The sequence below is a fragment of the Mauremys reevesii genome, linkage group 3 (assembly GCF_016161935.1).
Source record: "Mauremys reevesii isolate NIE-2019 linkage group 3, ASM1616193v1, whole genome shotgun sequence".
Classification (NCBI taxonomy): Eukaryota; Metazoa; Chordata; order Testudines; family Geoemydidae; genus Mauremys; species Mauremys reevesii.
The window spans coordinates 6,969,728-7,111,538 of NC_052625.1; the positions used below are offsets into that span (position 1 = coordinate 6,969,728).

At 48.3% G+C, this 141,811-nt stretch overlaps 3 protein-coding genes and 1 long non-coding RNA gene across 11 annotated transcripts; 2 read left to right on the forward strand and 2 right to left on the reverse strand.

The window, feature by feature from the left end:
• Positions 1-21,566: 21,566 nt before the first annotated feature.
• On the reverse strand, positions 21,567-26,565 carry BANF2 (BANF family member 2). Of its 4 annotated transcripts, none has more exons than XM_039531312.1 (3): positions 26,471-26,565; positions 23,572-23,700; positions 21,567-21,778 (listed from the first exon to the last, which is right to left on the reverse strand). In XM_039531312.1, the coding sequence occupies exons 2-3, from the start codon at positions 23,695-23,697 to the stop codon at positions 21,632-21,634; spliced, it is 273 nt and encodes a 90-aa protein (XP_039387246.1). In that variant the 5' UTR covers positions 23,698-23,700; positions 26,471-26,565; the 3' UTR covers positions 21,567-21,631. The 4 variants fall into 4 exon arrangements, with proteins under 4 accessions (XP_039387246.1, XP_039387243.1, XP_039387244.1 ...); XM_039531309.1 differs by lacking the exon at positions 26,471-26,565 and adding an exon at positions 24,765-24,907; XM_039531310.1 differs by lacking the exon at positions 26,471-26,565 and adding an exon at positions 24,753-24,907.
• Positions 26,566-41,807: 15,242 nt separating this feature from the next.
• RRBP1 (ribosome binding protein 1) lies at positions 41,808-100,567 on the forward strand. 5 transcript variants are annotated; one of them, XM_039531102.1, is made up of 24 exons: positions 41,811-42,019; positions 57,010-57,708; positions 65,810-65,955; positions 67,237-67,359; positions 69,633-69,785; positions 70,592-70,710; positions 73,469-73,622; positions 77,496-77,634; positions 78,625-78,812; positions 79,002-79,039; positions 80,432-80,522; positions 81,090-81,182; positions 82,006-82,098; positions 82,202-82,282; positions 82,450-82,539; positions 84,531-84,623; positions 86,485-86,556; positions 86,781-86,876; positions 89,880-89,963; positions 93,326-93,418; positions 94,689-94,772; positions 96,668-96,766; positions 98,118-98,261; positions 100,071-100,567. In XM_039531102.1, the coding sequence occupies exons 2-24, from the start codon at positions 57,030-57,032 to the stop codon at positions 100,107-100,109; spliced, it is 2,991 nt and encodes a 996-aa protein (XP_039387036.1). In that variant the 5' UTR covers positions 41,811-42,019; positions 57,010-57,029; the 3' UTR covers positions 100,110-100,567. The 5 variants fall into 5 exon arrangements, with proteins under 5 accessions (XP_039387041.1, XP_039387040.1, XP_039387039.1 ...); XM_039531103.1 differs by lacking the exon at positions 41,811-42,019 and adding an exon at positions 42,571-42,685; XM_039531105.1 differs by lacking the exon at positions 93,326-93,418 and having other exon boundaries at positions 41,810-42,019.
• An 11,107-nt stretch (positions 100,568-111,674) lies between these two features.
• On the reverse strand, positions 111,675-125,402 carry DSTN (destrin, actin depolymerizing factor). Its single transcript, XM_039532078.1, has 4 exons — positions 125,179-125,402; positions 113,798-114,105; positions 113,424-113,500; positions 111,675-111,963 (listed from the first exon to the last, which is right to left on the reverse strand). Exons 1-4 carry the CDS (start codon positions 125,179-125,181, stop codon positions 111,854-111,856), a joined length of 498 nt encoding a protein of 165 aa, XP_039388012.1. The 5' UTR covers positions 125,182-125,402; the 3' UTR covers positions 111,675-111,853.
• Positions 125,403-125,430: 28 nt separating this feature from the next.
• Positions 125,431-138,585, forward strand: LOC120401852. The gene is made up of 4 exons (XR_005596784.1): positions 125,431-125,531; positions 127,772-127,921; positions 133,148-133,213; positions 136,170-138,585. It is a non-coding gene; the product is annotated as an uncharacterized LOC120401852 (long non-coding RNA).
• The last annotated feature ends 3,226 nt before the right edge of the window (positions 138,586-141,811 follow it).

The window sequence follows — 141,811 nt, forward strand, 5'->3', positions numbered from 1 at the left end:
CCATTGTAGACAAGCCCCAGAGCTCTAACATAGCGGCTGAGCCCAGATGCAGAAATCTGGAATGTATTTTTCTAGGTGTCGCCCCGGGCTTCTTGGCTACCTTCCTTTCATTTCTAGGATATTTTACTGTAGAATTGCTTATGGGAATAACATAGGGATGGGCTGTCTTGCATTTTTAGGGCCTGATTCAGAGCCCATTGAAATCAGGGAGCAACTAGCCATGGATTTAAATGGTCTTTCGATCAAGCCTCCTATGACTGGCTTGGTTTCTTTTATATAAACAATATATATATGCCAGTTCCATATAAATCATATACGTAATCCTTATACGGGGGAAAGAAAGTAGTCTGTGGTTTTTTAAAAAAGAGGTGGTGTTTCTTGCCAGTTGTCCCTGATTCACATGTATCCAGACACCAACTGAGATCATTCCTCTAGGCTACCTAAAAGTCCTCTGAGTTTTTGGACAGTTACAGACAGGCTTGCATTCTCAAGTGGCTGCATTCTGATTTCTAGTTCCGTAGGGTAAATGGCTTTTTCCTCATTCCGCCTGCAATTTGAAACCAGCCCAGTTCATCCCAGGGCTGTTGTCCTGCATTGACCTTTTTGCTTTTAGGATAAAGAGTGCTGAACTTGCAGCGTTCTGTCTGTGTACATCTGGCCCACAGCAAGACATAGACCTGGCCCGACCTGCCTAGGTAGATGCCATGCTCAGTGCCTTAGTACTGGGTCACCTTGACAGCTTGGTGGGAAGTACAACTAGCTGTGTTTTGATAACTGAATGTTGTCGTTCGTCCTTTGAACTGGAAGATGACCAGGACATCACTGATTGGTTTGGTTTCTGTGAACATGTGAGGCCGATTTGAGCTTTGAACAGTCTGTGGCACACTGAACAAGAGATGCCGCTATGGGTGACTTGATTAACAGTTTTCAGTGGTAGCTGTGTTAGTCTGTATCAGCAAAAAAAACAAACGAGGAGTCCTTGTGGCACCTTAGAGACTAACAAATTTATTTGGGCATAAGCTTTCGTGGGCTAGATGAGTGGTTCTCAAACTAGGGCCGCCGCTTGTTCAGGGAAAGCCCCTGGCAGGCTGGACTGGTTTGTTTACTTGCTGCATCTGTAGGTTCGGCCGATCGTGGCTCCCACTGGCCGTGGTTCGCTGCTCCAGGCCAATGGGGGCTGTAGGAAGTGGCGCGGGCCGAGGGATGTGCTGGCTGCCGCTTCCAGCAGCCCCCATTGGCCTGGAGCAGGGAACCATGGCCAGTGGGAGCCGCGATTGGCCGAACCTGCGGATGCGGCAGGTAAACAAACCGGCCCGGCCCACCAGGGGCTTTCCCTGAACAAGTAAAAGATACAGGAGCAGGTATAAATACATGAAACGATGTGGGTTGCTTTACCAAGTGTGTGAAGTGAAGAAACAGATTGACAGAGCCAGAAGGGTACCGAGAAGTCACCAACTACAAGACAGGCCCAACAAAGAAAGTAACAGAACGCCACTAGCCGTCACCTACAGCCCCCAACTAAAACCTCTCCAGCGCATCATCAAGGATCTACAACCTATCCTGAAGGACGATCCCTCACTGTCACAGTCCTTGGGAGACAGGCCAGTCCTCGCCTACAGACAGCCCCCCAACCTGAAGCAAATACTCACCAGCAACTACACACCACACAACAAAAACAGCAACCCAGGAACCAAACCCTGCTACAAATCCCAGTGCCAACTCTGTCCACATATTTATTGAAGGGACACCATCACAGGACCTAACCACATCAGCCACCGCCATCTGGGGCTTGTTCACCTGCACATCTACCAATGTGATATATGCCATCATGTGCCAGCAATGCCCCTCTGCCATGTACATTGGCCAAACTGGACAGTCTCTACGCAAAAGAATAAATGAACACAAAATGGACATCAGGAATCATAACATTCAAAAACCAGTAGGAGAACACTTTAATCTCCCTGGTCACTCAGTAACAGACCTCAAAGTGGCAATTCTTCAACAAAAAAACTTCAAAAACAGACTCCAACGTGAAGCTGCAGAACTGGAATTAATTTGCAAACTAGATACCATCAGATTAGGCCTGAATAAAGATTGGGAGTGGTTGGGACATTACAAAACCTAAACTTAATTTCCCCAATACTACTTTCTCCCTACTGTTACTCACACCTTCTTGTCAACTGTCTGTAATGGACCACTCTCTTACCACTTCAAAAGTTATTTCTCCTCCCTTGGTATCCTGCTGATTTATCTTGTTAGATTGACTTAACACTTGGTAAAGCAACCCACATCCTTTCATGTATTTATACCTGCTCCTGTATCTTTTACTTCATACATCCGATGAAGTGGGTTCTAGCCTACAAAAGCTTATGCCCAAATAAATTTGTTAGTCTCTAAGGTGCCACAAGGACTCCTTGTTTGTTTGTTTGTTTTTTTAAATTAACAGTGGACATGCTGCTGCTGAGAGATTTACACTGCCCGTGCTTCTCTTCTGCCTCAGCAGTTCTCCTCCCCTCACAGACTGTAGTTCCAATAGGGATGAGACTTCACCAGGGAGAATAATCATGAGCGAGATCTTCCCAAAATTCTGGGTCGATGTTGAAACACACCAAGGATAACTTGAGGGAAACGTTTCTTCTGGCCTCCCTGAGAGCGCTTTGTCTCCTTTAGCTCACCATAAAAGATCTTCTTCGGCAGTCATTCATCCAACATTCTGGTGACATGGCCATCTCACCTGTGATTTCATCATCAGAGTATGGATGCTTCAAATACCCGCCTATAGGAGAACCTCAATATCTGGAATCTTGCCTTGCCATCTTACCCTCATCAGTTTCCTCAGACAGCCTATGGAAAGGTGATTTAGCTTCATAGCATGGCGTCTTTACACTGTCCAGGTTTCGCATGCATACATCAGAGTTGGCAATGTGGTGGCTTTGTAGACCTTCAGTTTTTTCTATTGACTAGTGCCTCTGCCTTCCCACACATTTGCACATAGCCTGACAAAGGCCACACTTGCTTTGGCAATTCTGGCATTGGTTTCATCGTCGCTGTGAACTGCACATGACCGTGTACTGCCGAGGCAGGTGAACTTCTCCACAGGCTGGAGGATTTGGCCATTCACTGTCATAGCAGGCTCTATGTAAGTCTTTCCTGGTGCAGGCTGGTGCATCACTTCTGTCTTCTAGATGTTGATTGTGAGACCAAAATTGTCACAAGCTGAAGAGAAACGGTTTGTACTCTGCTGTATGTCAGACTCAGATGTGGCATTCAGGGAACAGTCATCAGCAAACAGAAGATCACGAACAATCACTTCCTGTACATTGATCTTCACCTGTAGTCTCCTCAGATTGAAGTTTGCCATCAGTTCTGATGTCTGATGCCAATCCCAGTGTCACAGTCATTAAAGACATCTGTAAGCATGGCAGAAAACATCATACTGAAGAGGGTTGGGACCAATACACAGCCCTGCTCGACTCCATTGGTGACTGGGAATGGTTCAGATGACTCACCCTCGTCCATAACACAAGTGAGCGTGCCATCATGGAATTGCCAAGTTATTGCAATGAATTACTGAATACTGACAGTGCTATTGGCAGTATCGTGATGCTGGATCAGTTAGGAAGGAGACAATGACACCTTGATACAAGCCTGGAGCGCTGCTCCGGAAATCCAGCCCCAGAGAGATCTCGCCAGGCACCTCATCTGTCCTGATTGTTTTTCTTGGACCATCTGTGATGAAAGGGATAACACAATTAATTAGATTTGGCACTCTGAGCACCTCTAGCTTGGAATCTGGCCCAGTGATTGAAAATTGTTACCGTCCATAGCAGTGCAGTGGCCTGTGTGAAATGAATGAAGGATATTTGTCCACTAGGAACCGGGCTGTGGCCACCATGGTTGGCAGATGCGATGGAGAAGACAAAGGTCAGCGAAACTAAACTAACCGTCAGTCCTAGAGATGGGTGCTCCTAGTCAGGGTTGAGGCACATTTGGTGAGGCGGGCCGGTTGTCCTGCACCAGTTCTGTGGCTGTGAATGGGAGGCTTCTTTCTCTGGGGCCGTCAATCTGGCACTGGATCTGCTAGGACCTACGTTTTCAAAAGTGACTAGTGATTTTGGGTGTCTCCCTTTCCAAGTGCACAACCTAGAAGATCTTAAAGGGAGCTGTTTGTGAGAAATGCTGAGCACTGACATTCCTGATAATCGGGCCCCTTTAAGGTGCTTCAAACTAGACACCCCAAAATTGAGACACCCCAAATCACTAGTTGCTTTGGGAAATGTAGGCCATTTTTTTTTAAAAAAAGAAGAGTTATGGTGGGTTTTTTCCCCTCCTTGGCTCTTTCAATGATCTTCATTTTAAACAAGTGGAGTAATTGTCAAGAGAGGGGAAAATCTGACATTATAATGGGCAGTCCAGGAAGTGGCTATATATCCAGCAGATAAGGGGACATCTCTGACTGAATGTTTGTCTTTGGGAAACATCCTGAGCAGCTGCCCCTGCCAGCTCTTCCTTTGCCTGCAAAAGGACAGTGGGACAAAATCCACAAGGTTGGCTTCAGCATCACTGAGCTGGCAGTTACTGAAAAAATAATCCCTGAAAGACCGGACCTGGAAAACGATGCCTTCATCTGCTAGGTTGGTTGCAGAAGGGGATGCATCACGGGAGGCATGCAGTTTTCCACCACTGTGCTCAAATTATAAACGCAGTCCCCCATTTTCCACCAGCTCACAAATGTACGAGTGAAATTGACCAGCCGGCTATTCCAGGATAACTATTCCACTATAGCTATTCTGGAATAACTCCCCTGTGTGGCCTCTCTGTTCTGCAATAGAAGGGATTTTATTCCAGAATAATTACTCTGTTTCCAAAGAGAGGAAGGATGGTACAGCGTGAGGATCAGTGTATTAAAGGTCACAAGATGTTCAGATAGATACTATGGTGATGGGGCCATATATGTACTTAAAAGAAGATATTACAGAATAGCTATGCTGGTCAATTTGTCCATGTAGACAAGGCCTTATTCTACAGAGAGGAGATTCAAACCTCTCTTTCGTAAACTATTAGATGCTTGTCTGCTGGCTATATTGCAATTTCCTGCTCTTGCATTTTTTCTCGCATTTTGTCTCTAGCATTGGGGCAGTCAGTGTATTTATGTTGCTTTACACCAGGTGAGGATCTGACCCAGTGGATGCTCAAGGGGTTTTGTCTATTTATTTCCTTGGCAATTCCGAAGCAAAAGACAAAAATAACCAAGTGCAATCAGTACTCCGAGCTCGGCTGTCTTGTGCACAATCTGCCTTTGCAAACAGGATGCGGAAAGCCACTGGCCTAGCAGAGAGATGTTTGCACATTGGGCTTTTCCAAAACAAACACACAGAATTACTGTACTTTGTGTGCCGGGGAAAAAGCGAAGCACAAATAGAATCCAAGTCCAAGGGAGAAGACTTCACGGGCTCGTTTCCGAGCCAGAAGAAAACTCCTGCATATGTTTCGAATATCAGGCGCAGATTCAGGCCTGAATCGTTCATTCAGAAGACTAAGAAACCGTAAGGAATTACAACTTGACCAAGAAGTGTTAAAGGAACATCCACCCAGTGATTCTGGGAAATGAGTTAGTGGGGGTGGCTTTATTAAAATGGTCATTTACCAGGGCAAAAAGAATGAGGTCAGAGGGAATTTAACCCTAAGAACTTAACCTTTTAGGTGCTGCAGACATGTGACTCAGTTACAGCTGCTCTGGACAGGGGCGGCTCTAGGAATCCCGCCGCCCCAAGCAGGGTGGTGCGCCACGGGGCGCGCTCTGGCGGTCGCCGGTCCCGCGGCTCCGGGGGACCTCTTGCAGACATGCCTGTGGAGGTTCTGCTGGTCCTGCGGCTCCGGTGGAGCATCCGCTGGCATGCCTGCGGGAGGTCCACCCGAGCCGCGGGACCAGCGAACCCTCCGCAGTCATGCCTGCGGCAGGTCCACTGGTCCCGCGGCTCCGATGGACCTCCCGCAGGCATGACTGTGGAAGGTCTGCTGGAGCCGCCTGCCGCCCTGCCGGTAAAATGCCGCCCCAAGCGCGCGCTTGGCGCACTGGGGTCTGGAGCCGGCTCTGGCTCTGGAAACTACCTCCTGAGAATATCGCCAGCACAGAGGCCTCTCTTGCTGATATATATCTGGCATTAGGATTCTACATGAGTAGGGTTGCCAGGTGTCTGGTTTTCAGCCGGAACGCCTGGTCAAAAAGGGACCCTGGCGGCTCGGTCAGCACTGCTGTCTGGGCCATTAAAAGTCCATTTGGTGGCACAGCAGGGCTAAGGCAGGCTCCCTGCCTGCTGTGGCTCTGTGCAACTCATGGAAGCAGTGGCATGTCCCCCCTCCAGCTCCTAGGCATAGAGGCAGCCAGGCTGGGGCTCTGTGTGCTGACCCCACCCCAATCGCCATCTCCACAGCTCCCATTGGCCAGCAACCATGGCCAATGGGAGCTGTGGGGGCGGCGCCTGTGGACGGGGCAGCGCGCAGAGCCGCTTGGTTGCACCTCCGCTTAGGAGCTGGAGGGCGGGAAAGTGCTGCTGCTTCCAGGAGCCACCTGAGGTAAGCGCTGGCCAGAGCCTGCACCCCTCACAGCCTCCTGCACCCCAAACCCCTGCCCCAGCCCTGATCCCTCTCCCACACTCCAAACCTCTCAGCCCTAGCCTGGAGCCCCCTCCTGTACCCCAAATCCCTTATCCCCAGCCCCACCCCAGAGCCATACCCCCAGCCAGAGCCCTCACCCCACCCCCACACTCCAACCCTCTGCCCGAGCCCGGAACCCACTACTGCATCCTGAACCCCTCGTTTCTGGCTCCACCCCAGAGCCCTCATCCCCTCCCGCAACCCTCACCCACTCCCACTTCCCAACCCCCAATTTGTGAGTATCCATGGCCCGCCATACAATTTCCATACCCAGATATGGCCCTCAGGCCAAAAAGTTTGCCCATCCCTGGCTTAGTTGCTCAAAGTTTTGCAGGAAGTGAAAATAAATCTGAGCAAATACTGACACTGTTTCTGCAGTATTCACCCAGCTGTAAAAAGCACCATATAAGTTGTCTGTCTGGAAAATAAATTTTGTACTGTTTTTGTTTAAGCACCAGTTTAATCATCTAGGCCTAAATTTACAAAAGTGACTGGAGAAGACACGTTAGCAAATGAGGACAGTTGGTTAAGCCAGTGTCCTAGGACTCGGAAGATCTTGGGTCAATTCTCAGCTTTGTCCTAATGTGAGCTTGTATGCAGCTTGGTGCCTCAGTTTCCAATCTATGACATGGGGGTCGCAATCCATCCTTCATGTATTTAGACTGTAAACTCTTTGGCACAGATATTGTCTCTGACGCTATGTTTGCACATTGCATAGCACACATGATCCCATTCCTTTTTAGGCACTAATACACGGCTACCTCGATATAACGCCACCCGATATAACACGAATTCGGATATAACGCGGTAAAGCAGTGCTCCGGGGGGGCGGGGCTGCGCACTCTGGTGGATCAAAGCAAGTTCAATATAACACAGTTTCACCTATAAAGCGGTAAGATTTTTTTTGGCTGCCAAGGACAGTGTTATATCGGGGTAGAGGTGTTATAATACAAATAATAATACTTTAAAATAATTAGTGATTTTTTTTTGCTGCCAGTTTGTGACACCTTTAATCAGGGGTAGGCAACCTATGGCACGCGTGCCTAAGGCGGCACCCGAGCTGATTTTCAGTGGCACTCACACTGCCTGGGTCCTGGCCACCAGTCCGGGGGGCTCTGCATTTTAATTTAATTTTAAATGAAGCTTCTTAAACTTTTTAAAAACCTTATTTACTTTACATACAACAATAGTTGAGTATCAGAGGGGCCCCATCCTCCCTGATTGATCTAACCTCGTTATCTCTAGCCTGCTTCTTGCTTGCTTATATATATACACCTGCCCCTGGAAATTTCCACTGCTTGCATCCGAAGAAGTGGGTATTCACCCACGAAAGCTCATGCTGCAAAACGTCTGTTAGTCTATAAGGTGCCACAGGATTCTTTGCTGCTTCAACAATAGTTGAGTTCTATATTATAGACTTATAGAAAGAGACGACCTAAAAACGTTAAAATGTATTACTGGCACATGAAACCTTACATTAGAGTGAATAAATGAAGACTCGGCACAGCACTTCTGAAAGGTTGCCGACCCCTGCCTTAAAGGGAGGTGGCTTTCTTAGGATGGGTGCTCAGCGCTTTCTGAAAATCAGGCCCCGGGAAGGTGACCTGAGTTGGGAACCTACAAATTGAGGCATCCAAAAAGCACAAGCCACTTTTGAAAATATAGGCCTTGACCTGGAGACAAACAGCTTCCAAAGTTTCTCCTTGAGAGCCCAACTCCCCTGGAGAGCGAGGGAGCAGAGTGATGTTGGGACTTTAACGAAGCAGCTAGTGAAGGGAGGAGTGGGTGCAGACAGCTGGCTGAAATGGAAACACCTGTTTGGCAAGTGCAGCAATCTGGGAAAGTCGTCCGTTTATTTGGCATCTGGGATTCACATTCTGTTTTACTGAAACGCTGCAGCTTTGATTGTCAGCCCGCAAGCAGCCTGACGGTATATGATACAGCTCTCTCCATGTGTCTGGCTATTTTGACTTCTAGGCTTCCTGAAAGCAAAGGTCAGATCTTCTGCCTGGTTATTGTGAGCTATAAAATGTAAGCATGTTGTAAAAAGCCATATTTAATGGAATAAATAATTAGAAATGACATTTCTGAGTGGCAATATACCATTTACTCTCCAGGACAATTGCTCTCCTGAAATGACAGCTTTTTATAGCATACAGTCTTTCAAATTTTGCCTGAATTAGACTTTATTGTTGGGCTTCTAAAGATTCTGGCCAAGATTTTTTCAAAAGCGACTAGTGAATTTGGTGCCCCAGTTTTTGGGTGGCTGAATCTGAGAGGCTTCAGGGGCTTGATTCTCCAAGGGCCAGGGCTCAGCACTTTCTGAAAATCAGACTCCTTTTAAAGCGGCTCAAGTTGGGTGTCCAAAAAACATGTCCAGCATCATGAGTCTCTTTTGAAAATGTACGACCTGGCGCCTGTTAAGTAACGCAAGTCCCAGGAAATAGCCATGTTTCTCTGTCCCTCCTTGGCAACTCTATGTGACTGCCAGCTGTACGTGAGATGGATTGTACAATCCCTAATTGTCCTTCCCCCGAGGCAGCCTGTTGTATCAAGTCCCTTGATTTTCTCAGCCTGGAATGCAGGTGTTGATTAATGAATACAGCTTTATGAGTCCTGCCTGAATCATCTCCAAACTCCCGACGTCCTTAGTCTATTATTTACAGTAAATCTCCTAATTGATATCTATAGATTTGTTAAACAGTTTTCTTTTCCAGTCGGTCTGGCTCAATTATCCTATTGGTGGAGGCTCTTTATTCCCATATTAGAGGGCTAATACCATCAGGAAAGACATAAACTCACTGCCATGTGGGAAAAGACTAGAGTTTAGTTTCTAGTCTCACATTCTAGCTTCTCAGACAAGCAGGAGAGATGGTCCTGTTATGTTTAGGACAGTTAACTTAACCGTGAGATCCAGCCCTTTGCTTCCCCATGGAAAATCCCACATCCTGCATAAGAAGTCCAATTTTCAATCACAGTTAAGTAGTTCCTGCAAAATATGCACACGCGTGTGGGCAAAAAGATGGTTGCACACAGACCTGTGCAAAAAGACTGTTTTCTGGTTCAATGGGCAAACCACAAAAATCAGACAAATACATTGTTTCTGGTTAACCCAAAATGGAAAATTTCCAACATTTTCAGGAAACTGGAAAAGTTTGAAAAAAGTAGTTTTGAGTCAAACAAAATAGTTCATTCAACCTGAAATGAAATGTTTCCTTTCATTTTTGAGGCTTTTTTTTTAACCTTTAAAAAATATTGAAGTAAAACTCAAAACAAAAAGTCAGTTTGAATCGCAAGGTTGAAAGGAAATATTGTGCCTTTTCCAAACAATTTTGAGGTGAATCTATGAAATATTTCGTTCGACCTGACACTGCATTTTTTTTGTTTCATCCTAAAAATGTTACCCAGCTCTAATTGCACATACATCGCTTCCACTGGTGAACATAAGGGACATAGGTCCCTGGGTGATCCTGCATAGCCACTGTAGATACAAAATTAATTACTCATTTTGTGTGTGTAAATGTATGATTTGCGCACACAATTTTTTCTGCACATACAAGTGCATAATGTGGGATAGCACTAGTTGCTCTTTAGGACATTATCTCTTTAAGATCCTTTCCTGGACTGGAAGTTAAGGCAGTGATAGGCGTTTGCTGTGCACAACAGGAACATTCGGAGCCAGTGCGAAGCAGATATCTGATGGCAGGTGTTTGTGTGGCAGTGTCTGCTCACTGAATGCTTTTATATCCTGCACTGGAGTATAATTTGGGGCTTATTGATTTTTAAACCTGTTTATTTGTATATCGAAGGGTTCCATAGGCAAGTCTACAATTAGGCATGCAGGTAGCTATGCAAGCAGGTATATATGGCCCTATCCAGGTAAATATTTCACTCAGGTCCAGAGTGTCAAAGTACATTTGTTACTCACCAATTGGTACAAGTAGCAGGGAGTTTTGCTGTAGCAAATTTGCCTGGTGCAATTTCCATATGTAGATGGATCCTTAGAAGGCTGGGGTCAAGTTGTGTTAGTGTTTTACTGAAGGGTCTCAGCTGTCTGATATTCTCATGAGTAGAGAATAAATAGGATTGCTAGAGTCTCTCTGTCCTCCAGGCATCCCTAATACCTAGCTCTTGTAGAGTGTTTTTCATCAGCAGATCTAAAAGAACTTTACAAAGGAGGGCAGTATCCACCCCCATTTTACAGATGGGGAAACTGAGGCACAGAATGGCTAACAGACAAGGTTACTAAGCAAAACCAGGATTAGAATTCAGATCTCCTGAGTCTCAGCCCAGCAAATCCATCCTTTAGGCCACATTGCTTCCCCAAAGGTTGTTTGAGTCCATTTTTTGATTTATTCCATGTCCTGAATTCTCTGTAACTTATTTACTGAGGGGAATAAGGGTGGGTGAAGAGCTATTTAAGCTAAAGGACAATGTTGGCACAAGAACAAATAGGTATAAACAGGCCACAAACAAATTCAGGCTGGAAATTAGAAGAAAGGTTTCTACCCATCAGGGGTGAGGTTCTAGAACAGTCTCGCAACAGGAGTTATGGGACAAATGACTTAAATTTGTCCAGCTTTCTCTTAACACAAATTATGTGTGTTTGTGTATGACAGGATTGCTTGTGATAGTTGGAGGCAGGGCACAACAGCCCTCCAGGTCACTTCTGGTTTATGTCTTATATTCCTAAAGCTCATGCTTCAAGGCTTCAGCTGGCCATATGCAGAGGTCAGGAAGGAATTTCCCCTGCCCCCCATGTATTCCGGGAGGGTTTTTTTTAATCTCCTCCTCTGAAGCGTCAAGGATGGCCATGTCTGGAGATGGAACATTGACCAGGGCAGACCCGGGCATAGGTGCCGACTCCATGGGTGCTCCGGGGCTGGAGCACCCATGGGAAAAAAATGCCACAGCTAGTTGGCTGCGGTGCTGATCAGCTGGCTTGGGGAGGGGCTTCTGGGAGGGAGGAGAGCAGCGAACAGCTGGCTGGTGGGGGCCTTGGGGAGGAGGCAGAGCGGGGGCAGGACCTTGGGGGAGCAGAGTGGGGGCGGGGCCTCAGGGTGGAGCACCCTCAGGGAAAAACAAAAGTCAGTGCCTCTGGGCCAGGGCTCTGAGGTGGAACCAAGCATTCTCTCTCTTAGGTGATTGGCTGGCTGGTTCTTGCTCACGTGTTCCGGATCGAACTGATCAACAGATGTGGGGTCGGGAAGGAATTTTCCCCCAGGTCAGACTGGCAGTGACCTTAGAGGGTTTTCACCTTTTTCTGCAGCCTGGGGCGTGGGTCACTTGCCAGGATTATCTGGATGTATCTCACTTAATAATTTTCCTGCCATTGCGGGGCCTCGGGCACTGGTGCACCTTGGTCCCACCTGTTCTCTGCCTGTGACCCACGGTAGTCTAGTCTCCTGTGGCCTGTAATATTTTGGTCTCATTTTGGGTGTTGGGGTTAGTGTGGGGGTGCTGGGTGGAGTTGGTGCCCTGTGATACACAGGTCAGACTATGATCTGATAGTCCCTTCTGGCCTTAAACTCTGACTCTCTGTGAACACCATGTTCAGTGTTGGACTTTATTTCACGAAGCAATGGCCCAAGTGCTTGACGGAGTAAAACGGTGCAGTTCTGTTGACTGTAACGGAGCTAAGCTAATTTACACCTGCTAAGGATCTGACCCATAGTTTTGTGATGCATTTCCTGAAAGCCGTTGTTAATATTCTAAATTAGTCCCTCTTTGTTCTGAAGGTTTATAAATGTCTAATTCTTTTCCAAAGCAAACTCATATATCTAGGTACATACACAACCCCCAGCAGTGTATTATTTGAACACCTCATGGTCTTTAATCTATTTACCTTTACAACCCGCCCTATGAGCTAGGAAGTGCTATTTTCCACCTGAGGCACAGGATATATATAGGGTTACCAGATAGCAATTGTGAAAGAACGGGACAGGGGGTAGGGGGTAATAGGCGCCTAGATGAGAAAAAGTCCCAAAAAAATGGGACTGTCCCTTTAAAAACGGGACATCTGGTCACCCTAGAGACACAGGACTTCAATCTGACAGTCCCTTAACCACAAGATTTTCTTTCCTCTTTATTGCCAACTTGTTGCAATTTTATCATGAGACTTATATGTGCTGTTTTACTTAAGGCCCTAGCTCCTGGAGTCATGTGAATATGTAAGATTTTCTGCTTTTCATTAAAAAACTTAGTTTCTAGCCTCCTGGCTACAGAGGAAATCTGGGGGGCTGTGGCTCAATCAGCAGAAGGCAAACAAAAAGAAGCCAGCATTTATTATTTTCAGGATTTTTAAGCCGGTCTCGTGATTTTGGGGGGCCTGACTTGTTATTGAATGTTTGGGGCTGGCTGGAAAACAACATTTCTGGTTTGTGAAAAAAAATGGAGATTTCTAAATTTGTTACACTTTCAGGGGGGAAAAAAATAGCCACTACTCCAGTGTTTAGGGCACTCAGTTCGGATGTGGGAGATGCAGGTTCAAGCCACTGCTCTGAGTGAGAGGCTTGAACCTGGGTCCTACAAGTGCCTTCACCAGCAGGGTATAGAATCAGCCTCTCTCTTTTTCTCTGGCTTAGTGGACACTTAATGCTTTATACACAGTAGGAGGACCTCACTTTATAGCCCAGTGGTTAGGGCACTCACCTGGCATGTATGAGGCCTACCTTCAAGCTCCTGCTGCAGAGAAGGGGTGTGAACCCATGTCCTCCACTGCTCAGGCAAGTGCTCTGTTTTCTTTGGGTTTGGCCAGACATTTTAGCCTGGACCTGAGAAAACTTCTTTGTTGACGAATTCCCAGCTGACTCTAGTTGACAGTTCTGCTTCCTACACTAGTCTCTATGAGCTTCACAGGTTAATTAGATGTGCTATAAATAAGCTTGGCAGATTTTCATTTTTTTAATAATTTTGATGCATAATATTGATTATTTGTAAGCATTTTTTCAGTGTTTACCTATTTAAATTTTTGTAGTTGCCGGAATTGGGGGGGGGGGAGCAGAGAATGGGGAGGGGGCAGACATTGATTATTTAGTGGAAATAAACACAAATTCAAAAAGTTAAAGCTTTATAGCCATCAAAATACAAACCGTCAACATCACATCTCAAAATATACAAAGTAAATAGCTTTAATTCAAACTCTAATGAGTTCTCAAGCAACCTTTTCTTGGCCTATCTGTTAATTTCGATTATGATCAATGGAAATATTTTCCCATCAGTTTATGTGTGCATGGTGAAATTGACATTGACTGACATTGATTGATAAAAATCTAATCCCTTCAAGCCTATGTATAAAAAAACCCTAAATCACTTCATGGTTTTATACTGAAGTTCTAATGCTCAGGGGGTGTAACGAGTAGAGGCCCCACTACTTTAATGGAGCTGTACTACCCGTTTACATTAACATAGAATTTGGCCCTATACGTTCATGCAGCTCTCTCTCATTGAAATACGCACATCTGGGTGCTACTGTGATCATGTTATTGTCAGATCAGAGCTTAAAATGAGGCGCGGTTCACACAGGCGGCTGATATCTTACAAAATAAGTTGCAGGCCTGTCTGCCGGTCACTCTCAAGTATTGTTTCGGCAGGTCATTGTGTGGGAAACAACAACCTGCATTGCACTGAGAAATGGTTTTCCTTTTGCATGTGGAGTTATTAGCTCTCCCGCCGGGACCTCGGCCCTGCCTGCACACAACCAGACCTACTGGAGTTTTGTCAGTCGGCATGGTTTGCTCTTGGTTTCCAGGGAGTATGTAAGCGAACTATTCAGGCTCACTCACAGCATGTCATGGGGTTTCCTGAGCGATGTCAAGATGACCGTGTTTCTCCCCCTGCCCTTCGCTTATTCAATCTGCTGTTATTTTTAAAGAATTTGTCATATGCCAAAAAATGTTCCCTTTTGCCAGGGCGATCACACACCAAAAGTCAGCTTGGACTGGAATTACAGAGACAGACTGTCAAAACCTTCCAGCTCTTCGTCCCTAAAGCCAGTGTTCTCAGAAAGTGAGTGAGTGTGTTGAGATCCCAGGCAGGGCACTTAGCAAAGGGTGCTGCTTGTGAGCATATTGCATTGCATGAAGGCATTTAGCAGGTCAAATAAAACCCATGTGATCTGTCTTAGTTCAGAAGGACGTCCAAGCTTAGCTATTACTGTGTTTATTAAGGTAGCACCCGGGAGCCAGCCGAGATCAGGGCCCCATTGCGCTAGGTCCTGTACAAATACATACTAAGAGACAGCCCCTGCCCCGGAGAGGCTACAACCTAACTAGACAAGAGAGGCAGGGGGTGTGGTAGCACACAAGCAGAGTAATGGTTTGCAAGTGTCATGTTAGCGCCATGAGTATTTTGTTTGCCTGTTTTTTGTTTCAATCCATTCAGTCCTTATGGCTAAGAAGTGAGTATGGCGAATTTTGCCTTGGAGTAATTTCACCAGTGCCTGATTTGGACCTGTGCCTGCTTTATTGTCTTCCTGTTTTCTGCTGCCTTTAAAAAGACTGGGCCAGAGCCTCAGCTGGTGTAAATTGGCCTAGCTCCATTCTCTTTAATGGAGCTAGACCAATATACATCATCAGCTGAGACTCCGGCCCATGGAATATACAATGAAACACAACAGATTAATGGGGACGTGGGGCCGACAGTTCAGATAAAGTGAGGCCACTTTCCTCTTCTCTGTTAAACAAACAACACCCCCCTGTTCACCCAGTACAAACCTAAATGTTCTGAGGTTCAAAAAAAAACATTTTTCTGTCATTATTTTTCATTTCTGGCCACTTCTGCATTTGCACGTTTTGGCCAGGACCACTGGCCGAAGTACCAAAATATTGTCAGAAACCCTAGGATTGCAAGGACTGGTCTGCATGCCAGAGTTGTAAAGCTGTAGCATTGTAAGTGGCTTGGACTAGTTAAAGCAGAACCATCCCTCTCCCCAAGGCAGCGTAGCCTAGTGGCTAGAGGACTGGGACTCAGGAGATCTGAGTTCTATTCCTGGATCTGCCACGGGTCACCTGGGGCAAGTCACTTCCTCTCCCCATACCTCAGTTTCCCCAGTGGTAAAATGGGGATGATAATAGAGTGCTGTGTCACCTACTGATAACTGAGCAAGCCTAGAATGATTTCTTTAGAAGCATGTTGTTTGCTCTTCCAACTTCTCCTCGCTAGGGATAGCCGGCGGCAGGAGAAACTCTCAGATGATAATTGCAGTGTGCTGGGTTTGATTAATGGTTATAACTAAATATCTAAAAACAAATTAGACGTCCTGATTCCTAGTGTCTCCCAGTAAGACATTATCTCTGTTTGCAGCTACTGAGTCTGGCTTTCCCCCTTTGCTTTCATTGTACAAACAAAGAAAATCCTCCTTCAAATCTTTCCCTTCCCTTTCTGGATCTTCTCCCAGAAATTTAGTAGCAGTCCCGCCAGTCTTCACAGCCTGTCCACGGGGAGATCGTCTGCTCCCCCCCAGATTGCAGGCAAATATTGTCCTAATGAAACATTTGACTAGTTGCATCTTTCAGATCTGCAATTCAGTTCCTATGGAATAATACAAATGAATCGGAATGCCTCGTGCCTATTTAGTGACGCTCTGTTCACTACCCTGTCTGCCCCTCGCACACGTGGCAATGGCAACCGGCAGCAACAGGTGGTGTAAGTTACAAAGAACAATGATTTTGCGGCGGGCAAGGGTGCTGGAACAGGGCGGGGGTGGAGAGAGGACCATGGACCCATCACTTTTAACGTGGGGGTGGGGTCTTGGGGGAGAGGTAGTGTAGGGACAGGGCCTCGGGGGAAGGGGTGGTGCGAGAGCGGGGGCTCGGGGAGAAGGGGTGGTATGGGGCAGGGCCTTGGGGGAAGGGGCGGGGTGGCACAGGGGCAGGGGCGGGGCCACGGTTCGGGCACCGGTGGCCCCCCACTTTTAGGGGGCTTACGCTGCTCCTGGTTGAGGGGCATCTTTCAAATCGTCCTCAGCACTTTGGTTGCAAAGTTTCCAACGGGGACGTGCAGAGTAGCTGTTAGGAGGTCATGCTGTACCAACGCATGTGGAGATACTTTTCAAAAGGGGAAAGTGCTGTGGCTGAATCACAGTGATTCCTGGCTATTCTCTTTCTCCCAGACACTGCCGGAGGATAAAGTTCCTTGGGACAGAGTGAGAATCATGCTTTTTGTTCATATACTCGGCACGGCCCATGTCAGTGCCTGAGACAGCTGACAAGGAAATCTGCTTTTAGTACAGGATGTTTAGAGTGACATCCATATTAGACCCACAGAAATGTGGGGCTGGAAGGGACCTTAAGAGGTCACCCCCACCACGCAGAGGCAGGATTTAGTATACCTTAGACCCAATCCCTGATGGGTGATTGTCTAACCTGTCCTTAAAAACTTCTAAGGATGGGGATTCCACAACCTCCCTTAGAAACCTATTCCAGACCTTCTCTCTCCGTATGGTTAGAAAGTTTCTCCTAATGTCTAAACTAAATCTCTCCTGCTGCAGATAAAGCCGATTGCTTCTTGTCCGACCTTCAGTGGGCATGGAGAACAATTCATCTTCAGCCTCTCTATAACAGCCCTTAATATATTTGAAGACTGTAATCAGGTCTGCTCGCCCCAGCCTGCTCTTCCTGCACTAAAATTCTTTCAGCATTTCCTCACAGATCAGGTTTTCTAAAACTCTTACCATTGTTGTTGCTCTCCTCTGGGCTCTCTCCAATTTGTTCACATCGTTCTTAAAGCGCAGTGCCCAAAACTGGACACAATACTCCAGATGAGGCCTCACCAGTGCTGAGTAGAGCAGGAGAATTACTTCCTGTGTCTTTCTTATAACACTCCTGTTCATCCAGCCCAGGATGACATTTGTCTCACTCGCCCTAGCCCGGCTGACTCCTTTTCAGCTTGAGATCCACTATAACCCCCAATCTTTTTCTGCCATAGGGCTGCCGAGCCAGTTATTCCCCATTTTGTAGTTGTGTGTGTGAGACGTTGCACTCCGTGGTCTTTATGAAAATGTGCTTGTGATGTGAAAATGACATAACTGAGATATACTTGATGCAAGACGGCTCGTGTGAGATATCATTGGAAAGGTTATGACTTACTGAATGCGATTATTCAACTCGTATGCCTGTGTCATGTCTGTATCCGAAGTTAGGAATATTGACCATGTATCTATATTTCAGCTATGCTACTGTGGGTGATCCCCTCCCTCCCGCTGGCTAACACTTCAGGTACAACAACGAAAAAGCCGGACAGTGCTGATGGCCCATCAGCAAAAGACAATGGAGTGTAAAAGAGCTTAGTCTTCCTGTGAACGCGTGGGTCAGCCTGTGAAGAATGGTTACGGGGCCCTACAGAGACTGGTGACCATATCCCCTGATACTGGAACCTGGATAGCTCAGTGGTTTGCACATTAGCCTGCTAAACCCAGGGTTGTGCGTTCAATCCTTGAGGGGGGTGCTGGGGTAAAAATCTGTCTGGGGATTAGCCCTGCTTTGAGCAAGGAGTTGGACTAGATGACCTCCTGAGGTCCCTTCCAACCCTGATATTCTATGATCTTGAATTCTGTACTTTTCCACGAGAAGCTGGGGGATGTGTTTCAAACAAAGGACTCTCACCTTACACAAATCCTATTTAAGGGTAGGGAGTGAGGTGATCCTGGCCGTCAGTTCTCCCCGGCTACCCCACCCAAGGTGACTGCTGGAAACAATTAAGACTGAACTGGGGGAAAGAACTGGACCCAGGCTGGAAGGGCATCTGGCCTGTGAAGAAGATTATTAGAACCACATTTAGGGTGAGAACTTACATGTAACCAGTTTCTTTAGTGTATTAAGCTTTGTTTGCGTGCTCTGTTTTATTTTCTTAGTAATCTGCCTTGTTCTGTCTGCTACCTCCTTAACTACTCAAAATGCACCTGTTCTAGTTAATACATTTATTTCTGGTTTATAATAGAACCCAGTTTATGTGATTTCTCCCTGGGGGAGCGAGAAGTTGTACATGCTCCTCCACCCTGAGGGAAGAGGCGAATTTCATATACTTTGGGGTTTGTACTCCAAAGGGGGGTGGATATCTGGGTGCTGTGGCAAGCCCCATAAGCTGAGCCTTCCCAGAGCGAATCTGTGTCTCTCTGTGCAGCTGGGTGTGTCCTTGCCTGTGTGCTTGGCTGGAAAAAGCTGGGGAGCCTGGCCCAGCAAGACCAGGTAAAAGGGGGCCCAGGCTGACAGAAAAGTCTGACTCAGTGGTGGCCCAACACCCCAGGTGACATCCCAGGGGGTCCAGCCCATCACAGTGCGTTTGATTTTTAACTTCCCAAGTGTAGTACTTTGCACTTGTCTGTGCGGAATTTCATCTTGTTGATTTCAACGAATTCTCCAATTTTTCAAATTTTTGAATTCTAATCCTGAGCTCCGAAGGGCTTGAAACCCCTCCCAGCTGGTGTCAGCTGCAGGTTTTATAAGCATCTACTCCTTTATCCAAGTCATTAATGAAATACTAGACCCAAAACAGGCCACTGCAGGACCCCACCAGATATATCCTCCCAGCAAACCATTTGGACAGCAAACACTCGATAAGTATTCTTTGAGAATGGTCTTATGACCAGCTGTGAATCCGCCTTACAGTAATTTCATCGAGACCACATTTTCTTTGTTTGTGTATGAAAATGTCACATGGGACTATGTCACAAGCCTTTTTAATGCATTAAATTGCAGCAAGGGCAGTTTAGGTTGGACATTAACTGTCAGGGTGGTTAAGCACTGGAATAAATTGCCTAGGGAGATTGTGGCATCTCCCTCATTGGGGATTTTTAAGAGCAGGTTGGACAAACACCTGGGATGGTCTAGATAATACTAAGTCCTGCCTGGATTAGATGACCTCTCGAGATCCCTTCCAGTTCTGATTCTATGTGCAGATGCATCACATCTACTGCTTCTCCTGCATCCATTAGGCTGGTTACCCTGGCAAAGAAGAAAATAAGGTTGATTTGCCCTGATTTGTTCTTGACAAATCCACTTTGGCTGTTACTTATCAGATTATACTCCTCTAGGTTTGAACAAATTGATGTCTGATATTAAGCCAAGAGTGTGAGTTCAATCCTTGAGGGGGCTATTTAGGGATCTGGTGCAAAAATCTGTCTGGGGATTGGTCCTGCTTTGAGCAGGGGGTTAGACTAGATGACCTTCTGAGGTCCCTTCCAACCCTGATCTTCTATGGTGATATCTTCAGCGGCCTAGGGAGATACACAGAAGAAAGAGCCTGGCCTCTGTGCGGGGCAGAGGGTTTTCTGAGGAAGGGAAGATGGACCTTGTCAGATTTCACCCCCATTGCAACACTGGAGATGCAGAATTGGAATTCAGCCTGCCACTTTAACTGGAATGTGACCCTGGAAGTCTGACACCTACATACAAATAGCACCTTCATTCTCAGCTAATCTGCTCCTTGCATCTAGTCAGCGTCCCATCTGCTGACTCAGTGACACAAATAATATTTTCACTGCTTTTTCCTCCTGCAAGCTAGGTGAAGCGCATTCATCTTCCAGGAAAGGAGCTGCAGTCTGTTGCTTCTTGTGCATCCTCATCAGAACCGGTTGTTAGTTTCTAATCTAGGACACCTGTGCTAGCCCACAGGTGTCACAGACTCTGTTCTTGCCCATCACCACGAGCAGGAAATAACCCAGCTCAGCTCGGAGCCCTGGCTGAGGTTGCAGGGCTGGAAAAACCCAGCCCATCCTTTTATATGTAAAGCGAGCACCTTTGAACTGCCCTCATGGGCACCACAAACATGGAACTTCACTAGCTTTTTTTTTTTATGGAGCTACTCCAGCGCAAGCAAAACTTTGCACCAGGAAGTGAAGCAACAGAAGAATCCTGCATCTGAACGCCAAGCAAACCAGCATGGGGAAGGTCAGTAGAGAGAGGCAGAGCACCTCAGATTATAGCAGTGGAGCATAGGTGCAGGAACTAGGGGTGCGGCGGGTGCTGCAGCACCCCCAGTTTTTGTGTGGGTCCTACCACCCCACACCCCTGCACCTGGAGTCCCAACTCTCGGCTGCCCGACCTGCATGCAGGGCTCTGTTCTCGGCCCCACACGTAGAGTGCTTTTACAGAGCAGGAAGAAGTTAGGCCCCCTTTCCAGGGCGGTCACTGAGACATCCTGGGCCTTATTTGCTGAGGAGCTGCTGCTCCCATAGAAACAGCAAATTCTCAGCATCACAGGCTCAGTGTGTCATGCAGAGTCAATGGCTGATTTTGAAAGTGTCGGCCTGAGCGAGTGGGCCACGGTCATACAGGGGAGGCTGGAAATGGAACCCAGATCTCCTGGGTGCCAGCCTGGCGCCTTACCCACAAGACCAGCTTTCCTCTCTTAGCAGGAGCGCCGCCAGCTTTTTTGCCGCCCTAGGCGGCAGAAGGTCCCGCCCCCGACAGAAGATCCAGCCACCGCGGTCCCCACCCCCCAAATGTTAGTGCCCAAGGCGACCGCCTAGGTTGCCTAATGGGTTGCGCCGGCCCTGCCTCTTAGGCTCTGATTCGGCCCCGGCTAACCTTCAAGTCTACAGGTAGCCCGGTGAGCCCAGTCGGGCCACTCCTGGGGTCAGCGTTGCAGCACGTGCTTTTCTAACCTGCTGAGCCTGGGTCCACGAGAACAGCTCGGCTAAGAGCGAGACGTTCCAGGTTGCCCCGTGCAGGGGGTTGTTGGGCCAGACTCTCAGTGACTTCAGTGGGGTAGCTCAGGGATAACGAAGGACAGAATTTGACCCACTTAATCACCCCGCACAAGAACAAACAGTTCATATTGGGGGCAATAGAGACTCTGTTCATCTAAGGCCTGGTCTACACTACTTAATCACCCCGCACAAGAACAAACAGTTCGTATTGGAGGCAATAGAGACTCTGTTCATCTAAGAAGAAGACATTGAGGCTGGACAGTTCAAGGCAGGAGAGACTTTATTGCAGGCCGCAGAACACACCATGAGGGCTGAGCGGCCAGCTCCCTAGAGGAAAGCGTAGCACCAGTCCAGGAGACAGGAGGCGCACCGCTGAGCCTGGCTCGGACTGGCTCCATACGCCCCTTTCAGCCACCTTTGGAAAACCGCATGGTCCTTTTTTAACAGGAGGAATTGGCCCAGAAGGATGTATGCCTGGGGGAGGAACAGAACGAGTTAGCACTGCTAACGCACTTCCCCCGCCCACCCATTGGACTCCATACCCTGGAGGAGCTGGTTAATTTGAAACTCTGGGCCACTTTATAGTCTAAGCTTTGCCAGACAAGTAACTGCTTCTCTTCCTCTGGTTACTTCATTAGCGGCGCTCTGCCAGGATAAGGAACTGTGCCCGTTTTTAGCCTGGTGCTCAGCTCTCCAGAACAAGAGGGAGGCCAGGTTTACTCTGACCCAAGGGGGTGATAGGCTCCTAGCACCATTAGAAGAGGAGCCTCTCTCTTCATTTCCTTTTTCCGGGGTAGTATCAGCGCTACTACCGTGTGCAGTGCAGCCTCGGGCCTTGTCTGACCGGCTCCCTCGAAAGAAGCTGTTTTCATGACGCGAGGCTGTTGCAGGTCAACTAGGGTGACCAGATGTCCTGATTTTATAGGGACAGTCCCAATATTTGGGGCTTTTTCTTATATAGGCTCCTATTACCCCCCCCTACACCCCCTGTCCTGATTTCTCACACTTGCTGTCTGGTCAGCCTCAGGCTAACTCCACCCCATAGCCACTGGAACAGGGTCTGTCCTAACTTTTGTGCCGGGGGTGAATCAGCCAGGAACTGGTCCCCACTTCGATCCACTCGTACCCGTTTTGCTTGCAGCCTGAGAGGTTAGCTATTGGAAAAGACAAGGACAGGCTCAGGGTTGTTGGGCCTAAACACGGACCTGCCTTAACAGTCACTGTCTGCTAAAGGAGTTAGCTCACGGGTTCTGCAGCTGTCCCATCAGAACTCCAGCAGGAAATGGACCAGGCAGTACGAGGTGCCCATTACCTGATCAGCAGCACAGCTCAGACCCTGCCGTCACCTGGTTACTACAGTTTAACAAAAGAAGGTGGCATCATGTATCTGTTGCTGTCTGACTTGCTTCCCTTGCATCCCATGGTAACCAAGCTGATGCACGTGTACTAGGAGGAGAGAAGGCCACGCATGCAGTGACCATAGCGCTCTGTCCTGCCCTAACTACTTGACTTGGTAGCGATGCTACGGGTGCAGACAGGATCCAGTAGTTACACAAAACTGATCCCCAACACAGACAGGTGGAGCAGGGTTTGCTCTTCTTGAAATCTACACAGATCTTCCCACACCCCTTCTGTTCACTTCCTTTCAACCAACACGCACAAAAGGTTAACTGGCCTAGAGGTGGAAAAATGTTTTCCCTATGGGGGAGATGGCTAACCAGCGTTCAAGGAAGGTAGTAAGAAAGCAGAGGCGTCGGTTTCCCCAGTGATGGAATTTCCCAAGCCAGCACTAGAAACTTAATAGCTCAAACTTCTTTAGCTTAGCTGCTGCCAGACTCACCATAAGGAATGCATGACATATATATTTTTAATTCTGTACTCCCACCCTCCCATGGGAAGTCCTTGTGGCTTTCTTACAAACAAATTCTGCAACAGGGAGAAAAATGGGTTTAAAACCCCCAAAGGCATGGTCTGAATATTTCCGGTTGGACTGTAAAGAACTGTCCTGATGTATTCAGTTTAAGATTGAAGAGATTTGAGTTTGCCCCTTTGAACAAGATTCAGTCTTGCTCCTTTGAATAATGCAGCACAACTACCCTGCAGAGTTTAGATTAAGTGATGGTAATGAAGTGCCTTTAAGACCATAATAGCAGGAGAAACTGTCACAAGAGCAAAATCACCAGAACAGTCTTCTTAAAATCAAGTCCCTTCACAGTCCCCATAAATAGAACAGAGGTTGGGAAGGAGTGGGAGGAAAACATGGTTACCTTGTCAAAACCCTTTGCGGCTAATTTTAGTCCAAGCTCGTCGTTAATGCCGTCCACTGCTGTAACGTCCTTATCGCCCATCGGCTCAGACACAAACGCTTTGAACTTCTGAGTTCTGGTTGCCATGATCTGCAACAGCGGCAGCGCGAGGGTGGGAAGGAGGCAAAGAACAATCAAAGGCCAATGCTGATATCACACCTCTCAGAGTCCCCCTGGAAGACCAGCACTCCCACAGAGCAAGCGTCCCCCTAAGCATCCCTCCCTTGTCTTAATCCCAATGTGATCCACGTTCCGGACGAAGCCGACTCCCCACCTCCCTGCTTTGATGGCTGAAGCTTATTAACATCAGGAGTAAATAAGCATGAACCTATGGTTAGAGAGTTGGATATTAAAGGTGCATCGTTGCATGAATAGTTGGCGTGTCCCTCATTTGGGTCTTTAGCACCCCGCATTTGGGCACCAGCAGTGCACAAGGAATGCCTCAGACACCTCCCAGATAAGGCCCTTGCCCCCTGTTGACTGAGCAATTTCTGTCCTGTATAAACTTCATTTTCTATCTCATTTAAAAAAAAAAGAGAGAGACTCTAGGTTACACCTAACTTGATATCTAACTTGTAATAACGTTTTGCTGCCTCTTCTGGCTCAGCAGCACGTCTGAAAAGTCAGGCTCACGTCGGAGCATGAAGGCATCCAAAGTCAGGGGCCACTTTTGAGACTTTTTGCTTCAATCAAGACGCATCCTTCTATATCTACACGGGGAAAACCAGCGCACGTTTTCCAGCCCCGGTGCAGTTGCATAGTTGCCACCAACAGCATAGATGGGGTTTATGCATTTATACCGCCCAGTCGTGACAAGCTGCTCAGAGGCTGGTAGCATCAGCACAGCGGCACCGCTGCTGATAAACCAGGCACTGATTTCCCCCGTGTGCAGGTGAGCTCAGCATCTAATGAGCTGCATGACCCCACAGAGAAGAGTAGCAGAGTCCTGGCCCATCCCGCACCACAGGGCAGAACCCAGGGCTCAGCTGGCTAGCTAGTTCCTGCTGCCAATTCTAGCATAGCACCATCATCCCTGCCTGTCAGTTCCCGTCACCTGCCCAGCTGGTCTGATGGAGAGAAGCCATCTGCAGAAAGGGGACGGTGGCGAAAGCAAGCCAGAGAGACTGGGGCCACTTCTCTACCTTCTCACACACCTTGGGCTTTAGAGGCCTCGAGGGAGAAGCGGCAGCAGTGGGTGCTTCCCAGGCCCAAACTTCAGGTTTGTGAGTACACCTCCCCACCCACCATGGCCTGGGCTGGATACGCCCTGGCAGACTTCAACTGCCACAGGCTTCTGGAACCCCTGTCCCTATGACATCACTGCCCCGTGCCACGGGAAGAGGCCTGTTGCTCGGCCCGGGTTTTAGCTGCCTGCAGTTTCTCCCCTGAGAGAGTCCTGATCGCAGCCGATGGGAACGTGGCTGCGGGCCCCAGGGCGAGCACTCAGCGGCTAGGAACACTCCTGCAGTTATAAATATTGGACAATGCGGTGCAACAGAAATCAAACCCATCAATACAGCTAATGCAGGTTACACCGCGTCCCTACCCACAGAAAGGGGATATTTCCAAGTAACAAGTAGAGGGTTTTAGCCCAACCCCCCCTTTCATTCATGCATCAGGGCCTGACTTGCAGAATCACTGAGCATTGATGACAGTGGGTGCTGAGCACTTCAGAAGCTCAGGCACCGTTGCCAGCTGGGCTCAGCAGCTGCAGGCTGGGCTGATTGTGGAGAGGTTGCCATCTGGGCCCCTCAGGCAGTGCTCAGCTCCCAATGCCACCCCCCCCCCTTCAGAGCCGTGGGAACCTGAGCTCTTTGGGGAGTCGGGCCTTGGCTGGGCCAGTCACGGGCTCACTCCTGCACTGAGTCACTCCCATTGACCTCACATGCAAGGCCAGGCCCAAACACCACCTGCCTTAGGAGTGATGGGGCACGTGGCAGCGAGGGGATAGCTCTGGTGGGGAATAAGGGAGAAAGAAGGTTGCTGTTTCCCCTTCGCAGACGAGCACCCCGCCCTTGGGCTTCTCCGCCACCTTCTTGATTTCAGTGCCGGGAGGTGGAAGCTCAAGGACTTGTGTGGAGTGGAGGGGACTCACGGGAAGGCAAAGAGAAGGGCGTTGGACTGTCCCCGGCATGGGGTGCAGAGGATCTGGAGGGGATGATATTATGGAGGTGGCATCTCCTTCCACCTAAGGCAGCGTGCGTGGGAAGGGACCCCGTAGCGATCTGTTCACAGCCCTCGGCAGGAAATCTGCTGCAAAGGCAACAGCGGCCCCAGCTGTGTTAGCCCACTACTCACTGAAACCCTTTCCCCACTGCATGGAGGGGTGTCTCGTCAGGTCTACCCTACGGTCGCCCTGGCAGGGAGCTGGGGGAGCAGAGACATCTCCAGAGCCACAGGATTTGGAGGCTAGATCCCCAGTTGGTTCCATGCAGAGCAAGGCAGCCCCCTCCAGACACAGAGTCAGAGGAAGATTTACAAGGGAGAATTCACAGGGTTTCCTCTCCCAGGCCCCACACCAGATTGTGCCAGAGGAGGACATGATCTGCCCCATGATTGTTGCCTGGCACAGTTTCAGCACAACAGACATGGTGCATTTTCTAAAGATGAGAGCCACATAGACATTCAAGGTTATAATTAAACCAATAGTCCTAAAACCCTAGATAGGTGCACCACCCACCAGCATGAGTAGACACAAGGAGCCAGTTATCTGATACAACAGTTGTTTATCTACCCCTCCTAACCCTCCATCACAACACCCTACGCCACACTAAATTGCAACCAGTAGTAGGAGTTTCCACTGCCCTTATAGACCAGTCACTTCTTGAACCAAAAAGCAGAAACCACTTGCAAAACACACCAGGAGCCAAGGAGCAGAAGGAACAGCCAGCAAGCAAGGAAATAGCAAAAAGCCAAGGCTCCTGCTTTTATAAGGGGTAGGGGGTGGTGGCTGGCTACAGGAGCTCAAAAGGGACAAACTAGGGAAGTTAAGTGCACTAGGCTATACCTCTCAACTCCTTGTGCATATAGCATTATATAGCCTCCTAGGTAATGTATCTGTCTTTCTCTGGCTAAAATAGTGCATTCAAATCCTACAAGAGTTGCTTGTATTAACATTTCTGCTAAGTTTTCTTAATGATTATTTCTTTTATTTGTGTATTTCTATAGCAGCCAAATCCTGGTCAGTGCTATACAATCCTACCAAAAGAGCCCATGCCCCGAACAGGTCACATTCTAAAACCTTTATTCCATGACTGCCCCTAGAGATTTTTCCCATAGCAAAACACAAGGCTTGTAAGACATGCTCCAGTGTTAGAAAAGAAATGCCGAGTGGCTAGATTGGCTGGGAATGCTGCTTTGGGTGTGACTAATGTGGGGCGTGGCGTGAGGATCGTGGCCCTTATCCCACAACGAAATCTCCATGAGCAAAAACCCTGCCTCCCCACGGAGCCTTGCTCATTGCAAACGCAGGCCTAAAAGTACCTCCCTGAGACGTGCATGATTTTAAGTAAACTAATAAATCAAGTGACGAGATCTGGAAATGCACCAGCACTAAACAACAGAGCTTGCCAAAGTCTCCCTAGCTAGCAGCCAGAGGCTTGGGGCTATAAAATAACTTATCCTGTTTTAACCTCCTCATTGTACAAAGCTTTGTTTATTTACTCACCTGATTTGATTCCTTCTTACTTCCCTCCCCAGCTGGGTGGCTTGGTTGGAAACACAGAGCAACAGCCGCCTCCAATGCAGATGTTGATCAGTCACCAGGGGCTGCTTTGAGCATAGAGGTGGAATTGTGTGGCTGATGACTATGCTATGCTGATGGAATAATCTCTGGGGGGGAGTTCATTCCCTGGTGTGTCTTCCTGAATGACATCTGGATCAAAGTTATAGGGTGAACTTTTAGCTGCTTGCTTGCTCGCTCATTAATTAAGGGGAGTCCAGAAGCCCCCCATGTAGTGCAGCATTCAAGGGAGCGTAGCCACCCTTCCTCCCTGCTGCAGTATCAGACAGTTGGAGGCAGCAGTGGGAGTTGCAGTCCTATCCTGCATGGATCCTTCATCTGCAAGATGGAGCCGTTTGTCTGTTCAAAGGTCACTCAGTCACTGAGGCCACGATCCTGCCATGATCCAGTGCATCACCCCCAGGGGTCCACGCAGGTTCAGGGATCTGCTTGCACCTTTCGTTGTCTTCTCACGCAGCGTCTGATGCCGCCAGCTCAGGTGCACTGGTTCTAATGATTGGATCTGACATCCCTGCAAGAAGGTTTATTTCTACCTTCTGTGTTTCCTAATTAACAAGGTGTGCCCAGCTCCGACTCCTTTCATTTCCCCCTCAGATGCAGCAAACCTTCCCTTCGTGCCATCACCTTGGGCAGCTGTTGGCGGGTCGCTGCGACATGGCATCGAACAGTTGCTTGGTTAGGTACCAGGGTTGGTACATGTGCCCACTCTTTCAGGGGTCTGGCTGTGAACTTTCAGCACTGCTTTTACCACGGAGAATACACTTCCCAATACACTTCCCTTTCGCTCTTCTTCTCGTTTGATTAAGCTTCGGCGCTGCATGACTTCACAGATCAGGGCCGCTCTCCGGTCGGCTAGGTCTGTTTTCACAGGCACAGTGCTGAATTCTCTTCACCTGACGTTGCTTTCTTGGCTACATGAGGACAGGAACAAACATTGCAGGTTGGCAGCAGAGCCAGCCTTAAACACCGTGGGCCCCTCAGGCCCAGATCCTCACAGAGATTTAGGCACCTTGGTTCTGATGGGAGGATCTGGGCCTGACTCCTTGGGGCCAGCACAGATTCACAATTGATCGGATTTCCTCCTCTGGCTGGACCAGAGAGGGAGGGAACTCACCATCAGTTTACCCCATCAGCAGGAAGGCTGGTGAGGCACAGATACCCCCTCCACTTCTCTAGCTTGGAGCACCAAAGTTTGTAATGTGCGCCCCGGTCCAGCTAGTCCCAGTTAAATCTTCTCTAGGAATAACTCTGGGAGTAGTTAACATGAGTGTCACTGGAGGCATAGAGCCATATAAAGAGAATCTTCCCCCTCTCCCTACTCCCTCAAAAGGTTTTATACTTAAACGGCTTGGGATAGGGACTATCTTTTTGTTCTGTGTGTGCACAGCACAATGACGTCTTGGTTCATGACTGGGGCTCCCAGGTGCTACCATAATACAAATGAATAACAATAATAATAATCATTAATAGCTGCCGCACAGTATCAGACCAGGGGGCCATCTACTACAAATTGCTTCAAGGAAGGTACAAGAAAAAATGCAGGAGATAGTAATGGGATAATCTGCTCCCAAAGAAAGTTTCCTCCTGACTCCCATTGGTTAGAGGTTGGTTTAAGCCCTGAAGCATGTGGGTTTATAGTCCTGCCAAAACTCTTGAGTTTTTTTGGTTATGTATTATTATAACCCTAGATATTCTTTTTAATCATATAATAATAATTAATATAGCTTATCAAGTGCTTTTCATCCACAGATCTCAAAGTGTTTCACAAAAGAGGTCAGTAACATTATCACCATTTTACAGATGGGGAAACTGAGGCACAGGGAAGTGATTTGCCTAAGGTCACCTAGAAGGCCAGTGTTAGAGCTGGAAACAGAACCCAGCTCTTCTGAGTCCCATTCCAGTGCTCTATCCACTAGTCAACACTGTCTCTCCAATTCCTTTTCTGTCCCCTATTATGTTCTTGGTTTCAATGATATCTTGTGGCAATGAGTTCCACAGGCTAGTTGTGCATTGTGTGAAAAAGTATTTCCTTCTGGGCACCAATCAATGTTTGGTGGGACTGCCCACTGTTGGGAAAATGTTACCACTGTTATGGATGACTAGTCTGATAACAAAGAGTGAGGAGAAACACCTGGTAGGATGTATTTGTCCAAACCAATAAAGAAAGTAAAAAATCAAATGAAAATTCAATTCATACAAGTTACCATCCTGCGGTGGGGTGGCTGGTGGGATGTATAGGTCACAAGTGCCAAGATGGCAGGGGGAAGGTTCCTGCAGGCCTAGCAGAAGCAGCAGGTGGGCTCAGTTAAACTTGTGGCCAGGGGCGTGGGCATTAAATTAAACCTGGGAATTCCTGAGGCGAGAAGATGTTATGTGGGATGAACTAGTTGTGAACCGTAAAGGGAGAAAATCAATCTCACCTTGTGACCCTCCAGTAAAGGCATTTCTTAAAGGGACAGCATCCAGTGGTGGGAGTCTTCCACAAGATGCAGCTTTCCCTGCAGTGTCCTTGAGGCAGTGGGCCTGATCCTGCCCGCTGGTATAAATCAGCTAGCTCCCTTGGCACTCCACTGGAGCTGCCCTGATTTATTCCAGCTGAGGACATGACAGGTATCCATGAGGCCAGCTTTGGAGCAGCCCTGATTGCAAGAGTTCTGTGGCTGTTGCAATCAATCAGCGGCAGCAGAGATTCAGGGCAGATCATTTAGGGTCTGGCTTTGAGATAAATAACGTGCAAGCTAATAGGAACTAATGTGCCAAAGACAATTAGCATAATCAAGCAAGAGTGCTGTGCTCCAAGAGCAGGGAAATGTAATTGACAGGCGCAGCCAGAGGCTTAGGATGTGATTTCCCAGAATACCCCAGGACATAAAGACCCCCAAGAAGAAAGGAAACAAAGATAAGAAGCAATATGGGGCTAGACAAAACCAGGGGAATGTTAAATGTAACAATAATCCCACTGTGGGAGTTTTCTGTACTGGACCTGGGGTATGGACTATCCCCGGCCTGCCACAGATCAAAAGCCATGTGATAATGGGAAACCTTCCACCCAAGCCACTGCAAGAAGCAGATTGAGGGGTGGTTCAGTCCTGCCGTGCTGTGAGTGTTGTTTTATAGATGAGGTGTCAACCAGAGGCCTTGACAAGTTGTTGCTAATACAGAGCTCCGGGGCATTTTTGTTATGCAAAATCAGGAGGTGTCCTGGCAGAACGCTAGGGGAGTATATGTTACCTATGTACAGCGCCTCCTCTGGGGTCCGCTGACCAAGGTCTTCTTTATTTTCTGCTGTGCACAGTTGTACAGCGTTGCTGCTCGGTACTGAAGGGGAGGTTGCTTTGCAGTGTTGAGTGACAAGATGCTTATGCACAGAGGTCCCCTTACATCTGTGACATCAATGGGCTGCACAGGTGTAGTTTAATAATAATAATTGGAGACATACCTATCTCAGAGAGCTGGAAGGGACCCCAAAAGGTCATGGAGTCCAGCCCCCTGCCTTCACTAGCAGGACCAAGTACTGATTTTGCCCCAGATCCCTAGCAGCCCCCTCCAGGATTGAGCTCACAACCCCAGATTTAGTAGGCTAATACTCAAACCACTGAGCTATCCCTCCCTCTAAGTTGGGCTTAGAATGTGACCCATGCTTTGTAGAGCAGTTTCCGTAGATGAAGGGCACTAGATAAATTCTAGGGTTGCCACCCGTCCACTTTTCACCCGGACAGTCCGGGTTTCGGCTTGTATGTCCGGGTGCCGTTTGACAAGTCCTGATGTCCAGGTTTTTTTTTATCTGGGGGGGAAGAGACAGCGAAGGGGGTGGGGCCCAAGGGACGAGGCAAAGCAGGGGGAGAGGCGGAGTGGGGTAGGGCCTTGGAGGAAGAGGCAGGGAAGGGGGTGGGGCCTTGTGGGTCCAGTGACCAGCAATTAGAAAGGTGGCAACTCTAATAAATTCACCCATTATTATTACTTTGCAAAACTGGGGGAATATTCCAGGCAGGGCAGAAGGATTTAACCATTTACAATCCAGTAGCATTAATGGGAGACATGCAGCTAAATGACTTGACCCTGTACTGGATGTGTGTTGGGATGAGTTTGATTAATATTGACATTAGCGTAGCACCTAGGGGTACTAAACGCCGTACAGGAGAAGAGGCAGCCCGTGCTCCCAAGAGCTTACAGCCTGACCCGAAGTACCACGCCCGCTTCACGGGGGGGAGTGAGGCACACGCACAGGAAGTGACTTGCCCAAGATCACATAGGGATTTTAAGAAGCAGAAATTGAATCCAGCTCACTTGCATTCCAATCCAAAGGGCTAAACAGGAGACCTGCCTTTCTCTCCATCTTCTTTCTTTAGGATTACAACCTGGTCACATGATGCACTTGGAGTGCCTTGTAGCTGATTCATTTAATCAGCGTGTTTAGACCAGTGCCCTTTTTGTGTGTTGGTGGGGCGGGGCGGGGCGGGGTGGGGGAGAAGGGGAGAGCAGCCCCAGTCCTATAAGACCCTGGCACCACGCCTGGCTGCAGTATCCAGGAAAAACGTGAAAGCCCTGGAGTCTCTCTCAGGCGCTGAGAATAGAGCGACTATTTTGGGATGCCATGCAGAAGTCGTATTACCATAATTAGCAGAAAGTGCTCTTGATTAGCATATTTTTTTCATTTCTTTCATCACATCTGTTTGCACAAAACAGTCACTCATTCTCATCTCTGCTGTGGCGAGATGTACTAGGCAATCCACGAGACCCATTGACCTTTGACAGCCCCTCTTCAATAGCAGGGCTTGTTTTCTGTGCACCAGGGGAAAGACGTCTGGCCATATCCTCCGTGGGTGTAAATCAGCATAACTCCACTGCGGATTTACATCAACTGAGGATTTAGCCCCAAAAATTGAACAACATTTTCAAATTATTTTGCTTCCCCACGCGCTTCCCTGCCATCTTGACGGTGATTCCATGAAAATATTGAATTTTAATCTCACTGGGGCAGGGACAGTCTCTTACGATGTGTCTGAACAGCACCTACTGCATCGGAGCCTCACCCTTAATTGGTCCTGTAAAACAAATGATAGTAATAGAACATTTATGGATGTAGCCGTCAGCTACCCATTTTCCTCTTCTTCCTTCTATTATCAAAATTGCTTTTTCTCTCTTTGATCTCAGACAGTAAATGCCTTCGGGAGCGAATCCAGTTACGAGACTGTACGCTAACAGTTCTGTCTCTGACCTTACACTAGCAAGATGCGACAGCACTGATTGGAGATGTGTGTCACGGTCCTTAGACCAGTCTGGCTCCTGCCTGAAGGTTTAATCGAACATTTAGTCAGAAGTGCAGTTTTTCAGTCCCGTCACTCTCTAAGTACCTGATCCAGTGCACTGGTGCTACCGCTGCTGGAGTATTGTGTCCAGTTCTGGTGCCCACAATTCAAGAAGGGTGTTGATAAATTGGAGAAGGGTCAGAGAAGAGCCACGAGAATGACTAAAGGATTAGAAAACCTGCTGTATAGTGATAGACTCCAGGAGCTCAATCTACCTTAACAAAGAGAAGGTTCAGGGTGACTTGATCACAGGCTGTAAGTATCTACATGGGGAACGGATATTTGATAACGGCTCTTCAGCCTAGCAGCGAAAGATCTAACACCATCCAATGGCTGGAAGCTGAAGCGAGACAAATTCAGGCTGGAAATAACACACAAAGTTTTAATAGTTGGGGTAATTAACGGTTGGAATAATTTACCAAGTGTCGTGGTGGCTTCTCCATCACTGATCACTTTTAAATCAGGATTAGATGTTCTTCTACGTGATCTGTTCTAGGAATTATTTTGGGGCAGTTCTCTGGCCTGTGCTATACAGGTCGGACTGTGATCACAATGGTCCTTTTTTGGCCTTGGAATCTGTGACTCTATGAATGCCTATTGGAGTCACTTACTGGCTTCAGTGGGCTTTGGATCAGGCCCTAAACTCAGTAGTTGCTAATTGTTCCTGTCCTGCAGTCGGGGTGGCACAGGAGCCAGCTATGCCATGACTCCAGCCATGCCAACTGGAGACTCCCATGCACCAGGGGAATCCTTAGCTGGCTGGATCTGCCTGCCTTCCGCTGCCTTTCGCGGCAGCACAAAGGGGCTGGAGCGGGGCTCAGGACTCAGCCCAGCAAATCACATTTGTACAAATGTTTTTAGTAGGAAGTAGGGCAGTGAAATCCTAGATACTTTCACCCCAAGCATACCCCCTCTGGCCCCCACACCTTGAAATAAGCCTCACTAACTGTGGCTTTATCCCTAGCTGATAAAGATGCTTCTGAAGGGACAATGTTCTTTTCCAGTTGGGAGGCACCAGAGGGAGGGTGTTTCTCAAGGGAAGATGTTCCCAGACCAGACGCCTCCAGCAGGGTGCCATACTTACAAACTGGCTCACTGTACATTACTGGCTTTGAACTCAGGGGCAGAGTCAGAGAGAAAGGATTACGAAGGGATGGGGCATCATTAACATCACATGTGGAACTAGTAATGAGGGGTAATGTGACCCTCAGCAGTGCTAGACCAGAATCCGCTCCTGGAGCAAAGGTTAGGGGCTACCCCTGGTATGGGAAAAGTCTTAGGGGTAGCAGGGATTTGTTGTCCCTTAAGAGGTGATCTAGAGAAACGCAGAGAAGAATCACACTGGTTTGACGGTCTGCAGCCAATGCTCCTGAAGACGCTCAGATATTTGGGTGCTCCTCTCACTTTGGCAGCACCTTTGGGTGCTCCTCATCACCTTGGTCATGTTGCAATCTGCCACTGCTTCAGGGAATCATGCCCGTCCGTGAATGGAGCTGGGCTGGCAGGAGACTCTGACTCGCTGATTTTGCGATGGCGCCATGTCTTTGGGAGGCAGGACCTAGGAGGGCATCTGATTAATGCCAGGTCTATGCAAGACAGTTAGGCTGACCCAGCTACGTCGCTCAGGGGGGTGAAAAATCCACCCCCGAGCGATGTAGTTAAACCGACCCCACCCCCGGCGGAGACAGCACTAGGTCGACAGAAGAATTCTCCCATTGCTTGAGTGCTGCCTCTCCTAGAGGTGGATTAACTCCAGCAAGAGGGCACCGCCTCCCGCAAGCAGCTGCAGTGTTTCTAGTGAAGACATAGCCTGAGAATCAGGAGATGGACAGAGGTTCTATCCCCAGTTCTACCACTGACCTGGGGTGTGATATTGGGCCAACTGCTTCCCTCTCGCCATTCGTTTGCCTCATCTCTTTAGATGGGGAGTTCTCTGGGGCAGGGGATCTCTTCCTCTGTGTTTGGAGGGCTTCTCATCTTAGATGAGTCCTCTGGGTGCTTCTAGCATATAAATAGTCCGAATGGGGGTGTGGTCCTTATAGGAATGGTGCATGTAGTTACTACAAGTATCATCAATCGCACATTTAATTGGTTCTCCTAAGTGGGATATATTTGCACAAAGGCTCATCAGGACGTGCAGTAATGGTAAATAATAGGGCTATGACCCTGCTAAGGACTGTCTGTGAAATGTAAAAACCATCAGAGTGACCCTAGTTGTTTCTGACTGTCACCAGCACCAACGCAGAGAATTAAAACTGCACATACCCAGTTGGAGATGTTATTTAAAAGTGTATGGTGACATCAGCCTCACTTTTCATGGCCAGTTGCTGCAGCTTTGCATCAATTCAAATAATTGCTTCTGGCCAGAACTGAAATAGTTTTGATGGTCTCATCCCACTTTCTAGTTGTCTACATATAAAAACCGCATCAGAATATGATGTGATTGACAGCATCTGCTCGGGACCAGAAAAGAAGAAGTGGTTTAGGTCTGGGATGAGATCAGGAATTAATTTCTCATGAAAAGACAGGGGGAGGACGAGAAGGGAGAAGAGCTGGACCCTTTCAAAGCTGCAGCCTAGTTGCAAGGTGCGATTTCAACCAGAAAAACCGTACAGCAGTTGGAAACATCTAAATAAAAAAGTCCAGTAAGCTATTTAACAGGACAAAATGCAAGAGAAAAAGGACACTTGAAGAAATGGAAATAATGCACATTTGAAACTGACCAAAGGCAATACTTTTCTCACAATGCACAATTAGTCTGTGGAACTCATTGCCCCAAGTTATCATGGAGCCCAAGAGTTTAACAGGATTCAGAAAGGGATAGAACCTGGGTAACAGGAATATTCAGAGTTATCACAGGAAATAGGAAAAAAATAAGGACGTTTTGGAAGGGATATAAATAGACTTGGAAAGATTAGATTTTTTTATCGGTAACTGTTAATAAACGTCAATTTCACCGTACACACATAAGCCAATGAAACAATACACCTTCACCTTGATATAACGCTGTCCTCGGGAGCCAAAAAATCTTACCGCATTATAGGTGAAACCGCGTTATATCGAACTTGATTTGATCTGCCAGCGCACGCAGCCCCGGCCCCTGGAGCACTGCTTTACCGCGTTCTATCCAAATTCGTGTTATATCAGGTGGTGTTATAACTGGGTAGAGGTGTATTTCCATTTATAATAATCAAAATGTATGGACAGGTAAAGTAAGAAAACCGTTGCTTGCGAACTTATTGGAATTTGATTTAAGGATATTTACTTTGTCAACATCACATGCCAAAATAATCATCCGTGCTTGAACGGTTATAAAGCTTTAACTTTTGGAATCTCAGCGTCTACTGTCATTAAATAATTATTGCCCAACAGCTCCATTGTCTAACCCAGCATAAGTCTGCGCAATTGTGAAAATGTAAATTGATAAAAACGGGGGCTGGGTGGAGCTTAAAAATAAACTTTGATATTATCCATCAAAATGATAAAAGAAATGAATCAATCAAATTCTGGCCACGCTTAGATAGAAATGCCCTCCCACCAGAAACACGAAGGGTACATCTACCCTGGTGCTGGAGGGGAGAATTGCAGCTTGGGCAGATGTACTCATGCTAACTCGCATTGAGTTAGTGAACGAAAATGGAGCAGTGTAGCCATGAGGTGGGAGTGGCAGGAAGGTAGCTGCTGAGTTAGTGTCTAGGGTCCCGGCTGGGATTGTGCCCAGGGTGGCTAACCCATCCTGCTGCCTATGCCACGGCATACGCTGCTATTTATAGCAGCTAGCGTGATCCCAGCTAGCATGCATGTGTCTACTGGAGCTCCAGCTCGAGTGTCGAAGTAGCCTGAGAGAAGATTAGCAGACAATGGAAGGAGAAAGGGTAACGGAGGACATGGGATATTGGAAGGGGGGAGGGGCAGGGAGTGGGAAAGTGGGGAACATTGCGAGGGCAAAGGAGAGTACAATGGGGAAAACAATCATTTTGGGGCTCACAATCATTTGTTGTCCCACACTGAAGCACTGGGAGACTGAATGTTATGAAGGACCCCTCAGAGGTCATGTAAGCTGGGTCCCCTCGCCCAATGTTCCTTTTGGGCACTGCATGGGATTGTTTCCTAACGTCCCTTAAGGGGAAAATGCCTTTTCTAGCCTTACGGTGCAGCCCAGGGCACGCTCAATGCCAGGTCAGTCTCATTACCAGAATTGTTTAGGGGCGCGCCTACTTCTGTCTGCCAATTTCATCTAGTAGATGTTTTGCCATCTGCCTTGAGCATGGTTCTTTTACATCGCTTTCAGTCAGGTAATGGAAAACACAGTGTGCTGCTGGGAAGCAAACAACGGCAGTGCTTCCTAGATAAGCCAGTGGGCCACAAAGCCATTGGCACCGTGAATGGTGGGCAGGAAAGGAGGGGGGGCCTTTTATGCCATGCTGCACACAGCATGGCCAAGCTGGAGAATGGCTGTTGCAAAGGAATGTCCTGAGGTATCCCACTGCATCCGCACAGCTGTTGCAGGAGGGGCTCTAACTTTCCGGATGTGCACGGCGGGGTGCAAGCCACATAGGCAGCACAGCTGCGGGCAGCACCTGCTGTCCCTCAGGGAGCGGGAGAGCAGTGCTGAGTTGAGGCCAGGAGCTCTCTCTCACTGTGGGAGGTTTTGTGTCCAGCTGAGCATGTCAGAGGGAGAGCGGGGGTGGAGCTGCAGGAGAAGAGCAATCTCCCGTGCCAGGCTGGGGATTCAAAACCTTCAGCAAATTCAGTTTTTCCACTTGGCGTCTCTGCTTCCCCTGTCTCTTCTCCCAGTGTGAACAGGCTGCCGGGGCAGTGATGCGATCCAGCTACAGTAACCCCATGCCCTTCCATTACTGCACCGAACTGCTCTGCTTGTTTGTACCCGTGCTCTTAAAATGCCAGTCCGCTAGGGCAGGGAACCTGTTATTTCTCCGGCACAGTTCTCCTGTTGTACAGGGCCTTTGGCCCTAGGAAGACAACTAATCAGTGCCACGGCTAGCCAGCGCCTCCCCACCATGGCTTTGCCACCAGGCCCCACTGGGGATGTAAGCAGTCTTCGACGCTCCTGATTAAACACCCCCCGAAATCAATGGATGGACATCTTCCCATTGACGTCAATGGACCCTTACTCAGGCTAACATTTTGCTCCTCCTAGGTATTAAAGCTTATTGGCCAGATAGTCCACTCTGCTTCCATCCGAGGAAGGGACCCAGATATCATGGATCCGCTGGTGGGGTGCGACACATGGGGAACTCTGGCTTTTGGGCGTTACCCGTCTTCACCTCAGCCAACAGAAGCGTGTCTGTGGATCCGCTCAAGCTTTTTGATACCAGGGACCAGCTTGCTGCCTTCCCAAACTGTGTCAGTGAGATCTCAAGAACCGGCGCCAGTCCCTGTACCGGTCATTGAGAAACCCTGCCCTAGAGGAACTGAGATGCGTGTGCATGAGAGATGGGGCAGGAGCACCAGCAGCCACTTTCCATGGCATCAGGACACCAGACCCATGAAGAATCCTTAAACCAAATCATGCTGCTTTCGTCAGTATTCCCATACACACTGTCCCCCTGAGCTGTGTGGACTTCCCTGGCTCTGAATAAAAGGTGTTGGACTCCAAGGAGCTCTTGGGATACATGCAGATCCCAGGGTATAATAAAATGGAGATATAACTATCTCATAGAGCTGGAAGGGACCTTGAAAGGTCATCAAGTCCAGCCATTCACTAGCAGGACCAAGTACTGATTTTGCCTCAGATCCCAAAGTGGCCCCCTCAAGAATTAAACTCACAACCCTGGGTTTAGCAGGCCAATGCTCAAACCACTGAGCTATCCCAAGAGGGCTCAGTCCTACGGTGGGAGAGAGGAAGGGGAAACTCCCACCATCTGATGGATTAATGCAGTGGAAACTTGCTGAGTTTCCTGTCTATTTGTAGTCTCCCCCAACTCCTTTCCTCCCCCTGGCAGAGGACAGTCCAGTCTTATAGCAGAGCTGGTTGGGAATTTTTTAACAAAACATTTTTTTCCCTGAAACAAAGCTGATTTGTCAAAACTGAAACTGTTGGCGGCAAAGAGCCTGTTTCCACACCGTTCCTGACTCGAGAAACGTTGGAAAAAAGTTTCCAAATTGCCAAGATGTCCTCCTTTGACATTGTGAAAATGAAAAGTCGCGGGAGTTTTGGTTCAAAACAACTTTTCGTTTAGAATGTGCACTGAATTCATACCAAGAAATTGGTTTAAAAAAGAAAAGAAAGTAAAAAAGGGTCAGATTTGTATTGAAAGGTTCCAAAATGATCAAAACCAAACACGTCACAAGACCTGAGCTGAAATTTGGTTTGGTTTGTTGCCTTTGTGCACATTTTGAGATTCCAACTTTTCGTCCTGTTGTGTGATGGGAAATTTTTTCAAAATCTCAGAATTCTCCTGGGACAGAAAAACCATTTCCCGCCCACTCCTAGTTTATAGGATTATACTAATTAGAGATTATGTATATGAAAAGTAAATACATCCAGCCTTCTGGATGCACCATAGAAACCCTCACAACTTGGATTGCATAGTGTTGAAGCTAGATGTAGCCATTGTGTTAAATCAGCCCCTGGCCCTAATTCTAAGAGGCTAATGCTGTACTATCTCTCACCATATTCCACTTGAAATTAAGTCCAACAAAGGAGTCTTTCTTCCCAGGGAATGTGACAAGGAGCAGGTCTGCAGCGTTTCACCAGCACTGAGAATGCTAGATATATTAAATAATGACTTAGGAGCTTTTATTTCTTAGTTAGAATTAGGCTTCCACACCTGTTTGTGCAGGCAGTAATTTAAGCCTTGAAAGATCCGCTTCCAAACAAGCTCTAAAGTTGTGATGATAACTTGAATGGGGAAGATTCTGCAAAATAACGAATGACTTTTATATGTCTCATTGAAGCACACACACAAAAATCCTACACCAGCCTTAGCGTTTTAGGTGGTGCCTGCCAAAAAAATTTTCACTCTCCCACTCCCAGAAAGTGATCATGCAGGACTGAGCTGACGACACCATGGAGGGCCAGCGAGGTTATTCTATAAGGCGCGTAACCGGCTCATTTTATATAAGAAGGGGATGGGATGGCCCGTGGTCTGAATGTCACCACCAGCTTCCTGCTCTACGAGGCAGCACTACATGTGTGCTGGTGTTCCTGCACAGCTGCCTGCATTTCCAAAAGTTGTGTTAGGGACAGCTGTCCGAACAAGCCACTAGCGTGATGGTTGGTACTTAGGTGCAGATCCTCAAAAGGTATGTAGACACCTCCCTCCCTTTGGCCCTGACTCAGCAAGGTTCTTAAGCATATGCATAATCACGTGAGGAGTCCCATTGGCTTCTGTAGAAAAACTCATGTGCTTAAAGTTACACAGCTGCTCAAGTGCCTTGCTAAATCAAGCCCATGCGCCCCGATCCCAAAGCTCATGCAGAGTTCATTGCAGGATCAAGGGCTTTACAGGGTTAATATTGGGAGGTCTCACTGTATTTGAAATCACAACAGCTGGAGGGCTATGGGGGAATTTTAACACTTTACACAGTGTTTTGCAAACATTAATTAATTGTGACAACTCCAGGGAAGGGGCGAGTTGTGGGGTTGGGAAGAGTATCCCCATTTTTACAGATAGGGAAATTAAAGCAGAGAGGCCAAGGCCAAATTTTAAAGTGTCCAATAATTTTGGGTGACCGACTTGGGACACCAGGGCCTGATCTTTCAGATCAGCTGGGTCTAACCAGAAAGCCCTTAAAATTGATCCTATGTGAAGCAACCTCCTTGTGAATAGATATGACTTGTGGGCAGGTCTGACAAGTCTACTTCTTAGGCTAATCAGAAATGTTTCACTATTTACCTTCTCTCCCTCCATTTGTTTGTTTTATCCATCTGCTCTCTTGGTATATACAAGACTGTAAACACTTAGAGGCAAGGCCTATCTTATGATATGTGTGCACAGTGCCTCAAACAAAAGTGATCCCCAAACAGGATTTAAAGGCGCTTCTGAAATAATGTTCCAGTATTTGACCAAATTGAACATGCCACAAAGTAATGCCTGTGATCCCAAACCTTCAGTCCTGTCTAAGAGCCCAGTTCTGCCATGATTTAAGCACATGCTTATCTTGCTTAAGCACTTGGACACAGCATGGTCTACTGGACAGAGCACTAGACTAGGACTAAGGAAACCTGGTTTCTATTCCCAGCTCTGGGCAAGTCACGGTCCCACTGTGCCTCAGTTTCCTCATCTGTAAAGTGGTGATAATGATACAGACCACCTTTGTAAAGCACTTTGATATCTACTGATGAAATATAGTATATAAGAGCTAGGGATTATTAATTTAACTCAGGATTAGGTCAATTTATGTCAATGGGATTATTTGTACAAGTAAAGAAAATCATATATTTAAATATTTGCAGGATCAAGGCCTTAGCTAATAGCCCCCTCCCCCCACTTTGAAGTTAAGGAGAGTTTTGCCTGAGTTAGGATGGCTGAATTTTGGGCTCCTGTAATCACTCCAGATTATGAATTATATACTCATTTCATTTCTTTCGAGTGGAATAGCACTTAAGAACCGCAATACAAAAAGCCCTTAGGTGCCCTAACAAATAACTGATTTTGCAATCATCAGCCATAACCAGATACTATTTGTAGTGCCTAGGACATTCCAGCCAGGATCGAGGCCCCCACTGTGTCAGGTGCTGTACAATTGCATAGTGAGAGGCAATCCCTGCCCCCCAAGTGCTGACAATCTTTTATTTTCACTCCTGCCACCCACCCAGTTGACAGAGAAGGTCGGAGCCTGGAGAGGCCGGGTGCAGCGCAGAGGAGACTCCAGGATGCCCTAGTAAAGCGTGTGGAACTAGCAGGTGTAAAAGGGAATGCCCTTCCTTGGGGCTACTCTCCAGGGCAAAGCCTGCAGCTGGCAAACTACAACTCCCATAATTCCACTCGCCTCCAGCTGCCCCATTGGCCTCCCTGCTCGTCCACTCGCACGAGTCCTGGAGCCCTCCCTCCAGCTGTCTTCTCGCTCACTGGGCCGCCGCAGGCTTGACTGGCGGGGCTGGCACCAACCGCAGCAGGCCCATGCTGAGCGGCGGGGGCGGGGTGGAGGGAAGCCTTGGGAAAGGCTCCGTGCCAGCGTAGAGGAAAAAGTGCCACGACTCCACAGAGGCGGCGAGCGGCGGAGGGGTGTTGGGGGGCTTCGGGCACCGGACGGGGCAAGGGCAGTAGGGCGCATCACCCGGCCGGAGGCGCTGTCTCCTGCAGCCTGGGCGTCGCATTGGCAGCTGCAGAGCTTGGAACGGGGCGTCTCGTTGCCGGGGCGAGAGAGCGAAGTCGGAGGCTCCAGTCAGGTAGGAAAGTGGAACCCCCAACGCCACCCTCCCCCCATTGCCCCTGCTTGCAGCGAGGCCGGTGGCCGGGATCTCAGCCTGCCAGCGCCAGCCTTCCGAACTCTGGGGCGCTCCGCGTTCCATGAGCCCGGGTCAGCGTTCCATGAGCCCGGGTCAGCGTTCCATAGGGTCCCCGCAGCGTTCCATAGGGTTCCTCCTCAGCGTTCCAAAGCACGCCGGGCCGGGACACCCCCCAGCGGCGGCTGAAGCGAAGTGGGACAGAATCAGAACCGGTGTGGGGTGTGTGTGTGTGTGTGTGGTGGCGCAGAGGGTAGCGATACCTCTCCCCCCTAGATCTAATGGGGGAACCCCCCGGCTAACACTACGCGCCTACCCAGCAGCATCTCTCCCCCCGCCCCCGGTAGCGAGTGGTCCGTTTCCCCTTGGAAGCGCCGGGTGAAGTTGTGTGGCTCCGGCCACGTTCACAGCTGGAGCAGGAAAGGGTTACATGGCAGGAGCGCTCACAGCTGACGTTGCTTGACTGGAAGTCTCCAGGGGATTTAAATGCCTCCTGGAAGCCTTAAGCCAGGGCTGGATCGTTGCGTGGAGCCAGGGACCGGGTTGGCGTGAGAGCCGCGGTGAGGCGGCCCCTGGACTGCGATCCTCTTGGAGCAGGGGGCTAGAAAGGTGGGCACTGGGGCGGCTTCGGGCTTTGCAGGGACGTCACGAACTGCGGCTTCGTGCCCCAGATCCGTGTGCACGCCTCTCCCTGGCCTGGGGCGCCGGGGGGCAGGCTGCCGGGGGAGAAGGGGATTAAAACGTGGCGGCGGAGTTTGCAGAACAATTTAAGGCGGAGTTTTCGCCTCCCCCTCTCCTCCCCGGGGCGATCCGTGCCCTGTCTGCCGAGCCGCCGCTTTCATAAGCGGCTGGGTTTGCGGGGGGGCCGGTCCCTTCCGGATGAATGGGACCGCGCTGTGCCAGAGGCGGTGCGGAGTGACGACGTGTTCAGTCGGGGAGGAGGAGCGCTCACATTGCCCCGGACCCAGGGCACAGCGGACGGAGCCCGCTCCATCGCCAGTGCTTGTTTCCTCTTCTGCTGTTCAGAACCCACGTCCCCAGGCCCTTCGCTTCAGCGCTTGCAAAGCGGGGGTGGCTAGCCAGGAGCTCTGCCCGCTCCTTGAAAGTGCTCGGGGAGTCCCCGATCCTCCCCCCGTGTGTCCCTCGCCTGCAGTCGCTGGCAACCCCTCCCCGATCGTGGGCCGCTGGCTCTGGCTGCTGCCGGCTTCCTGATGGATTAGTGGCCGAGCCCTGGCCGCTGCTCTCCCTTGGTGCAATCACAAGGCTGCCCCAAATAAAGACCGAAGTGTTATCTTCGGGGAAACTGAGGAATGTCTGCATTTCCCTCCGCCAGAAGCTTAACGGAGGGGGGGATACCAGGGTAAGGGTTTCACAACCCAGGGAGAAGGATTCACCTCAAAGGCAATATTTGCTTAACAAATGGGTTAGCTACAGATGTGCATTGTGCTTCTGTGTAGCCTCTGATGTAGCTGGTCTTATGAAATCCTGGACAGGTAAAAGTTTTCTCTTTATCTGGCATACCCGACAAGGAGTTACCCTGGACACGGAGCTGTAGTAGCTGAGAGGCTGCTGTCTCTGAATAGATTGTCCTCAGAGCTAACCTCTCCCCACTGAAACAGTCATGGCAAACTTTTAACAATCCCATCTGCTGCAAATATTTGAAACAAATTCCTTTGACCATAGTTGGAACTGATCTGGTGAAATCCTGTAATCTGATTAAATATAGTTACAAGAGGTCACAACCATGACAGGATTTCTTTTTTAAGGGAACAAAGGCTTTCAGCTGTGTTAACCCATAAAATGAGCCATTGACTGGTGCAGAATTAAATGACCATAGCAATACAGTACAGAGAGGATGCTAGAGATGCGAAAACCAGGAAGAACAGATTTCAGAGTAGCAGCCGTGTTAGACTGTATCTGCAAAAAGAACAGGAGTACTTGTAAATTTGTTAGTCTCTAACGTGCCACAAGTACTCCTGTTCTTTTTTTAGTTAGAACAGAGAAACTATACAGAGTGAAATAGCAAGTAGGGCTCTGATTCTGTAATTGACTGTATGACCAGTCAGGCTTGCCTGCATGTTGTCAGTTGAATGACTGGGACCTAGAGGACAGGACACTGGACTGAGACTCAGATCTGTGTTCTATTCCTGCTCTACGACTGGCCTGCTGGGTGACCTTGGGCAAGCTGTGTCACTTTTCCGCCTCAGTTTCCCCATCTGTAAAATGGGGATACTGATACTGACTTCCTTTTGTAAAGTGCTTTGAGAAAAGTGCAATAGAAAAGCTAAGTATTCTATGCAACCAGTGCATCTGGGGTTGTGTAGAAGAAGAACCAGATATCTACAGGAAGGAACAAAGTTCTAATGACGGCCTTAAGAGAGAGAGTGAGTATAGAAAAGTACCAATGAGCTTGCAGTGAGAGGTCTCTTTGGGTTGGGTATACATAATGTAGAAGCAGAATAATAGTCTTGTGCCAAGTAGCTCTAATGTGGCTGCCTCTGGAGTATGGCATTCTTCTTGAATAAGGTGACCAGAACTGATGTCCGATCACATCTGAACAACAAAATAAATGAGACAGGTACAAAGGTAGCATAAATCTTTCATAACACCTTCTTACTTGAAATACTCTGTAGTCACCTGAAGCTACAAATGCTAGAAGGCCCTAGCCACGAAGAAGGGAGATGTATATTGGAAGACTTCAGCAGACTATCGCAAACTTTTTAACAATAGCTACTGGAGGATTCCTTCCAAGGGAAGATGTGAAAATTCCACTGTTTGGTATCCTTAACACTAGACCAGTGTTTTTCAACTTGTGGATCCCTGAGAATCTGTGGACTATGCCTAAGATTTCCAAAGTGCTCCGCACCTCCATTCAAAATGTTTTAGGACCTGCAAATGAAAAAAGGTGAAAAACCACTGCACTAGACCAAGCACAGCACTGCCAGATATGTAGTAGGATAATTATCCTGCCTTGACAGGGAGAAATCTAGAGGTCTAATTCTCTTTGTGAACCTCAACTTCCATGGTTATCCTAAGTCTAAACTTACTTAGTAACATGATTTGTATTGATCGTAGTTTTACAAAGACCGTAGCTCTTTAAAGAGAACGATCAGGAAAAGCTACTGTCATTGTAACATCTAGAAAATAACAAGAGTACATCTTGCTGGAGCAAACACAGTGAAGAGAATGAAGGGAGCAATCATCCCTTTTACAAAAATAACCCTTTGGAATTGAATTCCAGACTGTTTCCTTGCCAAAAATCATTTACTTATGAGAGCTGAGGGGCTGCTTTTGAGGTCTGACATTGAACCGCTGCCTTTTTTGGGGGTTTGTGATAACATTTCAAGGACTCTAAAAATGTGATTAAAAATAGGGTCTTAAAATGTTGCCTAACAGGGGCCTGTTCAACTCCTTTTAGTAAAAGCTACAAAAATATACCGGGGGAAAAATAAAGTGTAAAGCTACCACTACACAGCTGCAGCTGCCTAGCTTTTGCGGTGGCTCGTTAAAAGTGCCTACGCAAGCTTAAGTAACTTATAACTGTAATACGGGGGTGGGGTCTCTTGTCTGAAAGGTCACTGCGTCTCATTGTCAGTACTGAACAATATTAAATGCCTGTTTGGAATGTTAATATGTAAAAATTGAGCGGATCTGAGAGAGGTGTATACGTCTCTCCTCCTTAAGCCATGGCAGCATCTTCCTTCCAGAAGTGTGTGCAATGGGGTAAGGCTCTGTCGGAGGTATCATCTGTGCATTAACAAACCACTCCGGCGTCCCTTTCTGGCTTATGATGTTGCCAGAATCCCTTGAAAGTTTCTGTTTGCAGGATCAGGATCACACTCTCTTTGCAGAGGCCCAGTGATGTTAATGGGACAATAAGAGTAAAGACTAGTGCTAGAGTAACTGACCTTTTGAATACTCCAGACTTGAGTTTTTTAAAGCATATTATCGCCTCCTGTGTTTGGAAGAATGAGACTGTCTCTTAGGATACCAAAGAAGCAGAACACTCAGTGTAAGGTTTGGATGGTCAATCAGCATCCACCTCCATGGATTTGTGTGAAATACGCTTTTTAACCTGTTTGAGGTGGCTCCGTCAGCCGAAGGCGGCTCTGTTGCCTGCAGTCATGCATGGCTGTGGAGCTGGACAGAGAGTGACTCCAGTTCACTTGGTAGCTCAAGTGTAACTTTTTTTCCCTTGTGTACTTTAACTTCAAAAGCCTTTGTGGGAAGGGAGGGGGGCCTTCTCTCGCAACTGATGGTGAGAATAAAGTAAAGTATGGAGGGTGTGATCAGTGAGATGTGACTTTCTCTGCAATAAATATCCTCCCTCCACCCATTGTGCAAGTTTTTAAATGTGGGTTTTTTAAATTGACAAGGTTAGGGGCTTCCATTTTAAAAACTAGTGGGTGGAGGGGGGCTCCCCATTAGAGTGGGGTTGGAGTTCAGTAGCACTTTTAATTTCTACATCAAATGTAGCTGTTTTCTTGTCCCTGAGTTGTTGGCTTTCTTAATAACTGTTGTCTTGCTACGGCAAACTAATTTGCACAAAGTTTTTATGCACCTATTCTCCACAGGTGTTAATTGAACTACTCATAAGTAACAACTACCAGTGTGAATAAAGTTCTGCAGGATCAGGTCTTAGTTTGCCATTCTATTGGAATTTACTTCTTGATTTTTAAACTTTGGCTTCTGTTCTGCTAAAATCATCCCTGGTTGTTATGCTGCTAAACACGGCAGTAAATCAGCTTGGAAGACTCCTCCTGGGATTCCTTTTGTGTCTTTCACTTTCTGGTGTCACTAGAACTGTTTGTGAATTATGGCGCCATCTTTGATATTACAAAACAGCTCCTTCATCTCTGGCATTATTGCATTAGTCCAAGGTTACCATGCTGTGAAACAAGATACTCCATCCACTCACACTCTGACTACAGGAACTAGCTGCAATATCACAGATACTGCTCTGAGGTAGTTGGCGATCACTTACGAAAGTCAGTTACTCCTGGAAACCTACATCCTTTGGTATTAAGGAGCCATCATAGAATCTCAGGGTTGGAAGGGACCTCAGGAGGTCATCTAGTCCAACCCCCATCGAGCCTGAGTTTTTAATGATGACCACGTTGCTGTAGGTATCTTTGGAAAGTATAACTTTACAGCCCCGCAGCATGAGCCTGAGTCAGCTGACCTGGTCCGGCTGTATTTAATACAGGGAAGACGTGCATCTGAGTTGCATTTAAGTCAATGCTGAACTCTCTGCAGGACTTAGGCCCTTTGACTTCATATGCTGGAGAGGACAAACCTTAAGGCTGGCTATTGCCTAGTGATTATTAAAAATGCCTTATTTCTGTCGTCTTGGTCTGCCCTCCTTTGAGTATAATTGAAGGGATGAGGCTCTCTATGAAGCTCAGCAGCCGAGTGTAGTTGTCATATATGTTGTTGTGGAGCTAGGGAGTAGCAGGTTCCTAATTAAGGTTGCTTATGATTAGCTGGAAGCAGGAGTAAAACGTCTTTTTTTTTTTAAGCGCTACAGCAGGGGTTCTCAAACTGGGGTGGCTAAGGCTGGTGTTAGACTTGCTGGGGCCCAGGGCTGAGGCTGAAGGCAAAGACTGAGCCCCACCCCCCAGGGCCAAAGCCCCTGGGAAGGGGGCCTAACGTTATGTGTCTCCTGCGCAGGGCAGAAGCCCTTGGGCTTCAGCTGTGGGCCCCCAGGGCGGCAGGGCTGCGGTGGCTTTGGGCTTCGGTTGTTGGAGTTGTGTAGTAGTATTTGTTGTCAGAAGGGGGTTCATGGTGCAGTGGAGTTTGAGAACTGCTGCTCTACAGACTAATTTCTTTTGGGAACTCTTGCAGGAAAAGTTTTGTTTCCTTTCAAACACCTTGGACCAGCCTCTCCAATTAGATGGGCTTGGGAGGCGGGAACCATCTAGCAAATGTCTGTCTGTGTGCTTCAAAGTCCCTGGCTAAATCAAAATTAAAATATACTTGGCATGAGACTAGATGACCCTTGTGGTCCCTTCTGACCCTATGATCCCATGGGAGACATGGTGGGGCTGGAAACAGTAACATTTAGTATTGCGGTAACATCACGATAGAGCTTCCTCGTGTTAGGCGCTGTACGAACATGGGCTGTGTTCTTATGGCCGAAATGGGTGGGTGGGGTTGTTTTTAAATAGCAAGATAACTAGTGCTTATTTATGGTGGGATGTACCAACCCCACACTGGAAGCAAAGCGGCAGGAAGTGAGCCCGCCCGGGGTCCATTGCTGAGTCAGAGACTGCCCTGGGAGAGGAGGAAACTCAGCAGAACCAGCTGGGTGGCAGACAGAGCTGTGAAGCGCCGCAGGGAGCCTGGGAAAGAGGCTTAGAGAGAGCTGGGCTGATGTGCTGGGAACCCAGGATGAGGCTGGAGCTAAGGCCCAAGGCAGTGCAAGGCAGAAAGTAATCCTGGGAAGGTGGCATTAAGTCTGTAGCCAGGCCTTGGCTGCCCATTCAGGGGTCCCTGGACTGCAACCCAGAGGCGAGGAAGGGCCTGGCTTCCCTTACAAGCCCTGGTGTGCACACGTCGGCAATGAAGACATTGCTGTAGTAAGATGCTCTTGCCCTCAAGAGTTTACAACCTAAATAGAAAAGACAGAGGGTGGGAGGGGAAGCTGAGGCACGGGGTGGGGAAGTGACTTGCCTGGGGTCATCCAGCAGGTCACTAGCAGAACTGGGGAAGGAATCCAGGTCTTCAGAGTCTCAGGGCAGAGCCCTATCAACCTGTGTTGGAAGGCAGCGTCGTTACTCCTAAATTTGTCACTGGCAAATCTAAGGGTACATCCAGACTACCCACCGGATCGGTGGGTAGTGATTGATCTATCGGGGATCGATATATTGCTCTTGTCTAGACGCAATATATCGATCTTCGAACGTGCTCCCGTCGACTTGAACTCCACTAGGGCGAGCAGTGGAAGCGGAGTTGATGGGGGAGCCGCGGCCATCGATCCCACGCCGTGGGGACGGGAGGTAAGTCGAAATAAGATACATCGACTTCAGCTACGCTATTCCCATAGCTGAAGTTGCGTATCTTACATCGACCCCCTCCCCCAGTGTAGACCAGGCCTTAATCTACCACTAGTGGCTGATAGATGTGGGAAGATGATTTTTAAAAAAGGACTTTGTGAAATGGATTGGTGATCTACTCTTAAGAACCCAGCGTTCCTAGCCCTTATGAGTGAGAGAAGAGACCCTTCTTAGCCACGAAGGTTAGAAATACAGCTTTATACGGATTTCGGAGCATTCATTAGCCAACAAATTATAGACACTGATAAAGTGACAGTGCCAATTGAGCTGAAGTTAGACGTGACTTATAGTGTTTAATTTCACAACTCTCCCACTAAATAACCTTAAATAATCTGTACCATGGACCTTGCTGCAACCTAGACTGACATTCCCAGAGGAGAATTCCTCCAGCTGGCACTCTAAGGTCTTTGGGCTCTTCCAGCTTCACGTGAGATTTTCTGAGAACCAGGCAGAGGAAGCTGGAATATGGGTTTAAAGCTTTCTCCTCTGGGCATCCGTACCTCTCTAGAGGGAGCTCTGAACACTGATTCTGTAGCCCCCGCTTCTGCCAACATCTCTCCAGCCTGGATCCTCTGCCTCCATGTTTGCCCATACACCTCTACCCTGACATAATGCGGTTCTCAGGAGCCAAAAAATCTCTCAGCGTTATAGGTGAAACCGCGTTATATCGGGGTTCAGCGGCAGGGCTCCGACAGTGATTTAAAGGGCCTGGGGCTCCCTGCAGTGTCCAGAGCTCCGAGCCCTTTAAAGCGCCACCCGAGCCCCAGGGTAGCGGCGGCAGGGCTCCAGCGGTGATTTAAAGAGACCTGGGCTGCGGCCGCTGCTGGGAGCCCCAGGCCCTTTAAATCCCGCCCCCAAAAGACCTAAAACACAATGAATGTCTGGTGTCAATAGACAACTGCCCCTCACAGACCTCTGACTTTTTGTAACGTGCCAGTTTTGGTTCAGGACAGAACATCTTGGAGGTGCATAATGCATTCGATAGCCTCTGGTAACTAGCCGACAGCATGAGACCTGACCAATCCACTGGATGGGAAAAGACTGCCAAGTTGACTAAATTAAAACTGAGTATTTTAAAAATCATAATGTAAATATCTAATAAACATATCTACGCAACACAGTACTAAACAATAGGGTGGATTGATTTTTAAACCAGCAAGGAGGAAACCTTGACTGAAATAATTGATTTTCATCTTGTTTTGCCCTTTAATTCTTTTCCTAAAAAGAGTTTCATTCTCATTGGTTTGTTTGATAAATATTTGGTCTAATCACAACCAGATACATCCTTTACACTAAATTTGTTGCTACTGTTTGCTACATGTGTGATACACTATTTCCATGCACATTTATTTAAGCAGTTTAACACACACACACTCAGATTTTTTGGTTAGAAATTGGTGAATGCTGCACTATTTTACTAGTTGGTTTGGGTCAAGCTGTACTTGAATGGGAATTGGAATTCAATTAAAATGTACCAAAACATTTTAAAATTTGTTTTTATTAGTTAAATAAAAATTACCTTAAATGTGCTGGGTACATACAAAGAAAGTGAGTGTATCAAAACATAATTTGCATTTAAAACTGACTTATTAAATACAGGAAATATTAACTGTGATTAGTAAATTAATTGTTGTTGTTTTTTTTGGCGCAAGAGCCAGATTTTTCTGTTATTTGGACACCTAAAGATGCAGACAGATGTTTTAGGAGTGGTTTCAGAAGCTCCCATTTGCATCTTCAGGTGCCTGAATACTTTTTTGAAAATTCATGTCCTTCAGGGTTTTTAGAATTTTAGTAGATCTCATTGTGACGTTGCACTCCATAATGTTTTATGGAAATATGCTTATGAGTGTGAATATAATGTAACTGGAATATGCGTCATGCAAAAGGTCTCTTGTAAGGTATCATTACAAAGCTTGTGATCTACTGAGTGTGTTCATCCTATTTGTTTGCATATATTATTTCGATGTCTGGAGTTAGGAGAATAAGATATAAACTTGTATCACTGATGTAAACATGTTAAGTCGGGGGTCCCCAACGCAGTGCCCGCGGGCGCAGCTAAATGTGCCCACGTCCTGACCCCCGGTGGAGCACCTGCTGAAATGCCGCCGAATTTCAGCGGCATTTTGGTGGGGACGCCTCTCGATGACGCTGCTTGCCGCCGACAAGCGGCGTCATCGAGAAGCGTCCCCGCCAAAATGCTGCAGAAATTCGGCGGCATTTCGGCAGGTGCTCCACCGCCGCCGTGGTCCTTCGTCTGGCACCCGCCAGACGAAAAGGTTGGGGACCACCATGTTAAGTGCTAGCCATTAAGGGTGCTTCAGAATCAATGACCTGTAAATGGCTCTGTTTACTTGCAAACCTTCCTGGATATGTGCAGGCCAGCCCTGGAAGAATGGAGACTGGGGTCCCACAGGACATGTGACCATGTCACCTGATACTGGAATCCATCTTAAACCTGGTGCTTTTCTATTTAGAAGGAGGGGTGGGAACCCAGAGAGAGACAAGATTCCCACCTTGTGCCGAGGCTATAAAAAGGGTGGAACAGAGCAAAGGGGGCGGCCAGTCATGAGAACACCCCTAGTTTCCACCTAAGATGTCTGCTGGAACTAACAAGGACTGTACCGGGGAAAGGATTGGGCCCAGACTAGGAAGGAGTCTAATCTGTGAAAGCAGCAAAGAGTCCTGTGGCACCTTATAGACTAACAGACGTTTGGGAGCATGAGCTTTCGTGGGTGAATACCCACTTCGTCGGATCCATGGGTCGGAAGTGGGTATTCACCCACGAAAGCTCATGCTCCAAAACGTCTGTTAGTCTATAAGGTGCCACAGGACTCTTAGTCTGGATCTGTAAAAGCAGCAAACACGGCTACCCCTCTGATACTTAATCTGTGACAGAAGCTTATTGGAATATCTCTGAGGGTGAGATTTTACCTGTAATCAGTTTCTTCATGTATTAGGCTTAGACTTGCGTGTTTTTGCTTTATTTTGCTTGGTGACTTACTTTGTTCTGTCTGGTATCACTTGAAACCACTTAAATCTTACTTTTTATTCTTAGTAAAATCGCTTTTGTTTATTAATGAACTCTGAGTAAGTGATTCATACCTGGGGGAGCAAACAGCTGTGCATCTTTCTCCAACGGTGTGTTAGAGAGTGAACAATTTATGAGTTTATCCTGTGTAAGCTTTATACAGAGTAAAACCGATTTATTTGGGGTTTGGATCCCATTGGGAGCTGGGTGTCTGGGTGCTGGAGCTAGATGACCTACTGAGCAGATTTTGGTTAAAGCCTGCAGCTTTGGGGGCATGGACTGTGTTGCAGCAGGCTAGTGTGTCTGGCTCAACAAGGCAGGGTTCTGGAGTCCCAAGCTGGCAGGGAAAATGGGCTCAGAGGTAATTCCAGCACATCAGGTTAGAGTCCTAAGGGGGTCTCTGTGACCGAACCCGTCACACTCCTCCTCTTCTAACTGTTCTTCCCCCCACCCGCTTTTACAGGCTTGAAGAAAACAAGCTTTCCTGCTGCTTAAACGCCCAATCGGTTTCTCAACTTAAAGAAAACATTCTCTGCATGTGCTTGTTGTACTGAAACCAGAAGCAATTAAGGCAAAAGCTTTTCTGCACAACAAACTCCAAGTACTGACCCTTGGAGAAATGTAAATACTAGCATTCGCTCCATTGGAAAGACTGAAAATAATTACATCATGCAGGACAGGACATTGTGTCATATTTATAAAGCTTGAGCTGATGTCAAAAGTTAAAGTTGTCTTGTTGTCTGTCCACCCCAAGTCTTTATAAATTAAAAGAGCAGCACCCTTTAGCTCATTAAAACGTGAGGAGTGCTCCTTGATGCAGCCTTTATAAAATGTATTTAAATGATTAGTAAGTTTAGACCTTAACATAGGTTGTCAATTTCAAATTGAATTTGAAAATAAGCTATTTTTTTTTAAAATATGTAATTTAAATGATTTTTTTTTAAAATTCCAATTTAAATAAAATAGACTTTTCATCCACATTGATGATGAACCCTATATCAACAGTAGGCTGGCCGTTTGTCCAGTTTGAAGTTGTCTAGTCCTGTCTTTGGACAGGCTTTTCCCTGCCCGGTACTGGATGTCCGGTATCGTCACACTGCATGGGGAACATCGTTTTGTCTCTCTCTGGCGTGACCTTACAGACACACCGTGGAGAAGGTCACGCAGGTGTGGGCGGAGCAGCAGGTTCTGAAAAAGGCATTGTCTGTGCGATGGGACCTCACATGGACTGTGTGTGTGACGTTACAGGGGTATGCAGGCAGGAGTGGGCCCATGCTGTCCCCAGACGTACTGGAATGGCCGTTATTCTGGGGCTGGGGCCGCCCTACTCAGCGTAGTCCGTAGACATATTCGTAATGCTATATAGTGAATCAAACTGAAAGTGATTCAGGGACTGGAAAACTGTGGCCAGTTCTGTTGTCAGCGCTTCAAAAAGATCTTGAAAAGAGCTGCAAGAATGACTCGTGGTCTGGAAAACATGACTCTTTAGTGAGACTTCAGAAGCTCAGTTTTCTGTTGCTGATCCCAGAGAGCGTTAAGAGGTGACTTGGTCGTGGCCTACAAGTACTGGGGGAGGGAGGGGAAAGAGATTTCTGATAGCAGAGGGCTCTATAATCTACCAGAAAAAGGCACAGTGAGATCCAGTGGCTGGACGCTGAAGCTAGACATTTCTAACCTGAATTTAAGTTGCAGATTTTTAACAGTGAAGGTAATTAACCGTCGGAACAACTTACTTAGGTAGGGTTGCCAGTTTTGGCTGGACATATTTCCTGGAGGTTTCATCACATGACATAATCTTTAAAGCAGCGGTGCCAAACTTTTCCTGTTGTGACCACCCCCCACCAGTAATGGAATCTGTCAGCGCCCCCCCCCCCCCCCCGCCGCATTACTGTACAGTTGGTTCAGCAGAGGAGCTTGGGCAGAACTGGGGATGCGGGAGGAACTGGGACTGAAGGTGGAGCTGGCCTGGGGGCAGAGAGGGAATGAGAGCTGGGGCCTGTAGCTGGGGGTAGAGCGGGGCTAGATGGTGCTGCCTTCCTGCCCCCCTCTAGGGGCTGGCCTGAGCTCTGCTGCATCTCCCCTAAACGAACGCTCCTCCAGTTTGGGGACCACTCCTTTAAAGACTGATCTTTAATTCCTAGAGACTCCAGGCCAATCTTGGAGGGTGGGCACCCCTGCAGTAGTGGATTCTGCATCGGTTGTAGTCTTTAAATCAAAGCTGGTAATTGTTCTGAGATACGTGCCGTAGGCTAATCAGAAGTATGGGCTGGCCGCAAGAACCGCCGGGTGAGGTTAGGTGACCTGTGCTTTGCAGGGAAGTCTGACTAGATGATCCGAATGGTTCCTTCGGGCTTTAGTTGTGAGTTGCAGTGTGTGTCTTGGCTCTTGCTGTACGCTGAGGGCATGGCTGAATTGACAGCGAGTGTGGGGTGAGAGTTGTGCTGGCCATGGGCTCGCCGGTGTCGCGTGTGACCATTGTCTTAATTTACCATTTATTGCCTTTCAGGGCTTATATCTCGAGAAATACACTTGAGCAACCTTGTCTCTGTGGGTCTGTGTAATTGCCACTGTGCTCAGGCAACACAACGTAGTGCAGCTCCACACCATGCAGCTGTGAACGGCATGCTGTCCCTCCACCCGGGGTCGGGTGGGAGGTGGGGGAGGGAATCCCCCACAGCCTAGGGGGCATCTGCAGAGCCAGGATTGGCAGCTTTGCGCGAACTGGCCCTGGCTTCTGCTTTCGAAAGTTGTAGCCCGGTGGATCCCAGCGGAGGGGGTCTGCCAGGAGGCTGCAACTCCTGGAGTAGGCGGGAAGCTGTCCTGCATGCTGCATAGGTGTAGCAGCTCTAACTTGTGTTTATAGCCCCAGTAACTGAAACCCCTACCTGCTGCAATTGGAATAAGTGCTAGAGACATTGAATAAACTAGCACACTGGGGCAAGGGGTGTTGATACGTCTCTTATTTAAAAAAAAAAAGATTGGGCTGGGGAGAGGTGTCCTTACTCACTACACTGATACTGACTCGGACTCTTAATACATTCCATGGGTGGCGTACCCGAGCCCACTTATCCACTGACACTTTAAAAACCCCACACCCCAATCTGGGTCTATGCTGGTTATGGGCTGTGTATGTATCTTGTGAACCTTGTAACTGATACCTGCAATCCCTGGTAACTGCAGCCTGACCCCAGATGTACCGTACTTTCCCTCTTAACTTGTGTATATTTAATTTTAAACTTTAACTTTTAATAAAATCAAGAATACAGGCTGGTCTCTGCTTTGCACTGCTCGATTTGGTTAGTTTAGCAGTCAAATATATGTATTTATCTTAAGGTGACCATTTTTTTTCAAATTTAAAACCAGGACATTTAAAATTGGTCGATTTTTGGCGGGCTCTATGTGATGATGTCATCATCGAGTTCCCACGGTCGGGCTCTATGTAATGCGCGGGAGTATTATCGAAGAGTCGCCGCGGCCACAATATAGTGAGAGTGTGTGTGCTGAATGCCGAGTATTGCCGAGATCCAACGACGAGAACCGTCGTGTAAAATAAAACTAAAACTAGGATAAACTAATAAAATTGATTTAGGCTGGTTCATCAAGGATTGATTTGATGTACTCAATCTTTTTTGATAAATTAATAATTTTTGATTTTGTAGTCCTAAACTGTACTGGTTACATCTCACAACTAACCAGGCCAATGTTCAAAAAACCAGTACTGTACTGGTAAAACCAGTACGTATGGTCACTTTAATTTATCTTCTTGCAGTTTCATGCCTGCAGACTGGCTGTGTACCCACACAGAAAACATGGGTTCGAATAACTGGGACTTGCACTTTGATTTTGTGTCTAATACAGGTCTCAAGCATAGTTAAAGGACTGGCTCTAATGTCTATAGTGAGGATTACATACTGCTGCAGAGAATAATTCTTGTTGTAGGTTATTAATACCCACTTGGCTGTAACAGGGATCATGCAAAGAAGTCTTGACATTGGCTTGTTCTCTTGTAATGTAAATATGTTAAGGGCTGTAACAAAGAGGACAGTGATCAGTTGTTCTCCGTGTCCCCTGAAGGTAGGACAGGAAGAAAATGGCTTAAATTTAAGCAAGGGAGATTGAGGTTAGATAATAGAAAGTTTTCCCTCACTATAAGGATAGTTAAGCCTTGGACCAGGTTTCTAAGGGAGGTTGTGGAATCTGTATCTTTTGAGGTTTTTTAAGAAATAGGCAGGACAAACAGCTGTCAGGGATAATCTGGGTATACTTGGTATTGCCTCAGCACGGGGGTGGGTGGGTGGGTTAGATGGTCTCCTGAGGTCCCTTCCAGCACTTCTATGATTCTGTATACCCATAAGGTAGCATTCTATTGCTAAAGGATGTGTGAAAAACTTTACCTGATTGCAAGTGGGTATTTCCCTTTAGCATCTAAAATGCTGAACATGTTTCTGGGTTCACTAGACCTGGAAGGGAAGGAGTACAAGACTCTTGATGCCTCATGTCCCGGTTTTATCCTACTATATGCACACTTGGACATTGTGTAATGAATGAGCTTCTTTAAAACCTCTAGATCGTTGGCTGACTGTAGCCTAAGAAATCAACTCGTTTAAGCTGCTCTTCACCACATCTTTTCCAGTCTGACACACACTTAGTTTTGTAGCTTGCTGGGATGTGGATTTTCTTCTGCGTTTTTGTACAGTGCTTAGAATAATGGGGCCTCACCCTTTGGTGGCTATGCAATAAAAACAAGTGTTACTTACGCACACATGTACCCCCCTCCCCACCTCCACCGCAGTAGAGCTGGTGCTGGGAAGCAATATCTTAGCACTAACTTTTGTCCTTGTGTCTTGCAGGTAGAGAGAAATAAGCCAGGATGGATTTGTACGATCCTCAGACGCTGGGTGTTATGGTCTTTGGTGGTTTCATGGTGATTTCAGCTATTGGGATCTTCCTGGTATCCACCTTCTCCATGAAGGAGACCTCTTACGAGGAAGCCCTGGCTAAGCAACGCAAGGAGCTCGAGAAAACGCAGCAGCACAAAGTGGAAAAGAAAAAGAAAGAGAAACCTGTTGAGAAGAAAGGAAAGGCCAAGAAAAAAGAGGAGAAACCGAATGGGAAAATACCTGAGCAGGAGCTGGTTCCGGATGTGACTGACGCTCCCAAGGAAGTAGACCCTGAACCTGTTGCGGTGTCTGAGCCAGTGATCATTGAGTCTCCTATTCTGGCGGTTTCGGCTCCCCCTCAGGAGAAGGAGAAACCTGCTCCGTCACCTAAAGACAAGAAGAAGAAGGAAAAGAAGGTGGCCAAGGTTGAGCCAGCTCCCCCCCTTGTTACTTCTCCATCAGTCTCTGTATCAAAATCTTCTCCAGTCTTGGAGGTAGCTGCCAAAGAAGTGCCTATTGTGGCAGTCCCACCGGTCGGCACGCTACAAAGTGCTCCTGTAGTTCATTCTGTTGCTGTCAAAAAAGCAGAAGCTCTGGTAACCCAAGAAGAGACAAAGCACGACGGAGCTGCCAGGAAGAAGGCTGTGGCCAAGAAGAAGAGTGAGCTGAGTAAGTATTTGACTCCTGCAAGCGTCCTTACGGTATGTCACCAGAGGCGCTATGTGGTGGGGAAACTGAGTATTGGTATGTCAGGTGAGGAGCAGAGGGGGATCGCCCCCTTTCTCCGCTGTTAACTTGCCTAGAAATGGCGGTGTTGCCACAGGAGGCTGTTTTTGAAGGGCTGATTACGTGTGTGTGGCTCTTGTTAGACTGGGAAAGCCTCAGTGGCTTGGGTTCCTTTCTGTGAAACTCAACTACAGCCTTAATTTCTTGATTCAATGCCTCTTTTTTTAATGTAGCATCTTGTGCTGGGTGCTTCTGTGTGCTTGGAGCTGGCTTATTGTTTTGCAGCGTGCAGGAGGTCAGACTAGATGATCATGATGGTCCCTTCTGCCCTTAAAGTCTGAGTCTATTTCCTTGGTTCTGAATACCTGAGTCTGACCGCTTAAGTCATGTAGGTATTTGTAATATGCTCATCACAGGTACCTGAACACTTTGCAAAACTGCACGAATGCAGAATGAGTGGTTGAGGGGTAGATTTGTATTCTCTCCCCTACCTGTCCCAGGAAAGGGGGAGACCCCTGCTTAGACATTGTGCCATCTTGGAAGAAGCAAGCATGAAGTTAGAGAGCGTGCGTGGATTGCTTCTTACTGATCCTCATAAGGGACAGGTGGCTGTTGAATTTTTATATTGAAGGTGATCAGGCTAGTTAGTTGTCAACCTCTGTAATGAAAGGAATCCCACTAAGGTGGACCTGCCCATGCAAAGGCTGAGTACTGCTAGCCGACTGCTATACATAGCTGAAGAAGGAGCACCTTATCCGTCTGTATCCAGAAAGCAAGCTGATGGGGTTTAGTCTTGGAGGACTAATGTTTTGCATTTGATAACTGTTCAGAAACTGCTACCGTGCACTGCAGGAACTCTTCCTCTAATTAAACTGTAACTAGAGGGAAGCAAAGCATGAGTATGCTTTGGAGAGGCAGGAAGTTAGAACTTCTTTACATTCTTATTGGCTGGCTTCTTTGTCTTTAGATTATTTTGGTGTCCACTGAGAGAATGGAGGATATTGCACATGCACAGCATAACAGTTTTGCTGTTGGAATCTTAATGTTCACGCTTCCCGACTTCCTCTTAAAATCATTCTGAAACATCTGCTTTACAGTAGTCTTATATGTAAATCCACTGTGTTTGAGAGCAGCGTTTTTGAAAATGTTAATACTATTACCAAGGTGTCTCTCTTTCTTACACTAGGCACCTTGACACAAGCTACACAGGAATAAAGTGGCACTAATCAGTTAACTTTCCTGGCTTATATAGGCTTTTTCCTCTCTTGCGGCAACGCAGTAGGGGACGGATTTCTCTGATCTGATGTGCAGAGACTTTCCCCAAGATGGGCTAACAGGCTAACCCCACAAAAGTCTGTGTTTCTAATGGCTACATCTGTGCCTTGTGCAAATGGAAACGCCGAAGCACTCTCTTTAAATGGAAGCCTGAGAGAGTTCAGATGGTGGCGGTGACTGCAAGATTTGTGATTCTTAGTGTCCATGTTGTTCTCCTACCCCAACAAAGTAGCAGAGTGTCGGGTGCTTAAATCTCCTGCATATAAACTACTTGGACATCTGCAGTTAGGAGGGGCAACCTTGCTGGGCAGAAAGTACTCACCAGTGGCACATGTTGTCACTCAACACCATGGCAGATGTCATAGACATCCTAGAATATCAGGGTTGGAAGGGACCTCAGGAGGTCATCTAGTCCAACCCCCTGCTCAAAGCAGGACCAATCCCCAGACAGATTTTTACCCCAGTTCCCTAAATGGGCAACCCCGTAAAGATTGAACTCACAATCCTGGGTTTAGAAGGCCAATGCTTAAACCCCTGAGCTATCCCTGTCCACTGAGCAAACTCAAATGTGACCTTCACCTCCTACCTCCAGTACTTGAATTCATCTCCTTCCTGGTCCACTGGACTGTCTTGCCGAGCATAATTTCTTCAGCTAGCTTTTGCTGTAATCCTATCATGTACAGATGCGGTAAGGCTGGACTACTTGAAAAACGTCTTCCCATTCTCCTCCTCTTCCACTCCCCAAAAATCTTCCTGTGAAATGGATTTTGCCCAAAGCATATTTCCACCTCAGAATGCCAGGTACAGCTGAAGCAAGGAGCCGTTCATCTCCAAAGACCAATGCTCCTGAAAGCTGGTTCCATATGAGAAGTATGTGGCTATTGCAAAGCCGGTGCCTGTTAAGAGGTCCCATTTTGGAGAACAGAATGTAGCTTGTGTGACCCTCAATAAATATGGGACCTGATCCAAAGTCCACTGAAGTCAAGCAGGAAGACTCCCACTGACTTGCAAAACTGCCTCCTAAACCTAGCAGCCCTGTAGTTGGTGCACCATATAGTGATACCTTGGTATAGAAGGAGCAGCTGTTTCACGACCTTGCCTCAAAGCTGAGAATGGTGCTCTGGCTACTGTTAGCAGTTGAGTGTTTTTACTTGGCATAAATAGCTGCGCTGAGCTGCCCATATCTGGACTAAGGCACCGTGTAACCTTCAAGGTGTACATTGTGGATCTACCTCCTTTAGAGAAGAGATAGCAAAACTGTCACGTGACGGATCAGGGCCTCCGTGTTCGGAAGCAGGAAGTGCAGTAGCGTTTGTACTGCTATCCCTTTGATCTCTAACTGTGGACAAAGACCCAGTGAATTGCTGTCTCCGTTAACTCAATGGGAGTTAACTCAATGGGAGTTTTGCCATTCACTTGAACTAGGGCCATGTGTGTAGTGCATTTCTGCCCCCTTCTTCCTTACCCATGAGTTCCAACCGAACCTGAGCATAAGTTAGCATGCATCTAGCTCCTTTATCGTTAGAACAGCGAGACAACGAAAGGTGCAACTTCCATCGGCACCTGCAGACGTCAAATGTAGGGAGTAGGCCTAAAGCCAGTCCTGTCATCCTGGAGGAGAAGCAAACTCCCAAGTTTCAAACCCAGTTTAGCGTTACTGTGTGTTCGTGCTGCTGAATGTCCATGCGGGTTTGAAAAGTTCTCGGCTTCTTAGTGTTAAGTATTTAATGCCTAAACAAAAACACAGTTCATCTGGTATGAAGCTTTTAGTCCATATTGCTCATTTTTGGAGGGCTGTAACGTTTCAGGAATCATAGACTGTCAGGGTTGGAAGGCACCTTAGGAGGTCATCTAGGCCAACCCCCGGCTCAAAGCAGGGCCAATCCCCAGACAGATTTTTTTGCCCCAGATCCCTAAATGTCCCCCTCAAGGATTGAACTCACAACCCTGGGTTTAGCAGGCCAATGCTCAAACCACTGAGCTATCCCTCCCTCCTGTCTGGCTATTTTGAAACCTCTGCACACCTCTCCATAATGTCAGGGCCCCTACCTAAAATCAGACAGCTAGAATCCGTTTCTTTCGGGGGGGAGGAGATCGTCCATCCTCGTTCTCCCCAGGCCCCAAGAAAATGCAGATTTTGGGTTGTGCTTTTCCCCTGCCTTAAAACTGAAAATGGAACAAAACCAATATTTGAAGCTCCGGCTGCTTGCTAGAAGTAGCAGCAACTAGTAAGAGGATCCAAACGAAGAGGAGATGGACACCTTTCTTCCCCGCGCCTTGTTGAAGAAGAATTCTGCCCAGTGCCAACTAGACGTGACCCAGACAGCGAAAGAGAGTTGGAAGTGGCCAGAGGCTCACTGACTGCTGCCTCATTGGCTGTGAAGCAAAGTAGGGAGGATCGAGAACTGCCCCTTCTTTCGCTTCTCTCAGTGCAATGGGAAGACCAGGTGTTACGGGCTTTGGGGCTGTTCAGTCCGAGCCAGACGAGTTTTTGATTATTTGTAGTTAAACTCAAAGCTGAGAGGGGGAAATGGAAGGAGGGTGGCCCAGTGGTAGTGCACTAGCCTAAGATTTAAGACTTGGGTTCAAATCCCTGCTCTGCCACAGGGTTCTTGTGTAACCTTGGGCAAATCACTTAATCCTGGTCTCGCTGCGGCTCTCCTAAGGTGGGTGGCCTGCTTATTTCTCTGCTCCTGGTGGGGCTGGGCTCTCCTGAGCGCTGCTCTCTGCCCCGAGGGGTGATCTCTGAAGCAGCCCTGCTTCTTGCCAGCACGCCCCTCTTGCCCCAGCTGCGCAGAACTCCGACGGGAGGGCTCACGGGGGAAAAAGCGTGGCAGGATGGAGATCAGCTCCTGCCAGTGCTTGGGCAGCTCAAGCTTCAGGAGCTAGAGGAGAGGAGTGCAGGGAACAGCCTGGCCAGACTGGCCTGGGTAATGCCCGTTCTCTGGCTGCTTCCCATCCTCTCTCCCCACCATTGTCAACACTTGTCCCCTCCTGCTCAAATTCTCCCCCCATTGACTGATCTCGATCCCGATCTGTTTAACCCTGCCCCTGTGGTAGGGCTGCCACCTCTGAAGTACAAAACCAGGGGCATGATCTGAGCCCCTAAGGAGAGGCAGCTGGTAGCATGTACTGAGCACCAGGCAGATCTGAGGGTGTGAGGCCTTTGAGGTGCAGGAGGTCAGATCATGATGGTCCCTTCTGGCCTTTTAAAGTCTGAGTCTGAGATTTCCCAGGACAGTGGCCTCAAAAAAGGGGACGCGTCTGGTGGCAGCCCTACCCTGCAGGCAGCTCTGTGGCCTGCTTTGCCCTCCCTCACCCCCCCCCCCCATTACCCATCTGGGCCCAAAACCACTTTTTTCATTGGGGTGGGTGAGGGAAGAAGAAAGCTCCTCCCCCCATACACTGATCTGGGCTGGGACTCCCTGGGGTAGGGGGTCTCCTGGACTGGCTGGGGCTGATTTTGGGGGCCGTGGTGGGTTGTAGAGTCTGCTCCCAGACCAACAATCGCGTTCTTGTTCCTCCCTCTCCCACCCTCGCTGCTAGGTGGAGGGGGGAAGGGCAGGCTCCCTGCTCCCCCATCTTCTCGAGTCCTTGCTGGGCTGCAGGGTCTCCTGGGCGGCCTAGTGAGCCAGCTGGTGGCAGCCCAGCTTCTCCTCCCCCTCCCCGCCAGGAGAAACAGCGTCCCCCGAGGTGAACTAGTCCTCTGGCTTAAAGCACCAAGAAAGGCAGGGAAGGGAGTAAAGTTTGGAGCCTCTGGGGATCTGTGCCTGGTGTCTAAGCGACCTCAGTGAAATGGGTAGTTGGCCTCATCCCATGAACATGTCCCTGTCGTACCAGCTAGCGTTCCTACGGGCGTGCTCACCGAAATCCTGCTTACCTCTCAGCCCCAGAGTATGGTAACGGCACGTGCTTTATTCTGGCCTGGCAAATACGTGGCTGAAGCGAACTTTAGCTTTTTTGTGTCAGGTGCCCGGTTGATTTAGGTTACGAGACACCATGTTTGCATGACTTCAAACAGCCACTGTTCACCTTGTCTGTAGGCTTGAGATGAGATCGTGCCTGGCGTGAGGCTCACCCTTTGGCTAGTGCTCTCCAGAATTTCTTTTCAAAAAATCTGGAAGCTCTTGGCATGCAGTTACTGTAGTTCTGCAGTCCCTCCCTTATAAAAGGCTTCTGGGCTGTGACATAATTTTGCTGCTATTTAACACTTCGATCCCAAGCTGTTTGCTGCCATGCTGCTGTATAAAGAAACCATCTCAAATCCTTTTCCAGCAAGGCTAGTGGTGGTGGTCTAATGCTCAGAGAAAGCGCTTAGTTTGATAAAACTACATAAACAAAATATCAAGCCAAAAACCCTTTGGTCTGTCTGCTAAAGCTTAAGGTCAGACTCAGCTTTGCTTGCCAGATGTGTTCGACGCTTGCGCTTGCAGAATGAAGTGAATGCAGACAAAGTTCAACAAGTCAACTCTTTATCTGGGTGTGTGCTTGGTGGGGGCGCAGTACTGTACCAGCAAATTGAAGCAATAAACAGGGCTTCTTGTGGTACTAACCCTGCTTGAGTCAGCAGTGGGACTTGAACCCAGGAACTAAAACCGAAGGACCAATGCGATTAATTGGAAGCTGTCTGCGACCCCACCATTTTAATGGGGAACAGGCGCTCTGTGGATGGACAGGAGCCATATTTCCCCTGGGGGCGGTGACGTGCACTCCAGAATCTAGTCTTCCTGGTTGTAGTGAGCTTGGGAAATGTGAATGGAGTCTCAGCCTGTGTGGTGATGCAAGATATGAACTGCCCCATCTTAATGGGTCGGAAACCTAAAGCGACAGGCTGAGGTTCATTCGCACGGGGAGCCGAGTGGAAGAGCTATTCCAGAATAGGGGAGTTATTCCGGAATAGCTATGGTGCTGTGCTTTACATTTACACCCTATCTTGTTCTGGAATAACTTCCCACGTATAGACAGTCTGTGAGGTACACACTGAAACCACGGGGGCAACATCACATATGATCGCTAAGAGTGTGGCTCCAACGCTGACTGTATTATTAGTTATCCCAGTTAATCCGCTGAAAACCTCCATTCCTAAAACTGGTATGAAATTGCTGCAGGACTTTTGTATTCTGCAGAAATCTAGATCTAGAGGCCTTGGCCACAACTGGTTATCTTAATTTGTCTCGAGTCCAAATCTATAAACCACGATTTCCTCCACCCCCTGAACCGTGGTTTTCAACCTTTGCAGACTACTGTACCCCTTTCAGGAGGCTGATTTGTGTACCCCACGTTTCACCTAATTTAAAAACTACTTGTTACAAATCAGATATTAAAAATACAGAAGTTTCACAGCACACTTACTGGAAAAGTGCTGACTTTCTCATTTTTACCATATAATTATATTAAAAAAATCGATTGGAATATAAATATTGTACTTACATTTCAGTGTATAGTATATAGAGCAGTATAAACAACTCATTGGCTGTATGAAATTTTAGTTTGTCTAGTGCTTTTTCTGTAGCCTGTTGTAAAACTAGGCAAATCTCTGGATGAGTTGATGTACCCCCTGGAAGACCTCTGCATACCCCCAGGGCTACGCGTACCCCTCGTTGAGAACCACTGCTAAACTAACCATAGATCTGTCACACCAGTATTATACAACTTGTTGCAGTACTACAGAAACTGCTGACTCTGGAGGTGATGCCACTCCAGAATCTGAATCTTGAGAACTGGCATTTTTTCACAGCTGTGTAGTTCTCCTCCATCTGTGCTGTGTCTGAAGAATCTTGCACCAGTAATTACTGGAGATGATCCCATTTTTGTGAACTTCCAGCGCTCTGGAAAATCAGACTGTATCTGCAAATGACCCACGTGGCCTCACCACTCACTATGTGCAGACTAGCTGAAGGTGCTGAGTTCCTGAAGGTTTCGAAATGTTTAGGCTGTATTAGAATCCCAGAGCTGGAGTGTGGGACTAAAACTAACCTAGATTCGGGTGTGTCCGAAATTCATTCAACTCTAGTCTATTAAACGTCACTTTATAAAGTTGTGGTCTGTGAGGTTTCAACTAGGTCAGCGGTTCTCAAACTTCATTGCCCTTCTGGCAACAAAAATTACGACATGACCCCAGGACGGGGACCAAAGCTTGAGGCCACTTGATCCCCGCCACTCCAGGAGGTGCGGGAGGGAAGCCAAAGCTCAGGCCCCACCACCCTGCTCCAGCACGTCTAACACCAGCCCTGGTGACCCCATTAAAGCAGGGGGACGATCCACTTTGGGGTCCCAACCCACCGGTTGAGAACCCCGGAACTAGGTGAATGTGTTAGTAAGAAAGAAGACAATACACCAAAGATGACTTTTACTCTTGGTGCTATAAGATGATAATATATGTGGTATCTGAATAGTCTCGTGAACCAGTTCAGCTGTATGTTGAGAACTGCATGTGCTGTCAGTCTTCCTCATTACTAATTTTGCACTACAACCTGAAGTGATTTTTTTTAATTTAAAAAAATAATAATCTTTTAGTTAAACCCATGCAAAAGGCTGCTGCGTGGATACTGATTTAATTTAAGACCGACTTATTTTGGTTTAACTTAAGTCAGTTTAGGAACAGTTTCAGCTAGTGAAATAAGAGGCTCTTAAACCAAAACAAGTATGTTTGCACAGGGAGTTGCACCAGTTTGACTAAATCAGTACAAATATGCATGTGAGAACCCCCTAGTGTCCGGCCGTGGAGAATTCAATGATTTATGTGAATCTCTTGCTTTTCCCTCTCTAGTTCCTACAGATGCTGATGGCCCCCTCTACCTCCCATACAAGACCCTGGTTTCCACCATTAGCAGCATGGTTTTCAGCGAGGGAGAGGCTCAGCAGCTCATTGAGATCCTGACCGATAAAGCAGGCGTTCAGGACACCTGGCATACGGTACTGTAACTCTAGCTACAAAGAGCTCAATTGCTGATTTCCGAATAACGAAGGGAGACCCAACATTAACCGCGTGGTGGCGTTCGTCTCTGCCTTAAATTGTTGGCACGTGTTGCGTTCAGATGCATTGTAGAATGCCACCAGAAGATGGAGGGGGCCGCATCTGCTCCTGGTGTAAGGAATGGCATTGTGGATCTGGCCCCTGCTCTTCAGATATAACATACTTGCCTTGCATGAGTGTAAATAAGTTTTGCAGAACTCTTCCCAAAGCACCCATCCAGTCCATAAACGTAATCGAGGAAGCTCTGACTTCCCGGGTTATGTAGTGCCAAGTTATGCCTCGGGCGTCAGAAGCCTTGTGAGGACTCCCGCATTGGCACACGTACCTCACGGGACTGAGACGATAGGATTTTGTTTCTTGGCACGCTGTGGCACCCAACTGTCCTCAGAGGTAGAACTACTAATCTCTCTAGACCCTGCCACTCCCCTGAGAGCGAATCCCAGCATTGCATGCAGAGATTAAAGGCAAACTCCATCGGTTCGAGGTCAGCTGGGGGAGAATGCTGTGCGAGGGGAGGCAGTGCAGCTTAGTGGACAGGACACTGGACTGGTATTCAGGAGTCCTGGACGCTCTTCCCAGCTCTACGACTGCTTTGCTGGGTGATGCTGGGCAAGTCACTTCCCCTGTCTGTGTCCCCATCTGCAAAATGGGGATAATGCTCTTGACCTCCTTTGTGAAGTGTCTTGAGATCCATTGGTGAAAAGTGCAACATCAGCACTAGGTTTTGTTAACGCTTGCCTTGCAGTGTGTTGGTGCCAGCAATTCTAAAGTCCTTCCGTGGTGCATCCCCTTAAAATACAGTGTGTGCGGAGCGCTGTCTAGATCTCCTCTTACCTGCTGGCGATATCAGCAGAGTTCTGCGAGCCGAAGATCTGGTTGTTGCTTGATTGTTCTGTGTGGCTGTCCAACTGACAAGCCTTCTGGAAGGTGGGGACATGCTGGGTTGTCATACTAGCCTTTAATCCCATGCCAGGCACTCCATTTGTTTCCCTCTGCAGTGGGAAACGCCCTTCCCCTATGTGATGAGGTTAAGCGAGGGTTGGCTAGAAACCCCCTTCTGCATGCTCTGTCCACCTAAGTGTTTGCATTCTTACTGAGTTTGCTTCCCTGCTGTTGCACTTGGCAGTTTAGGCACAAATTCCTGCTAATCTTTCCTATCCTGACGGAAGAAGAGATTACGAGGTGGAGTGCACAAATAACATGTGATCTCTGCTTCGCAGGCGACTCAGAAAGGGGACCCGGTTACTACTCTGAAACGTCAGTTGGAAGAGAAAGAAAAGCAACTTACTACTGAACAAGAGGATGCATCTGCTGCCAAAAACAAACTGAGGGAGCTCACTAAGGTGAGGACAGCGTGGTCTCCTGCATTCCCTGTAGCCTGGACTGCTCACGTTGGCTTTAGCCTGAATGATGGAGAAAGTGTCTATCTGACATAGAATCATAGAATATCAGGGTTGGAAGGGACCTGAGGAGGTCTCTAGTCCAACCCCCTGCTCAAAGCAGGGCCAATCCCCAACTAAATCATCCCAGCCAGGGCTTTGTCAAGCCTGACCTTAAAAACCTCTAAGGAAGGAGATTCCACCACCTCCCTAGGTAACCCATTCCAGTGCTTCACCACCCTCCTAGTGAAATAGTGTTTCCTAATATCCAACCTAAACTTCCCCCACTGCAACTTGAGACCATTGCTCCTTGTTCTGTCATCTTCTACCACTGAGAACAGTCTAGATCCATCCACTTTGGAACCCCCTTTCAGGTAATTGAAAGCAGCTATCAAATCCCCCCTCATTCTTCTCTTCTGCAGACTAAACAATCCCAGTTCCCTCAGCCTCTCCTCATAAGTCATGTGCTCCAGCCCCCTAATCATTTTTGTTGCCCTCCGCTGGACTCTTTCCTTCTTGTAGTGCGAGGCCCAAAACTGGACACAGTACTCCAGATGAGGCCTCACCAATGTCGAATAGAGGGGAATGATCACGTCCCTCGATCCGCTGGCAATGCCCCTTCTTATACAGCCCAAAATGCCATTAGGCTTCTTGGCAACAAGGGCACACTGTTGACTCATATCCAGCTTCTCGTCCACTGTAACCCCTAGATCCTTTTCTGCAGAACTGCTGCCTAGCCACTTGGTCCCTAGTCTGTAACAGTGCATGGAATTCTTCCATCCCAAGTGCAGGACTCTGCACTTGTCCTTGTTGACATGCTCCCCTGCTGCCAGTGTTTCTCAGTGGGCTCTCAAGTCTAGCTGTCTGCCATGTAAAATTCTTCAGAGAGCTCATTTCTGGTATGACGCTGATTCTATACAAGGCACATTTATGATCTGAACTGTGGTAGCACCTAGGGATCGTACTAGGTGTTGTACAAACAGAGAAGAAAAAGACAGTCCCTGTCCAAAAGAGCTCACCCATGGAAGTCTGTGTCACACGCTCACAGGGCGGTGGCTATCCAGAAAAACACCTTCTGCAAAATTTCAACAAATGTTTTGCTTTCTTTGTTTGGGGGAGAATTCTGCACAGTTTAATGGGTCCGAGGCAGCTTTGCACATGTTCAGTGTAAAACTACCGAGCACGTCCTTGCTCTCCTTCACTGGCAGGAGGATGCTTTTTAAAGCCAAATGAGTTGTACAGTGTAACCATACGAATTCTGTTTCTGAGCCTCCCTCCAGAATCCAGCCGAGATCTAAAATCCTAGTGTTGACTTTTAATGCAAATATTTTCTGAGGCTGTGCAGTCAATGGGGGCCAGAACAGATCAAAACTAGTCACCTGTCCTAGGCTCCCGGAATCGCTATGTAATAGCAAGGTGGGTTATTGGCCATAAGGGGGAAAAGGATGGAAAGAACCAAACTCGTCTGTATCCACCCTAATCAGAGAGATTCTTCTCCTCTCCTTGCAAATAGTGAACGTGAAAATTGCAGTGTAGTGTCTTCATTAGAGCCCGGGATGGGTACCCCTCTGACGACACGCTAGCCTCTCTACCTCCTTGCACTCTGGAACCAAACTTCAACTCCTCCTGCTCTAATTAAAGCTGAAAGCCAATAAGCAAGTCCTTACACCCCCTGTTCAGGCCAAGCCATGATCTGGACCTGATTTAATAAGTGTGTGTGAGACTCCGGAAATTACACAGAGCAACAATTCTCCTCTTTTGTTGTCCTTCATTAGCTACCCACCCTGCAAATATTCTCTAATCCCGTCCTAGCTGGTGTCACAAATCTGCTTGTGACCCGTGCGAGTTAATGGAGCAGAATAGTGCAATGGGACAGCGAAACTAAAGAACAGTGGTGCCACCTTCTGGTGTGACTTTCCCGCTTGGACACGTGTGTGTAATAGAAAGGTTATTGATCTGGAGAAACTCTAGGATGTCTTACTCCTCTCCCTTAGCTGACCTCATGTTGAACTAGAGCGGCTACAGCACTCAAAACAGCATTCAGAAACAAACATAAGGTTTTGTTGGAGTTGAATAATTCAGATCAACGGTGCTGGCTAATGCTGTGTTAGCATGGGATTGGATGGATGTCCTCTGGCTATAAAATTGCTGAACGCTTAAATGTTTTAGATTGTGAGGTGTCTGTTTTTTTTAAAAGAAAAGTTGCTGAGAATTAAAAGCATCTCCTCTTCTTGAAGGAGCTTGCAGCTGAGAAGGCCAAGACCGTCGCTGTCGAAACCAAGTTGAAAGAGCAGCTGTTGGCACGTGAACAAGAGATTACCGCCGTGCAAGCTCGCATGCAGGCTAGTTACCAGGATCATGTGAACGAAACCCAGCAGTTGCAAGGAAAGGTAGGAGACGCATTTATGCTTCAAAACACAGACTCCTACTAGACTTAATCTGCACTATGGCAGCACTGGGAGCAGAGATTGGTTTGCAGGGCTTAGTTTCCTTGGAGATATAAGGTAAACTTCATTCAAAACCCCAAAGGGACCCCCAACTCCACCTGCTTTGGCATGGCTGAAGTTATGACCACTGGCTTTAACATCTGAGTACTTCCCACAGCTGTACTTATAAGGAAATACCACTGGAGTTCCCTCTTGGAGTTTAGGATTAATGGATCTTAAGGCCAGAATGGAACAAAGTAACTTTATAAACACTTCTGAAGCTGGAGAAAGTGGCGTCCCATTTCCCCCCCCCCCCCAAAATACCTTTCCAAACTTACTTAATTGGGGTAGGGTTAGGGGAGGAGGAGAGGTGAAAGGATCTCACAGGAACTGCCTAAGATTTAGCTCTTGTTACAGAAGTTCCCCCTATTCAATGGTTTCTTGGGGGGGGGTGTGGGGGGGTAGCTGTCCTCCCCCATTTCTCACATGCTTTATTTTGGGCTCTGCATTTGGTTATAACCAATATGGTAAAAGATGTAATAAAAAGGGAGGACTCTTAAAGAGGGCAAGGGATTTGGGGGCAGAGGGGCCCATCTGTGGAAAGCCAGGCTTTTGCTACAGTGTACAAGTGGAGGGGAAAAAATCATGGTTTCTGTGGGTGACTTTAAATAAAGGAAAATTGTTGCTGTAGTTTGGGCCCAGCATGGTGGGCCGCGGAGCCTGCGCGCCATGGGAGGCGTCCCCGTGTACTGACGTCCTTGCTCTTCCAGATTCGGACTCTTCAAGAACAGCTTGAGAACGGCCCCAGCACGCAGCTAGCTCGCTTGCAGCAGGAGAACTCGATCCTGCGGGATGCTCTGAACCAAGCCACGAGCCAGACGGAGAGCAAGTAAGAAACTGTGTTTTGGTGAATGCACGGATGTGAGCTGCAGACGTGGGTCATGTAGGTTAGCTTTACTACACTGTCTTCCTCCCTTCCAAAAGTCCAACCCGCCAACCACCATAGGGCACATCCAGTGCCCATGAAAGTAAGGCACGCTCCAAGCTTCCTCATTTCTCTGCCAGGTAGAGCTGGTTGCAAGCTTTCTGTTGAATCTGTCTTTTGAAATCAGTTTTTTTTTTTTTAAAAGCAGCAAAGAATCCTGTGGCACCTTATAGACTAACAGACGTTTTGCAGCATGAGCTTTCGTGGGTGAATACTTGCATCCGAAGAAGTGGGTATTCACCCACGAAAGCTCATGCTGCAAAACATCTGTTAGTCTATAAGGTGCCACAGGATTCTTTGCTGCTTTTACAGATCCAGGGCTTGGCTACACTTGAAAGTAACTGTCTACACCTGCAAGGCACATCCAGCGCTGCAACTCCCTGGCTGCAGCGCTGGCTGTACACCTGGTCTGGTTGGGGTATAACGAGTGCAGCGCTGGTGATCCAGCGCTGCTCGTCAAATGTGGCTACACACCAGCGCTTTAATTGGCCTCCAGGGTATTAGGAGATATCCCAGAATGCTTTTAGCTAAATTACTCTTTGTTTTGTTATGGAGCCTCTCTTTGTTTTGTTGTGAACTCGGAGCTCCACACGGAGCTCCGTTGCCGTTGCCGGTGCTGCTTATCTAAAAAACAAACAGAGCTCCTGTTTGCTGTGATCAATCTGTACCTGGCTGTAAACAATCAAATGAGAGGCAGGCAGGGAGGGAGTGAAACAGCGGGGAGTCGTGTTGGATGCAGGCTGTTTGCAATTAAGAGTTAAGACTAAGGGGTCGGAAACATTTTCTGATTTTTCAAGGCAGGAAGCTAACACACAGTGTTGGCTCCAAAAATCCTCTCTCTCTCCCCCTGCTCCCTGTCGCACTAGACCCCACTCCACCCCCCTCTTTTGAAAAGCACGTTGCTGCCACTTGAACGCTGGGATAGCTGCCCATAATGCATCACTCCCAACAGCGCTGCAAATGCTGCAAATGTGGCCACACACCAGCACTGGTAGCTGTGAGTGTGGCCACACACCAGTGCTGTTCCTGCACAGGTGCACACCTGTAACTCCCAGCGCTGCAACTTTCAAGTGTAGCCAAGCCCTCAGACTAACACGGCTACCCCTCTGATACTTGACAGTTTTTTTGTTGTTGTTTTTTTGGATGACTCAGATTTCTTGAGGAAAAGTGTCTGCGTTGTCTGCAGAAAACATCGTGGGGTTTTTTTGGGGTGGGGAGCACTTGGGGAGTGTTAAGTCAATGTTTTCAGCTGGAAAAGCACATGGTCACTATGGTGCTTCATGGGAGTTGTAGTTCAGGTGCCTCTATTCATGCACAGTCTTCCCTTGATAGGAAGTGAAATTGACACCCAGGCAATGTACTCTGACTGTGGAGCATGGATAGAAGATAGTATGAGCATGAGGTACCCAAACTACAACTCCCAGGAGGCACCAGGGCAGCTCTCTCTTTTTTCCATTAAACCCCTTCAGTCTTCTGTGGGTGGGAACCCATTTTCCACCCAGCATTATTACCGATGTATTGCAAAATGCTGGCCTTCCCGCACCCCATCAATCTAGTTCTGGAGCAGACTGCTAATTCACACTGAATTATGGGGCAGTTAAATTGTGATGTACATGATAGAACTCCTTCGCCTGATCTAACCAGGGCTGGAATTAAGCCCAACTCCGTAACACTCGGTACTGAAATACCATTTTCTGAAGTTACAGTAAAATTCAAAATTCAGTTTAGCTGCCACCTGTGAAGACTAACACACTCCTGGCTCATGCATTGTGAGGGGGCTCTTTGTGTTTGAGGGGTTCAGAATATTTGGTGATTAAACTTGTATCATTTTTCTAGCTTTATAGTTTCATAGAGTTCAGGTCCAGAAGGGACCACTAAATTGGCAAACCATAGGTGTCTTGTTTAGTGCAGGTAAATTATACTGTTCAGTTTCACTCTTTGCGGTGTCTGTCTAACCTAGATCTAACCTACCCTAGTTAATTATCCACCCTGATTTAAAATAATAATGCATGCGTGATTGATGGAAAAACTTCCTAATTGGGTTTAAAAAACCTCCAATTTTTTTGGCTCTAGAATAAGAGAAAAGGAAGAGTAACAATAGAGAAACAAGAACTAGCCAGTGCATACTAAACAAATCTCTTTAAAATAAGAGATCACTGACTGTTTAGTTTTTATATAAAAGCTTTAAAGTAATTGTTGACTCAACTCCAAATGCTTAGAGAACTTCCTTTTTATGTCCGGAAGCATAAATCCTCAGATTTTTACATCCTAAGAATGAAACTCCATCTTTTGAAAAGGTGATTTAACTTCATTGTGACTTTTCTTGCTAAAGAGGTTCTCTCCTATGAAGGAAATTACACATTTGAGGAAGCAGGAAAATGACCCGTCTCTGAATAGTTGCATCTTAAGTAATGCAGTAAAAATGTTTCAAGTGTACAGGGGCACTGGAACAATTTGTATAGTGGGGGTGCTGAGAGCCATTGAACCAAAGTATAAACCCTGTCTAGAATGGAAATCACTTCAAGCCAGGGGGTGCGGCCGCAGCTCTACTTCCAGTACCTATGCAAGTGTAGGATTGAGGCTGATGAGATAACTCCAGCCCCACTGAGCTGGAATAGTATGAGTCTCTACAGAAATGTAACAGATCTGTCTGTCGGTCCAGGCAAAATGCAGAACTAGCCAAGCTGCGGCAGGAGTGCAGTAAACTAATGAAAGAGCTGTCTGAAAAATCGGAGACGCTTCATCAGGAGGAGCAACAGAAAAAGAACCTGGAGATAAAGGCTGCTGCATATGAAAAACAAATCAACCAGCTCCAGGTCAGCGCTGTGCCAACAAACCACTGTTTTGTTTTTCTGCTAGTCCATGTGGCTTTCTTCTCTGAAGTATCTACCTTTATTGCAGCCGCTGCTTACACAGAGGAAGGGTGGTCTTGTGGTTAGGCATCGGACTGGGACTCTGGAGATCTGGCTGTTTGATCTTGAGCAAGTCATGTAAAGCTTGGTGCCTCAGTTTCCCTTCTGTAAAATGGGGCTAAAACGTAGGCGAACGATGGCGTTGTCTGTTTCAAACCAAAGCTGTTTCTTGATGTCTGTGCAGCATGCGGCACAACAGGGTCCTAATTAAGCTGTGGAGCAGTGGGTGCTATTAGAGTTAGAGCTGGGGGAGAGTTTTTGGATGAAATGTCTTTCTGTCAAAATACCGATTAGCCAAAATGGAAGCTTTGTGGGAAAGGGTGTTGGGCTTGATGAATTGTTGCCACTGGAAGGGGGAGAGGGAGGCGGAGACAGTCCAAACGTTGTTCCATTTCGCCCTTTTAGAAATGAAATATTTCTGCTTCAAAACAGCGGGTTTGAAATTTTAAGCTAATTGGTTTAAAAAAAAAATTGGCCAAAAGCAAAACAAAAATCCTTCTCTGAAATGATGATTCTGGGTTTTCAGCTCATGAAAATTGCCTTTTTTTTTTTTTTCCTGGTCACAGTTCTGGACCGAAACATTTTTTCCCCTACAGCAGGTTTGTGTGGGGCTGGGACCAGTTTCCTGCCCAGCTGTAATGGCCAAACAAGCAGCTAATAATGTGGAATATTTAGACCGTGAATTGGTAAAGGCTTCTTGATAAGGAAGAGTATTGTCTCGGGCCTATTTCTTGCTGAAAAATCAACCTCTTCACATCCCTTCCCTTCCCCCCATGGTAGCCTGTGCACCATAGACTTACAAGGTGGGCCTATTGCATCACTGACAGAAACTCCAAGGGTGGTACAAAGCATAAAATGGGAGGCGGGGATCTCCATTTAAAAACAAATTCCTCAGGACACCAAAAGTGCAGTTGATGATAAGCCTAGGGTTGATTTGATCGGCCTTAACACCACGTAGCCGGGCCCGTTTCTATTCTGATGGAAACTGGTGGTCAAACTGACCGTTGGCCGCATTCACCCCCTGCAGCTTCTTCCCTGTCCCAGAGAGTGTCAATTGCCACCAGAAAGACAAGCCTAGCCTGACATGAGGTCAAAGCAACTAAAAACACTATTTGTGTAATGGGGGGTTAACACTGAGTGCTGCTGAAGGTACCTGACGCTGGTCAGAAGTCGTCTGGCACATTAGTGCTGTCCTCACATCAAACTGCCATACCAGTGATTCTCCTGTTCCTGTATCCCACCTCAGACAGGGGCTTGCACAAGATGCCTCAGGGGAAGATTGAAGAATCCTGCATAAGCAATTGGGAGATAATCTGCCCCCATGGAAAATTCCCTCCTGACCCCCAGTACTCCAGAGGCTGGTGCTCGCCCTGGAGCATGAGGGTTTACAAGCTCTTGTTTGGCTTTTAAAATAACTCTGCGTATTCTCAGCCATATAAATGTCCAACCCAACTGTGCCGCTGCCAAGTGCCACTGCAGCACAGAGCGGGTCAAAGTGACACACGACTCGGGCGGCCTAGAACAATGATTGCCATCCGCTTGATAACAGGAGCATCATAAAAATAGTTCCACTGTGAAACTTACCGGCAATGTGCCTCTCGTGTGAGGGGGTTCATGATATGAAATGTAACAGAATGCTCTCACAACAGGCACTTTGCACTCTGTCTCGCTCAACCTCTGCTCTCTCCGAGCTTGTTTACCTGCAGATAGGTGAGAAAACTGGTTTTGCATTACTGGTGGGGAATGTTTTCCTGTAGGCTGGATTTTTAGTGTTTGGTAGCTTGTTTTGTTACCACTTGGGAGGCGCTTAAACAGTATAGCACTGGGTGTCAATATAAGCCGTGGATACGTGGCACGCAGCATCTGGACCGAGTAACCTACAACCTTAATATCACTCTGCTGTAAACTCCCTCCTCTCTACTGAGATGTGGTTTGATGTCTCCGATAGCTCCCAGTTCAGAACAGGCGCCTCCCAATACGCATTAGTACATGCACAAAGCACGCGCACTTCTGTTGAACTGTGCGCTTACCCGGCTACCGTAAGATTGAATGGAACTGGGGAATGGGTCAGGTCTCAGGAGGGAGCTCCTTTGAAGTGGCCACAGGGGCTCAGGCCTGCAATCTTGAGGGCCACGTGGCTACTAGACAAACACAGGTCTCTTGACACGTAACACTGGCCTCTCTGCATGATCTATAACTCAGCCTACCTGCTGCATCCTTTAATGTTAACAAAATAATGAGCACCTGGCTGAAATATTTCCAAGTGAATCATCTCTGTATCACCATGTTGCCTTAAGTTAGGGTAAGAGCTAGTTGTGACCATGGCTGGTATGTAGATATGTTGTGTGTATGTAGATCCTGTCTTGGAGATTGACTCAATCTCAAGTGACTTAGGCTCTCAAGTGACTTAGGAACTTTTAAGCGTTGCCCAGTATCTGAGCTAAGTTTGTGTGGTTGCACCATGTTGTCATCTCTCTGAAAAGCTTTCAGTTTCAGATATGTACTTTTAAAATCTGCCTCCCTGCTGGCAGCTGGAGGAACAGGACAGATGGAAGGGAGTGTTGGCCACAGATCGCCATAACTTTATCCTCCCCGGGGTTTCTTGTCGGAAAGGGGGTAGGGGAGGAGAAATGAAGCGAGTTTCTCTCTTAGCGTGATCATCGCATTGTTTGCTCTTGCGCCTCCATGAAGGGCCGGCCAGTGCGCGCTCTTCTCTTGCCACTTCTTGATGTGGAAGGATTGTACCAAACCACACAGAAAAATCCACTGAGCGGAACACACTCAACGTATCGAGTACCTCTGTTCCTAGCCGGCTGAATTCTATAGCTGCGTGTGCCATTGGCAAGCAAAATAGGCAGGACCTCCTTGCCATGGGGAGCAAATACCCTTCCCCTGGGAACCCTGCCCCCTGAAGGGGTGAGAACGGGCAGCAAGAACACAGTAACTGTGGGGCCGGGGTAAAGCATGAGACGTTGGTACCAAAATAAACGGATCCTAGGCTAGGAAGGCTCCCGCCAGCCCCTCGAATTGTTCCCAGCACAGGAATGCAGGGTGGAGATTTCAGCACGGACCGTGCTCCCTACCCCTCTGGCTAGGTAAGCAGCAGTGTCCTGTGCCAGCTGGAGCTTTGGGCTTGACTTTAAAGGTGGCTCACCACAGTGGTTCATCACCCCCAGGCAATGTAAAGGCTGGAGGAGGGAAGCCCCCAGAGAGACACGTTGCTTCAGAATGAGAATTCCCCTCACTGGAAAAACCGCTCATTCAAAAGAAGCAAACGTTTCTGATCACTCCCTCGAGAATCTTCCCAACAGGAAACCACCTTCAATAAGACTTTTTTTGGACCAGCCCTAAATATGAGATGTGCAAACTGTGCACACCTGACGTGCACGTGGAATTTCCCTGGTCGTGCATGAATGGCTGGATGCACTTGCAGCCCTAGCTATCCAGCTTGTGCCATGCTGGAAATTGTAGGTCCGCTTCAAAAATCTCACCCTAGGAATATACAGTAACAAGCATGGCCCAAAACTGGGGAATGGGGGGGTGGGTGGCGGTATACACAGAACGACGTTGCTGTCAGCTTAGGGAAGAAGGAGGCCGCTGACGGGTTCGTGTACCTCCAATCCAAGCACCGTGCATGTGGACACTTCCTGCCTGGAGAATGCTGCGGGAAGACTGGGTTTCAAACCCTGGCTTACAGACCGGGCTGGAACTGGCAGACGTGCAGTGGGGCTGCTCTCTCTAGCACTCTCACTTTTGATTTTTCTCTCCTTCATGCAGACTTCTCAAAAAGAAACTGAGGCGACGCTGCAGAAGAGGCTGGATGAAGTAAGCGAGGAGCTCCGCAAATCCCAGACCAGCTACAAGAACCTGCTGGCGGAGACGGAGAAGGCGAAGGACCAGCAGCAGAGCATTGCTGGTGAGAGGATGCTGCATGGACGCCCAGGGGTGCGCGCATGCTCTGACCTGGAGCTCAGACGGGGCCCTTAAGCTGCGGTCTTAGCCTCGCAAATGCTATCGCATTCCTTTCTGAAGCTGAACAGGGCAGGCCTCTGTGTCTCAGTTTCGGCGGCTGGCCCAGCGGGAGCGGGGAAAATCCAAGGGTGATTGTTTGGTGGCCTGTGGGTGCTGCTGGTGAAGTGCTGAGAGCAGGAGTGGGGAGAATTGGGCTCTTGTGTGGAGCTCGGGTAGGGTGGTCCAGAGAGGGGCGGCTGCACTAGCGATGACGAACACGCGAGAAGACGGGAGGTTCCCAATTTTAGCCTCCCTGAGGCTCCGTCCTGCCTGGCCGAGGGTGTTGCGCTAAGGGTCTGACTCTCGGAGCTGAAGCGCTGGTGAAGTCGCTGCTTTATGTGAAGTGCTGCGGCGCAGTCTCAGTTCCTCCTGCCTCGGGGTGGCAGTCGGGTGACTCAGCTGCCTGCATATTGAGGTCTGCATGTAAGTCCGGATCTCCGACATACCTCTCCTCTACTTGCAGCCTGTGCCGTTCAGCTGGCACAGGTTTTGGTAGGGTAGATCCTCCACTCCCCCTTGCACTAGAGAACAACAAGCGTGTGCTTCCTGCTGTATCACGCACAAGGACTTGCAGGTTAAAGCCAATACTTGGGGTGTGTTTTTTGGCCAACCATATTGTTGAAAATCCATCACACTCTCACTGAAGTGAGAGCTACAATCAAACACGAGCATTCTTCTGGGTGAGCCTGCAAATAACCGTCCGTGGTGCCTGATCTCTCTGCGTGTGTTCTGTCCCTGTCTGCCCAGGACCTTGCTGTCTGAAACATGCTCACGATCCAAAGCCCTGTCATCTGTAGGGCTAACTTTAGCTCCAGCCGCCTGCGTTCTCTCTCCCTCTTTGAATTTGTACATAGCTAACTTGTCTCTTTCTCCTCTACCCACCGTCCTCTGGCAGAGTCTGAAGCCAAGCTGCTGTCTTATGAAGCAGAGGCGAAAAGTAAATCGGAGGAGCTGAGCAGCCTGAAAGTGAAGCTGCTAGAAGCCAGCTCTGAAAACGAGCAGCTCGCGGAGAGGATCAAATCCATCGAAGCTCTCCTGGAGGCAGGCCGTGCGAAGGAAGCGGAGAAAGACGCAGACTTGCAGGTCAGAGGCTTTGCTAACGTCCTAGCACCATGGTGGTGGTCCCTACATCTGAAGGGGAGAGCAGGCCTGGGATGAAGGGTGACTTAGAGCATTGCATGCACCATAAGCGTACTGGAGATGGGGTGGGGGGGCTGTCCTGTCCTGTGTTTCTAATGCATGTAGTAAAGGCAACCTCTGTCTAACTTTCAGGCAGCTAATCAAGCAGAAATGAGCCAGCTGCAGCTAAGGTAAGACTGATGAATGTACCGATCTCTCAGTCCGTGTGCTAAAAGGCTGAAACAAAGGAATATGGGCTGGGATCCCATGAGCTGTTCATGTGCTGACGTTACTGGGGCATGGTCTCCGGTCTGCTGCCACTAGAAGGCACAGTTACATCTAACTGACTTCTGGCAGGTGTGGACCATAGAAACGTTGCGTCAAACGTTGGCCTATAACAACGGCTGGTCCATTTTGAAGTGACGCTTTTTGCAAATGCACATACAGCTGAAGACCTCAGGTGCCTTTTTAGAGCAGACTGTATTGTAGTTCCGTAACAGCTTCCCGTTTTTGAGAGGTGCTGAAGTAGAGGCCAATTTTGTGTCCATCAAAATGAAGTTTGCCCACCAATCAGAGCAACTTCTCAATACCCTCTTTAAAAACCCCCAACAAACGGATTGCAGACTTCCCGAAAATAAATAGATGGGCCTGACTTTTCAGACTGGCTTAATGCCCACAAACACCATTGACCGACCGAGCACACCAATCGCTTGCCTGAGTGTCTCCATACAGCTTGAGGAGCCTTGGCCCAAAACTTTCAGAAGTAACTAGTGATTTGAGTGCTTCCGTTTTTGGGTGGCTCCTTAAAAGGGACCTATAGGTGGGTGCCCGATGCTGCTGGGAAAACCAGGCCCCCTTCAAGGTCCCGAGCTGGTGGACAGAAACTGTGGCACCCAAGTAACAAGTCGTTTCTGACGATTTGGGCCCTTCGCTCTCAGTAGCCATTTTTGAAAACGCTTGGCCTAGTTTAATTTCACACAGAGGTGAGCTAAGAGCAGTTTCGAGTCCTGCGTCTCCCCGTACAGAGTTCATGGCTTGACAAACTGCACTCTTGTTTCGAATGCCTGTTTTCCTTTCCTGGTGCCGTTTTGAAGACCCACCTAGCCAGTTTCTCTTGCCTAATTAGTCACAGGGGGAAATGGTACAGGTAACTGTACTCCGCAAACTAGTTCTAACTTGAGCAACGGTATTCTGTACTCCCAAAACAATCTGCCTGCCATTTGCTTTGGGGAAAGATCTTTGTTTAAATAAAGAGAGACCCCAAAACACACTGGTGCATATTTGGTGGAATCTCCATCATTGGGGATTTTTAGGAGCAGGTTGGACAAACACCTGTCAGGGGTGGTCTAGATAATACTTAGCCCTGCCATGAGTGCAGGGGACTGGACTAGATGACCTCTCAAGGTCCCTTCCAGTCCTATGGTTCTCTGTTGCTGCTGGCACAGTCTGGCTGCATGTCACCGGGGTCTGCAGGGACTTCTGGCGCTACATCGCTGTTCTGTTAGCACTCTGGGGTGTGTGGGGGAATTGGAGAGCCTCAGAGATGAGCACCACTCCAGACACTCCCTCTTGTTTCATTGCAGACTTCAAGCGAAGGCTGACCAGGTCTCCTCGCTCGAAAAGGAAGCTCTGGAGCTGAGAGAGATAATCGAACAGCAGAAAACGAAAAACAACGTGAGCGACTGGACGAGCCGAACTCTCGTTCTGCCAGCGCAAACCTGAACAAACCCCTGGTTTGCACTTGACCAACAATTGGGTTTTAAAAGTTGCCCGATAAAATTTAAAATGTAGCGCTGGGCAAGTCAAAGGCCTAACTTCTGTGTGCCCTGAGGGACGCTCATCTCTATCCTAGGCGCCTCGGCTACTGTTACCCTTGCTAGGAGAGAAGCTGGCTGACTTACGAGTAGCAGAAAGCCAAGTCTTCGGTGGGGGAGTCTGACAGAGGAATGAACGAAGCTGCGTTCTGGCCCTGGCAGCCCTCTGGCTGGGTGGGGGTGGAGAAGGGATTCTAGCTAGCCGAGCGGCCTCTGTAGGCTTAGTGTCTCCATCCCATGAAGGAACACTAGGAACAAGGGCTGGGGTTCACTGTGGGAGTGGGTGAACCACTGAGGCAGCCTCCCTCCCCTCCCTTGATGTGGATCCATAACTTCCAATAGTGGCAAGTAACATTATGCTAAACAAACCTTGTGGTGGTCTCCATGGCAGCGTGTGGCTTATTCCTGCGTGCGTCTGTCCCAACAGGATCTTCGCGAGAAGAACTGGAAAGCAATGGAGGCTTTGACCTCAGCTGAGAAAGCACATGAAGAAAAGCAGCTTTCTTCCACAAAAGCAAAGGTGAGTCTTGCTTCAATCAGTAACAAAGTGGGGCTGTTCTTTGGAGCTGGATTCTGCTGCCAGGGAGCAGCTACGGAATTAGGGCCCTGTTCAGTTTCTAAACTGAATTTCAGCAACTTTCTGTTTGCACAGATTCTGTTTAAAACCTGTGATTACCCTCTGTGCATGTTGACCCCTTGGAGCTCTTCTAAAAAAAGTTTGCCACAACTGTTTTCCCTTGGGGCTTGATCCTGCAGCCTCCACACATGGCGAAGGCACAGGGCAGGGAGACTATTGAGCGCTACAGTGAACTGATCTTTTCAACGGCGGTCTCCCGTAACTTACCCGCCTGAACTCTTTGAAAACAAACATTGTACAGAGCTGTTGGTGTTTTCCCCTCTCAATATTTATGGTCGTTAATGTCCCTGGTGATGATGTGGGAAGGTGGCGATGTTACAACATTCTGTAAATGTTATGATGAAAGGAAGATGACGCAAATGGCTTGTCAATATTTCCGCGTTTCTGACTCCTCCAAAGATGTGCAGCGTCACTGCCCAGGATGCTGACATACTCAGATGTACGTACGGGCGTCTCAGAATGGGATCTTGCCTCCTCCGTTCTTGTATAATTAGCCTCGTGGAGATTTGTGCAAGTTTTGTTGTTTTTGGCTCTTTTCCCCTCCCCTCTTTCACAGTGATGTATCAACTACAAAACAAAGGCCAGGCTTTGTTTAAATCAGCATCGTGCCATTGACCTCGGTGAAATTAGAACAGCTGGGATCTGGCCCCAGCTGAAAGGTGCTGGCGTAAGTTTAGTTCATGAACACCTACGTTCTCTCTTTCAGGAAGATTTGGAGCAGCAGCTTAGTGCAATTCAGACGCAAACAAAGCAGACGCTGCTTTCTCTCTTCCCACAGATCACTCTAGCTCCACAGCAGGTAGGCACTGACCTTCCCATACTTTTGGAAGGTGATCAGACAGCTGTGCCAGTGCAGGAATGGGATAGACCAACTGACGCTCTGTTTTGATTTGTTTAATCAGGCTTATGAGGAGTGGCTGCAGGAATTTAAGGAGAAGAGTGTGGAAATGCTAAAGCAGCAGACAGCTAAACCAGAATCTCTTGTAAGTGATCTCCTCAGGACTGGACAGCCACGCCCCAAACATCTTGCTTTCTGTGGGCGTTGGGTGTAAGGCTTAGCAGCTACAGACAAACATCAAATCTAGCAGCAGCTATTGGGGCGGGGGGGGGGTGAGAAGGGGGAACCCTATAAAACTCCTTTTTCTTTCAGGATTCAGCACTTCAATTAAAAGAAGCAGAAGAGGCGCAGAGCACTTTACAAGCAGAATGTGAGCAGTACAGAACTATTCTTGCTGAGACGGTAGGTTAAGCCATTCAGGCCATTTCTCTTCTTCACTGAAAGTACCACTCCACCTTTCTTGCCACTGACTTGGTAACAGCCAATCCATGCCTATAGTCTCTCAAGACATTGTACAGATGTGATGCACGTGAATCTTGCAGCCTTTGTTGGGAGGCTTTCGCAGAGCTTGGTTAAAAATATTCCTCTCCGTTTCACTGTCCGATTACATCTAGCATTCTTATTTCTGAGTATTTACAATAGAACTGCCCTTGTAAATTCTCCGGCTCTGCTACAACGTGGTTTGAGAACATCCTGTGAAAGGGGTGGTCTGGAGCGAGTAGAGGCAGGATGGTGTTGTGACGTTGCACTCCATATGATTTTAGAAAAATTTGATAATGAGTGAATATAATGTAACTGGAATATGCTTCATGCAAAAGGTCTCTTGTAAGGTGTCATTACAAAGCTTTATTGTCTGAGTGTGGTCATCCTATTTGTATAAAGGTATCACTCTTGTATCTGAAACTAGAAATAGGAAGTATAACTCTGAGGGCCTATTGTAATTAGGCAAAGTGTGGACCGTTAATGGTGGTTTGGAATCTTAATGGCTCCCATCAACCAGGACAATTGACTGGCTGGCTCTGTTTGCAGGCAGCCTTCCTGTGAGTCAGGCTGGGGGGAATGAAGGCTTGGGGTCTTACAGTGACATGTGATCATGTCACCTGAACTGGAATCCATCTTTAACCTGGTGCTTTTCCGGTGGGGGTGGGAACCCAGAGAGGGACAAAGGATTCCCGCCTTATGCAAAAGATATATAAGTGGGTGGAAGAGAACAAAGGGGGAAGAGGAGCCATCGTGAGGAATCCCCTAGCTACCACCTGAGCTGGAACAAGAGCTGTACCAGGGGAAAGAATTGTGCCAGCCCTGGAAGGGGTCTGTCTAGTCTGAGGAAAAAACTTACTGAAGCACCTCTAAGGGTGAGATTATCTGTATTCAGTTTGATTAGACATAGATTTGTGCATTTTATTTTATTTTGCTTGACTTACTTTGTTCTGTCCGTTACTACTTGGAACCACTTAAATCCTACTTTCTGTATTTAATGAAATCACTTTGTACTTAATACATACTCTGAGTTAACTAATAATACCTGGGGAGGCAAACAGCTGTGCAGCCCTCTATCAGTGTTATAGAGGGTGAACAATTTATGAGTTTACCCTGTATAAGCTTTATGCTGGGTAAAATGGATTTATTTGGGAGTTGGGCATCTGAGTGTTAAAGACAGGAGCAGTTCTGTGAGCTGCTTTCAGGTAAACCTGCAGCTTTGGGGCAAGTAATTCAGACCCTGGGTCTGTGCTGGAGCAGACGGGAGTGTCTGGCTCAGCAAGACGGTGCTGGGGCCCCGAACTGGCAGGGAAGGCGGGGGCAGAAGTAGTCTTGGCACATTGGGTGGCAGCTCCCAAGAGGGTTTCTGTGATCCAACCTGTCACAGGTGTAGTGGGTAAGGTGCTAGCCTAGGGCCAGGTCTACATTACCGCCTCTCGGGGAGGTGGATTAACTGTGCTGATGGGAGAAGCTCTGCCAGTGGCTTAGTAGGGTCTTCACTATAGCACTGTACGTGAAGACAAGCCCTAAGAGGTGGGGGACCTGGGTTCTCTTCCTGACTCTGATGCTGATGTACTGTGACCTTGGGCAAGTCAATTCCCCCCTTAGTGCCTCCGTTCCCCACACACCCGTTATCAGGTGCTTGATACAACGTGAGAATACGCCCAGCAGTACGGGTCCCTTCCTCCCCTCGCTTTGCAGAGACAGTCCAGTGCTGAGTCCAGCAGGAGGCTGCTTCTCTAAAGAACCTAGAACCCAAGCTGACCTATTGATTTCAGTGGGAACTGGACCATGCCCATAACTTCCTGCCTTGACAGCAGTTTTTTGAATGCCTGTCTTGAATGCTCTGCCCCCGTGAGCCTTCCCCTCTCCGCCTGCCCAGCCTCACGCCTCCGTCCCTTCTCCCTCGGCAGGAAAGAATGCTCAAAGACCTGCAGAAGAGCGTGGAGGAGGAGGAGCATGTGTGGAAAGCAAAGCTAACGGCATCGGAAGAGGAACTGCAAAAGGTGCATCCTAAAGATTCTCGCCTGTGTGTGAGCAGGAATCCCTGGGGTGCTGGCTGCCTATAGGTGCTGGAAACCAACGGGCTGGTGACGCGTCTGACCCTGTAAATAACAAAGGGATCCTAATGATCCCTTCTGGCCTCAATCTATGAAAGGCGAGGGCTTTAGAGGTCCCTTGCTAGGGAGGGGCACAGTGTTAAAAGGCTCTAGGGTTGAACTTGGTGTAAAAACGCATCTTCTGAAATAAAGGTAAACTCCAGGGCGATACCACGTCCGTTGCCCTCTGCAATACTGCGTGTGCGCATGCTGAAAGGTGAGAAGGAAAGATGCCCTCCGTATAATCTTCTGCCTCCCTGAGATCCTGACACACACATTCTGCCTCTTGAGCTGGTGACAGTATTCCATTACCTACCTTACAACATTCGCATCCCAGCTCGAGAATCAAACTCGGGCACCTCCACTCCATCCAGGGGAGGCTGGAAAGCCACCTGAACGTTGATGTACCAATGTACATTGCCAAAGAGCCACAGTAATATGTCAGCAGCCCCTTCCCCCCGTCACTTCCCATCCCCGCTCCCAGCGCCTCCCGGCCACCAGCTGCCCTACTGATCAGCACCTCCCTCTCCTTCCCCGCACCTCCTGATCAGCTGTTTCACGGCGTGCAGGAGGCTCTGAGGGGGAGGAGCGAGAGCATGGCAGGCTCAGGGGAGGGGGCGAAAAGGGGTGGAGTGGGGGCAGAGCCTGTGGCAGAGCCAGGGGTTGAGCAGTGAGCACCCCCCAGCCCATTGGAAAGTTGGCGCCTGTAGCTCCAGCCCCAGAGTTGGTGCCTATGCAAGGAGCTGCATGTGGCTCTGGAGCCACGGGTTGGCCACCCCTGCTTTAGTGAGTGTGGGAATGAAGGGGTGTTGCTGATCTCTTATTTCTTAGCTGATGTTCCTGAGAACCTGCCTGGGCACACTACAGTATAAAGGAATTTAAAATGTCCCTCTAAAAAGATTTTACACTGAAAAGTAACTAAGCATAGCATTGTGGAGTTCAGTATTTGTGTCAAATAGATAATGTTAAATTTCCTCTGGTTAGAAGGGGTGTGTGTAATTCCCACTCCCGTGAACACCAGAGTTTTGAGAGAAGCTGGCTTCTTTTCTTTGACGGCGGTGCATGAAATCAAGATTCTGCTGGCCATATTATGTTCTTTCTTGCCCGTGCGTGTAATGTGAAGTTGGTGAGGTTGCAGGGATGTAGCTGAGCATAATATGGCCAACAGATTTGTCATGGCTGGTGACTAGAGTTGGTCAGGAAATGATGTTTTCCTCCTGAAAAACAAAAATGGTGAGTGGTGGGGGTTTTTTTGTGTTAATTTTCCTTTGAGGTTTTCACTGAAAAACCCAAACTTCAAAAATGTTCAGTTTAAAACCAAAAAAAGTCAGATTTTTTTTTAAATTTTATTTTATTTTTTGGATTCTTCAGCAAAAATTTCAATGCCCTCAAAAAGCCACTTTTTGCATCAAATGCGGCCAACAGAAAACATTCTATTGATGTCAGTGGTGACCCGCTAGAAGGGAGGAACCCAGCTTGACTCTCAGATCCTTGGCTTAGTTTGCAGGGATGACTGTATTGTCATTCTTATTTGGATGCTGTTAGTAAAGGTCCCAATCCTGGATCAGGAGCCCAGTTGTGCCAGATGCTGTACGAACACAACAAATGGTCTCTTCCCTCAAAGAGTTTACAGGGTAACTCCACTGTGCCATTTTTAGTCGCTTGTAAGAGACGTTTTAGAGGAGAGCCCACGCTGGGACATACTGCTTACTAACACTTTTTGTTTCTTTATTTTCCATTTTTTGGGGGGGGTCAACGCTTGGTGTAGGCACAAGTCCAAGTGAAATCTCTTGCAGAGGCTGTGGACCAGCTGAGGGCAGAGCTCCAGAACACAGATCAGGTATGGACATTCCCACCTACTCCAAAAGGCAAGGGTACTGATTTCTGCTGCACCCCAGGAACCTTCAATGTTGCCAGGAGAGAGGCGATTATAATTTCTTCTCAACCCCTCCGGGGGGAGGTCGGGAGAATTGGTCTTGCTGGTCTAGGGAGGCTAGATATGCAAACAGATGAACGCCTGCATCATTACCGATCAAATCACCGTGCTCTCCTTGTTTTAATCAGCTGAAGGAATATACTTCTCTTCTGGAAACACAGCTGGAAAATCACTTGGAGACGGCCAGTTCCGAACGCCAGAACTACACAAAAGAAGTTGAAGCAGTAAGTGTTGGTCATTTCTTTGCGGGAGGTGGGGAGACACTAAAGCTAATCAGGGCCAGGAATCTCCAGAGCTGTAGTCCAGTTTGCGAGCCACAAGCTCATCCTTCCCCCTTGGAGAATACTTTAGGTGGTGTCTGCCTAGTGTGACAAAGTTCCTCCTCTACCTTGGTGGGTCCTGTGCTTATTGGCGGATTTGCTCGTCTCACAGATTCACCATGTGGGTCGGGAAACAGTCTAGAGACCTTCCCCTCTGGTAGAAACCACAGTCCAGGTCAATTCGTCTTGTGTTTGAGTTGGGAGGTTTGGGGGTAACCTGGGCCTGCCCTCTACTCCGGGTTCCAGACCAGGGCGCTGTGGGTTGCAGCTATCTAGAGTGCCTCCTGGTACAGTTGCACGACAGCTACAACTCCCTGGGCTACTTCCCCATGGCCTCCTCCAAACACCTTCTTTATCCTCACCACCAGACCTTCCTCCTGATGTCTGTTAACGCTTGTATTTCTCAGTCCTCCAGCAGTGCCTACTCGCTCTCAGATCCTCGCGCCTCTTGCTCCCAGCTCCTCGCATGCACCTCACTGACTAACAGGGAGGCTTTTAACTAGTTCCAGCCAGCCCTGGATTGGCTTCAGGTGTCCCAATCAATGTAAATATCTCCACTGCCTTCTAGAAGGATCTTAATTGGCCCCAGGTGTCTTGATTAACCTGGAGCAACTGCTGTTTGGTTACCATGGTACCAGGGATTTGTTTAGCCTGGGGCTAACATACCTGTTCCTCACAACTTTACTGTAGCCATCTGGCCTTGCCCCATCACACTAGTTAACAGCTGGATGCATTCCTGACTTGAAATGCACAGGGAGTTGTGCAGAAGAGTCTCCACTTCTGAGGTTTTTAAACACTCCTCGCATCTCTGAATGGCTGATAATTAATCCCCCTGGCATTAGGGTTTAGAAGGAGCAGATAAATGAAGCCACAGGTATCAGAGGACACAGAGGGCACTGCCCACTCCTCTCCCTGCAGACCACCAGGCTTTGTCTTAACATCCAATCCGGTGTTTGAAGACAAGCAGCTGAGTTAACTTTTAGGTGGGACTAAGCTAGAGCCGCTTGTGTACTGAACAGAGTGAGGGCAGAACTCCTCAGTCATCCATGGCTTTGCAAAGCATAAAGGAAGCCTTGTGTCTGGGTGTAAATATGCTGTCTGCCGTCCGCCTTGCTGAACTAGCCGGCCAGGTGAGGGCTGAGATGCCCCAGCTCCTGTGCCTGTAGAAGCCGAAGAACTGCTTAGAACAGACAAGTCTTCGATTTGCAGAATAACTCTCTGGAGGATTTGAAAGGGAAGGAGTGGCTCTGAAATGGGCAGCAGGTTGGCATGGCGACCACTAGGCCCTGGCTGGACCCGCTACGCCTTCACTAGCCAGAGATGCGGATCCTACTTCACTAGCCTGCGTCTGCTCGCAGAAGGACAAACAACCTCTTTAAAATGGGCTTTACAAGACTTCAGGCTTGGCTCTGAAACCGGTCATTTTTTCGAAGGTGCCTCAGGGAGTCGGGCACCCGAGTCCTGTTGAATTGTAGTGAGAGTTGGGTACTTAACTCGGGCTCCTTTGGCGATCCAGCGATAGAGCTTTCAAGATGCTGGCAGGAAAAGAGGCTGCTTTAACTGGTGATTTAGCTGTTCTGGTCTGTCTGATGGTCCTAGCCATCGCACCATAAGAATACATGGTGGTGAAGTGGGAGGAGAGAGGCCTAGCGTGTTTGCAAACCAGCTAGCGAACAGGAGCGGCAAACGGGCGAGTTTTGCGAGGGGGCTCTCTGGGTGCAGGAGGAGTGACTACGTGAGCTTAGGGGATTAGTGAGATTTTTGTTTGTGTGCTTGCTTGACGGGTGCTTGTTTTATGTTTTTCTAGTGTGGTCTATTCTAGGGGCTGAGCGCTGGGCCTAGCGGCCTGCTGGGCCAGGCTGAGAGCTTCCTAATGAGGCTGTAGCCTCCCATCCTCTGCTCCCTGATCCCTGGACAAGGGGGCTGGGCTAAGTCGGGGAGATCATTTGATAAGTGCAGAGTAATGCACATTGGAAAACATAATCCCAACTAGCTCTACAAAATGATGGGCTCTAAATTAGCTGTTACCACTCAAGCAAGATCTTGGAGGAGTCATGGATAGTTCTCTGAAACCATCTGCTCAATGTGCCGCAGCAGTCAAAAATATCAACAGATTGTTAGGAACCATAAGGAAAAGGCTAGATAACAGAACCAGAGAATATCCTAACGCCACTGTATAAATCCGCGGTACACCCGCACCTTAAATACTGTGTGCACTTTTGGTTGTCCCATATCAAAAAAGGTACAGAGAAAGGCAATGAAAATGATTAGGGGTATGGAACAGTTTCTGTCTGAGGCGAGAGTGAAAACTCTGGGACTGTTAAGCTTGGAAAAGAGACAACTTGGGTGGGATATGCTAGAGGTCTATAAAATCATGACTGGTGTTGAGAAAGCGAGTAAGGAAGTGTTGTTTATCCATCACGTAACACAAGAATGTGGTCACCCAATGAAATGAATAGGCAGCAGGTTTAAAGCAGACCTCACACAGCTCACATTCAACCTGTGGAACTCATTGCCAGGGGATGTTGTAAAGGTCAAAAGTATAACTGGGTTCAAAAAAGAATTAGAGAAGTTTACGGAGGATAGGCTCCATTAATGCCCATTAGACATAATGGGCAGGGACGCAACCCCATGCTGTGGGTGTCCCTAAACTTCTTACTAGCAGAAGCTGGGACTGGATGATGGGATGGATCCCTTGCTAATTGCCATGTTCTGTGCCTTCCCTCTGAAGCATCTGGCACTTGTCGCTGTCGGAAGACAGGATATTGGGTTAAATGGGCCTTTGGTCTGACTCAGCACGTCCGTTCTTATGTAACTGATATGCTGCTGCTTCTCCCTGCCACTCCAAACCCCCAAGCTTCTTCCAGACACTAACACAGCTGCTGACTTCCCTCTTCTTTTTTCCAGTTGAGGCAGCTCCTCTCTGAATCCCAAGAACAGCTGGATGCAGCAAAAGCAGAAGCACAGAAACAAAGCCAGGAGCTTGCATTGGTAATGGCTAATTTCTCGTTAATATCTAATCTAAGGTCGGGTCTACTCTTAAAAGTTGTTGTCTCTACAGAACTATTTTGGTTAGGGGGGTGATTATTGTTAATGATGTATCGATACAATCTGTAGAGTGGGTGCAGCTATACTGATGTAAAGGTGCCTGTACCTGCGTATCTTTAGAGCTTGTCTACATGGGAATGCTCAAAATTGTTCTCAATTAACTTATAAAGTGGATTAAAGTCCCCTTCGTGTTCAGGAATAGCTATACTGGCATAAAGCACTTTTATCTTGGCATAACTCTGCCAACACTAGAGGGGATTGTAGCACTTCAGTTATACCAGAACCTCTTTAACTCCATAACTTTCCAGTGTCGATGAGACCTAACATAGAGGCGCTCTTTGGTGGAGAGCGGCAGGCTGGGAAGCTGTTGTAAGCTGTGGTTAGTTGGAAGGGACGTAAGACTCTGTCACACTGATGAATTTCCCAAATCTCCACTGAATTCAGCATGGGGTCGGACTTCAAGTATGTCCAATTCCAAGTGCCCGTCGAACCATCTGCCAGGGGGATTTGTATTTTGAAAATGCTGAAGAAGGCGGCGAAGGGTTTCATACCATGAAACTCTTTGCAATTCTCATCATTGCTTTCTTGATTAGGCCATTTTTTCAGCTATGCCGGATGATTCCCAGGCAGAAGCATGAATCTAAGCTGCTGTAAAATATATACAACCCAGCCAGCACGTAAGCGCTACTGGATCATCTTCAGAATGTCAAGGAGTTACCATGTGAACTAACTCTCTGGGCACAGGGAATGATGCTCTCATGGGTCCAGGGATCAAATAACAAATTGACTCACTCCCTGTACCTTGCGCCCACACACAACTATATTAGACTGTTAAGGTTGCGAAGTCTAGCACATAAATTGGGAAATGCCAGTGTAAACTTTTCATCGACTTTTAAGGCCAGAAGGGACCACGCAATCATCTAATCTGACCTCCTGCATAACACGAACCAAGGCTGCAAAGGTAGCCTTAAATCTGGCATTTCCTATGTTCGGTGTGCTTGATTCTGCAACCTTAATATGATTTTAGTGTAGAGTGTCTGTCTAATACATATGTGCACGCATTCCTTTGTTGGTTGCCATTGGATTTGGTAGTAGGTCCCCTTATGGGAGGGATCCTGAGGGCGTCCGGGGTCCCTCAGATGTCCTTACAGATCATCTGTTGGCTGGAGGAATCTTACTTCGGGTTCCTTTTGAAACTGGCTTTTCTGTATGTAAGAATTAGCCATAGAAATCTATGAAGGTTGCCTGCCTATCTCTGAAATGGGGGAGGTTTAGGTTGGATGTTAGGAAAAACATTTTCACTAGGAGGGTGGTGAAGCACTGGAATGGGTTACCTAGGGAGGTGGTGGAATCTCCTTCCTTAGAGGTTTTTAAGGCCCAGCTTGACAAAGCCCTGGCTGCAATGATTTAGTTGGGGATTGGTCCTGCTTTGAGCAGGGGGTTGGACTAGATACCTCCTGAGGTCCCTTCCAACCCTGATATTCTACGATTCTATGAACCCATTTGATCAATGTGATGTGACTACCCTGTAAGAAGGGGGAGTGTTAAGAAGTTAACAGGAGTGCCACTCCTAAGCGTTAAGAAATCATGAGGTTTATCTAAAAATGCCGGAATCTTATATGCTGGATTCTTATTTGCTTTCTGGGGTTTGGAACCTTATGGCTCACATTTCAAGCTTTTCTTTCCCAATATGCGGGCTAGAAGCTTTATATTTTTATTTTATTTTTTTTAAACAAAAACTGTGATTCTCATGTAGCTGTGTAACTCCAGGAACTGGAGCTTTCAGAAAAGGAGTTTTGATATTGGGAGACGTGATTAAAATCCTGAGGGTTGGTTACTTTTTAAATGGACGAGAGCCGGGCAGTTCAAAATCTCCCTCCACAGTGCACCAGCTGGTGTCTGGTTATAGTGTCTTTGGAATAATGAAAGCCTCCCCTGCACTGTAAGTCTAATCATTTGAATCATTCAGGTAGTTGTCACAGATCTGTACCTGCTGCTGAGGACTAATTAGACCAATTAAACAGGGAAGCAGTTGCAGGTATTTAGCAACTTGTATTTTGATGGAGCATCTCTTTTCCCAGAACAGGACCCGTTGTAAATCTTCTAACCTTCAAACCCACGTCTCCGTAAAGGGCAGCGCCACACTGTGGATGGGCTGAGCAACTGCAGGGCTCCTTGGCAGACTTAGCAGAAATATACGCTGGCTTCTCTTGATAGCAGCCTCTGGCTCTGCAGCTCTCATTGGAAATGTTGCTCTTCATAACGGAAGTGGAGACAACTTAAAAAAATGTCCTTAAACAAATGCAAGGAAGGTGAAGTGTCAAATTTTGGCCTGTGTGGCTTAGAAAAAAGTTGTAGAAAGACCCCATTTAAGACACTTCCCCCCACCCCCATCATGTTTGAGTCATTTTTGTGTGATAAGCTGCTAACCAAGGAGTTGTCCCACTGTTACGCTGCAGGCAGTTAATAGAGTGTTGCATTAAAGCGGTTTCCCTGCCTTTCTGTTGCTATTGCACTGTGAATGTCACAGCTCCACATAGAAGCAAACTCTTTACAGAATCTGAATGCAGGCTGTAGTGTCTTCTGGATCCATTGCAAAATCAGCTGTGTTTGGGATTCCTTCCGCAGATGACCTGTTAGATTCAGTCTTGCTTTCCATCAGCCCCATGCCCTCCCTTTAATGTTACCGACTGTCCATTTATTAACTACAGGACTCCAAAACCATGGACTGAATGCCCTGCCCCTAATCCTCCAGTTGGCTCCACCTTGATCTGATCCTTGTGTCTCTGAGGAACCCCAGGAACACATGTGAACACAGAAGTCTGAATGTGGGGATTCCACTGCAGGATCAGGGTCTGTTCTTGTAACTCTTCCATAGGGTTGAGTTTGTGATGGGTGAATTTCACTGCTGGGGGTACCTGGCGAACCCCATCCATACCAGTGACATTGCAGCTGTTCTTATGCCACTGAGTCTGGTCTGATAAACTTTGAACTGTTACTTTTGGGCAGTTTCAGGAGGACGTTCCATGTTTGATCTTCATGGATCCTTTGTGGGATTTCCGACGGAGCGCAGTGGGATTTGGGTGTCTCATCCCCTAGGCAACTCTGTGAATCTCTTCCCCTGTTGCTCAGCTAACTTCCTGTTGACTTGTTCAGGCAGCAGAACAAATCTGACTGCAGCTGCGTTCCTACTTTTGCTGGCCACGAAGCGTGTTTTCCATTGGCCACCCTTCCTACCTCAAAGCTTCGCCCACACCTTGGCTGCCACTGTGTCACTGAGCCAGGCTTGCTGGTCCTTGTTTCAGGTCAGGCAGCAGTTGAGGGAGATGAAGAGCCATGTGCATGATGGAGAAGCAGCTGGGTCGCGGGCTGACCCAAGCGAGCGTGAGCCCCTCGAGGTTAGGGCGGTGAGACCACTGCACGCTAAGGCACTGATTAACGACTGCACTTGTCCCGTCTCCCGCTCGGCACCTGCATGATAATTGTATATGGCTTCACTGATGACTGTAGAATGTGTGTGTTGTGCTGTTTCTGTGGGGCTTCTATTGAGGTGGTTAATTTTCTTAACTAGATAAGGGAAGGGAACAAGCTTCACGTAACAAATATTCGTATCATGGCCCATTTGTAAAGAGAGAATTCAAAGCACCCACTTTCTTATGGTAATTCTAATGGGCCCCAGCTGAGATCAGGGCCCCATTGTACAGACAGCCCCTGCCCCAGAGCGCTTTGTTGAAGTAGATACCATGCAGGGTGAGAGGAAGGAAGTGGCATTACAGATGAGGGGTGGGGGGACTGATGAAGTGACTTGCCCAGGGTCATGCAGGAAATCTGTGGCAGAGCTGGCAATCCAGCCCAGATCACCAGAGTCCCAGCTCAATGCCTTAGCAGTGAGACCATCATCTGGTCACTTTCTGAGCAGGAATGAGATCTGGCTTTGATCAGTGCTCTCTGCTTTTGAGACCTCCTTGGTCGATGACAGTGGGCTGACCGCTGGGCTTAGTGGCAGCACTATGCTTTAGGGGATCTGGGGTCAGACAATGGGTGGGCAGGGAGTCCTGCAGAGTTGAGGCACTGGGTCCTTGAAGTGAGGGAATCCATTACACAGCACTCCATATCTCTCTCTGGCCGGTTTTATGGGGTGCTGTCTTGTCTACTCAAGGCCCTGGAGGGTGGAGAATTCTGGTCTTACAGGACTTCTTGGGCTAAGGATCAGAATTCAGAGGGGCAAGGACTTTGTGTAGGAGTGGATTTCTAATCTCACTAACCAGAGTTGGGTTCCAGGAATTAACTGAGAGTCTTTCAGCCTAACCTTTCTCTCCTCACTAGCTTACTGACCCCACAAGCTGTGTTCTCTTAATTCTTTCCATTGTGGAGTTTTCCCCAAGGTGGTGGGGAGACGTCAGATGAGATGGGTGGGGTCAGTCTGCTCTTGGCCTTTGCAGCCGGCTCCAGTTCAAGTTGCTGGGGCTGGAACAACGGTGGAATATTGCACCAAATTGGGGAAAGCCTGGAAGATTTCCTTTGGGGATTAGAGATCGGAAGCAGGGCCTGGCAGCTTTGGGGAAAGCTCTAGTCTGTCTCTATTTATCTGTGTGTAGCAGGCTTCGGGGTCCCATCGGCTCCAGTTGATCTTTCCGATGTGACTGATTCACTTTGGTTTCTGTGCAGTTGAAAACGCAGCTGGAACAAACTGAAGCCAACGTGGATAACGAGCAAGTGCTGAGGCAGAAGCTAGCGCTGGAGTTTGAAGAAGTAAGTTCAGACCTGCGTGTGCATGGGACATTCTCTGGCCTGCTGTCTGTGACACGGGATTGGGGGCTTTGCTTCACTCCGGACAGAAGGTCTGTGTTTAAACCGATGGAGGAGGGAAAGTCCCTTTGAAAGGCTGTATGTGATCACCAGCATAGCAGAATTTCCAGGATGCTGGCTCTTCCGAGCTCTTAATGTGGGTGGGATGATGACCTCTGCAATCCCTTCTGGCCTTTCCTCTATGCCTATTACTGACAAAGACCTAAAACCGAAAGCAACAAGTTTGGGCCTTTTAATCATCTTTTACTTGTTGTAAAATGCTGGTAACGACCCAATGAGTGTCACTTTAAGCAGTGAAGTGCTCTCTCTTTCCCCCATTTGGGATTTGCCTTTTCAGCCCTGCTCACTTCTTTTGAAACTTAAGGCAGCGGCTTGCTGCTGCAGGACTAAAACGGTAGCAAAAAGAACATTGTCCAAACACATGTCTCCAATTCCTCTACCTGTTTCCAAGCGTCCTCATAATCCTAAAAGGAAACTGTCAATGCCAAAGAACTTACATGTGCTACTTCCTAAATACTGGTCGTTATCCTGGTTGGCAAACGGGAAGGGTCTGAAGCTGCAGTAGCAAACCCCAAGGAACATCTGCGTGCCGGCGAGTGTTTATTTTGGAGATGCTCTTTCACCTACAGGTGGCAGCTGACCTGTGTTCTCCAAGTTTTGGGGTGCCCATGTTGAGGCATTTTAAAGGGGCAGGTGCTTGGCACTTTGACAGTTTGGGGATCCCTTTGGAAGGTTTCAAATTAGACGCCAGAGTAGCTAGTCGCTCCTGAAAATCTCAGCAGGCTTTACCTGTCTTGCAGGACTGAAACGGTTCCTCTGTCATACCTCTGTCAGCCTGTTTCACCACATGCATTTGGTCTTTTTCTTCTCGCTAAAATCTTTGGGACTCCTCTAGCCTGCTTGTCTGTGTCAGGGCTGCAGGAAAACTACTCCCACAGTCTGCTTCTGTTGGGTCGAGTTGGCTGTCACTGGACCTTTTTTTAAATGCAGCTCTACAAAAAAGTGGAAAACCAGCTTGAATTTAACCAATAGGACCCTGACCTGTAAATGGGGGGAGGACAGGCTGGCTGCTTCTGGGGCAAATGCTACAATGTCCCAGCCAGCTGCTCATGGGGTGATGGAAAGGCAGAACACAAGTCTGTGCCCTGTGTGTCCTTGTGTAACTCCCCCACCCCCCGCAACTCAAAAGTATGAAGTGCCGAGTGGCTGCAGCTGCCATCAGTTCCTTTTTACTGGCCATAGCACATGGGTGCACATGCTAGCCGGTTAATTCTAGCATTAAGTGAAGGCTGTTTGAAATATCGCCTTGGCCTGCCTCTTTCCAAGGAGCAAACCAGCATGGCTGCTGGGAGGGGCGTGGCTGTAGGGAGAGCTTTAAAACTTCCTGAGCCTGATACGAAACGACGTATGTGCATTTTGCTGGCAAAGTCGCATGCCCAAGCAATACCAAGGCCTGCAATGCATTGGCTAGTTTCTGTTCGCAGCCTGCCACGGGTACATGCAAACCAACGCCACGGGTGGGAAAACGTAGCGCGTGGTGGTCGTGAAGAGGCTTTATCTTGAAAATTGAAGCTGAGATTAGCCTGAGCTGGTTTCTTAATGTAGCCACTGAGAGCAGTGTGCGCACTGCAGTGTAAAGTAGCTCTGCGTGGCGGGCGAAGGATAAGTGTCACTATACCTGCGGCCGTGTGGCGCTGGGATTCTTAGCTAGAGAGCTTCCCCTCTGCTCTTCTGGGCCGTGCCTCCTGGACCCCTATTCGTCCTGTCTGCTGACCACCCGTTTGAGTGTCAAGGATCCTAGTAGGGTAGGACTGACCTCTCACTTCCTGCAACCGCAGGCGCAGAGCTCTGTGTGCAGTTTGCAAGCCGAACTGGAAAAGCTGAGATCCGCTGCAAACGTAGCATCCTCGGAAACGGAGGAGGTTCAGCACCTGAAGGTAATTCCCTGCACACCTCCTCACAGCGTGGGGTCTGCAAGCCCCGAAGGGCGCCCTGGGCCGGATTCTGCTTCCAGTCTCTGTCTGCTGCTCCGGTAGCATAACGGTCCCACTGCAGGCTGGGTGAGAATTCTCTAGCTTGCGGGCCTAACCCTGTGAGGGGGCAGGGGCACTGCATTCAGTGCTGGCAGCTGCCAGACCAGATGTAATCTACAAAATGGGTCCCCATAGCAGCCCAGAATGCAGCCCTGCCCTCTGATGCAGCCCAGAACTGATCCCAGCAGGGCGGCCTGAGCAGCACCGTTGGGGGCGGGGCTGGGAATAGCTCTGTGGTTTGAGCATTGGCCTGCTAAACCCAGGGTTGTGAGTTCAATCCTTGAGGGGGCCGTTTAGGGATCCGGGGCAAAAATCTGTCTGGGGATTGGTCCTGCTTTGAGCAAGGGGTTGGACTAGATACCTCCTGAGGTCGCTGCCAACCCTGCTATTCTATGATGCTATGCAGTGCATTAAGGGGGAATGTTTGCCAAGCCAGGGAAGGGAAGCTATACGCAGGGTAAGTAGGGGCACACTCGCTGCTATCGCTGTGGTCCCTGACTCGGGCCTGAGAGCTGGATCCTGAAGCCACTCCTCACATCGGGCGTTGCACCTTCAGCCCTTCCTCGTGTGATGTCTCGCTGCAGCTGGCAGAGCTCCCCAGGCTCGGGCAGTGGGATCTGGCCCTCGTAGGGTGGCGGAGCAGAGGAAATAAGACTCCAAGGGCTGCTTCTCCCTTCAACCCTGGCATCAAGTGTGGCAGGGGGTTTAGGTGAATCCGAGCCCCATCCTGCCCATTCTCATGGGTCCATGGCACTAGCGGGGAGGGAGAGCAGGCAGGTGAGGAGCAGCCCTGAGACTCTGCCTCTGATGGCCAGAGACTGGCAACCAGCGTGTCGTCCTCAGACGCCAGTCGGATTCATACAGGAAGGAATGGGGCCCACTGACTGTCCGGGACGGGGCCATCCATTGCTTTGGCCCCATCGCAGAAGGTGGCTAGACAGTTGGTGGGGCGATGAGATCCTGGCAAACGTCTGTTGTGCAGAAGCAAGTCTTGATTCTTTGTTCCTGCACAGAGACTCTCATTAAGGGTGACCGACCTGTGAAATGTGGGGATGAACATCAGTTACATCTAGAGGGAGCTGAGCAAAGGTTTCTCCACTGTCAAACAAAAACCAGAGTGCAACCCCATAGCAAAAACCTCTCCAGGGGCTCTGCAAGGTGGGAGTGGCCTGTGAATGCTGCTGCTCTGTGTCCAGTGATCAGTAAATGATTGATCTAGTTACCACAAATAATAGTTTACTTCAATTGTGTGCAGGAAAGACTTGAGAAGGAGAAGAAGCTAACGAAGGACTTGGGACAAGCTGCTACCAAACTCCAAGAGCTATTGAAGATTACCCAGGGACAACTGGCCAAAGAAAGAGAAGCAGTGAAGAAATTGAAAGAGCAGCTTCAAGACACGGTATTGCATCTGTCTTCAAATGGAACGTAATGGTGTGCGGATAGAACCAGGAAGCCACAACCGAGACTGGGACCCTGTTATGCTAAGCACTGCACAGACACATAGGAAGGGACCGTCTCTGCCCTGAAGACCTTACAGTTGAAATAGATGAATCAAAGGGTGGGGAACGGCAGGGCCGTCTCTACTATTTTTTGCTGCCCCAAGCAGCGTGCCGAATTGCCGCCACTGATGGCGGGGACGGTCTGTGTGCTGTTAGGGCAGCACGCGCGTTTCCATGACGGTGTAAATTCGGCATCTTCACCTGGAAGACAGAACCTGCACCGCTGTGGACAGCTGAACATAGAAGCTGCCGCCGCGGAAATGCGCGTGCACCCTAATGGCACACGGACTGCCCCCGCCATCTGGGGTGGCAATGCGGCGCGCTGCTTGGGGGCAAGAACACGGACTGCCGCCCCTTGCAGATTGCTGCCCTAAGCAGCTGCTTGGAATGCTGGTGCCTGGAGCCGGCCCTGGGGAACGGCGACTCCGAGATGAAGTGATTTGCCCAAGGATGCAGGGAATCCGACAGTTGGCAACAGTATACAGATCTTCCGAGTCCCGGCCCAGTGCTTTAACCATTAGACCATCTTTCCTATTCAAGTATCAGAGGGGGAGCCGTGTTAGTCTGGCTCTGTAAAAGCAGCAAAGAATCCTGTGACACCTTATAGACTAACAGACGTATTGAAGCATGAGCTTTCGTGGGTGAATACCCACTTCCTATTCAAGACGTGCATAATGCACAAAAACGGGAATTTTACAAGGGGACACTGCCCGGGCTGTTCTTAGTGGTGGCAGAACATAGAGTAGAGAAATCCATTTCCCCTTATCAACTTTTTCAACAAAAATTCAGATTCTGGACAGCATGACTGGTAGTTCAGCCATGTTGGTTTCAGGATAGGAGAGACACATGGTGGGTGAGGTAATCTCTCTTATTGGACCAACTCCACTTGGTGGAAGAGACAAGCCCTTGAGCTCCACTGAACTCTTCTTCAGATCTGGGAAAGGTACTCGGAGCTTCACAGAATTGAAGCTTCCAGGCTTATCTTTTGAAGGTGCTGTGCAGGTTTCCTTTGAGGACGAGGACTGAGCGGTCAGATATGGAGTGATCACTTTATAGCAAGTGTTCACCCACAGGTGATGGGGTGTTTTTGTCTTTTTATCGTTTTCCTGTGTGAGTTCATTTGAGAGTATGGTTTTGTTTGGTTTTACACATGTAGTTGTTGGTGCATTTGATGCACCTTCTAAAGATGAGCTTGGGAACTTAAATTCATAACTGTGCTAGACACCAAAAATTATGGATTCAATAGAGACCTTGGTTTTCTGTCTCGTTACAAGGATCTGTAACCTACTCTTTCTTTTCCTATGAGTGTAGGGGTGTTAATTACCCCCTTCATTTTGAATGGTTTCTTGCAGCATGTGTTAACTCCTTATGCTTAATCTCTTCCACCTTGTATTTAGCTGTGACACTGAGTACGTTTCCCAGACTTGAGGAAAAGGTCTACGGAGCTCAAAAGCTTGTCTCTTTCACCAACAAAAGTTAATCTGACTGCATGGCCAGAAGCCAGATCTGGCCTGTAGGGCATCAGTGTTAACATCACTGGATCAGGGGTTCTTTGAGTCAAATGTTGAATCCAGTCTCTGCATTATGATATTGACGTAATTGTTAGATAAAACCCTGTCCCTAAGAATACCTGCTTACTCAACTACTAAAAACATAATACGTGTTCTATATACAATCCTATAACCTGTTCTGCTCTCTCTCTCTTCCAGGGAGAAGACAACGGTTCAAAGGAAGGAACTTCTGTCTGATGGGTCTAAGATCTAGAATTTACTATTCCACTTACCAAAATGCCTTACACGTTCCTAAAAATATATGCTCAGTTCTTTGCAGATAAAGACACACAAGCCATTAGTGACCCCAGAAACCTCCTAGTTTGAGATTTAAAAGGATACAAGTACACACTGCAGACGTACATCTGTAAAGGAATTTTCATACTGTTTTTTTGTAAAACTGTGTTCCCTGGGGAAAGCCCTGACTGTGTCAGCCAGCTGCTTCCAAGCCTTTACCTTCTGTAGTAACAGAATCCATGAATGTGCGAAAAGGGAAGACTCTGTGTTTGTTCATCAATCAGTGCAATTTTTGTCTTTTTGGAGTGAATGAAGCCTGGAAGGTACAGGACGCCCCTGTTCGTTGTACCAGGCGGCTGTTGGCAAGTGTCCTTGTGAATTTCTGGACGGTAATGCAATTAAACCAATGGTGTAGCTAACGAGGGGTTGTGCTGGTCTTATTTTGAGGCACTAGCAGCAAATGCTCCTGGTGATGGTATAAAGCGCTACGATCGTAACAGACCTTGAGTCCTCCATGTCCCAAAGGCCCCATCCCCCAGCCGCAGGACGGAACAGAAAGGTGGCGCTCCGCTTTTCTTGCTCTTCCGTGAGTGATGTGAGCAGAGGGCGGAGTTTACAACACTCCTGATTCCACGGTGTGAGGGAGGGACAGAGATGGTCCTGTACCAGGAGCGCTGAACACAGCAGTGGGAGCTGGCGAGACGGGTTTGACATGGCGGGAGTGCCAGCTGCCCTGGTCCATCTTGGGCATCCAGGAAGTTTCCCTGCGTCCCACGGGAGCCTCAAACCTGGAGTTGTCCAGGAGGGGAAGAGCTGTGTGGAGAAGTCAGGCCAAGCTGTGGCTTCAGCTTTTCTGAACGTAGGTGAGCCGTGAGCCCATCTCTGCTGCCATTGACGTTGGTGACAAAACTCCTGTTGACTTTGGTTCGGTAGGAGCTGAGCTGGGTCGGCACTTGGTGCTTTCAGGGGTGAGATTTTTCCCTCGAAAGATCTAATTCCTCCCCGTGCTGCCCCCCGGTGGTCACTTGTAAATGTTCGCTAGAGTGGCCTGATTGGAGGAGGTGAGAGCACAGGGGCTGGTCTGATCCTGTGGGGTTCAGTTAGGAGGCTTGTGTGGATGTAACCGAGGTAGCCAAGTCCCTCTCTCTTTAAGGGCAGGTTTAACTGGTGCTTGGTGCACGTGCTGGTCCGTACAACCTACTTGGACTTGCTTATGTTAAACCAGCCCTTTTGCGCCCCCTGCTGCTTAAGCACTCATTTTGTTCCTTGTCCTGTGTCTGCAGGGGTCCCAGGCGTTCGTGGGCAAAGCATGAGCTGCTTTAGCATCAAAGGGAGCCTTCAAAGCCAGGTTGGAGTGGGGTTAGTCGGGGCAGAGTCTGGGGCTCTCAGTAGAGGATAAAGACCCTTTTCTTTGTTCTCAGCAGGGCTCTAGGGGTTCACGGCGGTGCAGCCCAAATGGAGGGAGGGGCCTAACTCATTTGAGGGGCGGGGCCTAGGCCACACCCCTCTCCTGAGTGTTTCCTATTGGCTAGATTTGGCAGCTCCCAGCCCAGCCTGCTGGCTTCTCCGTGAATGCCATTCACAGGCCGCTAACTCTGCCCAGGCGTGGTATAGGGACGCAGGGTTGTGAAGTCCACCAGGCGGCAGGGCCCGAAGACTGAGCAGCGCAGTGCCTCTAGTTCCAGGAGTTCCTCGACCGGGACTGTCCTGGCAGACCAGGGACGTATTTATACAGCAGCCACCTGCCCGGTGCTTCTGGGCCAGCCAGGATTCTTGGGCATCTCGCCATGCTTTGTTGTGCTGCCTAGTGAAGTCGTACCCGGCTGGGAGGTCCTTTGCTCCCCCCATTACACCAGACTGGTGCCCCTCCTTTGCTTGTGGGAGGTGAGTCCTGAGCTGCAGTAAAGCCTTATGCTCATTGCACCTCACGGTTTGGGAACCAACAATGGACACGTGGGCGGCTGAACCCTGCTTTGCTCCTGGAGGGGAGCCCGACGAGGGATGTTCTGTGCTGCTCGCTCGCTGACGCTCGGAGGAGTTCGGTTTCTGTCCTGCTGTGCTTATCTCCCCCGGCCGAACATTGCTGCAGCAGTAACCACTTCACTGATTTAAACAGTGACGGGAGGGAGGATTCGCCATCTGCGTGGAGGTGCTGTCCCGCCTGCAGCCCAGCTCCAGGAATCCAGCCGTGTGCCAGGCTCAGCAGCCACCAGAGGCTGGGCATGGTGAAGACTCACTGGTGGTTATTACCTGCTGACTGACTGTGGGCATGCAGCTGTGAGCTGTGTTTCCAGCCGGCCGTGTCGCTGGCTGGCTGCAGGCGTGGGCCAATGTCGCTGCATGGCTGGGCCGGCCCCTAGCTTTTCATTCCAAGCCCAGGATCCACCCCTCTTGCCTTCAGGGAAACCACTAGACCTTAGGCTGTCTGTCGCTGCCTTGGCAACTGGCCCTGTGCCCAGCCTTCCATTTGCTGGCACGTGGCACCTAAACGTCACCAGTGGCTCCTGGGCTAGTCTCTTACTCCTGGAGGGTTCTGGCAGCCTGTGCTGCATATGGACTGTGCTGTACCAGCTCATAGCTCAAAACTGGGCTGCAGATCCCAGGGGGCTGGGGATATGGCCTCTCAGCCTGCGGGTCCCAGGCCAAGTCCTCCCACAATTACCCTCCTGCCTTTGGTGGGCAATGTGGCAGCTAATTAATTCTAATTGAAATAACTTTCCATAGCAGGTCGGGTGGGTCATTAAAGGCACCTGCCTCCCATGGACTAGCCGCTGGGCAGTAACTGCTAGTGGTGCCTTGGAGAATCTCCCCTGCAACCTAACTTTAATCTACCTGGAGCTGTCTGCATCCAGCAGACAGGGAGCAGGGAAGGGGATTCCTCAGCTCTGCACGGGTGCCTGAAGCCCAGGTCCTCAAAGCGATTCAGGCTCGTACCATCCACCTCAATCAGTGGATGTCAGGGGCCTCATCACCTTTAGGGATCTGGGCCTAAGTCTATCTCAAGGTGTAGACATACCCCAAATGTCAGGGGCTGAGAGTCGTTGATTTGAATTAAATTTGTGCATTAGGAACTTGAACTCCTGTAGCCTGCAGCCATGTGACAACGTCCTGTGCTCAACTCTGCTGGTGGAGGCGGGGTGGGTGGGAGGTGAGGCGTGAGAGCTGATTTGTGCTTCTTCCATTCATTCACGTCCCTTTCTTGGCCATCAGCCTGCGAGCAGTAACTCCGCTTGAGGCCGCAGCTTTGCCACATGCCGTGGTTCCTTGCCTGGTACCTGCACCAGCTGCTTTCCCTGCAGGAAACAGGGCATAGGATTGCGCAGGGAGGGTTCCCAGCGCCATCATGAGGCTGCCTTCACAGCACCGCTTCACCATTCAAAATCCAGCTTCCCTTTGTGACGGTGGTTCTAGCCGCCTAATCCTCTCTGCTTTCTGCTCTTTGTAAGCACATGCACGACCCCGGCTCCCATGCCCCTCCGCTCCAGCCACTGGCCTCGCCGCGGCGGAGGAGATGGTGTGTGTATTGTTCGGGAGGAGGTGGCTGCCCAAGTGAGAAATGTTGCTCTCTGGCCTGGGAGGCAGAACTGCAGGGTAGCAGGCTGCAGCTAGTGTCATGGCCTGGTGTCTGTGGGTATTAGCTGTATAACAGGTTAATAAAAGAATAAGGCCTTGTCTACATGACAGAGCCTTTGCTGCTATTGCTATGCTGACAGAGCCCCCTAGTGGAGATGCAGTATATGGTGGGATGCCAGCAGAGTTCCTCCTACCTCCCTGAGGCTAGGTCTACACTGGGGGTGGGTGTCGACCTAAGATAAGCTGACTTCAGCTACACGAATAGCATAGCTGAAGTCGGCGTATCTTAGGTTGATTTACCGGGCGTGTATTCTGTAGGACTGTTCCCTGCCAAAACAAATCTCCCTTCATTGACACAGTACAGCAACTGCCTATTCTTAGAGAGAGGCCATGTCACTGCCTGTTCTCCTGGGCTGAAGCTGAATTGCCCCAGCAAAGCGGGGGGGAGCTGGGACGAGCTGACTCCCTTTTCCAAACACCTAATGGAAGGAACGAGAGTCTTAACGGCGCCCAGCTCAACATCAAAACTCCTAGGACTGATCCAGAAGCTTGGGGGCTGGGCTGAGTTTAAATAGCACTGGTAAAAGCGTGGAAGGAAGTCACTAGGGTCACTGAACTCATGCTCCCTTTATAGCTCTGTATTAATAATACGACTTTGCTTCCTGTAGCGCTCCAAGAGCGTAACAAAGGGGCTAGAGGGGAATATAGGCACATACAGCAGGGAAGAGACTCGCTCTCGGTCACATAAGCAGTTCAGGGCAGAGGCTGGAAAAAGACCCAGATCCCCTGGCAACTGGCTCACACTCACAGCTGTCTGTGCAGAGTGCCAGAAGCAATCAGAACTCCACCCGTTCGGCGCTGTGCTGAGCAGCTGCAGCCCGGATGTGGAGGAAGAAGAGAAGAATAGTTAAAGGTGGTACTTGCACCACTTTGAAACGAGTGTTAATTACCCTGAACCGGGCACGGGGGAGCTGGTGCTTCCTGGGGCAGAGCAGCCTGCTCCAGCTGAATACAGCAAGCAGGGCATCAGTTCTACTTCTGTATGCCCCAGACCTCCCTTTGATGCATTTTTATTTTTAGAGGGGGAAGGTGTGTCTTGCTGCTGTACTGCATTGTCTGCATTGTACCCTGCTCCTAGTAAAACCTAACCCTGTGTCTAAGCCGAGACAGCCTTCTGTTCTGTATCACTTGTGATCCCATGTTCACCACCGCAGCAGCTCAGCACTGAGCCTGACAGCTGCCAGGCGTTCTTACCCTCTCTCCAGCCGCAGACGTGGCAGCAGTGGGGCCTGCTTCAGTACTGGCCACAGCCCTAAGTGACTTTATATCTACTACTAAGACACTGAGTTCCCAGGTGCCTGTTCATCTGGAAAAGGCAGGGTCAGGGGAGTAGTGAGGGAGAGAAACTTTGGGGAAAATCTTATCAAAAGCCAATCAAGGAAAGCGGCTAGCGCAATAACCTGTGAGAAGTGGCATGGGTCCATGTCCTTTGCTGTTTAGAGGCAGCAACAATCAGGGCTCTCACCACATTAGGCAACAGTACAATAACTTCACCTTTTTTTGACAATAATTTTGTAGAGAGCATTATGTAAAACAGCCTGCGGTAATAACAAGCAGAGCCCCAAGGGGGGCCACAGCAAAGAGCACTGGTTGTGCTGCACAACAGGGCTGTGGCACTGTTAAAGGGGTACTAGCATTGGAAGTGAGGCTTGCATACAGGACTGCTACATTGCTGTGTGGTAACAGGCTTGTCTTTAATGCCATGGCCACAGTGGCCCCCGGGGAACCGGCTACACATTTTCTTGGGGGAAGGGGGATAGGACTGGATGATGGAGTCAAAGCCAGCACCAGAGTTAGCAAAACACGTCCCAGTGGAGCAGGGGCTGAGAGCTGTAGCTGACCAGCTTGGTGGCCTCACACTTTGCCCTAAGAGGCCTGGCGTGGAAGAGGTAGGATACTCCGGTGGAGCTGTCTCATCCGCTGACCTCTAACACCAAGCAGCCTCTCTGGGAGGGGAGACCTAGCTCCCCCTTCCCCAGTGTATAATTCAGTAGCAGAGCTGTAGGAATCTGCAAACCACACCCTGCAGTCATCTGCTCCGGGACACACAATAGTTTGGTTCCCCTTTAGCTGAAGACCAGGCTATGCTCCCCTGGGCCCCTGTGAGTGGCTCACACACGGGTGCAGCTGTAACCCAGAACCCATATTGGACACTGATGAGCAGGGCTGGAGCTAACTATGGCAGAGGGGGTGGGGTGGAGTGGCTGAGTGCATCTGAACTTGAGTCCAGGAGAGCAGAAGAGCCCTACGGTATTGTAATGGGGTCAGGCCAGCCCTCCCAGGGAGTAGCACTGCTGAGCCACTCCAGAAAGTGAACAAATAAAACACCCCAGTCCCCTATTGTCAGCTGGACTGGAACAGCAGAGTGGGGGGTTCTGGCCCCTGGTGCATGTACCTGTAATTTCAGCCTTTGGCCAGCAGGGGTCAGCACTCTGAGCCAGCTCCCCACTTGTAGATGCTAGTGTGGGGAGCATCACCCCATCTGCTTTCCTTGGGTGGTGTCCAGGCAGCACCTCTGGTAACACCCCTTTGCTGGTCCCCCCCCCACCCCAACCATCCTTCTTGTCTCTCTGCACAGTGCTGTCCGTCCGCTGGACATGCTGGCAGCTTCCAGTTCTATTACTGTAGAACAGGGGGCTCAAACTCAAATGCCCACATGGGCCACATGAGAGCTAGTTCATTGGCCTGAGGGCTGCATTACACTCGCCTCTCACCCCCCCACCCCCTGCTGCCCCTCACTCCACCCCTGCCATGAGGTCCCGCCTCTTCCCAGCCCCCATTCCAACCTCCTCCCTGAAGTCGCTGCCCCCCCAGAGGGTGCATGAGGGATGTGGTGGGGGTTCAGGGTGTAGAAGGGGTGTGGGATGCAGGCAGAGGGCTCAGGGCAGGGGATCAAGGGTGCAGAAGGGATGCAACAGGGGGGCTCAGGGCATGGGGTGGGGGGGCAGCAGGGGGCTCAGGGAAGGGGGGGGTTGAGGTGCAGGCAGGGGGCTCAGGACAGGGAATGGGGTGCAGTAGGGCGCAGGGGGGGTTGAGGTGCAGGCAGGGAGCTCAGGGCAGGGAGTTGGGGGGGCAGGAGGGCTTTGCACTCAAGGGTGGCAGTGGGGACATGGTTCCAGCTGCTTCAGGGAGCGGTACGGGGCTCAGGGGAATCCCACGGGTGTAGTTTGCCCACCCCTGGCCTGGAGGTAGGCCCGAGGGGTTGAGTGGGGGCGGGTGCAAGCTGCTTGGCAGGCCACAGGAAATAGCCCTGCGTGGGCCCCGTGCTTGAGACCCCTGCTGTAGAACACCCTGTGTCACACTGGTTTCTCTTCGTTCCCCTTTAGCACATGCTCTCGCTCTAACGACCTGCCCTAGCCCCGTGTCACTTCCCCCGTCTCTACAGGGGAGGTTTGCTGGATTTCAGTCAGTGCCATTGCTATACCAGTCCCAATGCCTACAGGGAGCAGGCTAAACTGCTCTCAGCCTGGCATCTCACCCAGGCAGTTTAACCTTGGTTTCAACCAGGTGTAGGCTTTGCTGGGCTACACTACAGATCTGCATCATCAGCTGGTGCCCGCTGGCTGTGACACTCAGGCAAAGCCCCAGCCTGAGGAAAGCCTCAGTCTCCATCCCCTTCCATCCAGGGGCAGAGTTAACCCTGAGAGCCTCCCTCCCTCCCAGCTGACTCAACCCTTCGCTTCACTCCAGCTGCTGCTTCCAGAGCAGGGCTGCAGGAGGGTCACACTTCCCCTGGCCACATGCACATATCTGCCAGGCTGCAGCAGGCACTGCACAGCCACACTGGCTGAACACTCCCCTTTCTCTAGCGTGCCAAGGAGTGGCAGGCAGGTCCCAGTTTCTTCACTCCTCTCCCTGCCGCAATAGGACCACTCCTCCAGCAACTGTATTTGCTTAGGGAATGCTATAACCTGTATGCCAAGGGCTCTCCACTTCCAGGGAGAGCCCAGTGCTGTGAGGGCAGCTCTGCTTATTTTACCATAAAAGGGCAGCGAGGTGATGGGACCCATGAGGGGGGGGGGGGCGAGGAGAGAGTCCACCAGTGGCATGGTCTGTAGAGGGAAGATAGTGCAACTCTAGGAGTCAGGAGACCTGACACCTTCTGTCATCACACACACACTCTCTCACTCACTCACTCTTGGACAGGGGGTAGGTGTCTTAGGCAAAACTTTTCAAACTGGACAGTCTAAAATTAGGCTCCTATTTTTTTCAGAAGGCTGCAGCCCCGCCCGCCCTCCAAGGCCACAGGAACTGCAGGTATGCAGCAGCTTTGACAGACTATTGAAGTAACCACATTCAAACCGCTGGGCTTTTAAAATATCTCTGCTCAGTGTTGCCATCCAGAGGACAGAGCCATGGTACGCCTAACCTCCTTCGTGCAGAAATCCACTGCAATCTATGCCACACAGCTGAGAATATTCTCCAAGCAGAGAATTATTCCTACCACCCCCACCCCCTCTCCACTAGCAATGCCGACAGATTGGTGCAAGACAGAGGGGACTCTTTTCCTCTTGCCTGTGGCTCCTAGGTCAGGCTTCCCTGCAGAGGTGCCTGTGATGAAATCCCTTTCTTTGACACTAAGCTTCTCCCCCTTCACACTCGGTCATACAAGCAGAGGCCTTGTACAGAAGGTTGAAGAGAAGTTTTGTTCTATAACTCACCCTAGGACTGGTAGGGCGTGGTTAGTGCCTGCAGAGAGCCTGGTGTAGCATGACCCTTGGCCACCCTTGGGGAGTAGGGTCAGTGTCTCCTGCCAAGGAATATTGCCAGTACCAAGAACCATTTTACTCCAAACACCAGTATCCTATCCACCAGCATCAAGGCTGACAGGGAAGGCAGCCATTAGCCACTCCCATCACCTGGAACTGGGAAGACTGGGCATTATCCTTCCAGGTCCATCTCTATGCTCACAAGGGCACTCATGATGAGAGGATAGTCAATGTGCCTGCCAGGCTAAGCCATTCCAATTGGTTTCTTTACTCTTCCATTTAGCAATGAATCCTGTTAAATAGGGAATTAAATCCTGGGTCCACCGCACTCCCCTTGACTTAAGCGGAGCAGGAATTTTCCTTAGAGATTTTGATCCAGTGCTTGACAATCTCTTCTGGATTGTAGCTCCACCTTAACCGTGAGCTCTCTTTATTTGTTAAAGCAAAGTCTGAGTAAGGAACTAGGAGCGGCACTTATCTGAAAGCAGACTTTAACCAGCTGAGAAAGCAGAAACTTCTAGCAGGTATTACTCACTCCAGTTAGCGGAGGAGTGAGTCAGGACAAATGCTCAAAGAGATACTTTTAACACAGCCTACTTCCTTTTCTTGACTTAAGGAAGCATTTTTGATGCCTCATGGATCTTCATAGATTTCAATCACAAAAAAAGAAGTGTGTGGATACCACATGAGCAGCTGCCCAGTTAATCAGAAAATGCAAGTGTGAAGGTTTCAACAGCAATGCAACAGAGACCATGCAGAGCAGGGAGTGTTTATGCATCATGCAACAATCTTACATTTAACCAGAAAAACAGGTCTCGTCAGTAGCAGATGTGTACTGACTACCTACGCATCACTATTGGAACCTTCACTTTCATTATATTTTCCCAGTTAAACAAGGCAAACCCTCCCATTGCTGACCCCATTCACTGCCACATGAACCTGGAAAGCAGAAAGCGCTTCAACTTATAAGAAACTCTACTGTGGTGTTTCTGGCATTCAAGTTGAGGAGCTGACAAAGTATCTGATAGCCAAGAGCTGATACCACTTTGGGCTGCTGACTAGGTCCTCATGCAAGCTTTATAGCACAATAGTGGAAGTTACACAGCAGCCGCTTCCTATTTCTAGAGGGTAAGGAACTGGGGCTGGCTCTGGAAGGTACTGAAAGAAGAAGAGATATTCATGTTGAGAGACTGCGCCTGCTGTTCACATGATGTTTAGGACAGAAGCAGCTGCTTTTAGTCTGGCTGCTAGAGGCAGATATGCAGGCCAGCAGCTGCCACTGTCTGTGGGGGCTGGGGAGAATCCCTGCTTCAACTGAGCACTCGCTTTCCCTCCTGAGCAGGTCCTCTGCACAGGGCATCTAGAAATAGGGAACTACAGTGGTGCCAGGAGTTCCAGCTACACGAGTCCCACAGCAACAATGGTATTGGGATGAGAGCCCAAGGGAACATTAACAAGCCAGCTCACGTATTGCACCACGGCTGGCATCCTGCTCCAGGAGCATCACTGACAGTGCAGGGACACCACCATGCTTACAGTAGCTGTAGATAGCAGCAGGGCTTGTCTGGGTAGAGTAGTACAACTTTGCACTCCAAGGATCACTGAGCACACTAAAAGTTGATAGTACTGTTGAAACTTGGGTACTCAGAGTCCCTTCACTTGTACAGAAATGGAGGCACAAGAAGAGTGATACCAAGTCACCGAGCCTTGAGTGTTGTGGTCTGTGCGCCATCCAATGCCCCTTCCCCACTCTAATCCTGGTTTGGATGTGACTGTACAGTAAGTCAGGGAAAAAACCTGCATCAACAGTGCAGCTGCCCCAGGACCAAGATGACCCTACGATCATGCAGGAGTACAGCTAGAGAGGAGCACTGTGCACTTCATCATCACTCATACCAAGCTTTGGCTACACTTGCATTTCAAAGCGCTGCCGCGGCAGCGCTTTGAAGCACTAAGTGTAGTCAAAGCGCCAGCGCTGGGAGAAAACTCTCCCAGCGCTGTCCGTACTCCACTTCCCTGTGGGGAATAACGGACAGCGCTGGGTGCCGCTCTCCCAGCGCTGGGGCTTTGACTACACTGGCGCTTTGTAGCACCGCAATTTGCAGCGCTGCAGAGGGTGTGTTTTCACACCCTGCTGCAGCGCTGCAAATTTGTAAGTGTAGCCAAGCCCCAAGTGCGTAAACGTGTGGGGCATGCAGGGTTTTGGCTTGTACTGCCCTGGAGTAGTCTCTGCTGTACATTTCACAAGGTACATCTAATGCCAGGTGTTGCCACTAACCCGGTGGAGACAGACTCTCTGCTGGAGATTGTTAGGACTGCCAGCCCAGAACATAGGTTAGTGCATGAGAAGCTATAGATACTTCCTATACAATTGCACAAGTGACAGTGCCTGAGAGACTGGTTAAAAGTCCTTCCTTTATAAAGCTGATTGGCTAGAGGTAAAACTTGGAAACTTGATGGTATATTTGGGTGGAATGGTCTCTGCATCTATTGAAAGGCAGCTGTAAGTTAGATGCTTTGAAGTCTGACTACAGATTTCTACAGGAACAGGGTTGAGAAGTCTCTACAAGCCCCTACAGCAGTTTAGCTCAAAGCCAGTGTAATGAAAATGGCTTTGTTCCAAGCTTGAGAAACACAGGGTAGTTTACATCCCTATTCCACAGGTCTGAGTCCGATCAGAGGTTCAGAACATTGCCCAAGGGAGTTAAATGCACTATGTGAACACAGAACTGTTCTAAAGCAGTTATCAGAGAAAGCACTGCAAGGAAGCTTTCAGACACACTAATAGACCAGGAGTTTACAAGAAATGGTTTAGGATTATTTCCCCCAGCAAAGTGTGCCTTTTTGTACTTTGATTTTAGCTATTTGCTAGGGTACACCAGAGCTTGATGTGTTTCAATATAAAAAAAGAGGAGTTTTGAGCAGTACACCGATGGGTTAAGATGACAGACAGCATTCCTTTTAGCATATGACATTTAATAAAGTTGTATTAATCTTGTCCGAAGACACTAGCCAGGAAGAAAAAAAAAAAAAAGAGCCGTGTGACTCGGCTGATAGCTACAGAGAAAATTTAAGATTGTGATGTTTGCTACAATTTAGATCAACTCCCCCCCTTCACTACGCAGTACTGAAGCCAGAGTTCAATATAAAACTTGTTTGTGATAAGACTGCTCAGGCAAGAGAAATCCTTAGACTTGATTTATTTAGGATCATTTGTACATAACTACGTCTGCAACGTCTACTTTATTCTACAAGACAGACAGCTTCCCTACCATTAGTGAAACCCTGGTTTAGAATGGTCGCTTTACATAATTGATATATTAAAACATGGAATGCTTGTAGAGTTGTGGCACTGTATGGCATCTACACAGGACAGCCTTCAAAGGCTACGATTAGGGAGCCTCCTAGCTTATCGGCAATGTAAGCTCGGTTAAGGTCCTCTGGCCCATTTGCTTGACATTCGTGCTTTATGCCTAGAAGAAAGGCAAAAAATTCAGTGATTCACAAGTTCTCCCATATGCTAGTAATTCTCATTAGAAACTTGTATATGTAGTCAAGAGCGTTTGGACTACCTGCTCAACAATTCACAGGAATTTAAGCACATGGCAGTCCCATCTAGAATTTTAAGAACCCAAGGGATTTAGGTGCTCAAGTGCCATTGAATTTCTGTGGGAGTTCAGTGTCAGTGCTTGCACATCACTAAGTACGAGGCATTTGGACACAAACTGCATGTGTATGTTTTGGTCTTACCAGCTACAGATTTTGCTGGAGTGAAGCTGGGAGTTTCAGCATTACAAAAACCCCACTGAAGTGGCATGGGACCCTGGATGCGTGCAGTTGAAAAGCCATGGACTAGTTGGCAGGGAAGCCATGCTCACAGAGAGGGATTAGGGACTGGGGGAAATCTCAAAAGCAAGCTTTTAATAAATGGCTAAAAAGCCAATTCAAAATAGAAAGACCAAATTCAGTGAAGTAGTGAAGAGAAGATTAAGTCACCTCTCTGTACTAGCAAGGCCTTGCTAATTTGGGGAGGAGATGACAAATACACTGGAAATGGCAATATCTGCTCCTTCCTATGGAGGGCGGCTTTAACTCCTTCATGCACTACAGTCAGGACCACTCCCTGACCAATGCCAATTCGTTTTTTGGACTGTGAATCCCAACTGGTTGTTCAGCACTGCTGCATTCTTGTCCCGTTCTGCCACTGCAGACTGTGTAAGCCTGGAGCAAGTTTAGGCTTATGTGCCAATACATGTTCACTCCAAACTATTTTTGCGAGTTTACATATCAGTGGAAAAATTTAGGAAGCGTGAAGGTGAAGATTAAGGGGTCATAATACAACCAAACAAACATACATCGGGGTATGCAGTCCTGTTCCACTAGTGATTACAGTTGCTGACTATGCCTTAGTAACCCAGGATAGCATCTTGGTTGCTTACTTGGCTACCTTACACCTTTAAAGAGCAATATCATAAGGTTTGCTATAGAATGTTCAGTATCTCACCGAATGCAGGATTGAAATACCGAGTCACATGGACAGCTGCCAAGATGATCCAATTTAGCAGTAAAAATTTATCCCCCCCATTCCCAAGTTATGCCATTGAACATTAAGAAGAACAGTGTTCGTACTTATTCCCCTCCACCCCCCGCAAAACACACACACACACTTTGAAATATCTGCTCTAACATGGCATGCTGGTCTTGCCTCACTCTTCAAAATGCAGTTCTACTGCACGTGCCATTCGAACACTTTTGCTATGCTGTGTTTTAATCGTGTTTCAAGAAGTTTCACTTGCTAAGTCGTCATCTTTGACTGGCATTTCTAAACAAACACTCGTCAATTAGCAACTGTTAAGTCCTGTGTGTCAGCAGTTCTACAGTGCAAGACAGATTTAACTGGGCCAAGTCAAGAAGCGTTGCCTGTATTACATACCTTGAAATTTCTTTTTGATTGCATCCTTCGAGCTGGCATAGATCATCTTACTCTTGAGAGGCGCTTGGTCGGGTGCCCTAGTTGGATATACCAAGAGGAAAGTAATTAAGACAATGATGTTCAATATCCAACATGTATCAGAATCTTAAGACCTACAGACTCAGGTGACTGAAGCAGTAGCCCTAAAAGTTTAGGAACATTTGACACCCACATCAATATATTGCATGCAGTTTGACCAGATGAGTGTGTCTCCACATTTCAGTGTCTTACACATTAATGCAGACCCTGTGTACATGCCAGGCATGGCAGATAGGTATGTACATTGGGGAAGCCAAGAGACCACATCCCACATATAAGCCAGGTTTCCAGCTTACCACAGGACAAACATCAACTCTTCTTTTTTTGATTCCTTTGTTTCAAAGCTTGCATCGTACAAGGCATAACGGCAATCCTTTTCAGGGAGCATCTGCACAAACTGCTTGAAAGGATCAGAAACCGTTACGCCAATATCTCCCACCAGGATTTCTTTGCCTTCTTCCACAATAATGCACTTTTTGTCATCACTGAGACAGAAGATAACTGCCTTCTTCCTTTTCTTGATTTCCTCTGGCGTGGAGCACTTCCGAACTTTCATGTCATAAAAGATACGGCATACTTCATCAGCCACTTGTACTCCTGATGCCTATGACAGAAAATGCTTTAAGTCAATTTCAGTCCTGGACTATGCACTTAATATAACTCCTGCATAACCTCACCATAATGCATTCGGCTGATGAGACTAGAAGACAAGCAATACTTCCTAGAGTATCAAAGGCTTGAGTGGCAGATACAGAAAGCCTGAAGTAGTTAACACCAGAAGTTTATATAGGAAAGACAGGGTATAAACTAAGTCTCCCATTCTGGCTATAGTTAACTTTTAAAATCAGTTCTTAATGCACATAAACTGCATTTTTGAAAAGTGACTGATGGAGAAGGAAGATCCTGCTTGCACTGAAGGCTTTATACTGAGGGACAGGAACTTGTAGCTCCAGAGGTCTGTTTAACGGACAATCTTGAAGTGAATGCTTATATCTGATCATTTGGAAACACCAAAAGTAGCATTTACGAGGCAGTCATTTTGAGACAGCATTCTTTAGCTATTTGACAAGTCTCAACTTGCCACTATTTTGACTAGCCATTTTAGTCTACAGGAAAATAAAGCAGCGCTATCAAATTCTACCTGTATAGTCACACGTATGTGTGGTTCAGGTTTAGAAGTGGTGTACTGGAGCAAAACGTGTTTATGAAAAATGCTGGGTTTTAGGCTCAAGATCTGACTAGAGTGAGTGACAAGTCTGCACTGAAGTTACTCAAAGAAAATGTCATGTTTTTATTAAAGGGTTAGACTATCTCTGGAAACTGGTTGATAAGTTTCCTAGTTCTTTGGTTTGCTGCTGACTTAGTTAAATTAAAATAATCCAACAGGGAATTTTGACTACATAATAGAATCCTCTTATATGGCCCATCTATGCCACAAACTCAGCCTCCCACATATAGACACCAAGATTTAAGGTAAAAGACATTAATAGAATAAAAGCCTGCTGCTCCTTCAGAACTGAAGGATGGCTGGGGTTATACCTACTGTTATACATATATTCTGTGCAGTAGATGCATATGTGGCCCTGACAGCTCTAAGTTTGTCCATCAGGGCACACTTCTCATCTGAGGTATTCCCACAGAGATATCATTTAGGCTAGAGCAGTAGAAGATGACTGCTAGACATGCTTCAGTCTAATCTAATCTGTTCAAAATGATACATGCTTCAATGTAATGAGCCTGCCATATTTGAGTGTTAAAACTCTTCATCCTTGCAATTATTTGAGAGACTACATGTTCACACATCTGAGTTCAGCACATGCGAACGCCCTTTGATTATTAAAGTGCCCTTGGTAGGCTGCAATATTACACCACATTAGTAACTGACTTAGGTGCTCACAAACAATCAAGTGCAGCTAGCTTACAAAGCAGTTGATTAACGTTTAGGACTGAGGTTAAAGAAAAGTTTCTTTTGCATGCATCTGACAGCTCTGTTTATCTAGAGTATTGTCACTTGTCTGTAGGGGTCTTTCATAGCAAGAGGAGAGAAAAATATTGTTAAGAGACATAATAGTTCAATTGTAGCACCATGGAAGTCATTAAGAGACTCCAGGCGCAGTGTTTAAAGTCACTGGTACCAGTTTAGATGGATTTCAGTTTGGTACCCATTTAAGGTAGTTACTCTAATGTGACTAACATGGTACCTTCTTACTCACATCTGTGTATTTTAAGTCTTGTTTAATGAGGTATTCTTGCAAAGAAATAGAGCCATGTCGTCTGTGGCTTTGCACTAAGTTGTGGCACAGTTCTAAACGGTTAGAATGCACCTGTGCAAGCCTACTGATGAAGCAGAGTTGCATGGTTGTCACGCAGAGCATGATTTGAAGACCTCAGAGGTGATAAAGCCTGCAGAATCTTTATTAGTGCACTGAAGTATGAAAAAAGCTTGCTTTTCAGATGCCAGGTTGAATCTGCAAGGCTAGCAGTAAGAGACATTACACGATAGGAAAATGGAGAGGGAATGAAGCCCTGCTTTTCAGTGAGACGAACAGCCTTTAAGGATTTAACTTAACCCCCCTTGTCATTTCCCCCCACCCCGCGCAAGAAAATGAATTGACTCAAGCCACTCAGCTACTGAACTGTAGTCTCACTGAATACATGTTAATTATCTTGTTCAGACATCTGCCATGCTGGTAGATACCACCTGAAATCTGGCTCATTCCCTGTAGCTAGGATTTCTTCATGTGAAATCTGAAGTGCCATCCTGAGAGCAGCATTTAGAGATAAACCACCTAGAAGTGGGCAACAGAATCTGTTGCAGGATAGTCTACCATGTAAACATTACATTTCCAGTTGAAGTTGCAAGATGCTACAATGTTCAGAACTTGTGGCCTATGAAATTTGAACTAACTAGACAGTACTCGTCATTCCCTACATTCCATATGGAAATGGCGAAAGCCATATGGCTTCTCTTATGAGCCCTCAACCTTGGCTCCAGCTCCCACACTGACCTGCTTTCTTAAACCCAGACCGGCTAGTGATCTTACTGTGGATAAAAACACAACCGTAGGCCTTGGCTACACTTGCAAATTTGCAGCGCTGCAGCAGGGTGTGAAAACACACCCTCTCCAGCACTGCAAAGTGCCAGTGTGGTCAAAGCCCTAGCGCGGCTCCCAGCGCTGTACGTTATTCCCCACAGGGAGGTGGAGTACGGACAGCGCTGGGAGAGCTCTCTCCCAGCGCTGGCGCTTTGACTACACTTAGCGCTTCAAAGCGCTGCCACGGCAGCGCTTTGAAGTGCAAGTGTAGCCAAAGCCTTAGAAGACCAGAGAAAAGCTACAGTAGAGCTGTGAGTCTCAACAATACAGCCAAGAGACGATTTTTGTTTATTGTGTAGAGCCAGTAATTCATAGAGGCAGGAAACTACTTGTTTCCTTACAAAGAAATCCAACATGTCTGGCAAGTTATTTAAGATTCAAAAAGGGTTAGGAGGGTTAAATTTGGGAACTCAAGTTGATTGTTTAACAACTGCTGTTGAATGGCTCTCTCCCAGAGGATGTAAACTTTGCACAGCCAACAGGGCTGGGTAAGTGTAAGTGTTCTTTATAGAAGACAGCCAGTTTTAGTTGCAGTAGGAAGCAACAGTTCTATGAAAGCACATGCAGATTACTGCAATGGGGATTACTACTTCCTTGGCCCCAATCAGACCTCTGCACATCTTTTAGTTACTTGAAACATCTTGTAGCTAAGTGAGTTTTCCCAGTCTCCTGGACAATGGATTTTTTGGAGGAGAAAAAATTTCCCTAGCATTTGGAACACTGATCTTCCATAGCTGCTCACTACTGGTGTTCAGGTCAGCGGAGTGCATATTGCACATATCACTATTTATGCTGTCTTGACTTGGCAAATGAAATGGAGCAACACTACCGTTAACACTGCAGGACTAGCACAGATCTAGTGAAAAAAACTAACTCTATTCTACTCTACCTTGGGCATCAAAATTGTTAGCCAAGATCTAGACTTATTTAAAATGTGAAGCTGCTGGTACTTGTGTGAGGCAAGGCCAGGTCACCACTGGAATATATTCTGATTTAGCATATAGACAGACAAATTTTGACTCTGATTCCCAGAACAAAGAACAGATGCATGAATCCACCCTGATCTGCTTCCACAGGTGCCTACTGCAAGAGCCCTCAAGCCTGTTAAGGCATTTGAAACCCCCTCCCCACCTTACTAGCAACCCTACTAGGAGGAAGAAAGGAAAGAAACCATCTCATTACAAGGGTGGAAGAACCTAGGAGAGAGGGGGCCAGGTGGTAAAAATGCAAGAAATAGGAGACACAGGAAGAGTACAGAGTTCTTTAAAAAGGATAAAGTTCTACATTAGTTAGGAACAGATTCACAATACTAATTTCCATTCAACAGGGATGTAATAATGGAAAGCATGGAGGGAAGCATGTCTCATGGGCTGCTATTAAATAGTGCAATAGTTCCCAAACTGCAGGTTGGGAGTGGGGTGTCATGAGATGAGAGAAAAATGCAGGAAAGCGTCAGAGCAAACAGCTCTCACAGCAGTAAGGCAGCGCCAGCTGCTACTGGATCAACAAAGCACTCACCGCAGCAGCTGGCCAGCTAGGCAGCATTGACTGCTACCAGAGCAACAGAAGCACTCACAGCAGCATGCCTTCTATGGCCAGGAGCCGGTCACACGAGTGGAGGTGGAGGATGCAGGAGCAACATGCTGAAATTGGAAAGGGGTGGGGGAGAGGAAGAGAAGAGGAAGAATACCTCCCTTCCAGCACACAGGGTAGAGGACCAAATAAAGGGATCTGACAAGCTGGATGCGACCTTCAAGCCACCAGCTGTCCATCCCTTTTTTGGTCTGGTGCTCCTGAGCCCTGCCAGAGACAGGGGCCCTATACAAGTGCACCATGTACACACTGGTTAATCCAGGCTTGGCTGCCCATGCATAGTTTTCAAAGTATACTCTTAAAATTGAGTGTTCATTTGTGCAAAGCCAACCTGAATACTGAGTTCCAGAGGTGAGCCCAAAGGGAGCTGTGGCATGAATGTTTGTGAATTCTTGCAACAACAGCCTGTAAACCTGTCTAGACTACTGCAGGCACTGAGGTCTGCTAATATACAAGAGATGCATTAGATGCCAAGTAAGAATGCATGACAGTGACACAGCCCATTTCTCATCTCTTTTCTAAGTGTGTAGCACTTTTCCTACACCTTGCATGCTGATGCTCTGATGTCTTGTGCTAGAGGAACGCCTTACTTAACTACCACTATGTAGTAAAAGCAAGAGACCTTTCCTTTTAAAGAGTCTCCCTCCAGTCCCCCCCCCCAACCCCATCTTGATGGATGCAGATAAAGGTTGTACACGACAGCCATGTCAACTTACCACATTTTGCTTTCTTTGCTTTCTTTGCTTTTATGTTCAACAAGTGCCCGAAAACCTTGCACAAAATCTAAACTAGAGTTATTCCTTTAGTACAGTTTTGAAGTTAGGTTTTGGTGGCAACTTGCAGCGCCTCTCTATGTATTTTTAGAAGGATATTAGAATTTGGGAAGAAAGTTTGCATTTGCAAAGCAAGTTCAAGATAGGATACACATACCAGACATCTGGCAGTTTGAATTTATAGCTCATAATTCTGCATTCCATTGTGTCCAAAGTTGTATTGAAGCTAGTGCTTCCCAACAAAACCCTGGGCTATGAACCTTAGGATTTTCCTTTAGTATTTGATTATGCCAAAAATAAAAAAAGCTTAAATTAATCTTTCCCCCTTCTCAACTGCAGAGGAGCCAAAAAGCCTTTAAGCTACTTGGGAGTTTTGCACAAAGATGATTTGGGGAGGGAAGGGAAGAGAAGGGAGGGGCAAGGGAGAAGAGATGAGGAGACGACCAGCATGGATAACATGTAGGTTCTCTTCCCCCAACGCCAGCAGTATAGAACCAAAAGCCATAATACCAGTGTTAAACCAGTTGAACTGGTTTACCAGTTGTTCTTGAGACCTGGGTCTTAATGTAGCTCCCAAATAAAGCAAAATCTTACATCAACTGCATGCATGTGTTCTAAGCAATGTGAACTACCCATATACACCTGAGTGAAAACATTTGCTTATTGGAAAAAAGATTCAGTTCTTAAGTTCAGTTGTACACAGCTTGAAAGCTACATTCCTCAAGCATGCCTAGCCAAATATAGAAGGCATGAGTAGAGACTCTAAAACTTTGTACTTCTTCAGTCTAATAAAAGGATTGCTAGACAGAATGCACTTAATTCCCTAATTCCAAGCAACAGTATGTTCTGATTGAACTTGACATCCTCTCCTGCTGCACAAAACTGGGGACCCATCTATACTGATAACGCAACTGCATTTTTGTAGCTGTGTGGCATTTATATCAGACCCAGTAACCGTTGATTTGTCACAGTACCTCTTTCTGAGAGCTGGTCAAATTTTCCTTAGTCAGTTACCATGTGGCGGAAGTGAACATTCCTTTTAGGAAGAACTGGACAGCTATGCTAGATTTACTTATTTCCCACATGCTGCTGTGCAACACCCCTAGGATGTCCTTTGCACTGAAAGCTGGAAGGCAGAAGCAATGGACAAACAAGCTGATGGTAGTCTTCCCCAAATCAGCTGATCATAGCCTCCTTGTATCAAGCCAGGCCCTTGACAGGTTAGAACATGATTAAATAGTGACAAAAGTCTGTACACAGTATCGTAAGTAACTGGTTATAAACTCTTATAAGTTGTGGTATAGACAGGACCTCAGGCAGCAGTACTTCAGACAACTGTTCTACACAGTGCAGGAAGTCTAAATTTCGGCAAAAGGGTACTTAAGATATGATTGTTTGCATATCACATTTAAGATAACTGCCGTTTACTGCTAGTGAGAGAGACCATTTACAAATCATAAAGCAGCAAAAAGTACAAAGTTTTTCCGTATATCATATCCTAGCCTGGCTGGCATGATTTGCCTATCGAATAAGTCACTCTGTATTAACCTAGTTTCTTTCCAAACCAGAGTCAAGACTCCATTCAGCCTTGTCTACTAATAAGAGATCTTACTAGCTAGACAAAGGCAGAGGAAGATTAGGAAATAGCTGGAATAGAAACCCTTCCTTGTGAATTCCTGGCATTACTCCATCACTCCTAGCTGAAGTGATGGTTCAGTTCATCAGTTGGATCATCAGGTTAGTCCCTGAAGGTGGTCAGAGATTGTATGGCATATCTCCAGTACCCACTGCTGTGGAGTAATCCCAGCCCATGCCAGAGAAAAATGAGAATTGTGGCACCCAAAAATGGGCTGTAGAGAAGAATGCTGTTGGAGGGTTGGTACATGAGTGTCAATGCTGCTCTCTGAAAGAGGATGCAGGGTGCTGGTAGTAGAATGATTTAGGGCTCTTTTACAGAAGTTAGGCTTCACGATACGGTAGTCAGCAGGCCTCTATTGATCATGAGGAGGAAGTTCTGTCTGAATTGTCCCTGGTATCTAAAAAGATTGTCTTGGTAGCAGATTTATAGATACCCAGGGATTTTGGTGTGACCCTAGAAACCTTTAAGGCATGTAACAACTCATCTGAAGGGCCTTTAAACAACTCATATGGTCCTTTAAACGTCTCCCCCTTTCAGTTATTTGAATTTCTCTGAATCCCCAAGGATTGTAACCAGGATGCCCTTTTCATGGTGATAGCTGCAGAGAGAAACAAGACTGCTGTATCAGAGACATCCAGGGCTACTTGGAGCAAAGTTCTGGTTATCAGTTGCCTCTCAAGTAAGCCCCAGCTTCCTGTGGGAGCTTGTCAATGAATGGTGATACTCTGGAGTGTATGGGAGGACATGCAGAGTGCCATGTCTAGTCCCAAAACACAGCTGGTCAAAAGCTTCCTATCACACGTGATGTCAGTGCATCACAAGGTAGCCCACAAAGTTTAAGGTAATCTTGGCAGAATTATGTTTATTTAAAAAAATTAAATTAACAATGGGTTTTATTACAGTTGTGGGAAATCATTGGGCTCAGAATCAATCATGGCAGATGTTGAGATCAGGGTGTCCAGACAGCAAGTGTGAAAAATCAGGACCGGGGTGCAGGGTAAGAGGAGCCTATAACAAAAAGGCCCCAAAATTGGGTCTGTCTCTATAAAATCGGGACATCTGGTCACCCTGGTTGAGATTCAGAAAGTAGGCTTTATAGCTGTTAACACAAAATCACATCACATCTTATAAAAAAAAATATTCCTAAATCAAGCCAAGTTTGAGAAGCATTTCTCACTTTGCCTATATGTAGATCTCAATCAATGGAAGCATTTTTGCCCATTTCTATGTATGGCAAAATTAATGTTTACCAACATTTACTAATAAAAGTCTAATCTTTCCAAGCCTAGTTATAGGGATTATAGGCTTTAAGATATATTAGCCAATGCCTTTGCAAAAAAAATACACCAAGGTACTCTGAAGGCTGTTTCAAGAGTGAGAAAGTTTCTAGAGGTCATTAGTCAAACACATATAATGTTTATGAGCAGAGAACATGGATCTTATTGGGTGCAGTAATCCACACAGGACAACCCAGTGCTCTACAAGATGAGCACTACAGTCTTAAAGCATGTTTGTCTTTTGTTGGAGGATTCTTTAAATTGGACCTTGTTCCAACATGGAGGCCACCATCATGAAAACTAGTTTCTCATGAAAGATTTTGGGACCTTATAACAACTCTCAATCATACATTGCTATGTTAGAAGCAAACATTAAGCTTGTACACAGACAATAAGTTTCAAGATCTTCATCAAATACAATAATTCTAAACTGGATTTTCCATGCTGTAGTACAGGTATAGACTTGATTGAACAAGCCAGTTTCAGCATTTTCCACAAAGAACAAGAGCCAACAGATTTGCACTTTTTAAGTTCTCCTTTAAGGAAACCTCAATGTTTAACATCAAGTTTAGTCCAAATGATAACTACACATTCTTAAAATGGACTGAAAAGTTTAATTCATTAGTTTCTAAAAGCAACTCTGTCGGAGTTTTAGTTCCTTCCAACAGTACTCCCATTAGCAAGATCCTATCTTGTAGGGGCTGTTCTAGACAAAGATTTCCTCTAACCTGTTTTTACACAAGGCAGTGAAGGGACACTCCACCAACAGGCTGTGCACAAAGGAGTATCAGAGGGGTAGCCGTGTTTGCTGCTTTTACAGATCCAGACTAAGAGTCCTGTGGCACCTTATAGACTAACAGACGTATTGGAGCATGAGCTTTCATGGGTGAATACCCACTTCGTCGGATGCATGTATTTGCTCCAATACGTCCGTTAGTCTATAAGGTGCCACAGGACTCTTTGCTGCTAAAGTAGTTAAGTATTTTATTAGTTATATAGATGGAAGTGTTTGGAAAACTACGTAATATGCTTTGTAGCCCTGTTTTAAATGAGTAAATTAGGAACAGACTCAAATTAGCTAACATTTGTAAATACTAACCTAGACAATTCAAATATTGTTCCAGGACAAGCATTTGTGGTTTATCCTAGGCTTAGCCTAAGGTAGCATTTATCAGAGTAGCTAACAAGGTAATTGTAAACCTCATTAGTTTGTGGCCTGGTAGCACCTCAAGCTCTACTGCAGACAAAGCCATAAAGGTGAACAGCAAAGCTAACAGAAACTGAACTAAGCCCAAATGCCAACTCCCTTCTGTCCCGCTCACAGAAAACCCTTTGTGATTTATGAAAGTTACTTCTGTAACCGATTAAGGACAGGGAGAGAAGCAGCACATTTCTATATTTACTTCAATTTTTATTTTTCAGCACTTCACTGTAAAGCTGCACTACACAGACCAAAGTATGGCAATACAATCTTTGCCTAGTAGGTATATCAGTTAACAGCTTTGAAGTTTCAATGGTGTGGCAGCATTAAAGAGGTTATGCTTGAGAGTTTACTGTAGTAAAGTTGATTTACCTCTCATCCTTCTATTGGCTATTAAAAGTTGATTTCAGACAACAAAACTGATTAATTAGAATCAAAGAGGCTTGATCACCCCACCCAGTATACTGGAACACACAAGAATACAGTAGTAATTAATAGAGAGAAGTGTTAGTAGTCAGCTAGAGATAGGAGAAAACATTCTCTGGTGAGTCATAGTTCTGGTTTTGAGACAGTCATTTCTATGACAACACAACATGCATACAGCTTTCTAACTTCACTATAATATCAAATGAGAACAGAAACAGCTTTGAGGAAGAATGCTCTTTAAATAGGTTTAATAAGTTACAGACTAGAGACTGCCTGGTTAAACACAGGCAAGCATTCTTTTGGATGACCTCTGAAGAAGTCCTTTTGTAGCTAGATGCTAGTTTTCTTTAAAAAAAAGTTTCATAGTGAACTGTAAATTGAACAACCTATATTCAACTGAAGCGGCAAATCAATGCCTCAGTACAAGGTATCATCCCAACATGTAATGTCTCCAACTAGCCTTTTCAGTATGAGTCTACCAGCGTTAGGCAAGTCACAGCCTAAAAACTTTTTAAAGGCTAATTCCTTGTTAAATTCTGCATAGCTAATTACATGGGGAGCAAAGGTTTTTTTTTTACCTGACAAGTAGGGCATTATATGGGCAAGGGGGAATTATCAGATTTTTGCCTACAGAATTAAGAATTTCAAAATTAAGTTGTATAAGCTTAACATTGGGCAATGAACGTTACTCTCCCGGGGAAACCAAATCCTGAAGTCAAGTTTTCACATGTACAGGAGTAGATGGCTGAACGCAAATAAGCCACTGGATTCCTCCCAAGTCAGCCACTGTCCGAGGGGGACTGGAGAAGTCCCAGCTGTCAACGCGCAAGCGAGCCGTGCCAAGGCCTTACCCGCCAGATGTCAGCCCGGGGCACAGATACCGACCCAGGGATCCCGTGGCACAAGCGAGCCTGCCCCGGGAGGGAGGGAAGGCAGGCAGCCAGCGCGGCCCGCCAGCAACATCCCCCCTCCGCCCCGGGAGCGGCTCCGGCCGCGCCCCCACGTGCTGCCGGGCAGGTCCCGTCCGCACAGGGGAGCCAGCGCGCTGGCCCGGGAGAGGCGCGCGGGGGAGGGGGGGCAGTGACACCCCCGGCTCCCTCTTCCCCCAGCACCCCCGCCCCGCCTCTTCCAGGCCGCCGCCCTCTCTGCCCCCCCACCCCGCGCGCACCCAGCCGCAACCAACGGGCGGGGGGGAGCGGGGACTTGGCGCCGGGCTGAGCCAGGCCGCCGCTGCGCCTCACCCCCGGGGGCGCCCGCCACCCCGCCTCTCACGGCCGGGCGGGAACGGCAGGGCCCATCCGCAGCGCCTCGGCGGGGACACGCCCTACGATGAGGGGAGGATGGAAGCCTGAGGAGCCACGCGGAGCGGCAAGGAGATGACGCTGCGCCACCCCCCCCCCTCCCGGCCGCGATGGACGCGCCGGCGCCAGCGCGTATAAAGGGGGAGGAGGGAGGTACCATAGGCTGAGGAGGGGGTCGCCAGGCCAGGGAGCGGAAGGCTCCATCGCCCCGGGCTCCGTGGCGGGCGGTACCATCGGCGAGCGGGGGGGGGGGGGGGTTGGAAGAAGCGATGGAAGGGGCCGGGATACGGCGGACGGTGCCGTCGCTCAGGGGGCCGGTGGGTAGCCAGTGCACAGCCCGGGTTCCCCGGCGGGCGCTGCCCGGATTCTCACCATGGTCTCGGCGGGGCTGGCGGGGCTCGGAGTCCGGGGAGCGGCTGCCTCACTCAGTGCTGCTGCTGCTGGGCGAGGCGCGGGAACAGGAAGGAGCGAGAGAGAGGCGCGAGCCGGGCGGAAGCGCTGCCGACGTCACGCCGCCGTGCCTGGAGGAAACGGTTGCTATGGGGGAGCCCTACTGGCTGCGCTCGAACGCTGCCTGCTCTGATTTCCACCACCCCGGGGGGCGGGGCCCTTATATAGGGAGGAGGGGCCGGCGGGCTGCCAATCAGAGAGGGCGCTGCCAGGTGGGCTCACGTGCCCGCCTGCCAATGGCAGGGCCGCGGGGGGGGGCGGCTACGTGCCCGCAGGTGAGGCAGAAGCGGCAGGGACTGAGGAGGGAGAGGCGATGGGGGAGGAGGCAGGATGCGGGGGGAGGGTGCCCAGATGTCCCGATTTTATAGGGACAGTCCCGATATTTGGGTCTTTTTCTTATATAGGCTCCTATTACCCCCCACCCCCATCTTGACTTTTCACACTTGCTGTCTAGTCACCCTAGGTGGGGGGATGCAGGGGGGAAGCAGGCAGGGGAGGGGAGGCAGGGTGAGAGTGGGGAAGCAGGGGTGCGAGGGGAGGAGGCAGGGTGGAAGCAGGCAGGGGAGGGAGGCAGGGTGAGAGCAGGGGGGAGGCAGGGTGAGAGCAGGGGAGGGGAGGCAGGGTGAGAGCAGGGTGGAAGCAGGGGAGGGGAGGCAGGGTGAGAGCAGGCAGGGGAGGGGGGTGAGAGGGGAAGCAGGCAGGGGTGGGAGGGGGAGGAGGAGAGGGGAGGCAGAGGAAGCAGGCAGGGGTGGGAGCAGGCATGGAGTGAGGCGAGCAGGGAGGGGGAGGAGAGAGGTGGGGGAAGCGGAGGAGGAGGAGGAGGATCAGCGAAAAGATGAGGGAAGGAGCCCTCATTTTTACCTACTTTGGTGCGATTATAGCAAACCACCCCCCTATTGGTTCAATCCACCAGATTCGCTGTGTGCTATAGGGAAACCCTGTGTATTTCTTCCCAGAGGTGACTTGGCAGCTGCCGAAGAAGCAGTAGCTCCACTGTGTATGAGTCAGGCTCCGTCTGAGTCATTTTTGTTTCATGTTTCCAAAACAACACAGGGTTTGTTTTTGAGACAGGAGAAGTGAGAGATGGCAGAAAGGTGTTTCTGAGAAAAGGCTTAAAGAAACTGTGTTTCCCTTTTTACTGTAGTGTGCTCCTGGTAAGGTTGTGTCTGAAACGTCAATCTCACGGAAACTGATTTCCCTGGAGTTTCTGTGCAAGGAAGAAAGAAGGTTTTCTGTAACCCGAGCACAAGCTTAGTTTAAAAATAATTTAAAAAATTGTAAAAATACTGTAGTATTATACTGATAATGGATCAAAAGACTACGGCTTATATTTCTGGCCCAGTTCCAGAGGCTCCTCTCAATCCAGGAGCACCACCAAAAGGAAAATTGTTCCCTTAGAGTCCCAGTCCTGTGCGATCATACACATGGGTGGACCCCTGTGCCTGCAGAATCCCGTAATTACTCACAAGCATAATGTTAAGCATCTGCTTAAATGTTTGCAGGATCAGGGTCTAAAATAATCTATCATGCGAAGTCACAGTTCTTTGCCACAGGTAGTGTAAGAAAAGTCCTACTGCTAAGGCTTGGTCTACACTTAATGTATTACTGTCATAGCTACATGTCATTTAGAGGGTCTGATTCATTTACCAACATAGATATGCTGGTAAAAGCTCCAGGGTAGATGCAGTATACCAGTGTAAGGCCTTGCCTACACTAGAGAGGATTTGCCAGTACAGTTACACAGTACAGCTATATTGGCAAACCCTCCCTGAGTGAATGTAGCTTTTACTAGTTTATACCAGTTCCCCAAATGAAATAAATTATACTAGCAAAGGGGCTTTTTTTGCCAGAATAACTGCAACTATGTTAGGGCCTTAGCTAGCATATTGGTTGGGGTGTGATTTTTTTTTCATTCAAACTCCTAACTGATGTAGTTATGCCAGCAAAATGAAATGTAAACCAGGCCTAAGATCATTTTAGTGCTTTTGAAAATTATGCCCATTGAAGTCAGTAGGAGTTAATGACTTCGATGGATGCTGGATCGGACTGAGAAAATCACTATGCCCATTATGTTAACGGGGAAGGGGCGCACAGAGATATTAAGACACCATTTGGGGCTGGGGCTGAAGTGAGGTAGCTGGGGTGGGGAAGGAGAAAAAGTGATTGTTTCAAACTGTCTTCCCCTCCCCATCAAATACCAGATATCAGTTTGTGGCTCTTTCAGACCTTTGATCTCACTCTCTACTGTAAAAGCCAGACGGGCTGGTTCCATAATCTGTACTTACCTCTTATAAAAGAAAATGAGTTGAAGCTGGCTTCTGGGCAACAAAGTGCTGCAGAAGGGGCAACGGAGCTTCTGGGAGTATTGCATTTGGGAAGAAGGGGCCCATGTAACCCAGGGAACCTGAAAAAAAGAAAAGGGGGGAGGGTTTGAAAAAAACAACCTATCTAGTTAAAACAGTAGAGAGAAGGTATGCGTAACCCTTCCTTATTACTGTCTCTTATCTTTTCATAGGAACTGTTTTTCACACTGGAAGGACATGCTAGGAGAAGCCCATAAACTGTTTTGTCAAGGTTTTGTTAAAAATGAAATGCAAAGTAGCAATACACCACTCTAGTATGTGCATCCTAATAGGCGATGGATATGCTTTTCAGGTGGCTAAAGGTATGAGATATACCACCAGTTATCAAACTTTAGCAACCCAAGGACCCCTATTTTGATTTAAAATTTTTCACAGACCCCCCCCAGGTCCTCTGCTCAGCTCCAGGCCCCACCCCCACTCCACCCCTTCCCCCAAGGCCCTACACCTACGCCACCTCTTTCTGTCCCCATTCCACCCCTGCCCCTCCTCTTTCCACCCCGTCTCCCGAGCATGCCCCATCCCCATGTCTCCCCCTTCCTCCCAGTGCGTCCTGCACACTGCGGAACAGCTGTTCCCCGGTGTGCAGGAGGTGGAAGGGGGAAGAGTTGAGGGAGGGAGGGGGAGGAGTTGATCAGAGGGGCCCTTGAACCCCCTAGAGCAGTGGTCCCCAATGCGGTGCCCGCAGGCATCTATGTGTGCCTGCGTACTGTCTGGCGGATGAGCATCTGCCGAAATGCGCCGAGAAGCAGATTTTCGGCAGTGACGCCTCTGGATGACGCTGCTTGTTGGCGGCATTTCGGCGGATGCTCGTCCGCTGGCCGCGGTCCTCGGTGGCTTGTCGTCCAGCGCCCGCCAGACGAAAAAGCTTGGGGCCCACTGCCCTAGATCAACTTTTTTGATTGCGCACCCCTATCAGTAAAAAAATTTTGAGCAGGGCCGGCTCTACCATTTTTGCCGCCCCAAGCAAAAAAAAAAAAAGCCCGAACTGCTGAAGCGACCCCCCCCCCCCCAAAAACACTCAGACTTCCGACCTAACTGTCAAGGCAAAAAAATAAAATAAAAAAAGCCGCCCGAACTGCCGAAGCGGCGCTGCTCCGGCGGTGCACCCGGAAGGATCCTCTTGTGCACCCCACTGTGGAGACCACTGCCCTAGAGTGACCCCAGTTTGAGAAACACTGTGCTATACCCATGTTGCAATATACCAATAGTCCAGCAGTGCATACTCTGTCCTGGGTTACTGCTGTACTGATGCACACACTAGGGGAAATCCCACGTTGCGCCTCTAAAAGGAGCAGCACAGAATTCCTAATCCTTGTGGTGCATGGGGCAGGGGGAGGTTGTGAGGGAAGACGGTCTTCCCTTGGGCTGCTCCAGGGCCCCTGGTGTAACTGAAGACTAGTCTGCACAGGGAATTTGACCAGCATAGCTATAGCAGAATAACTATTGTATAATAGTGAATTTATTATTGTTTGTATTACAATAGTGCCTACAAGCCCTAGTCATGGACCATTACCCAGTTGTGCTACGTGCTGTATAATCAGAACAAAAAGACGGTTCCCTCCTCAAAGAGCTTATTGGGTATAATTCCCCTGTGTGGACACTCAGTTCCAGAATAAAAGTATCTGGAATAATTACTCCACTTCCAAAGCACACCCCCATCCCCATTTCCCCTACAAAAGGGCTTGCAAAAGGGTCTTCAAAAGGCAGTCGAATGGCTGTCTTCCACAGCGCTTGTAGTGGGAGAATCCTCCCCCAGCTAGAAATGAGGCTTTGGGTGCACCTTTACACCATCCCAGCCCTTTTAGGTGGTGTAAAGGGGTCAGAGTGCAGGTGAGGATGTCACTCCCTATCATAGCTTATTGCTATTGTATGCATCTGCTCATAGTTTACTGCTACACTAATGCACATCCTGCCATGGCTTATTTTAAGAAATTAAGAAAAAACTCTGACTTCAGTGGGTCAGGATTTCCTTTTGGGATTTATGTGCAATACAAGGGTGCTGGTTGGTCTAGGATTGTGAAACAAAAGAACAAAGAATAAATAATGGCTCGCTTTAGCATCCCTAAAATGGCATATTGGACCAGATTTTCTATATTTCTCTCCTAATTATCTCCAGCATTCCACCCAGCATTATTAAAGAGTCCAATGCATTAGTACTGATGGAGGATACATATAGATAGAAAATGAATCTGAAGTGTTTACAATAAACCATTTTGAGATACGTGTCTCAAAAAGTAAAAACCCACAAATTTTCAAAGTCTCATAACTCAGAAACAGCACGTCTAATTAACCTGAAACTTCACCTCCCCCAAATTTTGTCCTCACCATCATGGAAGATACGTCCATCAATGGCTATTTGCCAAGATGGTCAGGGAGGCAACCCCATGCTCTGGGTGTCCCTATGCCTCTGACTGCCAGAAGCTGGGACTGGATGACAGGGGATGGATCATTCAGTAATTGCCCTGATCTGTTCATTCTGAAGCATATCGCAGTGACCACTGTCAGTAGACAGGATACTGCACTAGATGGACCATTGGTTTGACCCAATGTGGCCATTCTTACATTCTGATCTGAGAAAGAGCTCTAGACGTTTCAGACAGAAAGGTGCTTTCTTCAGGAAGTTAAAAGGCTTTTGTGTCAAAATGCAGCTTATAACATCAATGGACTCACTACTTTGACTCCATTCTATGATACTTTGGCTTTAATTCCAGCTGTTGGGACTTTCTGATCAGGCATAGCCTGCTCCAAAGCCCAGTGAACATAAGAACAGCCATACTGGGTCAGACCAAAGGTCCATCTAGCCCAGTATCCTGTCTACCGACAGTTGCCAATGCCAGGTGCCCCAGAGGGAGTGAACCTAATAGGTAATGGTCAAGTGACCTCTCTCCTGGCATCCATCTCCACCCTCTGACAAACAGACACTAGGGACACCATTCCTAATGGAATTAACCTCCATGAATTCATCTAGTTCTCTTTTAAACCCTGTTATAGTCCTAGCCTTCACAACCTCCTCAGGCAAGGAGTTCCACAGGTTGACTGTGCGCTGTGTGAAGAACTTCCTTTTATTTGTTTTAAACCTGCTGCCCATTAATTTCATTTGGTGGCCCCTAGTTCTTATATTATGGGAACAAGCAAATAACTTTTCCTTATTCGCTTTCTTCACACCACTCATGATTTTATATACCTCTATCATATCCCCCTTAGTCTCCTCTTTTCAGAAGGACTCCCATTGACTTCAGTGTCTCTGGAGGGTTCCACCCCTTTCCCTGTCTTCTTGCAGTTCAGGTGGGGAGGCTTGCTTACTGTATATACCTTAGCTAGTATAACTCTCTCCCTTCCATCCTCCAAGGCACTGACTCATTTCCTCCCTTTAAACCTTCCTTTTATAGACTCTCACTATAAAGTATTTCACAGTGTTCTGGGCTGCATGTTCCACGCCTTACCCAAACTCCTACATGCCAATACATTGCCTTGCTTTTGTGCCATGGAAATCCTGTCTGTTTGTTTTTTAAAATACTTTCAGATTCGCAGGTGCATTCCAAACATGGACTGTGCTCCTATGCAAATTGCTAATGTGCTCTTGTGACTGCTGCTTATTAGGCTAATCACTGATGCCTTGTGCTCCCCTTTGCTAAATCCTCCTGTTGTCATATTTTTACATCCTGATACACCTCTACCCCGATATAACGCTGTCCTCGGGAGCCAAAAAATCTTACCGCATTATAGGTGAAACCACGTTATATCGAACTTGCTTTGACCCGCTGGCGCGCACAGCCCCCGCCCCGCCGAGCACTGCTTTACTGCGTTATATCCGAATTCGTGTTATATCTGGTCGCGTTATATCGGGGTAGAGGTGTACTAAAATTCATTGCAGTGCGGTGACCACACAGAATCCCATTCACTTCAAAGGCCTCTACATGAGGTCAGCACATATCCACACATACAGTGAATTGCAGGATCAGAACCTTTCACTAAGTTCTTTGGGGCAGGGGCTGTCTTTTCATTACATGTATATATGGTACCTAGCACAATGGGGCCCTGATCTCTGACTGGCACCTATTATAATATTATAACAATGTTGTGTGCTTGAATACAGGAGTTCGTTTTGTTCCGACTCCAGGGATATTGGTTCATCCATTTGCTTGGCATGTAAAAAGTCTCAGTGAAGATTATTTTTGACATGTACGCAAATGGCTGTAAAAGCTTACAAAGACCGAAGAGCCAGTGGCTAGTATGAGGCTAAAGGAGAGTGATAAAACCTCCACTGATAGAGGTCATAGCATCTCCCAAATCAAAACTTACAAAGAGACCAACATCTAAATGGAAAGTAACTGAAAGTTCAGTTTCAAAAACTGCTGATATTGGAGCTAAGTTATCTCATTTCCTTTTTGCCTAGTGGATAGAGCACTGGGCTGGAACTCAGGAGACCTGGTTTCTATTCCCTGCTCTGCCACTGACCTGCTGGGTGACCTTAAGAATGCCCTTAATCTGTGCCTCAGTTTTCCCCATCTGTAAAATGGAGCTAATGAAACTGACCTTTTAAAAAGCACTCTGCGATCTACTGGTAAAAAGAGCTATGTATTATTGTTTAGAAATACACCATTCTTTACAGTAAGGAAAAGCCTGTCCTGAATTGCCAGAGATCAGTGCCAGAACCGAGTATACTTTGAAACTGTTCTTGGCTTCGATACTGGCTGCAGGTTGAAGTTTTGTCACTTTAAGTATAGGTTGCACAACCGCTGCTAAGACCTACTGGGCCAGAATCTGATTTCAGTTACACTGGTGTAAATCCAAAGTAACTCCATGGACTTCAGTGGAGTCAGTCTTTGGATTTACACTGGTGCAACTGAGGTCAGACTTTGGCCCAGAGTTTGGCTTGTAGTGGGCCTTGAATACACAGAAACATTTTTAGTGGCTAGAAGGATAAAAAAGGAAATGGAATTAGAGGAAGGCTCACACTGGATAGCATCCTGTATGTCTGATCACTGTCTTGCATCTCTTGCTTCTCTTCTGTATGGTTCATTACATTTTGGATACATCACCTAGGTGATATGTTCTGGCGGTTTTGCATAAGAAGTCAGAGTGAAATGCAGAGAGCCAGCTCCAGGCCTCTGCACAATTTAAGTCCCACCTCAAACCTCAAAATAGGGATAAGTATGACTTATGTCCGTGCTGCGCGGCGCTGCGTGGGCTCCTTTGCACAGGAGTGAGTTGCATCCGACATTCTCTTTACTCCATGAAAAGCGAAAGTAGTGCTTCATGTGCTGAAGCTCCGGACTTGCATTTAACTACCCATTACCGTAGTATCGGAGTGCTTCACAGTCTTTAATGTCTGCATCCTCACCACATCCCCGGGAGGTCAGGCAGTGCTGTTATCCCTATTATACAGATGGGAAACTGAGGGCCAAGGGACGACCTGACTAGCCCAAGGTCTCCCAGGGAGTCTATGGCAGAGAAGGGCATTAGATGCAAGTCTCTCACTTCACATGGTAGCATCCTACCCACTGGGCCCTCTTTCCTCTCAGCAGGTTAGAAACATTAAGAATGTTCTATTGCTTCGTCACGGCTCGAGGATCACTTTGAACACAACACAGGTACGAGAATGTCTAGAACATAGAGCAGAATGGCTCATGCTCTTTTTGCTCCAAATGTGGAGGTGGATTATTCTTGAGGACCGTTGCTAGTTGAGGCTAGTGAAAAGAAGAAGAAAGCTCCAGATGTAACCTTTTGCCTTGTTGAAAACTAGATACCTGACTCCCACTGAGTTCCAATGGGATTTGGGTGCCTTCCTCAGGCTCTTTTGAAAATTCCAGCCTAGATCCTCAACTTCAAAAAATACACATCTAGGTCACTCCACCACCCCTGCCCCCTACAAAGCTCCTAACCCCAAAGGATACCCCCTTCCCACCTTGCCATTCCCCACCAGTCCCTGTGGGCTTCTCATCTCTAAGCAGGTGGTTGATTTATTTCCCTTTTCTATATCCTCAGCCCACCCAGCTCTTTCAAAACCCACAGGACTGGAAATGTTCTGTACCTCTTAGATGCTAAGCCAGGGTTATGGACCAAGGCAGAGGGGATAGTTGTTTTGACTATTGATGAGACTGAAACTAGCTTAAAAAGATTGTGTCAGTAAAAACAAATCTAGGGGCAGAATAGCTAATAACTTTGCAAAGGCCATTGCACCCTTGCCTTCTCTTACATTCTCTGCCACTCCTTCAAACTGAAATATTCGGTGTGTGCAGTAGGAACAGCAAACTTCTAGCTAATGACTCCTGAGACCAGAGCACCATCTTGTGACGTAACATGGGGGTATTTCATGCTTTTGCAATTCTGAAATCAGTTGTGTTCACAGTTCCTGAGGGCTGATTCTCTCCTGTACCAAGATCCACTCAGTACAAGGAAGTAGGTATCAGTACAGAGCTGGTTACAACTCCTTGTCTCCATGGAGTGATTTGCACTCGGTCTAGTATGAGTTAGAGCAGCCTAGGGGCTATTCCGACTTACACCAGCTAGGTATGGTGTCTAAAGGGCCATATGTCAGCAGAGATTTGGTGCCCTCTGCCCCATTTTCCAGCCCTTCCTCTCTGACATGCTCACCAGGCAGGGGTGAGGAGGGGTGCTGTACAAAGGAGCTAGCTACATTGCTTTACACCAAGTGAGAGCTTACCACACGGCGGGGAGGGTGGGGAATTCGCTGCTGGCCAGTTCCAAAGCGATTCCAGCTCCTTTGCACTGCCTGAGTGTTGCGAAGGAGCTGACTCAAAGGGGAGACTGGCCTAAGGTTCTTGGAGATGATGGGGAGGAGGTGGTCCATAGGGAAATGATTGCCCACAGCAGAATTCATTTAATTTATTCTATAGCTAGGTTCACTTTTGAAGCTGTCCTTTGACCCTCTGTGAAATACTGTTCTGGGTCATTGTGCAGCAGCCAGGGATTTCTCCAGACTCATGAGATGAAGGGAAAGCAAAATACCCAAGGAGAAGTTTCATGTTTTATTCTGTTTACTGGAGGTAAAACACTGGGGCAACAGCAACGTCATATGGGAATTGCAGCTGCTTACCCTGGGAGTGACTGTGGGCTGCGACTTTCACAGGAGTGTAAAGGGATTTGGGCATCTAACTCTCTCTGACTTCTTTGAAAGTCCTACCCTTGGTCCATGGTATTTTGTATCTCCAGCTTCCATCATGAGGAGCCACAAGAGGCCAGGCTTGGTATAAAAGCGCTGGTATTATTTTTAATGATCACTCATGTTGTTATGGGCATGTCTAGGGATCAATCCAGAACAGGGCCCTGTTGTGTCAGGCACTGTTCAGATGCACAGTGGGTGCCAGTCCCTGCCCCAAAGAGCTACAGTCGAGACAGACAAGACAGACGCAGGGTTGGATAAAGAGCTCTAACAGCTAGCATGACCAATGCGATCGCTGCAGATGGCATGCTAGTATCACCATTTTTCTGTTGGGGGAGGGGGGTCAGAGTTACTTAGCCAGGGACTGGGGACACTAGCTGGAGGGCAGGAAGGGCAGGGCATGAAGGGAGATGCAGTGAGGCTGAGGTGAAGAGACGGTGAGACAAGGGCAGAGGGATTGAGTCAACAGCCAATAAGTGCCAAGTGTGAACACTCTGACGGCAGCGGCAGCATCGGTGTTCTGCACTCCCTGCTGCCCCAGTCACAGACAGGGTCTTTCCCCTGAGCCATATGGCTGGAGGAGAGTGGCTGCTGCAGGGCCCCCTCGTGCCCCCACAGGGGGCCTCTCCTGGTAGCTTGGGGGAAAGGACTTTGCTTGTGGACTCGTCAGGATACACCTTGTAATGTTTCTGCTTTCCCTGGTTCCTCAAGCTCCCTTCTGGTCTGATCCTAACGGGCACTTAGGCTGGACTGATCTGCCATCCAGAAAGGAAAGGCTAGTGCCAAAAATCCACAGCCAGGACAGAGAAGAAATGAGGATGTGCTCTCTGGGGCAGATCCTCTGCTGGCATCCATTGTTAAGAGAATCTACGCCAGTGGGGGTGGGGGGATCTTCCCCTTCAGTTCCAAATTCTACAGGCTCTGGGTGCACTGTTGTCTCAATATCCCACTTCCATTTAATCCCCAGAACAGCTTCCTTTAAAATATCCCCATTGCTTTTGCCGTTCATGTGCTAGCATTTGAGCTCTGGAAAGTGTGGCTTGCCTGGTTTTTAAGCCTAACTACCTTTGTGAAAAAGGGTTTTTTTTTGGGTCTAGCCTCTAGTTAAGGCCAGTAATCAAGGGCCTGATTTTCAGAGCCAACAGAGGCTGGGCTGATCTCTGAAAATCAGACCTTGTGCATTTAGAGGTGTTGCTTTGGCCATTAGAGAGCTCTCATATCATTCACTAGTCACGATACAATAGAAATATTGGTGAAAATGAAAACAATTAGTAAAAAAATTACATCTAAGGACACTAAAGTTTCCAGTGCAATCCTGAGTTCACAGTAGGATCTAGACCAGTGGTTCTCAAACTAGGGCCGCTGCTTGTTCAGAGAAAGCCCCTGGTGGGCCAGGCTGGTTTGTTTACCTGACGCGTCTGCAGGTTTGGCCGATCGTGGCGCCCACTGGCATCCCTACTTCCTCCTGCACAAGGGACTATCGGGAGACATAGGAGCCAGCTACACTGGGTCTGCATTGACTGGGGACTTCTCCATGTTGGGGGAATCCCAAGCAGGGGACTTGAAGGTGGCATCTCCTCCCTTTGCACTGTGTCAGCAGAACAGGGCAGAGAATCTGACCCAAAGTATTAGTTGTGGCCTCTGTGAGCGGCATTGGCCCCCTCAATACTATTCTGCCTCCACGGTGCCAGGCAGTTCAGCAAAGTTACCCGACTTTATCAGCAAAGTCACGGGGACATTCTACCCAGTGAGAAGCACTCAGCTGTAACTGGCGGGAAGAGGGGGCAATGCAGACTAGCCGAGCTGTTCGCCATCTGGAGGGATTCTGCTGCACAGCTGCTCAGGGACTGTAGGGTGGGGGAAAGGAGCTAGTTCTTCACATTGTGCATCGCCCCACAGAAGACTCTGAATAGGTTCTGTGCTGCAGCTGGTCTGACTCAACCGGAGACTTTTCTGCCACTGGCCATCTCCCTTCTTGGTTCACCTGTTGCAGATTATCATGTAACATCATGATCAACTACAGGGATCTGTGAGAGCAAAACCAGTAGAGGTGGCTTGGGGGTGGTCACTCTATTGCTAGTGGAGGAGACAAATCCATTCTAAACTGCCCCAAGCCACCGCCAGAGTGATTGTCACGCAGCCATGAAATGCTGAGCCGATCCAGCACCAGGAGCTACCTAGCGTTAGCTCAACTAAAGCGTTTAGGAAGTAGAGAGGTGTGCAGCCTTCACCCCAGCCCTGTCTCAGGACTCACACACATGATGGATGTACCGAGTCCAACCTAGCTTTGGACTAGGAGACCTCCTGCACTGGAGGCAAAGAGCACAACTCTATCACCTCTCAAATCCACCCCTGCCAGTGCCTCCTGCTGAACGACATACCATGGGTGGGAACTACAGTCCAACTGGGTCATTGAACCATATTACATGTGCCAGTTCCAGGGCCTCCTCCTTTGTCAAGTCACACACAGCAGTGACTCTACTAGCCAGCAGCTGAGCATCAACCAGCATTAGTCCAGGCTAGAGATGGGAGCTTAGCACAATCATCATCATCATACCTAACTCTTCTATAGCGCTTTTCATCACTAGATCTCAGCGTTTATCCTTACAACACCCCACAGGGCCAGAGAGCATCCAGGGACAGGCAGTCTGCATGAGGCGCTGGTTGCATCTCTGGAGTTTGGGGCTTATTTCAGAACTTCCAGTCTAAGCAGGATCACCCAGACTTGGCAAAAGTCACTGCTTGCATTCCTTCCATGCAGCATACAGCCAGCAAACTCCAAAACAAACCAGCTAACAGGCTCGCTCTCCCGTCTGCCCAGAGCTCCTTGCCCTCGCTGCTGGGTAGCATACCTCCATCTCCCCCATGCCAAGAGCTATACAAGGGCAATTTTTCACATCAGTGCTATATTTCACCTTGTGGCATATATTGAGCCTGATTCTCATTTACACGCAGGCCCCTGGGCACCACTCTGGCAGCACAGAAGGGCTTGAAATTTGCATAAATTACATTTGTGTCCAATCTAAGGCACCTTTACATTGCCAGAGCAGCGTGAAAGGGTCTTGGTGTAAACAAGAATCGGGCCCTTTAGGTTTGGTTTCTTTAATAAAAATACAAGGAAATGATGAAGCATTTCCCTGCTTTTTGGTTTCTCCATCAGCTTGTCATCCAGCAAAATATTCATCTGTGAGGCCTCTTACCAAAACACAATGGGGTAAATTGCAGGTTTGCCCAGAGGACAGCACACAGACTAGGAGCCAGTCAGAGTCACCATGCGCCAAGGGTAGGGAGGTGGGGGGAGTACTCTGTGCCAATCTTATACCTGGCACAGATGACATCCCTGGTGTGCCAGAGCAGCTGCTGGCATGCTGCGGGGCCAGCCCCCTCCTTGCTGATGACCAGTATATTCGGGGCTCATATATATGTATCATTCACACCACCCAATACCAATATATGGCCTAAATTGGCCCAGGCCTTTTTATAAGTATCCCATAACACCTGGCATTAGCTGAAGTAAGTTTTGGCTTAAGCAGATAGGAAAACTGTCAGGAGCAGAACATATGGGCATTTTACCATAGCAACAGGTAGGGAGTTACTCTCACAGACCAGCACGGGAACGTCTCAAAGGAAAAAGGGAAGACATACGAGTGTTCTACCCTAGGAGGTGCCTTCACGCCCTCTTGGTCCATGGAATGCGTGTGTTCAGAGCAAAGAGATAAGGGGGACGTACACCCTGGCACCAGAAAAACAAGGTAATAAGCTGATTGGTCAAATCTAGTTTCAGATGATGCAACCAGTATCTATTACTTGTAAACAGGTTGGGCATAAGAAGATGGCTGGGAGGGGGCTAACGTTGGGAGCACATCTGCGTAAGGTGTATTTAACAACGCTGCACAAGCCGGCTTCCCGGTAACTGTTATGGTATTGGCCCTGTCTTCATGTATTGTACTGTTACTGACTTTTAGCAATAAACCGGACTGATGTTGGTTATTTGGACTCTTGAATATATTTCATACCAAAGCAAGGCCAAGCAATTGACCCTACAATTTATCAACATTACCTACCTTTGCCCCCATGTGTTGCAGGTGGCCTTGGGGGGGGGGGTTGCTTTTCCTCCCACGCCACTACGCACAGTTCGGGTAGCAAGCTCAGCAGAGTTAGGGCCACCTTGCGCCTCCCTAAGCCCCTGCACAGGCAGGTGTAATGACGTGCGCCTCAGTGCGCCCCCTTGTGTCAAGGGGCAATGCTGCCAAGCTTCTGCACCAGTCCCAGGCGGCTCAGCTCTGGGGAGACAGGCAGGAGTCCCTCAGGTGGTGGGAAGCAGAGACCGCCCGGAGCCGGAGGTGCACTTGGGTCCGGCATGGGGACAGAGAGGAGCCGGCAGGTGGGGCTGGGGGGCGGAGAGGAGCCCTCAGCCAGCCTGCAGGCAGGCCGAGAGGCGCAAGTGGTGGGCAGTGGGAGTCTCGGGGTCTCGGGGTGCAGTGCAAGGGGAGCAGGCCGGGTCCCCTTCTGTGCATGGTCCTGACTCCATGGAGCTACTGGAGCCATTGTAAACTGGCTGGTCACAGTGGGCAAAGAGAGAGACGAGTGGCTACTAGAACTTGTTGGAATTTTTGAACTGCTGGGTGGAGTCCCAGCAGCCAGGCAGAGGTTTCCCTTGTATGTCTAGGTTTCACAGGTGGTCACATCCAGTTCAGAACTAGTCCGAACAGCTGCATGTCCTTTGCAATTAAAAGGGTGGATGTAACTGAGGCCCTGCGGCTGCAGCAAGAAAGGCTTCACCGCTATTTGAAGTTCCTTGACTTGTAGCAGCTTGCACAGCAGGTGGCAGCATTGTCTAGCGGAAAGGGCACACAGCTGTGAGTGGGGCGATGTTGGCTGGAGGCCCAGCCCTGCCACAGACTTGCTGTGAGAACTTGGGCAAATCGCTTCCCTTTTTTTCGTGCCTCTGTTCCCACTCCCCCGCTTTGCCTGTTGTAAGTTCGGCGGGGCAGGGAGCATCTCTCGTCATGGGTATGGACTGGGCCTAGCACAGCGGGGCCCTGGTCTCAGTCAGGGCCGCTGGGGCCGAATGGTGTACAGCTCCTAACGCTCGGAGCCGATCAGGGCAGCGGTGCACGCACATGGCAGCAGAACACTGTCACTCTAACAGCCAGGGGCAGCGTATGAGCAAACAGCCGTGAAGACGTGGCTCTGGGGCAGCTAGTTGACTCCCAAGGTGTCCACTTCCCGAACGGCTGCCTGGCAGATAGGCTGCAAGCCCTTTAGTTCTCCGCTCCTGGACGGCCAAAAGGCTACGCCACGGGGTCCATTCGCCGCAGGTGCGCCGCCTCGTGGCTGGGTCTGGGAATGGCCTCACGCCCCATCTGGCACCCCTTTCAGCAATTGCTCATGCTGTGCCCCCCCCACACACACTGTGAGTCGGGTGTTCCCTTTTCATGACTCCGGGTGTGCTCTCCGCACGACTCGGCCCTCTGGCCAGGTCACTCTGTAGTCCCCCCCCACGCCCTGGTAACACGGTCCCATCGGACAAGCTGGATGCTGTCTCAGTTGTCCAAGTCTCCAGGTCCTGGGCCACTTTCCCGGGGGCTGGTAGGGGAACCCGGGCCCACCTGCAATACCAGGGTCCTGCCTGGGACCCCTATGGCTAGCAACCCAGCTCTGCTCAGTTTCAGACCCTGGTGCCGTTTCCCTAGGCTCCTGCCTACACTGCCTCTCTGCCTCTGCCTAGCCTTGGGTTTCCCCTCGGAGTGTCCTCTGGTCCCTGTGGCTACTTCACCTTTCTTGGCTTCTTGCTGGGCTCCCTAGGCGAGGACAGGATCCCTGGGCTTACTCTCCCCCTGGGCTGCCTCCTTGTGCCTACCCAACTCCCTTTCCCTCTAAAGAGCGACAGCAGACCCCTTCCCTGCCCTCACTTCCTGGTTTATAGTCCTATGCCAGTCCCCCTGCCCCCAGCTGGGCTTCAGCTGCCATTGGGCTGTATCAAGCCCTGGTTCCCCCCCAAGAGCAGCATTTTATCTTAATGGATCCCCTCCTGGTCCACATTAACCCGTTCAGGGCTTGTGGGGGGACCCCTCAGTACAGGCTGTAGAGTCAAGGTAGGGATAAAGCTGTCACTAAAAACAACACCGATAAGGCTGCTGTACAGGGAGAGGATACAACGAGCCACAACAGCAGCGCCTCTTATTTCCTACCGAGTCGGCCGTGACGTCTCTGCGACTCTCTCCCCGAGAGCAGGGGCTGGCCCCTTCTCTTGCTGGCGCTGTTAAGGTAACTGCGCGCGTTAGCTAGTGTGCTTGGCTCATTAGGAACCAGTGTCACACGATTACCTGCACAGGCAGTCGGTGCTAACCCCACTCCTGAGTCCTAAACTATCCCCTTCCCAGCCCCCTGGGGCCCATGTGATCGCTCTCACGGGACTCCCCAACCCAGCAAGGGGCTCAGTGTCCACTAACCCTCGATACCAGCGTATATCTCTGAGAAGGGAGAGCAGCTGCTGTCGTGGTGCAGCGTGGCCCTGGTATGTTTCACAGCATGCACACAGAGAAGGCCCATAAATATTCTTGCTGGAAGGCTGCAGTGTAACACGACTTTATTTCTTAGAATCCAGAACGATAATACTCAGGACCCCCAAAGCAGAGAGACAAAGCAGGCTGCTCCCTAAAACCAGAGAGGCACAGATAAATCCACCTTACCCTAGCTTGCTGTCTGGAGACTGACTGCTGCTATGCCCAGATCTCACGCTTCCCTACAGAGCCCCCTAGCCTGCAAGCAGGACCAGGAAAACCCTGGACATTTAAAGTGACAGTGTACAATTTTAACACAACTCTCAACACACCACAGGCACTAGCCCGCCCTTCCTGCCTGTTCATGTCAGCAGTGTCCAGCCATTCTGTGGAGAAGGCTGAATTCCATTTTCAATGAGGATCCATGGACCGAGGTGTAGTTTAGGATCCCCTGCTCAATCCTCAGTGGAATTCCCATGAGACTGCACAGGTACCAGAGGGGGAATTCAGCTTTTCTGGAATAGCAAAGGCTGGGATTTTTCATGCACCCAAAGGGAGTT

Coding starts and splice junctions, on each gene's coding strand:
- DSTN (XM_039532078.1), bottom strand. Junction 113,501..113,797: donor GAGTTGATGTTTGTCCTGTG/GTAAGCTGGAAA, acceptor ATATCCAACTAG/GGCACCCGACCAAGCGCCTC. Junction 111,964..113,423: donor AATCAAAAAGAAATTTCAAG/GTATGTAATACA, acceptor CCTTTCTTCTAG/GCATAAAGCACGAATGTCAA.
- RRBP1 (XM_039531102.1), top strand. CDS start 57,030: ATGGATTTGTACGATCCTCAGACGCTGGGTGTTATGGTCTTTGGTGGT. Junction 65,956..67,236: donor TTCAGGACACCTGGCATACG/GTACTGTAACTC, acceptor TCTGCTTCGCAG/GCGACTCAGAAAGGGGACCC. Junction 78,813..79,001: donor AGAAAGACGCAGACTTGCAG/GTCAGAGGCTTT, acceptor TCTAACTTTCAG/GCAGCTAATCAAGCAGAAAT.
- BANF2 (XM_039531312.1), bottom strand. CDS start 23,697: ATGGCAACCAGAACTCAGAAGTTCAAAGCGTTTGTGTCTGAGCCGATG. Junction 21,779..23,571: donor CCGCAAAGGGTTTTGACAAG/GTAACCATGTTT, acceptor TTCCTCCCCCAG/GCATACATCCTTCTGGGCCA.